This window comes from Elaeis guineensis, chromosome 8, assembly GCF_000442705.2.
Source record: "Elaeis guineensis isolate ETL-2024a chromosome 8, EG11, whole genome shotgun sequence".
NCBI classification, from domain to species: Eukaryota; Viridiplantae; Streptophyta; class Magnoliopsida; order Arecales; family Arecaceae; genus Elaeis; species Elaeis guineensis.
In genome coordinates this window covers 3814528-3934083 of record NC_026000.2, presented here as the reverse complement: position 1 = coordinate 3934083, position 119556 = coordinate 3814528, and the positions used below count along the sequence as shown (strand labels likewise).

Here is a 119556-nt window from a genome sequence, read left to right as displayed (position 1 = left end):
GATCATTCATTTTATCGGAGTATTGTTGGAGCCCTTCAACATGTAACCTTGACATGGCCAGATATAATTTTTTCGATCAATCAAGTCTGTCGATTTTTACAAAATCCAATAGAGATCCATATGGTAGCAGTCAAATGCATATTTCAACTTCTCAAAGACACCATCACTTTTGGACTTCCATTATGATCGGACCATTAAACTTGGTTGCATACTTAGATACAAATTGGGCCAACAGCCTGATTAATAGATGCTCCATAAGTGATTTTTATATTTTTCTCGGACCTAATCCCATTTCTTGAAGTGCTAAAATGCAAACAACAGTTGCTCATCATCTGCTGAAGTAGAGTATTGATGTCTTGCCCAAACTGCTACTGAACTATAATGGTTATGCTTTTTATTACATGAATTGCATATTCCTCTCCATTCAGTTTCTTTAATTTTGTGTGACAATATTTCTGTCATCTTTTCCTTCTTCAACTCAATATTCTATGCGAGAATCAAATATATCAAGATCGACGACCACTATATCCAAAACTTGATAGGTCGCAAGTGTTTAGATGTTAAATTCATCTCTTCTATAGATCAAGTCGCTAACATTTTCACCAAAGGTATTCATTCCAACTGTGTGTTTGATATATGCGGTCTAAATTTTTCGATCAAGCGAATGCTCAACTTGAGGAGAATAATAACGTACTATAAATTATCTCAATTCAAAATTTAAATTTTGAATTTTGAATTCAAATTATTATTGTAATTCTTTCCTTATTTTCTTCTACTTTTTTTTTCCATTCAAATTCAAATTCAAATTCAAATTTTGAATTTGAATTGTTGCCGAAATTATTACTGAAATATTTTTTTTATTTTTACATATAAATTTAAATTTAAAATTTGAATTGTTGCTGAAATTATTGTTGAAATATTTTTCTTATTTTCATATGTACTTGTTATATATATTCAATACATACTTAAAAAAATTCTAAAGAATCAAGTGAGATTTTTAGCCATTTTATTGTGTTTCTTCCAGAAGCTTTGTGCCTTTGTAAAGTCTATAACTGTAATTCTATAATCTGTAAATAGCATGTAGATAAAGCAGCAGCATCAGCGTAACATGTAGCAATCCAATGTTGTAGTGTGTAGTGAGTAAATAGCTGACCATGTTATATATGGTACTGGATGGACGGTAAATTGTATACAACTAGTAGAGACGCAGAGATGAACCCAAACCAACAGGCAGCTTGATAGCTCAGTGCAGATAATTGGCCTGAACAAAACCATTTTGCTGAGATCAATTAATAGCATCACAGCAGCTCAAAAGATATTATAGAATTCTTTCCTGAGTAGCAATATTGAAGCGACTTATTTTCCCCCATCCATCAGCAACATTATCCAGTGGACAACCTCCATTTAAAAGCGGTGATGGAAACAATGTTGAAGAATTAGCATCTGCAGATGAATCAGCATAACAAGACCACAACTGAGAAGAATATTTATCAAGTTGTCAGTAATTCATATAGAATCAGAAGATTTTAGAAAGGAAACATTAATCTTATGACCACCCTCATAAGCTACAAAGTTGATAGAATGAAAAATATTGGATTAGTTCCCGTGCTACTTTCCTAATTTGTGAAAATTAGGCTTTATAGGCTTTATATTGTAGCTCTTCTTTAAAAAAATGAAAAAAAAAAAAAAAAAAGAAGAAGGCATGCTTAGTTACTATTGCTTATCCAGATTATTGATTACAGATGAGCCCCCAAAGTGCAGCTTCTTCTTGCAAATCTCAAAATATTCTTTGGATTGACCATCTTAGTGAAAAAGAAAAAATTGCTATAACCACAACTATGCTATACACAAACATTTGAGATTGGCTCAATAAACCTTTCTGAATTGTTCCTGACAAGGTTTACATCGTATGTCCATTGGGCTCTTTCTATAGCCCACCCTCGACTGGAGGGTAAAATTCTTATTGCATCCTCTAGTGCACTCATAATCATCAAAACAAAATGTTAAGCATTCTTTAATTAAAAAATGAAGAATACAGTGGTAAATGGACCTTCAAGATCAAATCCGGGATCAGAATGCTAGGCATATCAACATCTATTTTTTCCTTTAATCTGATGTTGCCGATTCTTTATGACAAAACATGCTTCTATGACCCTCTCAATCTTCATTTATATTTGATTTTAATTAACTCGCAAACCATTTTGATGGGTGATTCTGAATGAGAACCCCTCATCCAAATATGTGTAAGCATTGATTATAACAAGGTCTTGTCCACGCCCATGGGAACGAATACAGAGTTCTTCTTCTTCTTCTTCTTTCCTTTTTTTTTTTTTTTCTCTTTTCTTTTTTTAATGAAGAACATCAATTACAGAGTTCAAGGGTAGACACTGATTTTAAGCAGGTGGATGCTGAAGAATTCTTCCAAAGATTGCGGTCGCAAGCGCAGCTGTAAAATTTGGATCTCTTGTCAGTGATGAGGCCATCTGCTCGACCAAAAGCCTTTGGAATTCTGGCGACTCAATTTCCCTGGAAGCACTCCCTCCTGGTGACAACCCTTGCTGTGTGAGGTCAAGGGTGATGGTCGGACCTGAAGAGTTGATAGAGACAGAGCATGGCAGTGATCCATTGTGGCAAGAACCATGGGCTAGTTCAGTCTGTGAAGGGTGAACATGGTTGTGCTCGCCTTCATATGTCGCTACTATGATCGATGTATCTTCAGCACTCCTTTGAACCTAATGGTACCAAAACACGATCAGAATAGATTATTACAACATTTCATTGATTGATGATGATATTAGGAGATCAGTGAAGTGGTAGCTTAGGTTCCTTTTAAATATATATATATATATATATCAAAGTTTCCTTTTTTATCTGGTACCTTCTTCTTAACAGGACATGAAGGGGCAAAGGAGCATCTAAAGTAAGCTCTAGGAGAAGGATTGTCTCTGGTAACTTTCTGACCATACTTCCTCCATTGATACCCATCTTTCACCACCTAAGAACAGAAGAGGATACAAGACCGAATCAATACCTTCGTTCATTTTTAACAAGTATCGATTATATATTGTTATTTGCTCTGTTTTCCATTCAAAAATATACTCTCCTAGTTGTTTACTTATGTAACTTACCAGGGTCGTATCAGACGGGTCTGTCTTCACATAAGCCTTTGAGATCTTGGGCTTAGGATCTTCCCTAAATCTCTTGCATGGATCTTCTCTCGATGTACTCTCAACACGATTGCTAATGCCATCAGTCCTCTCGTAAGTCATGTCATCGAAACTGATCGTCTCAAGGCTTTCGCTCTTCCTCTTTCTCGATGGCGAAACCAACCCTTTCTCTTTAGGAGAAGTGCTCATGAGATCAAAAAGCTGGCTCCGGAGGGTGCTGTAGTCGGCATACATGCTACCAAGCATCTCATTCAACTTCTTGTTCTCCTCGCTCATCCGATTCAACTTAGCCTCCAAATCTTCGGCCTATTTTTATTTTTTTTGCAACATATCACATAACATCAGAACTGGGCAATTGAGCATGCTTGGGATGGAGTAGTAACTTTTACTGCTTATAATCAAAAAAGAAGCAGAGAACCTACCTCATCTTTGAATGAAGCACTCCTTTCGACGTGCATGGGATTGGTTTGAAGCTTCCTCTGTCCAATCTTATGGCGATCATTTTATCAATAAAATGAAACTCTTCAAGTGGATCATAAAAACCAACCATAGTTAACAGGTTGTTATGTGCTCACCGGAGTATGTTCGGGCAACCGGAGAGGTCCAACACCGAGGTCGAGACTCAGGGAGGGGGATCCATCCGCGCCGACTCCATTAATGGTGCAGCAAACTGGCTGGTTGTCTGGTATCAAGTATCTATGCGTGTCTAAAGAAAGAAAGGCTAACATGTGAACGAGAGTTGCTACGATTCAATGAGGTCCTTTTATAAAAGAAAACTTTGGATTCAGGTTGGGCATTAGGAGGAATTTGTATGGAAAAAAAGGTGAAGAAGGGACGAATCACCTCATATTATGATCTCATCCGCCAAACGTCAGCCTTGTTTTTTAATGAAAACGTCACCCTTGTTGATGTCACGAAAAGAACACAAAAGATGAGAAAATTCTGCAATCGAACTTCTTCTTGAGATGGTGACTAATGGACTGCAACCATTTGTCTCCGATGGGTGTTTGGAGGATTTATATTGAGGGTGAAGACTGGCGACAGTGAAAGACCGGTGGATGTGTTTGCTAAGTGTTGGTGTAAAGTGGAGGGAGAGTGCGGTCATCGGAAAAATTATACCCACACCATGCGCATCACGCCATACCAATCATCTTATCTTCTTCATGTAGGCTTATCGTATGCTTATCTCTATAATTGGCCATAAGATAGAAAACAAGCTGATTAGCATGGTGCATGAGCATATTAATGCATGCAATGTAAGATATAATTAGCTCAATGTCGGTCATCCAACTCATTGATATCTAGTCTAATTCTTGGTGTCTTGGTCAAGATCTCCAACTCAATCTAGGGAAGGACATGTTGGGGAGTCCGTCTCTCCAAACCCCCCTCTCTTTGTGACAAGTTGGGAGTCTCTATTGACTTAGGCGGGAGATTCTTGCCCATTCATTTTTCTTTGTTCCTTTTTGCTTAGGAATGGACTTTAGCTTTACCTTGGATGTCACGTTTGTGTAAAGTGTTCTCGTGTGACTCCTTCTCAAATGCATGTTCTATTTTGTCCTCCTATTTTTCTCCATTTTTGGCCTCATGCCACAGAAGACTAGTCCCTCAGGCCAGCTTAATTAGATTCTCTTCAATTAAATAATTTGTTATCATGTTGGATTTGGCGTGGTTTGAAAGAATGGCAGCAGTAGCCTTCAATGGGGTTGGGGAACCGTAAAGATTGACCACCGAGTCATTTTCAATATATATGTCTGGTTGATTTAGAAGCATGATTGAAAGGATGATACACGTGCAGACACTCAATGAGCGCCTACAACTAGCATTGGTGGTTGGTGTTAGTCATATGCCTCTAGAACAATGTTTAGTATACTCTCCATCTTGCTACGAGATGTTGAAATATGAAAAAAAAAAAAAGAAAAAGATAGAAATTTTTAGTCTTAGGGCATTTTATTGGAGTATGGATGCATCAAATTTAAATATAAACAATGTAAATCAAATGTATTGAATGTAAATATTACTTTTTTGATAAATAATTTCTTTTTGTTTTGAGGTATTCGCCAAGAGATTTCCATTTCACCTTCCAAACAAGAGTTGCAGACTCCAAAGCCAATAGTTGATATTAGGCAAGTCCAAGCCTAATCCTTTGCATGTAGATCTAAGCAACGAACACAATGATCTCTATGGTCAATGGCCAACAATCCTGTGAAAATCCATTGCTTTAACTATTTTACAAAAATTAATGGCCTCTTCAGTCGGTGATTTATTAAAATAGTCTAAATTTGGCAGAAAAAGGAGAATTTAAATACTAATTCTTTGTTTTAAAAGAGTATGAATCTTTTCTTGGTCGCACATTGAACATAAATCTAAGCCACCATATTTCTAGTAATTCTTTACTTTTACTGTTGTACATAATATGCAACACTTGACATGCCTTCTAAATACTGAATAAAAATAATACTGCAATTTAGGATTAGATAGAGTAAGCACATATTGCGAAATCTTACGAACATTAGAAACAATTTTCTTTTTCTTTTCTTTAGATGGAGGTTAAAGCTGGACAAACTGGCAAGAGGAAGTGGGCAGCCAAAATAAAGATGTCATTTTGATGGGTTTGAATTATATTTCTCGTAGAAAAAGAATGGTTCGCATTTTTTAATGATGTATATCATTGGATCATACAACGGCCGCCGTGAAAGCTGTGCGGACGGATGAAAGAGAATTTGGCATGCTTTGAGATCTGTGCCAAGATTGTTGCAAGAAATGACATCTGGAACGAAACGTGGCCGTGCGCCCACGGCTGATGACCAAGTGGGCCCCACCACCTCCGGGCTTGGCCGTGGGGGACACGGCACTTTTCGAGCCGGTTGGTAAATACGCTCCAACCATTGTAGAGCCCGGTGGGTCCTACAAACAATCATCCCAAGTACGGAAGGCTTATCTACTCTCTCAGCCCGTGTGAAAGCTTTTACCACAATAGCGGAACGGAGAGGAAAATAAGTGGCTTGGAATTTAGTAAATTTTGTGGTTTTAAGGGGGTTGAGTTGGAATTTAATAAATTTTGTGGTTGGAATTTAATAAATTTTGGTAGATGGATACTTTTGCAGTCGAAGGTGGTGGCGAGCGTTAGGTAGGATCAGATGGGAGGTGGCGAAAGCGATTTGAGGTGGGCGGCGGGCCCCGAAACGCAAGACCTTGAAGTCAAAACAACGTGAGAACGGAGCTCGGGTTGTATCGTTCGCGACGTGAGCCGTCTCGTCTTCGCACAAATTTGACGTCGCGAAAAATAATAAAATCATTCGTTAGCGCGAGATATGCCACCTGATCCCCTCCGATTTGTGGGTTTAAAATGCGTGCATGAGTGATTTGTCCAAAGCTCGGTGCACCGAACTTTAACGGACGCACATCAACATCCCAAGCAATCACCATGAATATTGTGCGGGACCACGAGTTCCAACGACTGTATCTGCATTTGAATTCATATAATAAAGTGGTGGTGAGCGATGTTATCGCACTGCTGCGTAAATAGGTTCTATAAAAAACATATATCATGTCAGCTATCAAAAAAAAAAAAAAAAAAATCATGTTCTTGTCATATGACTTCATTAATGGTGCACGTACTTTATGTGGATACATGTAGCCGCCCATGTTTGACTGGTTTCATAGACGAATTGGATGCTAAAGATGACCTTATTTTATTTTAGAATTAACTGCAGACAAATGCGTTGCATGGATTTAATATGGATGTACGGGGTTTATAATATCAATAGATTTTGATTGAATTATAAAATATTGAATTTTTATTATAAGTAATAAATATAACAATATTTTTATAATTTGTTAGACGATGAACGTGTTATTAACTAGCACTTACTTAGTCATGGATATGAACAATGATTACATACATAATAAATAATCACAAAAAAAAAAATTTGTAAATAATAAATGTGCGTGGATACTTACATATTGTAAGATTTTTGTCTATATAGAGTTTAAAGAGATAGGATGTAAGGACTTGTGCAGACATGAATTTAATCTCGCATCGATTATTCATAGAAAAAATTTTAAATATTTATATATAAAATTTTAAATCTTGTGTGACGGAGTGTTGTAGTATCTTCTTAAAATAAGATGTCCAAATATTCTGTTCTATTTCCTTATTTTCTTTCTTTTTTTTATATCTTCGTTTCTTTCCTTTTTATTTTCTTTTTTTATATCTTCTTTTCTTTATTTTTCTTTTTCTTCTTCTTCTTCCTCTTTTCTTTCTTCCTTGATTTTTTTTTTCTTTTTTCTCCACTCCTTCCTTTCTCTCATTTTACTATTTCTTTCCTTTCACTATTTCTATTTTTTTCATCTTTCTTTCTTTTTTTTTCTTTCTTCTTTTTTCTTGTATGGATGAATTTCAAAATTCCAACCTCATCTCAGTCTCCTTTTTTTTTATAGAAATAGAATGGGATGGTCCGAATGCCTCCCATTTTATTGGAATGTAAAAATTTGCTTATACATATACAAGGCCAACGAATCTAGATAGTATTTTTCAACTAGTTTTTTTGAATAAGAGCACGAATAGTTACAAATAATATAGTTACAAATAATACCAGTTTATAGTCTATATGGATTAGAAGATATAGTAACATGAGTTCATTGGGATTGATTATGTGTCGACTATGATGTTTATTAATGGATTTATATGAATTTAGATTCTTAGCTTGATGAGGATGGCAGAACTTAAAAGAGAGAAGTATATAAAAATTCAAACAGATTTTTATTTAGTCCCATATCAATTATTCGTTCGAAAGATTTTGGATATTTATAAAGAATCAAAAAATTCAAGTAATATCTTCAGCTAGTACTTTTAGATGGAATGTTGGATTGTTATATTTTTTTAAATTTTATTTTTTATCATTAATATTAAAAGTCTATTTACGATATGAAAAAAAAAAAAAGCTAGAGAGGTTAGAGTTCTTGTTAGTTTTTAAATCAACTGACAGGTGGCATTTTTTTAAGAGACAATTGACGTCCACCTTAAGTACAACCGCAGTAACAAATCAATTTTTACGTTATATTATACAGAGTTTTAGAAGTTTTTAAATGAAGTTCTATTTATTTCTCTGACATCTCCTCAATCTATGCAGCACAAAAGACAAAGATATTTAAATTTTTTTAAATTTTTTTAAATATATTAGAGAAAATTAATAGAGTAGTCCACCTTATAGTTTTTCTTGCCAAATAGATGGCACGTATTTAAAAATTTTTAGAAACCTTTAAATTTAAATTTTTTAAGATCCTTTTGGCCGGAGATAACCTATCATCTATCATAAAAAAATAAATTTTATATCAAATTATCATATTTGATATAAAAATAAAAAAATAATATAAAATTAATTAATAATAAAAAAGTTTTTCAAAATATTAATATTAAATTGAGTTAGGCCGATAAAATCGTGAGTCTGTATTGTATTTTAATTCCTAAGAGCTGAATATGTGAATGAAGCTGCAAACCCATTAGGAAAGTGCCATGGAATCTCAACTGATCTTACATTATTTATTCTGTTGTTCCAACGTCAGAACATGTTAAAGCTGGCAGCTCTCGGGAACGTTCTTGTTAATGTCCAAATGTTACAAGCGCCCATAACATGACCAAAAAATGCTCAACATGCTAAAAGGCTTCTTTATGAATGCCTCTTGCGTCATTAATGGTCGAGGCATGTTAAGAAGAGATGATTCAGCGATCATCATCATTTAGATCCGGAAGGAGGTTAGGCACCATGATATCCATCCACTTCTGAACTACATTTGGAGGGTTCTTAGTCATTGCACTGAGATCTCTAATTATCATATGTTCAAGAAGATCAATAGTGCAGCGGATTGGATAGTTTTTTTTGTTGCTCAGTATTTTGATGATTGAGTATGATATTACAGTGATGCTTATTTTTGGTCTTCGAGGGATATCATATTTTTTAATTTTTTGAATTGTATTTGCATTAGATTAATGTGAATATCCATTTGTATTAAAAAGAAGAAGAAGAAGAAGATGTTAGGTGGAAGGTGTGGGGATGGGGTGTGGTGGGGGATGTTAAGAAGGGTCCAGCTTAAAGAATTAACTGCTCCTTCATGTGGAGGCACGTGTAGTTTGTTCTTCTTTCATTTAGATGTTGCACCACGTGAAGGAAGCATGACTCGCTTGGTTCCTCGCTGTCACCTCTTGCATGCTTGTTCAACACCAAACCTAGGAAATTGTCATGAAATGATTAGACTATCATTTTATAAGTATCATTATCAGAGGCAGAATCCATAGCCCTTATCGACTATTTGAGGTAAGAATTTATTTTAAGAGCGCAAGATCTCTTTCAAATATTCAATATGCTATATGGTTGTACTCATGAAAAAAGTGTGTCAGGACAATCTTTATTATTTGATATAAAAAAATCATTAAGAGAAAATAAAGGGCTGAAATTTTAATTAACCAACTATCTAAAAGAAAATTCTTCCTTCAAATATAATAATATTCAAAGAAAATGACAAAAAGGTTTGTGGTTCAATATAACTTATTATCTTAGTTATTTTTCAACATTATTCTATGCAAAATTCTTATTTTTTCAAACATGAATACTTAATTTTTATTTTTTTCTTCTTTTCTCCCACTACTATTTTAACTTTCTTTCTTTCTTTTACTTTCTTGGCAGCAATTAGAATCTAAAACTTATATAGCGTGTGAAAACTTGGCAACATGATAGAATCTGATCATGTTTACAAAACAATAACATTAAATATTTAAAACTTATGATATATTTGTTGTTACTATAGTTACTCAATACTTTAACTAAGAAATAAAATATCAGCAAAAGGATTTTATGATCATATGTGGTTCACATTCCTAAGATAAATAACTATTATAGTTAACTTGTGTTATTACATGTGTCCTAATTGAGGGAATGTTGAAACCCTAGCAATGCGCATTGTTACTTACATCATAAGAGTGTTTCCTCATTTTGAACTCGTGATCTCTAGTGGCACCAAGGCTCACCAATTTTATGGTTGCAACAAGGCTCATACTCTCTTTGCAAATACTTATAGCTAGTTGTTGCCGCTACTAGGGTGGTCCTTAGGTCGATTTATCTTAACCTGACTAAGATCATTTTTGTGCAGAGAGGGTGCTGGAGAAGAGAGCCGAACCTGTAAAATAAGTCTTTTTGTCAGAGTTGCTTTCAGTAGGGACCCTCCGACCTCAAGTTAGCCAAGAAATAGAGAATAGTTGAAGGGAGAACAAGAGAATTGAGCCTGAGAGCTTATCTAGGGTCCCCGTTGCCTCCTATTTATAGATAGAGGCTGCTAGTTGTTTTTGCAGAGAGCAAAAGCTATAATCACGAAAATCATGTTACTCATTCCTTATCTGATTGGAGCTGTCTCCCGATGGTTGTGCGGCATCTTGTCAGCACCACTATGATACGGTAACAACCCAGCGCATAATTGCTATTGAAAATCTTAATTTGACATGATGGTGCCGAGGTGGTTAGGTCGATAAAGCCCCGAGGTGATCTCCATCTTGGAATATCTAAGATCTAAGGCACACCCATATCAAATGTCTCCCACTCTCAAGTCCAAGCTAAAACTAAGCTCCATCGAAGGGAGTAGTCTTATCAAGGTTGCACTTAGGTTGGATTGGGTCCTTATTGTAGCATTCTGTTTAAGCGGTAACTCCAGAGGGACACGTGGCACAATCTAGCTGGACCAGATAAACGGTCACTTTGATCTATGCTATTAGTCATATCAATCCATGAGAGCTCGGCTTGGTCAATATCAGTGGGACACATGGTGGACATCAACGGTGGCTAGGTGAATCGTTATATAATCAGGAGTTGCTGATTGCCGCGGTCCTTGGGAGCTCAGTTCTACCAATATCGAGCAAACATGTGTTAGCCATTGGATGGGACTAAGTGAACTAATGCTTGAGTCGGGCCATCCGCCCTCTTTATAAATAGTGGTACCCCCTCATCCTCTATTTTCACTATTTGACTATAGGCTGGATACTGAGGCTCTAGTGATTTTCGACTAGGATATGGTGATTTCGAGTCTTCATCCAGCATTTTCTCTGGCGATGTTTCCAGCAACTGAGTTATGATAAGGTTAATATTTCTTTATAGGTTGGGCCCCCTTGCTCGATCGGTTTTCCTCCGCCTACTTCCTACTTTTCCTCTTTTCTCCCTTTTCTCTTCTTTTCTTTGTCTTTTTCTTTTTGATACCCATGGGATGAGTGGTACTGCAGGCTTGATAGGAAGCTGATCAACTAACTAGAACCCATGTCGCAATTGCCAGCCTTCTCGATCCTCAAAGTATGATTCCAAGGAACCCGAGGTCAAGGCCGAAGAAGTCTTTGTTCCTCACTGCTTTCAGTTAGTACTTACTTGGGATGAGCTAGAGGTGGTCCACCTCGAGCATCAGGTTCCTCCCAAGTATAGGTTGGAGGTTGCAGGCTCAAGTGACCGAATTTTCAATCCTCTCTTAGGTTGACTTGGAGTCTATGAGGAGTCCTTCAGGATCGGCCTAAGGCTTCTCCTTCATTCTTATTTTATTTATCTTTTCAAATACCTCAATATCATCCCAAGGTCGCTAATCCCAATCTCTTGGTGTATCATCGTAGCTTTTACTTCTTTCTATTTTCTCATCGACATATGACCTTCTCTCTCTCTTTTTCAAGCATGCTTCACTCTGAAAAAGCATTCGATGGAGTGGGATTGGTGGTATATGTCTCCTCAGAGGTTGCAGCACCTCACTCGAGGAACTCCTTCCTCCATTTATGGGTAGATGGATGATTTTCGATGATTGTGCTTGGGACTCCTCAGTCGGCTATGCTAGCTCTACAGTACTCGATCTAGGCTATATGGAGGAGACTGAGGCGGTGGCTGTTCGGTTGGAACTTAATGTGGGATCTCATGTGATGGTGGGGCTATGGTTACTTGTTGTATAAGTTGGATTGTTGCGGCTAGAAGTTACACCTACTGTACGAGTAGGTTAAATTGTTCGAAGACCATCCCCAATAGGTGTTGGGATGGTGGAGGTAGCACTTTGAGTTATTGAAATGGTACTTCGACTGCCAGATGGGATACTTCGGCTAGTGAGAGTTGCATTTCGGCCAACCTTGATATTGATGTGTTAGTACAATGCGAAGCTTGAAATCCTCCTCCACATGGCCTCATTGTGATGAGATATTCCTACTCATCTCTTCAGAAAATTAGCATGATGTCCTTCCTTTTGTGTCATTTTGTTGCTGCTGGTCTCGAGGTTAGTTTACTCGAGCTTGACTAAGATCATCTTTATGCAAAGAGAGTGCTGGAGAATGGAGCCAAACCTACATAATAAGTTTCCTTGCTAGAGCTGCTCCAACGCTCAATATATGTAGGGTTCCCATTGCCCCTTTTTTATAGGTGGAGGTTGTTGGCAATTTTCATAAAGGGCAGAAGCTGTAATCGTGAAAATCACACTACTCATTCCTTATTTGGTCGGAGTGAGCTGTCTCTTAATGGTTTCGCGATACTTTACTAGTGCTGCTTTTGATACGATAATAAATCGATGTGTAACTGCCATCGAAAATCTCAATCTACTATGATGGTGATTCCACCTCATCTTGTACCAAAGTGGTCAAGTCGGTAGGACACCGAGGTGATCTCCACCTCAGATATATCTAAAGTTAGAGGGACATCCCCCATCACTAACCAAATAGTCACAGCTCATCTCACATTTAATTTCCATGGTTTTTCTGTCATCAAGCTCCAGCCTGCAAGCCAAGTAAAATCTTGTACATGGAAAAAAAGAGAGAGCATGTTACGGTGGTTACCATGAGTACCTTGGATCAGCATGACAACTATGGGGCATCTAAAGTCTTCAAACTATCACCAGGATTAAAGCATGGAGCCGTATGCAGAGCAGAACTACTTATGCCTTATCCACGCGTGGTCTGCCCGACGTATCCTATTGCCTCGATAGGTCAATGCTTTAGCGCACGGGCTGTTCTTGTTATCACAGCTAACTTACCTCATGATGTGCATGACAGCTATCCACCCTAAGTGGATAGGACTACTGGTTGCTTCCACCGCTTGCGCCCTTTCTGTCGGCATCTTATCTCTTGTCGAAACTCCTTCCGGTGGATCTTTCCTCACATCCTCTAATGGAGCAATCACCGGTTCAACAATTGGGGGGGATTTTCATCCCCCGCTATCGTTGGAGTTGATCTGACAGGCGGAGCTTGAGCATGGTCACCCTCTAAAGCTGAAAGACTGACGGTCGGGGTCTTTGCCTATTTCTTCCGGACCAGTGCCAGTTCGTGCTTCCTTATGAGTTCTACATTCATTTTTGCCTCTATGGGTCATAACAAGGGGTTTGGAGCAGGAAGGTCTTGTGATTGCTTTTTCCTAACTAAACGCTCAAGAGCCTGATTTAAAAAGGGAACGAAGATGAAGATAAAAAGCCGCCGTCTAAGAAATTAAATTTTTTAAAAGATCACCAGCTTTGGGGTTCCATTGATTATGATCATTCTCAATGATCGTGCCTGGATGATGTCGGTAGCCTTAAATGTCGAACATTCGCGAAGGCATGAAAGCATGCATCCTCGGATCTGAGGTACGATTTTTGAAATATTTCTTTCACTTGATTCTCAGACTCAAGAGTAGGGGGGTAGTGTTACGGTGGTTACCATGAGTATCTCGGATCAGTGTGATAATTATGGGGTGCCTCAGATCTTCAATCTATCATCGAGACTAAAGCGTGGAGCCGTATGCAGAGCAGAGCTACTTACGCCTTGTCCACTGCATGATCTGCCTGGCACATCTTATTGCCTCGGCGGGCCAATGTCTTAACATGTGGGCTGTTCCTGTTATCACAGTTGGCTCATCTCATAATGTGCGCGACAGCTATCTATCCCGAGTGGATGGACTCAAACGTAACCTACTCTCCTAATATTGCGGGAGTGATTGAAGGCTGAATTATCTCATCAGTAATGGCATGTTCAAAGGTTCTATATTTTTCAGATCGTATGATTTCATAGTTGTTCGATCAGCTATTTGACAATCTTCTATATAAGCAACCAAAGTCTCGAAAATCAGATAAGTCAATCAATTCTTCTCAGAGAACTCATTGCTGTTTCTATTATTCTCTGAATCTAACTTGAGTATCAAACGATTTTCGCCAGAGTGAAAACCTCTTGTTTGGACTTATTTTATAGATGACTCCAACATCATCATCCTTGCATGAGGTTCAGTCATTTTTTTCTCCGACGGTCACCAAATCGAACAGCAATAAAGTGAAAAGCGGTGAGGATAAGTCTAGGTTCACTAGTTGCCTAAAAAATTTTTTTTTTTTTTGGAAGGTTGGCGAGATTGTGTCCTTAAAACGAAGCTCCTCGCAACCAACCACTTTGCGAGCCGAGCTCACACGTCCGCGTCACCCGCAGACGTCGGACCGACCACGTGACTCGATTTGTAAGACGTCCTTCGTGACGCATACAAGACGTGGACGTGCTGAGGCCACGCGACCGTATCAACTGCCACGTCAGACGGCTGCCGTCGAGCCGACGTTGGCTTTGTCTTTCAGATAGAAATCCAAATCCTCTTTCGCGGCCCAGTCGATTGGCTGGACCTGTTTCATCACTTTTTTGGTCATTTGGTTTATTAGTTACATCTTTATTTAATTTTTTTGGTAGAAAGTTACATCATTTGGGTCGTCGTTGGCTTGCAGCAGTGTGATTTATTCATAAATTTGTCAAATAACAGTATAGTTAGACTGCAACAACAAAAGTTTGAGGCATACCAACCCAAAGATAAGTATAAGATAAGGATAATAATATATATAATTACTTGACACTCGTAGGCCATTACATCGTCTCCACGAATGCTGAATGGTACGTGGTGACTTTGAAAGTCAAAGTGTGCATGGCTGGTGCAAGGACGCTCGAAGCATGTGAAGGATTTTGTTTTAAAATTTATTTTTTATGATAAATCTAAATTTATTAAATCAATCCACTAAAAACTCATAAAGGATTATTATTAAAATAGAAGAAAAGCAGTCATTCACCAATAATCGCTTATCAATAGGTAGGGATTATTCTCGATGGTAAATTGATTGAAAAGTCATCTAATCACAATGGATGGATTACCTTCAAATATAATACAAGATGTCTTCAGATGCCTCGTTGCATGCTACAATTATTCCCATCCAATATATAATTCAACTATTAGTACAGTTGTCTCAACTTTTTCGACTACTAGAAGATCATTTGTACTTCTAATTATAACATAACTAATTTTATCATTTTTTTTATTCAGAATATTATCATCAAAATTAATTTTAAAAAAATAGGAGATAGTGGCTCACACAAAGATAAATCATTTAAGGAGATACAAAAGCTGCAGGATCACTGATTTCAAAAAAATTTTTTCTTTTATGGTCGATCGGGATTAATCTTCTATTAAGGTGCATCTAAGATAGCATGATGAGATCACACCAGCTATGAACCCAGGACTACCAATTCAGTCAGCTACGTAGGTGAAGCTTGTACTTGATATCGACGACTAACAACATCGATTCAAAAGAGGTGAGATAGATTCCTTCCTCAATAAAAGATCAGAACGTGGTCCAACGACCTGCAAAATTAGGCCTAATAAACTCATAGGACTCATTTGATTCCCGAATAGAAATTTTCTTTCTGAGAAGTTACTTCCTAAAAAGCTATTTTCTGATAATAGGATCTTCGTATGTTTGGTTGACTATGAGAAAGTAACTTATTGCAGAGTAGCTTATGTTTAATTGAACACTCTTTTTTTGAAAAAACTGTGTAAAATACCTATTATACTCTCATAGATATAAGACCATATATATCTTTTTACTTCTAAATATTATATAAATATTTATATTATTTTTATATTAATATAAATATAATGTTAATATATTATAATATAACATTAGATCCTAATAATTTATTATGTTAATATAATACTAATATATATTAATATTATATTTATATAATATTAATATTGTAATATAATAAATTTATTAATATAGATATAAATATAATATTAAATATAACATTATATTAATATAAATATTAATATATTAATATAAATATTATATTAATATTAATAAATATATTATATTAATATAGATATTAAAATATAATAAATATTATAATATTAATATTATATTTATATAAATATTAATATAATATTATGTCACTACTCAGTACTTCATCCTAACCCTCTATTGATATTTTATAAAATCTTAGCCGTGAATCTTAAAAGAATATTTTGAAAAAAAAAATACCGTCACTTTTCATCTAATGGAAAGTGCTAAAACCCATCTCTCCTATGCATTCCACTTTTAATAAAATGTGGGAAGTGACTTCCCATAGAAAGATCTTTTTCTACTCTCGCTTCTTTTAAAACTTCAACCAAACAAGAAGCCCCCTCTTTACTTTTCAAGAACTACCTCTTCCCTCTTCCACTTTTTGTCAACTAAACAAGTCCATAGATTCCGACTAGCGGCCTATGGACTCAACCTCTATATAAAAATGATATGAAGGAGATCCTTGGACAAGTAAGCAAGCAAACACAAACATCCGAGAGAAGGACAATCCCTAAGAGAGGAGAAAAAAAAATTCTCTCCACTCTTTTGGCTCTCACTATCTTTTCTCTCTATTATTTTCAAAGCTCCAGCTAACATAAGTATCGAAGAGTCCTCCATCGAGCGAGTGTGAACTTCTTTTGTAGGTACTCTCCGGCATCATGGATCTCGAGCGGCGTCCAGCTCTAGCCACATCAGCACCTCTCCAGAATTTTGCGGTAACAGAATAGTGCTAGAGGAAGGACTCACCTCTTATCCATGCATACAGAGTCCTCCCCGACTGGAGAGGCTACTATTATGAAAGGAGGGTACTTTAATCCCATATCGATTATGAGTCAAGAAAAACTATAGCTTATATGGAATAGGATCTCTCCTCCACGAGGCTTATATGGGGGTTGGGTTGAGTCAAGATCGGCTTGGTTTGGTTTGAATGTGTGTGTATATATATATATATATATTGGTCAAATCAAGTCAGGTAGGATTGCTTTTTTGAAGAGTCAAACTGAAATGGAGCTAATTTTTTTTTGGTCCAAGACTTTCTCAAATCGGCACTGAACCTAATTTAAAAAAATTGATATTAAGCGAATTGAAGAGAGCAGTTCGAAGGTTTGCCCGATTTTTTACATGCCCCTAGTTTAACTTAGATGGGCTTCGATTAAAGAAGGAGCGGAGCTTCATCTCAGGTGAATGATCAATTAATTTACTTTAAATGGTCTCATATTGGATTTACTTGAAGGTGGTATGTGAATTTGCATGTGGGAGATGTAGAAGAAGTAGCAAAGAGGGTATTAATTTTGTTTTTTGGGTGCAAATGGGTGCTCACACCACTTTGGTGTGAGTATACCTTATAAAATCTGAAAACAAAAGGTTGTGCAAGGCTCACAAATATATTTGATCCTATCACCAGATCCAATCTTTGATATGCTCAGCAATGTATGATGCAACTCAATCTGTGGTGCTGTTCATCTTTCGAAAGACATGCCTAACCCTTGGCAAGCTTAGTTTATTAATAAATTTTAACATCTGAGAGTTGTTTTCATATATTTAAGTTGAATAGGGTTTTTCTTGTAAAAGCCATCTTTCAGTGTTCAGGATTGAACACTCGGCCGGATTTTTCACAGAGCTAGAAGCAAATATATATCTAGAAGAGAAATTCTTTGTCTATAACTTCCGATGGAGAAAATATGCACCGCTTCATTAGACTGGGCCATATAATGTAATTAATAAGGGGCAAGCATTTAATGCATCTCAATTTTTTTTTTATTTTTTTGACTAAATGCCCTTTCCCTCCTTTTGCTTTATTTTGCTCATACTTGGTAAGACTGGAAGTGGGCTCGAGCCGGTCCGATGGGCTTCGGATCGGTCCGATTGTGGGTCGGGTTTTGAGCTAGGTCCGAACAAAATCAGACCGGATTAGGACTCAGAAATAGAGCCCATTTCATCTTCGGACCGAGCTCGGGCCTACCATTGACTCGGACCAAGCCTGGCCCGAGCTCGAGCCTGACTGCAAGCCCGACATTCAAGCTCAAGCATTCTTCGTCCCCTTCCTAGATCCCCACCGACAGCGACTCAGAAAGAGAAGAGGAACGGATCTTGATGGAGCAGACAAGGAAGGTGCTACGGATGGCGTAGATGAAGGAGGCATCAGTGCAGCTCAGGGGAATCCATAGGAGATGCATGACGTACATGGGGTTCACCCAGATCTGCTACAAGGTCGCCAGTAGCGGTCAGGGGCTTGGCATCGTCCATGCTCTCGACGAGTCTGGGGCCATGATCATCCTCAATGACATCGTCTTCCTCCATCCCTACCTCGCGAGCCCCCTCCATTATTATCTCATGAGTGGGTTGGAGAAAGGCATGGCATCAAGTGGGCTGAGAGCACCCACCGTTTGATCGGCTCAGAGAGAAAGAAATCCTGATCGAGTAGCCCCGATGTGGGCTCCCCATTACTGTCGGAGAGTTGGAGGTAAATGGCAGAGCAGGATTCAGAGCTCCGGAAGTTGGTAGCCTGTGACCGAGCGGCGACGGTGGCAGGGGCATCATAGACTGGGAGAGGGTAGAGAAGTTGGCAAAGACGAAGGCGTATGATCTTGAAGGCGGTCTCAACGGTGGCTACAGCAAAGGATGAGGTGGAAGAGCAGGAGTAGGCAGGCTGGCCTAAACATATTCGGGCTGGGCTCGGGTTGGCAAAGACGAAGGCGTATGATCTTGAAGGCGGTCTCGACGGCGGCTATATCAGAGGATGAGGTGGAAGAGTCAGAGTAGGCAGACTGGCCCAAACGTATTCGGGCCAGGCTCGAGCCTGGGCTCAGGCTGGGATTTTTATGCTTTTATCGGGCCTAAGCCTGGCCCGAAGTTCGAAAATAATTTTCGGGCCAGGCTTGGGTAGAGGCAGGGCCCGGCCTAGTTCCACGTCTAATATTTGGCCAAGATATCATAGATAATAACAAGATATTATAATGATGGTACGACATCCTGTTGCATCCTATAATATGCTATTGTATTATATAAATAATTATCAGAACGTCATAAAAAATAACAGAACGTTAAAATAATGATATGACATCCTGTTGCATCCTATAAACAATTATTGGAATATCATAAAAAATAACAGGATGTCATAATGATGGTATGACACCCTGTTGCATTCTATAAATAATCATCGAGATGTCATATTAAATAATAAACCATCATAATAATGGTATAACATCTTATTGTATCCTATAAATAATTATTGAGATGTTATAAAAAATCACAGGACATCATAATATGGTACGACATCCTGTTATATCTTAACATCATGTTGCATCATATGAAAAAGCAATAAGATGTCATAATGTTATCCAAGGATGTAATAGCATTTAATAGAAAAAAATATTTTAGCCAGAAAAATTTAAGAAAAGACATTGAGCTACATTAAATGCATACCTCCTTATTAATCATACTACGTGATCCAATCCGATAAAGAGGTGCATTTTTACTCCACTGGATGCGATAGATAAAGAATTACGCATGTCCTGAATCCTCTGGTGAAGATTGAACTGTTTTTTGGTCCGCGCACGAGCCTTTGTTGTGGGAGCTCGACTCGACGCGTCTCCTAGCCCAAGTCCCCTCAGATCGTTGTTAAACTCGGTCCGCGCCTATATAGCTTTTAGCCTGCTCATCCCTACTAATGCAACCCAGGTAAAGTTTAGGCCTGCAAGTATGGGCCGGGACACAAACACAACCAGCCCGCAAAGAACCAGGCCGGCCCAGCGGTCTACGATGCTAGGGACTAAACTTCTCGCCTAAGGGGAGGAATCGTTGCATAGACCAGGGCAAATGTGGGAGAATATCCACTGCGGATAATGCGCAATCGGGAATTGGTGACATACAAGGGTTAACGTGGCCTGTTATCCCCCGTGCAATTTGGCGTGTACAACTGGACCTGGTCCAAGTAAGCTGTTCCCCTAGCTACATGGCCTTAACGGGTTTTGAGGGCACTGTTCCACGATGCTGCATATGTCTTCCTCCACGCTGCTCCATACTAGAAAACTTCACAAACAGGGATGGTAACGGGACGGATTGTTTTTGGCATATCCAATTGAATTCTAACAAGACTCATTTAATAATATCCTATAAGATTTGAAAAAGATTTAAAATTTAAAATTAAATGTCATTCGGATTTGAAACTTGACCATCGGATATCCACTATCCAAATTTAATTATATATATTTTATTTTTTTTTGAAAATATATATCTGATAAAGGGTGAGAGAATTTGAACTTCATATCTTTAGGAAATCCAACCATTAGTTATTTTCAATTGATTAGACAGATTTAGAAATCCAAATAACGCAATCTGCATAAAGGTTAATCAAGCAACTTGGGTATCCGACTGTTGGGGTCAAGGGCTCGTAGTTTGGATGGATCGATTTTCGCTCCCGCATATATGAGGTATTATCAATGGTATTGTCCACTTTGGCCTGTATTAAGTGTCACGTAGTTTTATCCTATATGAAGGATGTCATAGGGGAGAGAAGGTTGTATTCTATATAAGCCAAACTCTTTATTGACACAACCAATATAAGACTAAAGATGCCGTCCTCTCGCAACACCAATAATTTTTCTATTTTTTAATGAGATAGACTTGGGATTTTTGGATAATTTTATAATCGGGTTTGGATGGTAAGATTTTAAATGAGTTCAGGTATGGGTAGGAAAAATTTTGTAGGTATCATAACCATTGCCATTTCTACTTCCAAGAGCCATTTTGTTGGGATAAAGAATAAATTCTATATCAAATTATCATATTTGATATGAAAAGTAGATGTGAGAGATGATAAAATAAATGATTGATCTCATATATTTTTCTAAGAGAGAAAAATAAATACCATCAGAGAAATTGTATTTATTTTCCTACGTTAGATTATTTAGTGGAAGTAATCTAAAATTACCATTTATTAACAAAAATACCTTCACTTGTATTATATTAATATTGTGTTAAGTACATTATATAATTAATATTAATTATATGAATATATATTATATTAATAAATATATTGATTAATAGTATTTATTCAATATATCGATATATTTATAAATAAATATTAAATATCAATGAATAACTTATAAATATTTATTTATTATCAATAAAACTAGAAGAGGATTTATTGATAATTAATATACTAATTTATATATCAAAATATACTAAAACTTATGTATAATATAAAATATATTTTTTAATATATATATATAATTCAAAATATATTTATTGACTTGTGTTAATATATTTCCATTGAAATGTCCCGATAGCTTTCATATAAATGGACCATAATGGCTAATAAATAAATTGAACCAACAAAATCATTACTTAAATTTTTTATTTAAGGATATTGTTTGAGATTTGATAATATTATATAAGATTATCTTCAACCAATATGATATCATTGTTTATAGTAGTTTTTCTATCAATCAAATATGATAAAATATAATTTTTTTTCTACAATAATTTTTTGATTCTTAGGACTTGTTAGATTTTCATCAATATATATATATATTTGGTAGGAAAATTTTCATCAATATTTGAATGCGATGAAAAGAGTAAAAGAAGAGGAGAGAGAGAGGGAGAGAACGGGAGGCATAAAGCATGTTTTATAAATGGTGAAGCATCTAAGAATTGTTTTCTTTTTTTTGCACAAGCGGGCAGTCACATGGCATTTTAATGTGAGAGCAACCCATGAAATCAAGCAACAAAAAGTCCCAGAGATCTAGTGGGCACATGTCATCCTATCTCCAAATTCAATCTTCGAAGTGGTTCGCAACATAAAAAGTAATCCTATCAGCCGCACTGTTCGCCATACATACATTCTTAAGCCATCTTTGGTTCTTTCATCTATGATGGACAAAACAGGAGAATCAACAACCAGTGGAGGAAGGTCGTCTCCAACACTTAGGGGGTGTTTGGTTCATAATCGAAATCAGAATGGGAATGAAAATCGGAATAGTTTGGAATCGAAATCGGAATGGTCAAATCTCTCGAAGTAATTGGTTCGTGACCGAAATCGGAATCGGAATTGGAATGAAAATTTGAATCTATAGAGGAGAGTAGGGATTGAGTTCTATATAGATTGATCCATTCTCATTCCATCCTGGAATCGGAATCAAAATAGATCTCCTTTCAATCAAATAGTTAGAATGAGAGTCATCTATTATGATTCCGATTGCAGACCCTCGCTCTCTCTAACCAAACACTCTCTTGCGGTCTTTTCAAGTAGTAGCAGCTGGCAGGTAATCCGTATTATTGAGGTGAGCAAGATTGGCAGAAATAAAACATGGCTTTTCTTGGCACTAGAGTCGCCTGTTAGGATCAAGGTAAGAAGCATATAAGCATGCAATGGATCCGAAAGATTTTTGATTCTAAAGGATGCAATAGCTGCGAGGCTTTGATTACCTGGGAAAAGAATTTAAATAAATTCCAGATCAGGAGAAATTGCAGCAGAGTTCAAAGGAAAAAGCATCATCAGGGGATGAGATACAACATTGTGGAGGGGACGAAAATCATAGCATAGTCGCAAAAGTTTCTTCAAAGCAGGTCTAATGCACAGATTTCTTCAAAACAGTTCTCGGCTCTCAATTGCCAGCATCCAAGAGAGAGAACCGATTACCAGCCTGTTCAAATGTGATGTCATTGAGAGAGCTCTTGAACTGAAAATCTATTGCACTCGTACAACCAAAAAACATTTTCTCAACAAGACCTGTTTCAACTGTCCAAAAGAGACTCTAAAGTCTCCAAATACACAGCAGTAGAAGATCTTCACTTAATTTGGAAGGCTCTGTTTCCAATAAGTTCCACCATAGAAAAAGCGATTGGCTGAATCTGGAGTGTGATTACAGAGTTTTTTAAACAAGGTGTCTCAGCTATCAAGATTCTACCTGTTTCAGAGAAACGTCGGCATAGAGATAGCAAATTAGAATGCATAGCCAACAACAAAAGGGGAATCAAGTGATCTTTGGGTTCTTCTTCCTTCCTTGAAGAATAGCTTTGAAGCATCATCCAGCGGCGTAGGGAGGTTCTCGACTTTATTCCGATTTTTGAAAAATTCAGAAGCTAACTTTGGCCGCATAAAAATTAGCTTTCGGGAATGGTTAATTATTGAAAAGAACAAATTTGTCTATGAGGATATAGGATAACTTGAAGTTATCTCATGCTTACAAAAGACTCAGAGAAACTGTGTGGCATTTTCATGCCACGCATTGAACTTTGTTGCATGCCGTAGATGTCCTCATAGTATTTTCTTGGTCATTTAACTGATTAAGTTTCCGTTCGCTAGGGCTTCATTGAGAAGGCTGTCGTTATAAAAATAATGCAGTGAACCAGATCGAAGCAATAGAGTGAGGTAAGGAAGACTGAATTGCATCAGATTTGGTGAAGATTTGATTCTATTAAATACCATAGCAAAAGGATATGCTTACAGGCTCATTATTTAGTTTTTTTTTTTTTTTTTTTAAAATTTTTATGGGAAGGTCATTATTTAGGTGTTACTTCAATCTCATAGTTTCTGTGGCAGCAGCGAGCAGGATCTCTGTTGTATCTTTCGGCGACCAACATGATAACCTTGTGAACTATTGCAGATAGATTATTCATGGAACTGTTGCTGACATGACTGAAAGTGATGCAAATGACCCAGGTTGTCTCTTTGATGGTTGGTGATAGAGACAGCATGGTGTATAGAAACATAATGTGGCTCCATTGTAGTCATGTTCTTGTTGGAAATATGTTTCTCACTAGATCATCACCATGTTTCATTCTTTTCTCGCTCAGGGTTTTGTAGTTGCGCTAGGACTTCACCTTGGTACTTGGTGGACTAGGTTCATTGTGGACCCAGGATGAAATCAAAGGACTCATTTCACTCTAGAATAAAATTATTAGGTGGCTTCATTGCACTCCAGCTTCATGGTGGATTTGGTCCACCTAATAATTTCTTGGGGATCCCACATGCTATTTTCCAAGCGATGGCCACGGTCAATTTTGGGTTAATAGGCTGGGCCCAAAGCTAGCATGTTCAGTAAAGGGTCCGCCACGTTGGTTGGCCTGTTAGCAGCCTTATCTAAAGCAAACTACGTTTTCTTCTCATCATGGACCTTAAGCTCCATGATACTATTTGGATAGCATTTGGTGACTCAAATAGAATCATCATGATGATCTAAGATCATTAGTGATTCGAATCCTATGGTAATCTGATCATCAGTGATCTAAGATCATTGTATTGGATAGATCATGGTCCGATGATTAAAGATTCTCAAGTATCCATGAATATCTATTTAGTATTCTATGAAAATCTAAGATTATTGATTATATAATACCAAAACTATTCATAATATATTTCATAAAAATATATTTATTAATCATATATAATATATTATAAATAAAATATAACTATATTTATTAATATATTAATAATTAATAGATTCTATAAAAAAAATATTTATTAGTCCTATAAATTATTAATTTTATAAAAATATATTAATTGTTATTATAGAATTAATATTTTTATTTATACTTATAACATGTTATTTATTAATACAAATATTTACTTTAATTAGAAAAATAAGGTAAATAGAAGTAATATATCAAATATTTTTATTATATAAATATAAAGTATAATAAGATATTTTTATTTTAATTTAAAACTATCATTGAATCATAATATGACAACAATATGATTATTAATATATTATAATGTACTATATATCATAAATATAATATATAATATCGGATATAATATAATACTATATATAGAATATTGATATAATATATTAACAATATATTGATATACTAAATTTTTTGCTAGATTGAAGGATATTTTTGTCATCTACGATTACTGTCACGTAGGATCATTATGGTTCAACTAAATATGGTGATCTCATCATCTCCACTCACATCATTCTTGATTTTAGATGGATCATCCCATACCAAATGCCCCTTTAGGGTCATTTGCCATTGATGTAGGCACGTAGCAAACACTCCACTATGGAGTTAAATACAACAAGACACTTGATCCTACCCATACTGGACCAGGTTCCATTGTGTGCCAATTAGAGTAAAGAGAGTAGTTGCCTTCCGGATTGCTATGGTGTAGAAAACAGACCTCTACAGGGTCATGTAGAGATGTCCCCTGAGTGCAGCACAAAGGCAAAAACTAGGATCACTACATCAGACTTTTTGGGATTGAATCCGGGCACCAAATTGCTGTGTTTAAAACACTATTTGGGCTGGTCAGTATAATGATCATGAAAGATTCAGCCCGTGCAAGGTTGTAAAGGATAAAGATGGGTTTGTTCACAGGTCTTAATTTTTACGAGGCCCAACATCCTTGTATTTTGGCCCATTCTGAATTCACAACTCGGGACCTGTTCTTGGATAGTTTCAAGGTTTCAAAAGAAACATTAAACTCAGTCATAAACAAAGTATGGGGCTGATTGAATGCCCAAAAACTTGAAGCCAGCCCAAGTCATCTTATCTGATGGAGAAAAAAAGAGAAAATGCATAACAGCTAATATTTTGTAGATGAAAGTGCATTTGAATGCAACGTAACTTGTAACATCAGAAATATTTTTAATTCTTTTAAGAAATACTGGTTATAATTTTATGAAAAAGGATATTCTGAAGATCCCGTAAACATCTAAGTTCATAGAACTTGGCACTTCTATTTTACGTAGTTTTCAAGTTCATGACGTTTCCTTCGTTACCTTATAGCATGCAATAAAAGTAAATCTTTAAATTTTTCAATATTAAATTAAAGAAATGGACAGAACTTGTCTGTTGAAGCTCGAATGGTAAAAGCCACAGCTTTAAAGTTTCTTGTTCAAGCATTTGTTTCTCATTCCGGCGGAGTCAGAATCATTCCATTAAGTTGTTTGTCTTGTTTTCAGAATTCATTATCCTCACGCTAGCTAATGGTTGTATCCTCATCCTTAAAAAACGGGAGCAGATGCTTGAAGTAATTACTACAACGGCAGATTTTTACGAAGTATACCTAAAAATATCTTCTCTTGGAAAGAAATATCACGTGCCCGGTGGTTCCGACTTGTTAGCCTGTGATATTTCTTTAGCAAGAGCAAGAATTTTGATTTTTTTTTTTAGGAATAACGAGGGAAGTAAGGCTTTTGCTCCCAGGTTTATTAAAGAGTAGGATGGCATTTATGAGGGTCAGTCGATAAATATTATGAAAAAATTGATCAATATTTTTATAAATTAATTTATCTATATTTTTATACTTTTCTAAATGAATGAGTAATTTTTTCATAGGTAATATTTACCTATAAAATAAAAAAAAAATCTACATCAGTGAGTCATTCTTCTATTAGCGAAAATATAATCTTTTATTTTTATTCCAAACATACTTGTAACCCTAAAATAATAATATAATAATTATATTATGTTATATTATATATAATTTAATATGACACATTGTGATACATATGTATAATATAACACTGTTATTACTCATATCATAATATGTTATTATTATAATATAATATATTATTATAATAATATATTATATTATATTATATCATCTATTATAATATATAATATAATATAATATGAGATAGATTAGGTTCAGGTCGATCAGATTTGGCTCTAGTTCTAATCAGATTCTCCATTGTCCAATTCACATGGATCCCTCCACAGCAAAATAAAAATTAACAATCATTTTTCCATCCATTTGGTTTTTTTAACAAAAAAGGAAAAGAAAACATGCCATCAATACGGATGGGACATATCATGGAAGCCTAAATGCATCAAGGGATGGCGTTTAGCTTATATTTATTATGGAGCCTGTTGGGTATAAAATAACCTCAGCCGAAATTCGTAAGAGGCCAACCCTTCCAGGACTCTTCCGACTTCCAACCTTGTACGGCATCTTTCTGAACTCCCCCGATCGTCCGAGCTTCCACAGTACCATCCAGACTCCTCCAGCAGTCGACCTTCCACAGTGTCCTTCAGATTCCTCCAACGGACGAACTCCTATCGTACCCTTCGGACTTAACCCCAGCCGAAGTTCGTAAGAGGCCAACCCTCCCAGGACTCTTCCGGCTTCTGACCTTGTGCGGCATTTTTTTGAACTTTTCGGCCGTCCGAGCTTCCACAGTACCATCCGGACTCCTCCAGCAGTCAACCTTCCACAGTGTCCTCCAGATTCCTCCAACGGACGAACTCCTATCATACCTTCCGGATTTCTCCAATAATGAGCTTCTTCAGTCGTCTATCGGACTGCTCCAAATACTCTCTGGGCTTCACTATCAGCCGATTTTCTACAGTAATCGACAACTCTTCGAATCTCTTCCAGACTTCCTCCTGTCACGATCGACTTTACTCCGAGCTTCTTCCGGACTTCGTCAATTTCCTGGCTTCTCCAACAGCAAGACTTCTATAGTAACCAGACTCCATCCAAGTTTCTACAGTAGTCGACCGCCTTTCGAATTTCATCCGAGCTTCTACAGTAAGCGAATTTCATCCAAACTTCTATTGCAAGCGAACTTCAGTCGAGCTTCTACAATAAGCGGTCTCCATCTGGGCTTCCACGGCAACTGGTCTCCATCCGAGCTTCTACAGTAAGCGGCCTCCTTCCGGACTCCGTCCGAACTTCTACAGCGGATGGATTCCAGACGAACTTCTACAACAGATGGGCTCCAGCAATCGGATTTCTACAGTGACCGACTGTCTCTGGTGTCTTCCATACCTCTCCAGCCATTAACCATCAATAGCACCAACGGACTTCAACAGTGCCAACCAGACCCCTCCAACGGACAAATTTTCTCCGGACCCCTCCAGCGGTCGACCTTCCACAGTGTTCTCCAGACTCCTCCAGCGGACGAACTTTCACAACGCCTTCCGGACTCTTCTATCGGTCAACCTTCTATAGCGCCTTCCGAATTCTGCTATCGATCGACCTTCTGTCGGATTCCTCATGCAACCAGACCTCTCCAGCGAACAGTCTTCAGACAAGCTTCTACATCAGACAAATTTCAGACGGACTTCTCTAGCAATCGGACTCCAGTCGGATTTCTCCAACAGAAAATTTTCGTCCGGGCTTCTACAGCAGATGACTTCCGTCTGTAGCATCAATGCCTAAGGCACTTAACAACAGTTAACCCGTCAGCAACCTCGGAAACATCCGAGCTTCTCTTAGATTGCTGAGATAGAGAGCTATTTCGTTCCACCAGACGTCCCAATCGAGCTTCAGCTGTCCGGTCCGAACTCTTCGGCAAGTCGCGACAACGGACACCACTCCACTCTCTATAACAAACTCCACGTGCCCCCGAACGGCCCACTACCAGGCAGTTACGGACGTCGCTGTCAATCGGTTACGCTCTCCCATCTATAAAAGAGACCCCCCAGATACGTTTTCCTCTAAGCTCTAAGCACTATCTCTAAACTTTGCTAAAATCTCATTCGAGTGCTCCATTTCTGTTGAAGCAGAGTACTGACTTGAGCATCGGAGGATCTTGCCGGAGCACCTCCAACTCCGGTTTAGATTTTTTTTGCAGGTCCCGACGGTGATCGTGATCCCCTCGACTCCAGCTTCTCCGGCATCAATGAAATTCTGCACCAACAGAATTGGCGCTAGAGGAATGGGCTGTGTCTTTGCTGGACCCTTATTCTTAAAGGAGTACTTAACGGAACTATCTCCGGTCATCTTCTTCGACATCTTCTTCTTCTTCTCTGGCCAGATCCCAACCTGATACCTCTCCGAAAGGCATCCACCAGACGATCTACGGCCTCCATGGCCAGATCTCAGCAAGATCCGCCCCTTGTCTCTAATTTTTCAGGCTCCTCCTCCTCTGGCAATGGCAGTCGGCATGGAGCAGATCGACCTGTTGGTTCAACAGGTCAGGGGCCTCACCGAAGCGGTGCAGATCATGCAGCAGCAGCAGCAGCCGCAGGCATCTGTGCGGCTGAAAAGAGTATCGTCGGAGTTCCAGAATCCGACGATCGGATGGCCCACTTGGGCCAGTCGCCTTGTATCCCCCAAAAAGGAAAAGCAGAGGGTGGAGAGCCCTCTGTCTGATCACGATTCCACCCCTGGAGGGTCCCTACCTCCGTTCTGCCAGAAGATCCTTGAGATTCGCAATCGAGAGGATCTCCTAGATCAAAAGTTCCAAGAGATGAACCGGCGGATCGAAGAGCTCCATCATGCTCCCTCTGCTTATGGTGAGGATATCTGTACTGACCCTCCTTTTTCTCAAAAGATTATGCAGGAACCGATCCCGTCGAACTTCAAGCTCCTCCAATTTGAGAGCTACGACGGGACCTCAGATCCGGTTGACCACCTGGAGACCTTCCGGATAATAATGCTGCTCTATGGTGCGCCAGACGCCATCCTGTACCGAGCTTTCCTATCTACCTTGAAGGGAGCAGCAAAAAATTGGTACTCGACATTGAATCCGGATACTATCTTCTCCTTTGATCAAATGAGCCACCAGTTTGCGGCTCATTTCGTCAGCAGCCGACGTCCTCGGAGAGGTTCGGAGTTCCTCATCAACATCAAGCAAAAGTAGGAAGAATCCATCCGAACTTATGTCAACCATTTTAATGCCGCCGCATTGGAGGTCCAGAACTTGGACCAATCAGTTGCAATGGCCATCCTGAAGAGCGGTTTTCAAAAGAATGACCTTCTATTTTCTTTGGAAAAGAAGTATCCCAGGGACTTCGCTGATTTGCTGGCTCGGGCCGAAGAATATGTCCGAGCAGAGGAAGCCTTCAAGCTGAAGGATGAGGAGGCTGTGAAGGAGCGACAGGCGGGTGACTCCAGCAAGTCCACAGCTGAAAAAGGGTCGAGTGAAGCTCGGCCACGTTCTCGAACTTCCTCCGGACATAAACGTGTCCGAACTTCCCTCCGAGCTCGTAGGCAGAAAAGCTCGGACCGCAGAGTTCGGTGGAGCTCTCCCTCAGGAAGATTCCACAGCTACGCCCCTCTCAATACTCTCAAGTGCTGATGGAGATCAGGAAGCAGCTGCCAAGGCCCAAAAGGATGCGCACACACCCCGAAAAGTGCAACCCTAACAAGTTCTGTCTCTATCATCGTGACCACGGCCACGACACAGAGGAGTGTATTCAGCTTTGAGACAAGATCGAGGAGCTCATCGGATGGGGTCGACTCAATAGATTCATCCTACGCCGGCCTGAAGGTAGGAAAGATCGGCCGAGGGCCCTACCACAATCAGAGCCACCGAGGAGGGAAGAACAGCCTGAAGATCGACCTTTAATCGGGATCATCAACACCATCTCTGGAGGACCCCGACGGGGAGCAGCCAGTGGATTGGCCGGACCGCCCAAGCGGCAGAGGACTGAAAAATCTATAATCTTTACTGAAGAAGATGCCCAGGTGATTCAATTTTTTCATAATAATGCTGTTGTAGTTTCTTTAAATATTGCTGACTATGATGTACGCCGCATTCTTGTTGATAATGGAAGCTCGGTCGATATTTTATTTTACGATGCATTCTCAAAAATATCCATTTCGAATGATCGATTAGGGCCGATAAGCTCCCCATTGGCAGGGTTCACTGACGATGCTGTGCCAGTAGAAGGAGTAATAACTTTGACCGTAGTTGCAGGTCGTTATCCAAAATAATCTAGAGCGTAAGTGGATTTTCTGGTAGTAAGGGTGCCGTCTGCCTACAACGCAATATTCGGCCGACCTGGCCTCAATGCCCTCCGAGCTGTGGTATCGACCTACCATTTGAAATTGAAATTTCCTACAAGCCAAGGGGTCGGAGAGGTCAGAGGAGATCAAGTCCTGGCAAGACACTGCTATAACATAGCCATACAAAGAAATGGTCAGTCTGACCCCTGTCCGGTTGATGGATTAGACACCCGCGATGACCTTGCTGAAGAATGGGGTGAGCCAATTGAAGATCTTGTCTCAATTCTTTTAAACGATGGGGATGAAGAGCACGTGGTGAAGATCGGCTCCCGCCTGGGAGAAGAGGTACGGACACAGCTCATCAATTTTCTACAAAAAAATGTGGATGTTTTCACTTGGGTTCCGACGAACATGTCGGAAATTGATGCGGAAGTCATGGAACACCGTCTAGCAATTGATCCCAAACATCGACCGATGAAGGAAAAAATTCGAGGTCATGCACCGGAAAGGCAGAAGGCAATAGCTGAGGAAGTTGATAAACTACTGAAAGCCGGATTCATCAGAGAAGTCAACTATCCGAACTGGATCTCCAATGTGATTCTCGTCAAGAAGGCGAACGGCAAGTAGAGATGTGTATAAACTTCAAAAAGCTGAACAAAGCCTATCCGAAGGACAGTTATCCTCTGTCCAGAATTGATCAATTAGTGGATGCAACCTCGGGCCACGAGCTTCTCACTTTCATGGATGCATTCTCCGGCTACAATCAAATCAGGATGGCATCAGAGGATGAAGAAAAGACTGCTTTTATCACTGACAGTGGTCTTTACTGTTACAGGGTCATACTTTTTGACCTAAACAATGCAGGGGCGACCTATCAACGGCTGGTGAACAAGATCTTCAAAGAGCAGATCGACCGCAACATGGAGGTCTACGTGGACGACATGCTTGTAAAAAGTAAATCCTCAATGAACCATGTCGCTGATCTTGAGGAGACCTTCAGCGCCCTCCAAAAATACAAGATGAAGCTGAACCCAACCAAGTGCGCTTTTGGAGTAACCTCAGAAAAATTCTTGGGCTTTATGGTATCGGGGCACGGAATTGAAGCAAATCTGGAAAAGATTCATGCTATCTAGGAAATGACCGCCCCGAAGTCAATAAAGAAAGTTCAGCGCCTTACTGGGAGAGTAGCAGCTCTGAATTGCTTCGTCTCAAGGTCGGTCGAACGGTGCCTATCTTTCTTTCAGACTCTCAAGCAGCCGAAGAACTTCTGTTGGACCACTGAATGTCAGCGAGCATTCGAAGAATTGAAGAACTACCTCGGCTCACCTCCGCTATTGGCAAAGCCCGAACCTGAAAAGGATTCCTGTACCTGGTGGTTTCTCCTGTGGCTCTCACAGCAGTTCTGGTTAAGGAAGAAGCAAAAATTCAACGGTCGATCTACTACATAAGTCGAGTATTGAGAGACGTCGAAACCAGGTAAATTAAGTTACAGAAACTAACTTACGTCCTGTTGATTGCAGCCCGAAGGCTCCGACCTTACTTTCAAGGGCACACCATAATATTGCTCACCGATCAGCCGATTAAGGCAGTTTTGCATCGAGCGGATGCTTCCGAAAGGATAGCGAAATGGGCGGTCGAGCTCACAAAATTTGACATCGACTATCGACCTCGGTCGATGATAAAAGCCTAGATATTAGCAGACTTCGTAGTGGAATACACTATTCCGGAAGAATCCGAACTTGAACGAGGTGAAGCTGACAACCCAGGGCTCCAGCCAAACTCCCCTGAGGAAAGAACAGATCTCCCTGATGGTTTTTGGGCCCTCTATGTGGACGATTTCTCCAACATGTCAGGCGTGGGTGCGGGCCTGATCTTGGTCAATCCGAAAGGAATTATTGCAGAGTACGCGCTGCACTTCAAATTTCTGTGACAAATAATGGAGCAGAATATGAAGCTCTGATTGCAGGACTGAAGATCACCAAAGAATTAGAAGTAGATCGGCTCCAAGTCTGTAGTGACTCTCAATTGGTGGTGGGATAAGTCAGCGAAAACTATGAAGCTCGGGAGGACAGTATGGCCAAGTATCTCAAAAAGGTAAAAGAGATCATCTCTGCCTTTGGCAGCTTTGACATCAAGCAGATTCCAAGAGCAGAAAATATCAGGGCCGATCTTCTCTCCAAGTTGGCTACACTAGCTCCGGCTGAACTACCCAAGGAAGTCCTCTTCGAAGTTATGAAATATCCAAGTACGAAAGAACCGCAGCTTGTAATGGAGATCAGTCATGAACCCAGCTGGATTGACCTACTGGTTGCATTCCTCAAAGATGGGGTTCTTTCTCATGATGCAAAAGAAGCTCGAAAGCTTAGAAACCAGACCTCCCGATATATCCTTTATAAGGGCAAGCTGTACAAGAGATCGTACTCTTTGTCCCTCTTGAAATGTCTCCGGTCTTCTGAAGCCGACTTTGCCTTATGGGAGGTACATGAAGGAGTCTGCGAAATTCACCTGGAGGCCAGATTTTTATCCCACAAACTACTCCGACAAGGCTATTACTGGCCTACAATGTACCACGACTCCATTGAATATGTCAGAAAGTATGATCGGTGTCAGAGATATGCGAATATTTAAAGATAGCCCGCCTCCGAACTTACACCCTTGAGTGCCCCATGACCGTTTGTACAATAGGGGACGGATATCCTTGGACCTTTTTTCATGATGTCCGGGCAGCGAAAATTTTTTCTGATGGCAATTGACTACTTCACCAAGTGGGTCGAAGCCAAATCTTTGGCAAAAATCACAGAAGCTAAAGTGCAGGACTTTGTCTGAAAGTCAATCGTTTGTAGATTCGGTTTACCCAGAACTCTCATTACTGATAATGAACGATAATTTGCTGGAGCAAGATTTGCTGAATTTTGTGAGGACTTAAATATCTTCCATAACTTCATGTCAGTAGTCCATCCGCAGGCAAACGGCGAAGCCGAAGTGACCAATAGGACTCTGTTGCAAGGAATCAAGATGAGATTTGAAAAAGCAAAGGAAACTTGGGCAGATGAGCTTTATCATATGTTATGGGCATACTGAACTGCCCAAAGACTGCCCACGAGGGAGATCCCCTTTGCCTTAGCCTTTAGAACAGAAACCGTTATCCTGATTGAACTCAAACTTTCGTCGGTGCGAGTCGTGGCATTCGACGAGCAGCGCAACTCATAGAATCTTAAGGCCAACCTCGACTTGTTAGAAGAAAAGCGGGAGACTGCTTAAGTTCGGATGGCAGCCTACAAGCAGAAAGCAGCCCACTACTACAACTCTTGGGTCAAGAGCAAAGCCTTCAGAGTGGGAGACTTAGTACTTCGACGAGCCACTATTTCACAACCTCAGAACCAAGAAAAACTTACCTCAAACTGAGAAGGCCCGTATGAAGTCGGAGAGGTAGTTCGGCCTGGGACATACTATCTAAAAGAGCTTGAAGGAGCGGACCTTTCGCAATCATGGAATTCAAAAAATTTACGAATGTATTACCGATAACTTTGTCTTAAATAAAAGTTTCATATTCGCATATCTTTTCTTTTTGCATGAGCTTATAACGACAGGAAGTTGCTCCTTCAGACAATCGAAACTACGTATGTCAGGAACAAGAAGAGAACCTCATCCCGACACAAATGAAGGTCCGATTATTAAGAGACCGGATGGGGGGAAAGGCCCTCGCAACAGCCCTTATGCACCCCCACAGCCATGTTAGGAACAGAAGGAGAACCTCATCCTAACATGAGCAAAGTCGAAGATCCGGTTATTAAAAAATCGGATGGGGGAGAGACCCTCGCAACGATCCTTATGTGCCTCCATAGTCATGTTAGGAACAGGAGGAAAACTTCATCCTAACATGAGCTGAAATTGACTGTGTCGGAAACAGGAGGAGAACCTCATCCTGACACAAACGAAGACCGGATGAGGAAAAAAGCCTTCTCAATGGTTTCTTTACACCCCTACAACCCCGTAAGGAGCAGAAAAAAAATCCTCGCCCAAACATAAAAAAAAAAAGAGAGAGAAAAAGAAAAAGCGACGAGCTACACCAAAGATAAGAAAAAAATGAGCTACATCTAAGACACAAGGAACCTCATCTCAACGAGGAAGAAAACTCTTGTCAAAAATCCTCAGTTTCTAAGGGGGAACCCAACACTAGTAGGAGAAAATAGACTTCCTCAAAGTAATGAGAAGTTCGGATCCCAAGCTCGAACATCGGGAGAAAATGTTAAATTCGAATGGCCTCGAAAAGACCTTTGGTCATGAACAAAAAGGGCGAATCAACGCGGCGATGATCAGGAACCTTCAAACAATGTCGACATCGAATAAGATAAAAGACAAGAGAAGCTCGGTAAATGATAACTCAGAGCAAGAATAGACAAGGTAATGAAAAAATTTCATTTCATTTCATTAGTAAAGAGTGTTACGAAAATTTAGTGCAGGGGCAAAATGGTAATTTTAAAACTTTTTCAAAATTACTATTTTACAGCAAAATTATTAATTAATCTCATTAATTAATACTAATTAACCTTACACTAGGATCTAAATATGATACAACAGCATGCATTTAAATTTAAAATTCAAATTTGAATCAGTAAACCTTTTACAGTACTGTGTTCAGAACACATCATCTTTTGCGGGTAGTCGATCACCGCAATCTGATCACCGTCGGAGGGCTCTGATCATCACATCACAGCCACACAAATGTCTGACTTCTGCGGATCGTCCACACGAAGCTCCCGTCTGATCAGCTCCTCACGAATGCTAGTTCGTGATTTCACCCTTTTGATGGTAGATGTTGATCGAACTCCTTCGATCAATGTGTGCCGACTCCTTGGATGCTTCAGATCGTTTGCACGGTTGCTTGAGAGGCTGATGGATCTCTTCTTAAAATTTGATGGACTCACGATATTCGTGGCACACCAATCTCACTTCCCAAACCCTAGGTAGAAACCCTAGGGTACATACTAGAAACCCTGTGCTCAATTTTCTTTCTTTTCTTTCTTTTTCTCTCGAAAGATTTTGGACCTTCACCTTGTGCATAAACTTTCCTCACGCCCCAAAGTTTCTCTCCTAAAATTTCTACACACGTCCCACCTTTCTCCTCTTTTTAAAACAACATCGAACGTGTCTTATCCGCGTGAGAGGATAAAGATAAGTGGTTGCACATTTGTATTCAAATCAAATTTGAATTCAAATGCAAAACCAACTCATCCCTATCCACTTGTGCATGAGAAGAGAAGAGTCATGAGTTGATTTGTGCGTGGAGAGTTTACACGAGAAATATTTTCTCGTGTAAAATATGGGGCGCACAAGATAAGACCATGGCGCATGGATTAGTTGGTTGCTCATTCAAATTCAAACTTTCTTTTGAATTTGAATGGCCAACCAACTTATTTTTATCCAGATATTTGGCGCACAAGGGTGGGCGTGGGATGGCTTCTGCGTGGAGAAAATTCACGAGAAGTTGCTTCTCATGAATTTAAATATGCACAGAAGAAGTGAGGTGGCGCAGGGAGAAAAGTCAAGGTGGTTTGAACCTAATTGAGCCAACCTAATCTAAATAGGTTAAGCACAATTAGAATAAATTAAATTGCCTTAAGGCTGACAAACACCTTTTGCTCATCAGCAATGTAGAAATAATACCCTTTGGTCTCTTTTGGGTACCCTATAAAATTAGACTTGTCAGACCTAGGTCCAAGCTTGTCTGTAATTAAACGTTTAACATAAGCCGGATACCCCCAAACCCTAAGGTGCGAGAGTACTGGCTTACGTCCTATCCATATCTCATATGGCGTTTTGGCTACAGACTTACTCGGAACTCTATTTAGAAGGTAACAAGCCGATTCGAGCGCATATCTCCAGAGGAAGATCGGCAGACCAGCAAATCCCATCATGGATCGAACCATGTCTAACAGGGTCCGATTCCTCCTTTCAGACACACCATTATGTTGTGGTGTTCTAGGAGGAGTCCACTGAGAGAGAATCCCATTCTCCCCTAGATACGTCAGAAACTTATTGAAAAGGTATTCACCTCCTCGATCAGATCGAAGAGTTTTAATACACTTTCCAGTTTATTTTTCTACCTCATTTCGAAATAATTTGAACATTTCAAATGATTCCGACTTATGCTTCATTAAATAGACATACCCATACCTAGATAGGTCGTCTGTGAAGGTTATGAAGTAGAAAAATCCACCTCTTGCACTTGAGCTCATGGGTCCACATACATCAGAATGTACCAGACCTAAGAGTTCACTGGCTCGCTCACCTTTTCCAGTAAAAGGTGACTTGGTCATCTTCCCAAGAAGACAGGACTTACAGGTTGGAAGTGATTCACAATCACTAACTTCAAGAATTCCTTCTTGAGCCAACCTGTTTATCCTGTTCTTATTGATATGACCTAGCCTACAGTGCCAAAGGAAGACTTCTGACACATTATCTATTCTAGAGCGTTTACCGAAGTTTTGAACCACATTAACAGGCTGTGATAGTAAGTAAATTTTATTATTTAATTATCCAACAAATATTGTAACACCATTCAAAATGATATTGCAAATATTTTTTTTTATTAAAAAATCATAACCGTACATGGCCAAAAGGCCTACAGAAATAATATTTAATAAAAAACTTGGACAATAGTGACATTCACTCAGAATTACATTATGAGAATTGATTACAAGACTCATGATTCCTAAAGCTAGAACTGAAACTTTGCTTCCATCTCCAACGTTCAGGAACCTCTCGCCTTCATCAAATCTCCTACTGACCTGCAGACCCTGCATTGAATTACAAATATGATAAGGGCTTCCGGTATCCAATACCCAGACAGTAGTATCACAAATCAAAAAGTTGCAAGGAGTTATCATATAATTACCTTGCTTCTTCTTTGGTCTGTTCGGGTCTAGGGAGGCAATGTATTGAGGACAGTTCCTCTTCCAATGCCCGTGCTTCTTGCAAAAGAAGCACTCCGCCTGGCTCTGATCGTGCTTGCGCTTTTTGGTCTGACCCTGTGCTACTGTCCCAGCATGAGATTGCACCTTCTTATTTTTCTTCTTCTTGTTCTTCTTCCTCTTTCCAAAGGGTTGACAATGAGAAGAAGACCCTCCCACTACATTCACCGACTCCTTATGGAGTTGGTGATCCTTCTCAAAGTTCTGCAGCAACCCCAACAATCCGTGGTAGTTTACTGCAGGCTTTGTCATTCGAAAATGAGTAAGGAATGGGAGGAAGGACTTGGGCAAGGAATTAAGGATCGCATCCTTACCGAGCTGCTCGTGCAGAGGAAAGCCCAATTTGCTTAGGCGCTCAATCATCTCGATCATGTACAGTACATGATCAGTGACTAAGGCCCCATCCCTCATCCGAGCATTGAAAATAGCACAACTAGTTTTGTGCCTTTCAACGTCGTCAGGCATGCCAAAGGAGTCGTTCAACATTTGAAGCATCTCCTGTGGCTGGGCGTTCTCAAATCTTCGACTGAACTCGTCATTCATTGCTGCCAGCATAATACATCGAATGGTGGTGCGGTCATTGAGCCACTTCAAGTAAGTATCTCGGATCGCCTTACTAGCGTTCGGAGCTGGCTCCTCAGGTGCTGGATCCGTTACTACATAAAGGATCCGCTCATGCTCAAGGACGATTTTTAATTTTTGATACCAACTATCGAAATTGGGTCCCATGAGCTTGTCATTATCTAATAATGACCGGAGCGACAGGGTAGTGGCCATAGCTGCTTAAAGAAAAACGAGACCTCTATTAGTACATAAATTAATACTAAAGACTTGGACTTTAGTCTAAAGTTTTTCTTAATATTTTTACGAACTGGTAGCCTCATCCTCCAATTCGAGGAATTACTTTAATTCCTTAATGGGTACTAGAATCCACACAGACTACACACGAGCCCAACTTTGGTTGGTCAACCCATGTGCATCTATGGGTAGGTTCTTAACCAGTTATTTCTCTAAACAACTTCTAGTAATTGATTTTGCCCTAGAACCTAATCAGTAGGCTTTGGCCTCCACTGAAAAGATCTGGTTAGGTCCAACCATTAACATGACTTAATTTAGTGAATCGGACCAATAAATGATCAGGCCCGACTTTGGTCGGCCAACCTAACCACCATCAGAAAGACTCAATCAAATTATCATATTATGAATAATAATTCCATTAGCCAATGAGCACCAGGCCTTTGGACCTCCAATGATCATTGAACTAATGGACTCATTATCACTCACTTAATGGGAGGCTATGACTTAGTTATCATTATAACTTAATCATTTTAGGGACCTAATAATTTTGAGGATTTTATTAAAGAATAGTAGAGAAGAAATCATCCAGCCAATTTCAATCCTCCCACTGACTTCACCAAGTCAGATTAAAAAAAGATTTAATTAAAGCTGGCATTAGGAGCACCTAAATCAGTCACACTAATTTACCTAATGACATAGGTGAGCTCTAATCACCAAGTGATCTAATCAAAATCTAACTTACCAGATTGGTCAGGTAAGTGAGATCAGTGGTGGGGATTTGCCATTAACTCGTCAATGATCGAATCAATGCGAGTAGCTCCCGCTTAAGAACCACTGATCAAAACTGCCGAACTTACCTTAGACACCAACCGATTCATTAGTTTTAATTTTGATCAACTTAGTAAATAGGGCTCCACCGCGTAGCCATGAATTAAGTCCATCTTGGTCTAGTTAAAGACATGGACCCATTCAACTACAACTATTGAAGTTGAGTCTAGAGTATCCTTGACCTAATCTAATTCAACTTTTGATTAGATTTGATCAATTACTCCATTTAGTCCATTTTTTAAGCTAACCTTAGGTCTAACCCAATTATGGACCTAATTCATCTAACCCATTGACCCACAAGTTTATGCAATTGTCTTAGGTCTTAATTCACAATTCTAGACCTACTAGACAACACTTAATTCTTTTAATTAAGTACTTGGGCTGATGGGTCAGGGTTTGGCATTTCGAAAATAATTTTCAAATTTTGAAAGATTTTATTTTTTGTTCACCAAATGTGTTGACTCATTTCACAAACGGGTCAGCACAATTCATAAACAGCAATCCTATTGCTCATTTCATAACAGAAAATAACTCAAAATAAATCATAATTTTTTTTTTAGATCTAATCTAACACATTCATGATAAATTTTATAATTAAGTCCTTTCGCTGCTTCATCGGCATGGGATATAATTGCATCGGCACCCCTACCGTCATAGGAGACCCCATCGAATGGGAAGAGAGGACCTTTAAACCCTACTTTTCTCCTATGATCGGACGGCCATGGCAACCAACCCAATTAGATTACTTGCTACTTGGATCAAGTATATCTAAATATACCAATTTCAAAATTTAAATTTTGAATTTCAAATTTCAAATTTCAAATTTTAAATTTGAGATTTCAACCAAATTTCAAAATTTGAATTTTCAATCTTTGAATTTTAAATTTTGAATTTCAAATTTCAAATTTCGAATTTCAAATTTCAAATTTGAGATTTCAACCAAATTTCAAATTTTGAATTTCAAATTTGAAACTTCTAACAAATTTCAAATTTTAAATTTCAAATTTCAAATTTTTTTGAATTTTGAATTTTGAATTTTGAATTTCAAATTTAAACTTATAGATTACACCTTAATCTATGCATGCATATGTATATCATATTTTAGAACCATGCTCTGATACCATTTGTTACGAAAATTTAGTGCAGGGGCAAAATGGTAATTTTAAAAATTTTTCAAAATTACTATTTTACAGCGAAATTATTAATTAATCTCATTAATTAATACTAATTAACCCTACACTAGGATCTAAATATGATACAACAGCATGCATTTAAATTTGAAATTCAAATTTGAATCAGTAAACCTTTTACAGTACTGTGTTCAGAACACATCACCTTTTGCGGATAGTCGATCACCACAATCTGATCACCGTCGGAGGGTTCTGATCATCACGTCGCAGCCACACAAATGTCTGACCTTTGCGGATCGTCCACACGAAGCTCCCGTCTGATCAGCTCCTCACGAATGCTAGTTCGTGATTTCACCCTTTTGATGGCAGATGTTGATCGAACTCCTTCGATCAATGTGTGCCGACTCTTCGGATGCTCTGGATCATTTTTACGGTTGCTTGAGAGGCTGATGGATCTCTTCCTAAAATTTGATGGACTCACGACACTCGTGGCACACCAATCTCACTTCCCAAACCCTAGGTAGAAACCCTAGGGTACACACTAGAAACCCTGCGCTCAATTTTTTTTCTTTTCTTTCTTTTTCTCTCGGAAGGTTTTTAGCCGCTGCAGTTCGGCCTTCTCCTTCTTAAGAGCTACGGACAGTTCTTCCATGGTCCCCCTCAAGGATCGGAGCTCGTCGGAGCCTTGAACTGAAATGGCCTGGGCTCTTTCGGACAACTGCTTCTGAAGGCGAGCAACCTCGTCGGTCGCCGTCTTGAGCCTCCTTCTGTAGTTGTCTATTTGCCCGCATCAGCCGACTCGGTAAGTGTTGTAATTCGTCTCGACATCCTGTAGCTGCTTCTGGAGGTCAGAGAATTTCTTCGACCAGTCCCGACCGTAGTCAGCCTGAGTTGGAAGCCAGGACGAGCTCCCTTCCAATTGACCGATCTTCTCCCGTGCGGCCGCCAACTCGATCTCGAGGGAGCTGATCTTGGAGGCCTGAGTCCAAGATCGGTCGCTGGCGCATTTCTGGAGTTCCTCAAGCTCCTTTTCAAAGTTGGTCTTCTTCCGGCTGTAGTCCATGAAATCTTTTTTGTGGAGGTTCCGAAGGCGAGTAACCTACACGATGGCTTCCGAATGGGTCTTCCTCAGACTGTGACGTTCGTCGTCCATCTTCTTTGATTTTTTTGTTAGGTGACGAACTTTTCTTCTCAGATCTCGGATCATAGACTTCAAAGGAATCCCCTGCGGTAGGGGAAGAGCTTCAGCAGGGCACTGTTGTTGGAAAATAAGAGCGTCACAACGCAAATCATTGCAAGAAAAAAAAAAAGAAAAAGAAAGTAGAAGGAGAAAAAGGAGCTCTCTGTAAAGAAGAATCCGATTTCATTGATTGAATAATTCTTAAGTACAAGAGAAAGAGAAAAAAAAAATTATAACAAAGAAAAAGTACAAAATTAAAGGTCTCGGACCTCTGGAGCAGAAGTGGAGGAGCTCGGTGCCCCCGGAAGGTCGGTCACGGCAGCTGCGACAGTTGAAGAGGTCCCGACTGGATGGAGACCGGCAACAGCTTCGGAAGGTCTGTCTTCATCGTCGGACGCTTCATCCAGGAAGTTGAGATCGAGTTCGAAAAATTTTCTGACCACCTTCTCCTGGCAAAGCTCGAAGCTTTTGATAAAGGCGGCCTGGCCGAACTTGATATTCAAATCCCTCATCTCGGAGGAGGTCTTGAACTCCTCCACTGCTTAGGCCCTTGTCTCCGAGACTAAGGTCGGGATCTGCTCCTTCAGCTTGGAGACCTCGACCTCTGCCTTCCTTCTTTCCTCCTCCAAAGCAGCCTTCAGATCCATCGAAGTTTGTTCCTCCTTCTGGAGTGCCTCTTGAAGACTCGTGACTTTGGCGACCTTCTTCTTAAGACGGGCAGCCTCAGCCTGGCGACCTTTCTCCACCTGGACTATTTCCTTCTTTGCATTTTTCATCGCCTCGATGTTGACGATGAGTTGGTGTCCAATCTGCAAGAGCGGCCAGGAAGTCAATATGAAAGCTAAGGAATAAACTAAGTGAAGAAGCGAAAGGAAGAAAAAATTAAATCGGCCTACCTCAAGAAAAGACCCCAGAGAGTCCCAAACTCGCTGTTCAGGATCGGCATGGACGATTCTGTGGACGATCTTAGACAAAACGCACCCGTCGACCAACCTTTTTATTAAATCCCTATTGTTGAAGGGATTCTCTCCCGGATCCTCTTCGGAGCCGTTGGACCCTTCGATGGCAGCCCTGCTACTGCTGATCTTGTGGGCCACCATCTTCTTCCTTTTCTTCCTTTCGACCCCCGACGCCTCCTCGGAACGAGACTCTGGAGCGGGAACCTCGGCCGGAGGGCTTCTTGAAGAAGCTCGGGGGACTGCGGGCTCGACGTCGGAGGGGGCATCAACGACAATGGCCGCTTGGGCAAGCATGGTCGAGCTTGTCTCCTCTATCCTCGCCTTCTTCGCCGATCCAGAAGTTGCGGTGCCTTTCCTCTTGTGGGCCTTGAGATCCTTAGCTAGTATCTGAGCTGCGTCTGCATCCATATCTGCAATGAAAAAAGATTGGCACAGTTTAAAAACAGAATAAGAGAAAGAGGAAGCAGCGAATGACTTGAGAAAAAAAAAATACCAGCAAGGTTGAGAGGGCTCAGGCCGACATTGAATAAAAGTTGCTCCTTCAGAAGGTCGAGGAGGAGAGGAGCTGGATAAGTCTTAAGTTTATTGGAGGCTTCAAGGTCGTCCTTTCCCATGCTAGAAGTCCGACGGATGGAGTCCCTCAGGGAGCCCCAAGGGGGCAACCCCAACATCAGGGTCGGGCATCGGACGTAGAAGTACCTCTCCTTCCAGTTGTGGATAGAAGAGGGGGCATCTTTCAGTAACTCCTTTCTACCGAACTGGGGGGAGAAGAAGTACCACCAGTCTTTTGCCGAAGGGTGACGCTTAAATGTATAAAAGTTTCTAAACAAGAAAAAAGTTGGCCGGACTTCAGCTAAATGACAGAGGGAAAGAAATCCTATCAGAAACCTAAAGGAGTTCGGCGCTATAGAAACTAGAAAAATTTTTAAAAAGCGAAAAAGAGCAACAACAAAAGGTGGGAGTGAAAGTCGAAGTCCGGTGCGGAAGGCTTCCTGGTATAAACAAAAGCGGCTAGGGGAAGGGGCGCTAGCCCGGTCAGTTGGCTTGGGAAGCTCAAGCTCATACTCTGGAGGAACCCCGTACTGAATCCTAATCAGTGAGAGTTCATCCGAGGTCAAAGAGCTAAGAATGGCGTCTGGTATAAAAATTGGACGAGGTTCGATCCTAAGTACGGGTTCATATACAGTACTAGGATTTTGGGGGGCTGGAGTTGACGAACTTCTAGAACCGCTAGAGGAGGAAGTGTTGGAGGATATTTTGAATCAAATAAAAATTTTGAAAAAATTGAAAAAAATAGGAAACAAGGCGCTCGCGAAGAAACTGAACGGGTGGAATGCAGAGGAGGAAAAACAGAAGAACAACAAGAAAAAGAAGGATTCCAGAACTAACCTAGGCTGGTTCGAGAGGTGCAGGAGGGCAGCGAAGGCGATGGAGGTCGACCTGAAGGGCGCCTAAGATCGAGAGGGATGCTGGAGGAGGACGAAGCTCTCGGAGAAGAAGAGGGGACCGAAGAAAAATCTCAGGCAAGGTGAAACCCCCGAAGGAGGGGGACGGGTTTAAATAGACCTCAGGGTCCGACGCAATAGTGATTGCAGATCTCCTTTGGCCGACCTACAACCGTCGCGTGTCCTACTCGTCGTGGCAGATGGCTGACAACTGACAGAATCATTATTGCACCGTACCTGGGACGACGCTCCAGTGAAAATTTTGAAAAAATATTTTCGGATCACCTCGATTTGAAAAGACTCCAGCATCGGTGCGCCAAACGCCAAAATATCTGGAAACAATCGAGTACGAAAATCAAGGGGGTAATTTCGACTGTGAAAATTTTTCTGTACTTCCTTCATTCAAAATCCGAACTCGAAAGTAGGGAGACTAGTGTTGGGTATAAAATAACCCCAGCCGAAGTTCGTAAGAGGCCAACCCTCCTAGGACTCTTCCGACTTTCGATCTTGTGCGGCGTCTTTCTGAACTCCCCCGAACGTCCGAGCTTCTACAGTATCATCCGGACTCCTCCAGCAGTCGACCTTCCACAGTGTCCTCCAGATTCCTCCAATGGATGAACTCCTATCGTACCCTCCAGATTTAACCCCAGCCGAAGTTCGTAAGGGGCCAACCCTCCCAGAACTCTTCCGGCTTCCGACCTTGTGCGGCGTCTTTCTGAACTCCTCCGGCCGTCCGAGCTTCCACAGTACTATCTGAACTCCTCCAGCAGTCGACCTTCCACAGTGTCCTCCAAATTTCTCTAACAGATGAACTCTTATTGTACCCTCCGAACTTCTCCAATAATGAGCTCCTTCAGTCGTCTATCGAACTGCTCCAAATGCTCTCTGGGCTTCACTATCAGTCGATTTTTTACAGTAATTGATTACTCTCTGAATCTCTTCCAGACTTTCTCCTATCACGATCGACTTTACTCTGAGCTTCTTTCGGACTTCATCAATATCCGAGCTTCTCCAGCAGCAGGACTTCTACAGTAACCAGACTCCATCCAAGTTTCTACAGTGGTCGATCGCCTTCCGAATTTCATCCGAGCTTCTACAGTAAACGAATTCCATCTGAACTTCTATTGCAAGCGGACTTCAGCCGAGCTTCTACAATAAGCCGTCTCCGTCCGGGCTTCCACGACAACCGGTCTCCATCCGAGCTTTTACAGTAAGCGGCCTCCTTTCGGACTTCTGCAAGAACCAGACTCCGTCCGAACTTCTACAACGGATGGGTTCCAGACGAACTTCTATAATGGACGGGCTCCAACAGCCAAATTTCTACAGTGACCGACTGTCTCCAGTGTCTTCCGTACGTCTCCAGCCATCAATCTTCAACAGCACCAACCGGACTTCAACAGTGCCAACCAGACCCCTCCAACGGACAAATTTCCTCCGGACCCCTCCAGCGGTCGACCTTCCACAGTGTCCTCCAGACTCCTCCAGCGGACGAACTTCCACAACGCCTTCCGGACTCTTCTATAGGTCAACCTTTTATAGCACCTTCTGAATTTCGCTATCTGTCGACCTTCTGTCAGATTCCTCATGCAACCAGACCTCTCCAGCGGACAGTCTTCAGACAAGCTTCTACATCAGATAAATTTTAGACGGACTTCTCTAGCAATCGGACTCCAGCCAGATTTCTTCAACAGAAAGTTTTCGTTTGGACTTCTACAGCAGATGACTTCCGTCTGCAGCATCAACGCCTAAGGCACCCAACAATAGTTAATCTGTCAGCAACCTCGGAAACATCCGAGCTTCTTTTAAATTGCTGAGATAGAGAGCTATTTTGCTCCACCAGGCATCCCAACCGAGCTTCAGCCGTCCGGTCCGAACTCTCCGGCAAGTCACGATAACGGACACCACTCGCAACGATCCTTATGCGCCCCCACAGTCATGTTAGAAACAAGAAGAGAACCTTGTCCTAACATGAGCAAAGTCGAAGATCCAGTTATTAAGAAATTGGATGGAGGGAGAGGCCCTCGCAATGGCCCTTATGTGCCCCCACAGCCCTATTAGGAACAGAAGAAAAATTTCGTCCTGACATGAGCTGAAATTGACTGTGTCGGGAATAGGAGGAGAACCTCATCCTGACACAAACGAAGATCTGATCGTTTAAGACCGGATGAGGAAAAAAGTCTTCTCAACGGTTCCTCTACACCCTTACAACCCCGTTAGGAGCAGAGGAAAAATTCTCGCCCAAACATAAAAAAAAAAGAGAGAAAAAGAAAAAGCGATGAGCTACACCAGAGATAAGGAAAAAATGAACTACATCTAAGACACAAGGGACCTCATCTCAACGAGGAAGAAAACTCTTGTCAAAAATTCTCAGTCTCTAAGGGAGAATCCAACACTAGCAGGAGAAAATAGACTTCCTCAAAGTAACGAAAAGTTCAGACCCCAAACTCAAACATCGGGAGAAAGCATCAAATTCGAATAGCCTCGAAAAGACCTTCAGTCATGAACAAAAAGGGCAAATCAACGCGGCGATGATCAGGAACCTTCAAACAACGTCGACATTGAATAAGATAAAAGACAAGAGAAGCTCGGTAAACGATAACTCAGAGCAAGAATAGATAAGGTAATGAGAAATTTTTTTTTCATTTCATTAGTAAAGAGAGCATTACAAAAGCCTTTGAAGGTCAAAAAAAAAAAGAAAAGAAAAGAATACATGGAACAAAAAGTAAAATAAGCTCTAAGGAAGCTCGACTTCTTCTGACTTCGGACTCTCGGTTCCAGCCATTATCAGGGATTGCTTTAAGTTCTCAACTTCTTTTTCCAGTTTCTTCTTTTTTAACGGTATTTCACGATACATTTGGTGAAACCATCGGCTTTCGTCCTTCGATTCTTGAAGTATCTTCCTCAGAACTTCGGACTCCACTTCTGCATCCTTGACCGCCTGTTGCTCATAGGCCAGCTGAATTTTCAGCCGCTGCAGTTCGGTCTTCTCCTTCTTAAGGGCTATGGACAGTTCTTCCATGGTCCCCCTCAAGGATCGGAGCTCGTCAGAGCCTTAAACCGAAACGGCCTGGGCTCTTTCGGACAACTACTTCTGAAGGCGAGCAACCTCGTCGGTCGCCATCTTGAGCCTCTTTCTGTAGTTGTCTATTTGCCCACACCAGCCGACTCAGTAAGTGTTGTAATTCATCTCCACATCTTGTAGCTGCTTCTGGAGGTCGGAGAATTTCTTCGACCAGTCCCGGCCATAGTCAGCCTGAGTTGGAAGCCAGGACGAGCTCCCTTCCAATTGACCGATCTTCTCTCGTGCGGCCGCCAACTCGACCTCGAGGGAGCTGATCTTGGAGGCCTGTGTCCAAGATCGATCGCTGGCGCATTTCTAGAGTTCCTCAAGCTCCTTCTCGAAGTTGGCCTTCTTCCGGCTATAGTCCATGAAGTCATTTTTGTGGAGGTTTCGAAGGTGAGTAACCTCCACGATGGCTTCCGAATGGCTCTTCCTCAGCCTGTGAAGTTCATCATCCATCTTCTTTGATTTCTTCGTTAGGTGATGAACTTTTCTTCTCAGATCTCGGATCATAGATTTCAAAGGAATCTCCTGCGGTAGGGGAAGAGCTTTGACAGGGCACTGTTGTCGGAAAACAAGAGCGTCACAATGCAAATCATTGCAAGAAAAAAAAAAAAAAGAAAGTAGAAGGAGAAAAATGAGCTCTCTATAAAGAGGAATCTGATTTCATTGATTGAATAATTCTTAAGTACAAAAGAAGGAGAAAAAAAAAGTTGTAACAAAGGAAAAGTATAAAATTAGAGGTCTCGGACCTCTGGAGCAGAAATAGAGGAGCTCGGTGCCCCCGGAAGGTCGGTCACGGCAGCTGCGGCAGTTGAAGAGGTCCCGACTGGAGGGACATCAGCAGCAGCTTCGGAAGGTCCAGCTTCATCGTCGGACGCTTCATCCAGGAAGCTGAGATCGAGTTCAGAAAACTTTCCGACCACCTTCTCCTGGCAAAGCTCGAAGCCTTTGATAAAGGCGGCCTGGCCGAACTTGATATTCAGATCCCTCATCTCGAAGGAGGTCTTAAACTCCTCCACTGCTTAGGCCCTTGCCTCCGAGACTAGGGTCGAGATCTGCTCCTTCAGCTTGGAGACCTTGGACTCTGCCTTCCTTCTTTCCTCCTCCAAAGCAGCCTTCAGATCCGTCGAAGTTTGTTCCTCCTTCTGGAGTGCCTCTTGGAGACTCGTGACTTCGGCGATGTTCTCCTTAAGATGGGCAGTCTCAGCCTGACGACTTTTCTCCATCTGGGCTGCTTTCTTCTTTGCATTTTTCATCACCTCGATGTTGGCGATGAGTTGGTGTCCAATCTGCAAGAGCGGCCAGAAAGTCAATATGAAAGCTAAGGAACGAACTAAGTGAAGAAGCGAAAGGAAGAAAAAAGTAAATCGGCCTACCTCAAGAAAGGACCCCAGAGAGTCCCAAACCCGCTGTTCAGGATCAGCATGGACGATCCTGTGGACGATCTCGAACAAAACGCATCCGTCGACCAACCTTTTTATTAAATCCTTGTTGTTGAAAGGATTCTCTCCCGGATTTCCTTCAGAGCCGTTGGACCCTTCGATGGCAGCCCTGCTGTTGCTGATCTTGCGAGCCACTGTCTTCTTCCTTTTCTTCCTTTCGGCCCACGATGCCTCCTCGGAATGAGACTCTGGAGTGGGAACCTCGGCCGGAGGGCTTCTTGAAGAAGCTCGAGGGACTCCGGGCTCGACGTCGGAGGGGGCATCAACGACAATGGCCGTCTGGGCAAGTATGGCCGAGCTTGTCTCCTTTATCCTCACCTTCTTCGCCAATCCAAAAGTTGCGGTGCCTTTCCTCTTGTGGGCCTTGAGATCCTTGGCTAGTATCTGAGCTGCGTCTGCATCCATATCTGCAATGAAAAAAGATCGGCACAGCTTAGAAACTAAATAAGAGAAAGAGGAAGCAGCGAATGACTTGAGAAAGAAAAAATACCAGCAGGGTTGAGAGGGCTCAGGCCGACATTGAATAAAAGTTGCTCCTTCAGAAGGTCGAGGAGGAGAGGAGCTGGATAAGTCTTAAGTTTATTGGAGGCTTCAAGATCGTCCTTTCCCAGACTAGAAGCCCGACGGACGGAGTCCCTCAGGGAGCCCCAGGGGGCAACCCCAACATCAGGGTCGGACATCAGACGTAGAAGTACCTCTCCTTCCAGTTGTGGATAGAAGATGGGGCACCTTTCAACAACCCCTTTTTACCGAACTGGGGGAGAAGTACCACCAGTCCTTTGCTGAAGGGTGACGCTTAAATGTATAAAAGTTTCTAAACAAGTAAAGAGTTGGCCGGACTTCAGCTAAATGACAGAGGAAAAAAATCCTATCAGAAACCTAAAGGAGTTCAACGCTACAGAAACTAGAGAAATATTTAAAAAGTGAAAAAGAGCAACAACAAAAGGTGGGAGTGAAAGTCGAAGCCCGGTGCGGAAGGCTTCCTGATATAAACAAAAGCGGTCAGGGGGAGGGGCGCTAGCCCGGTCAGTTGGCTCGGGAAGCTCAAGCTCATACTCCGGAGGAACCCCATACTGAATCCTAATCAGCGAGAGTTTGTCCGAGGTCAAAGAGCTGAGAATGGTGTTTGGTACAAAAATCGGATGAGGTTCGATCCTAAGTACGGGTTCATATACAGTACTAGGATTTTGGGGGGCTGGAGCTAACGAACTTCTAGAACCGCTAGAGGAAGAAGTGTTGGAGGATATTTTGAATCAAATAAAAATTTTGAAAAAATTGAAAAAAATAAGAAATAAGGCGCTCGCGAAGAAACTAAACGGACGGAATGCAGAGGAGGAAAAACAGAAGAATAGCAAGAAAAAAAAGGGTTCCAGAACTAACCTAGGCTGGTCCGAGAGGTGCAAGAGGACAGCGAAGGCGATGGAGGTCGACCTGAAGGACGCCTAAGATCGAGAGGGATGCTGGAGGAGGATGAAGCTCTCGGGGAAGAAGAGGAGATTGAAGAAAAATCTCAAGCAAGGTAAAACCCCTGAAGGAGGGGGACGGATTTAAATAGACCTCAGGGTCTGACGCAATAGTAATTGCAGATCTCCTTTGGCCGACCTACAACCGCCGCGTGTCCCACTCATCGTGGCAGATGGCTGACGACTGACAAAATCATTATTGCACCGTACCTGAGGCGATGCTCCAGCAAAAATTTTAAAAAAATATTTTTGGATCGTCTCGATTTGAAAAGACTCCAGCATCGGTACGCCAAACGTCAAAATATTTGGAAACAATCGAGTACGAAAATCAAGGAGGTAATTTCGGCTGTGAAAATTTTTTTGTACTTCATTCGAAATCCAAACTCGAAAGTAGGAGGACTAGTGTTGGGTATAAAATAACCCCAGCCGAAATTCGTAAGAGGCCAATCCTCCCAGGAATTTTCTGGCTTCCGACCTTGTGCGATGTCTTTCTGAACTCCCTCGACCGTTTAAGCTTCCACAGTATCATCCGGACTCCTCCAGTAGTCGACCTTCCACAGTATCCTCCAGATTTCTCCAACGAACGAACTCCTATCGTACCCTCCAGACTTAACCCCAACCGAAGTTTGTAAGAGGCCAACCCTCCCAGGACTCTTCCGGCTTCCGACCTTGTGCGGCATCTTTCTGAACTCCCCCGACCATCCGAGCTTCTACAGTACCATCCGGACTCCTCCAGCAGTCGACCTTCCACAGTGTCCTCCAGATTCCTCCAACGGACGAACTCCTATCGTACCCTCCAGACTTCTCCAATAATGAGCTCCTTCAGTCGTCTATCGGACTGCTCCAAATGCTCTCTGGGCTTCATTATCAGTCGATTTTTTACAGTAATCGACTACTCTCCGAATCTCTTCCAGAATTTCTTCTTTCACGATCGACTTTACTCCGAGCTTCTTTTGGACTTCGTCAATGTCTGGACTTTTTCAGCAGCAGGATTTTACGGTAATCAGACTCCATCCAAGTTTCTACAGTGGTCGATCGCCTTCCGAATTTCATCCGAGCTTCTACAGTAAACGAATTCCGTCCGAACTTCTATTACAAGCGGACATCAGCCGAGCTTCTACAATAAGCGGTCTCCATCTGGGCTTCCACGGCAACTGGTCTCCATCCGAGCTTCTACAGTAAGCGGCCTCCTTTCGAACTTCTGCAAGAACCGGACTCCATCCGAACTTCTACAATGGATGGATTCCAAATGAACTTCTACAATGGACGGGCTCCAATAGTCAGATTTCTACAGTGACCAACTATCTCCGGTGTCTTCCATACCTCTCCAGCCATCAACCTTTAACAGCGCCAACTGGACTTCAACAGTGCCAACCAGAACCCTCCAACGGACAAATTTCCTCCAGACCCCTCCAACGGTCGACCTTCCACAGTGTTCTCCAGACTCCTCCAGCGCACAAACTTCCACAACGCCTTTCTGACTCTTCTATCGATCAACCTTCTATAGTGCCTTCCGAATTCTGCTATCGATCGATCTTCTGCCGGATTTCTCATGCAACTGGACCTCTCCAGCGGACAGTCTTCAGACAAGCTTCTACATTAGATAAATTTCAGACAGACTTCTCTAGCAATCGGACTTGAGCCAGATTTCTCCAACAGAAAGTTTTCGTTCGGACTTCTACAGCAGATGACTTCCGTCTGTAGCATCAACGCATAAGGCACCCAACAACAGTTAATCCATCAGCAACCTCGAAAACATCCGAGCTTCTCTTGGATTGCTGAGACAGAGAGCTATTTCGCTCCATCAGACGTCCCAATCGAGCTTCAGCCGTCCGACCCGAACTTTCCGGCAAGTCGCGACAACGGACACCACTCCACTCTCTGTAACAAACTCCACGTGGCCCCGAACGGCCCACTACTAGGCAGTTACGGATGTCGCTGTCAATCGGTTATGCTCTCTCATCTATAAAAGAGACCCCCCAGATACGTTCTCCTCTAAGCTCTAAGCACTATCTCTAAACTTTGCTAACATCTCATTCGAGTGCTCCATTTCTGTTGAAGCAGAGTACTGACTTGAGCGTCGGAGGATCTTGCTGGAGCACCCTCAACTCCGGTTTAGACTTTCCTTGCAGGTCCCGACGGCGGCCGTGATCTCCTCGACTCCAGCTTCTCCGACATCGGCGGAATTCTGCACCAACAGAGTCTTTCTATTTATCATCATAGAGTTTATGTTTATTCTGAAAAATTTATATTTATCATTGGAGAGTTTATATTTTTTCTAGAATATTTTATTTATTCTGATCTTATTTGTATTTATTCTAGAAAGGAAAGATTTGTATTTATTCTGGAGTTTGTAACCATCAATATAGCTAGATGGGATAGATCACTTTATATCTCTCCCATAATAAACAACAACAATCAAGGATCAACACAAACTTTGGATGAAATGAATACAAACTTCTAGAGTAAACAAGAACGAGCTTAGAATAAATAGAAACAAAATAAACAAAAATATATTAGAAAAAATATAAACTTCATAGGATAAATAAAAATACTCTAGAATAAATACAAACTTAACTCTCAACCCTTAGCATGTGTGGGCTTCCATCTAATCCACATTAACATCCTTTTTTTAATATTTTTTCAAACATAAATGGATGGAAAATCAGCCATTAACTTTTTATTTTTCTACATGGGCATTCGTGCAGATTGGACGGTGGGGAACCTGAATGGATTTGACTCCAAACCTTGCCGACCCGAGCCCGATTTATCTTCATATAATATATAATATAATATAATACACACTATTATTTATATAATGAAGGCATTATTGGATGCATGGATAGATCATAGCAATTTACATGAGCAATAATACGAAAAAAACATGGATAATAAATTTTAGAGTTGTTTTTCAATGCATAAAAGAATATAGATAATTTTTTTAATATAAATATTTTTTGAAAAATACTTATCTAAAAAATTGTAGATTTTTGGGTAGATTTTTTTATCCTAAAAAAGAAAAAGGTAGTTGCAAGGTGAGAATATTGAGAAAGAGTGGGTAAAGGAGAGATAAAAGAAGCAAAGGGGATTCTTTATCAAGTTCATGTTTTAAATTCTAAGATATGGTCTTCTCTTAATTCATAGAACTTATCTTTTGCTCTCTTTCTTGAGCAAGTGGCCGGAAGGTGATGTCACCTTGATGGAGGATATGTTGAAACATGGAATTGGATATTTTCTCTTTTGTGCGGCCACCAGCCATCCACGCATTGGCGCATCCATCGGTGTCCTTGGGGCACTGCAAAATGGTGTGGTCCACTCCCTTTAACCAAGCTCTTGCATGCTTGCATAAGAAAAGGAGGTTTTTAAAAAAGAATTATATTAGAAAAAGAGTCACTAGCAAAGATTGGATGCTTTGGCAAGGATTTTTTTTGGAGTCTATCAGATCTCCGACATGAAAAGTAGAGAGATTTGAACGATATTCTTATCACTCAGCTGACTGGCCCAATTAGAGAATGGCTCAGGTGGATGAGAGAATCTCTATGTTAATCACAAAATGACATAGACATTGAGAAGCTGTGCCATATGGAGATGATAATTTAATCTTACTTGGAAAAAGACTCATGCACCTGATAGAATACTGTGTTATTTTAGCTCAAATTATCATAAAATTACTTAGGTTTGTCTCATGGTATGGATGGGTGTCGCCAGAGATCCAGTGGTCCCATGAATCATTCCTCATATATTTATGGGAGGCAGGCGCAATTCACATGCGCGTGATGAGGGCATGGTTCGTGGGGACCATTGGATCATCTCTAGTGCTTATCCATCTCATGGTGCGAGCTAAACATTTTCCCTCCTATCTTCCATCTTTTTCGGTCAAAATTAGATCAGTCAAACAAGTGATTAAACCAGTCCTTTCTTAGGTTCCAATGTGCAACAGATATAAAACAATTGACCTCCATAGATCAACCTGCCGTTAGCGTGCCGTGATCTAGGAGAAAAGCAATTCCTCTCATCATTAGAAATAATTTTGATTTTCTAGGATGGTACAAAAACTTGATTTCTGGCTATTGTAGATACACAAAATCACAAACCGAAAACAAAAATAAAGAAATCAAGATCTACAATAATGATAGTATGTACACACACACACTAATAGTAAAGAGTTAAAGAGGTGGAAAAAAGAAAACACAATGCCGAATAATATTCGAGTTAAATAATTAAAATAAACTCTCCAATTGTTATTTTCTAAAAATATTCAGGGTATGGCTTAGAGATTCACATACTAGAGTTAAATAGTCCATCCTACTGCTGGACATCATGAGCTAGTTATACGCTTTTAACTTAAAAATCAAAATATAATAACTAGCAATCCAAAGTTCGATTTGGTCTAGGCTATGCGATGTTGAAGTTTTAATCACACTTATCTAAAAATTGATTCTTTGATTGAAAAAGCTATTCAACTCTACCATGGAATTTTCAAAAATATCCCACTTAAGAGGTATTTTGTCTTCCGATGCAATTAATACAGACTAAGAATATAATATTTAACTTCTGTTATTTAATTAGTGTTGGCTTTTAATTTAAAAAAAGGTAGCTTAAGGCTCTCCACATTACAAAGTGGTCGGTGGAAGTAATATAAAAAATGATCAATCTGCGATAAAATATTTTACTATAAATTATAATTTATCATTAATAAATATCATAAAAATAAAATAAAAATATTCATCATGAAATATCATTTAATTAAGTGGTTTTTTTATCAAAATGGTTGAGTAGTAGGTAATTAATCAAGAGATCTTTGGTTTGATCCTTATTTTGTGATAAGTTATTACTTTCGTAAAGTGTGGGGGGGGGGGGGGGGGGCATTAGCTATGAACCTCACCAAATATTTCGGATGATGAAATTTATTTTTTAATAATATATATATATATATTATATATATTTTATGATTAAATATTTTAAATTCTTATAGTAAAAGGTCCAATACTTGTATACGAATAAAAGCCAAAGATATCTGTAATTCATAAAAATAAAAGTTAAGGGGTATCTATAGTACTAAACTTTATTCGGAGGTACACTGAAAAGTCCTAGTAGCGAGAGCAAACTGATGCCTACCCTCGTCAGGTACGGTTAGCTGAGTTTTGGGAAGGGGCGCATGGCATTCCATGACTCCATGCATGTATGACTTCTAAACTCTGACTTTGAGTCAGTGACCGAGAAGCGCCTTCCTCCTTTTTATAATCAGATGGTCCCCTCAACGGAATTTTTAGTCTAACCATATCGTCGGAAGCGATGCTGTAAATCCAGACAAAAGGTTCAATAAGAAATGGTCCCTTCCGTGAGTCTAATCAATACATTCGAAAGAAGGTATATATTAATCAAAAGCTTTGATACCTAACTATATTTCTCTCGAATCCTGGACCTCCCTACTCATGCTTTTGCCTTGGTAAAGGTGATCTCCGTATTTGTTCATTAGATAAATCCATTGGCATAACCACTGACGCTTTTTAAAGAAACCCATGGACGTATGTACCCAAAATAATAATAATAATAATCATGGACCTGTCATGTAATCCATTTTGGTAAATATTTGCTTCTGCTTCAGGATCAGAACTATATCTTTCATCTAAAAGAATGATTGATCTTCTTTCAGGATGTCAACCATTGGATTATATCTTGCACAACTTTCAAAGCATTTTAACTCTTTTCTTTCATCTGCTGTGTAGATCTCAAAACAAGTATTGCAGGATCCAACTGTTGCCGTCCCGAAAGGAGGTAAATCATTTTTTCCATGTGAAGGATGCAACTCGAACCCCTGGCTTCATGGAAGCACGAGCTTGGGTTTTGTTTTGGTTGGCTTTGGGTCAAGTCCCGGATCTCCCAAGATTACAATAAGGGGGGACCATGGCATTATAATATGGGCACGCAGGCATCCACACACTTGGATGTATTTTTTATTTGGCGCAATACCAAGTACGTAAATGACCCCAAAGCGACCCACTTCTATAGTTAAGTGAAAACCATACTGTGATGTTGATTCATTGGATTTTGGTGTTAATAATAGAATATAATGAAGAAAAACATGCCATCAACGTTGTAATTTAACTCATCTATGTGTTAAGTAAAGTGATTTTTCCTTGAGCCTTTTTGCTTTTAAATTCTTTTTTAGCGAGGGGGTGATTGGGGGTAGATTATAACAAGCATATGGACCCTACCAATAGACAAATTCTCTCTTTTTTTTTTTTTAAAAAAAAATGGTAAGCCTTGTCCTTAACCTGTTTGTACATTTTCAACTTGACTTGAAACAAACGTATTAAGAATATGAAAATGCCCAGATCCACATCAATTTGCACTAGTCTTAATTCTTTTTCTTTTTGGGTTAACTCTAATTCTTATTGATTAATAAATTAAACTTGTCCCTAGCTCCATCAGTTTATTTATTTACAAGGAATAAACTAAAAGAACTCTTCAATAATCTCTCTCTCTATTTTTTTTTTTTCCATTAATGGTGTTACAAATTTACATACTGCAATTTTTTTTTTTAAAAAAAAGTTTCTAACAACCAAACTGGATACGGTCCTACAAGCTAGGTACATCACTTGCAAATTAAAAATATGATCTCTGTATTGCATTGCTATGCGCCTATGTCCAACTATGCATGCAAAAAGCCGATCGAACTGTGGAAGCTTGACCATGGTGTTGTTTAAGGATATCACAAATATGACTCTGTAGTACTGAGGCAACTACCAAAACCGACCGGGCTCCTTCAACAAGCAAGCTGAGAGAGCAGGTGCTTTGTGAGCCTCCAAAGGCTTGAGATAGAAGTAAATTAAATGTGAAGTAATTATTGATGGAGGTCAAGTGCCGTTGATTGGTTTACTTATTTATGAACCAGATGGTATAATTAAAATTAGGTGAAGCATAGTTATTTATTTTATTTTATTTTATTTTATTTCTTGAAAGCAAAGGAGGTCAGTTAGCCCAGCTAGATTTCATGGAGCATAAAAAATCAGATTACAAGGCAGTAAGTGGATTAGATAAAAGCAAGAGTAGACAGGAAAGGAGTAGGAAAGTACATAGATAAACATGGCAGGGATAAATATAGAAGGGAGTGGGTGAAGAATGATAGAGGTTGAAGAAGGTAGCACGTGTGAGGGAGCATTGAAGGTGGACAACTGCCATGGTCATTGGGGTTTTTGGTGAAGAATGAAGATGACATGATAAGGAAAGGGTTGTTAACCTAGTAGGGTCATTTGTCAATGAAAGGTAGGGGTTGTTTAAGGGTTGCAGGAATTTTTAAGAGGATAAACTGTGTGACATAAGTTGGGTGTGAGGCATAATGAAAGAAACATGGTGCGAGTAATGCATACTCGTTTAATGCTGGTGAAGAACACTAAGTGTTTGATAGATGACAACGGGGAGTGGGGACAAGTGGAGGCATTATTTGGAGTATGCCAGGAAGTATAGATGATGAGAAAAAAAGACATGATAATATTGACAGTGATGCAAATATGAGTATTTTAGCACCATTACTTGGCAGCTTACCCTTATCATCAAAATGTACTTGGCAGGTTACCCTTGAAGCATTGTTCTTCAGGAGGTCCAGGATGGAGATACTAGCTGGAATTGCTCATGAAAATATAAACATTTTTGGTCTTGATAATATGCCTTGACTTGATAAACTGAAATGCCGATTTCAAGTGAAGCATAACATGTTATGAGATCTCATGAATTGTGTAATGTATGGAACTGAACTTTTGGCTAGAAAATTGTCAAAGATTTGTTAAAGGGAGAAACCGAACAAAAGGTTATGCATGGTCATAGCAAGCAGACTTTTCCTTGAAAGAGAACTATACATTATTTGTTTTGGTACAAAGTTATACAAATGGATATAACATTTGCACAAGTAATCTAGAGAGATATTTAGCAAGGTAAGAAAATGACTACTCCAAAACATTGCCCTAGATCAGTCCTGTTGTTAATGTATAGGGTAGTCCGAAGCCTTTTGGACTGTGCTGCTCATTTCACTTGTAATATCCTAAACGAGTTATAAGCCTTTTATTTTCTAATAAATTTGATTGGGTTTACGTCATCGACTTCCCTTCAATTCAATAAATAAATATGATATTCTCTCACCAAAAGCATACTGCAAATACTAAATAAGCTTACATCTATTATTTAAAAAAAGGAATAAATACAATTTTCTTGCACCAGCACCATACTACACATATTGAATAACCTTAGATCTATGATTGTATTAGTATCGACACCCCATTTAATTAGTAGCCTATCTAGCCTGTCTAGAAGCATGCACATTAATTGAACTCTTCCTTGCAGTTATCTTAAAAAACAATATTCTTACTACTGGAATTAAAAACAAATTAATATACATGTACAAGTTTATCAAGCTAAGCTGCAAAATTTTCATTATCTATCAATCATTTACATTTGTGTTGGTAGATTTATTCCTAAATCACAATTTTGATTACAAAAAGATGGAACTTAGAGCAATATAAATCTTCCATGAACATTTGCTTGCAAACCCAAACCAAAAGACAGTTAAACTTCTTGATGCACATTTAACCTATTACCTATCGGCCTCTACGCGTTTGTTTGACTTGGTCATACCATGTTTAAATTGTATATATGAATGCTGACAAATTCAACCTAGCTAAATGGTAGATTTGCTCAAACTTGTTACAATTATTCCAATCATGATAAAAGATCGGTCGCATAATCACAATAGCATTCACTTAATTTCATTAATGCCAGATTTGTTCTTGACATGTAAATCAGATAACTTTTTCTCTACTTGATATTTTTTTTAAGGATGGAATGTATTAAAAAAAGTCTCATCCCGATTAGGATTCATGGTCGACACGTGTACAGGTTTGCTATATTCCTACCTCACTTATCAATGTGACATTTCCTTAGAGAACCTAAACTTGGATTACTATAAGATAATTTTATTTTATAATTCCCACAGAGACATCATCTGGAACAAACTTGGCCCGCAGGGCCGGTTGGGACCACCACAACCGGCTCTTGTCCGGGTTCGGGCTGTGTCTTTGGCACCAAGGAAAGATTGATCTTCTTTTCGTGACCTCAACCGTTGGATGGCTACTTACACACATCTCAAAGCTTTTGTTCGCGCGAAAGGTACAACCCGAATCCCTCGATCCCTCACCGACAGCCAAGGCGAGTGCAGAAATTAAAATTAAATCGAATCAATAACTAAGCGACAAGAGTCGCCCACGCTGCTCCTGGCAGTCCCATCACATCAGCGGGCCCGACGGACCAAAGATCAACGGTCGATATCAAATCATAGGGACGGAGGACGTACAGAATGCCACGAAGATAGACAGCGTCCGGAGATCCCCTGGTTGTTATTTTTCTTCCCATCGTGCGGTTGCGGTACGAAGGACCGACCCGTTTCAGTTCCTGGCCATCATTAATTAACAACGATAAAGAGCAGTTGAGAGAGGGGTGGGAGGTGGGTGACCTCTTCCGCTCGCATATCATCAGTGCCTTTCCCTTCCCTCGTCTGCGGGCGACACGTGCGACGGGTACCATGGCATCATAGAAGAGAGAGAGAGAGAGAGAGAGAGAGAGAGAGGAGGGATTCCGTTGGGGCCAAGAAACCCTAGATAAATAGACGGATGGAGGGTCCGAGAGCGGCATGGGACGAGACTGGGACTGGGGGAGTGGATGGGGCCTCTCCGGCTCCTCCTGCTTCCTCTCTATTCTATGTAAGGAAGGTTAGGGGAGAGAAGTTTAGAAAAAAGAGAGATCAGATCCAAGTCTGACGATGTTTCCAACCCCACCTCTCTCTCCTTTTTCTCGCTTCAGCCTTTGTTTCTTCCTTCGATCTGGCTCTTTTCTTGAAATGGAAATCATGAGATTTTCGGTGCAGATATAGGGGATTCCGTCGGTCTTCCAATTTTCTTGCTTTTTTTTGCCTCTCTCTCTCTCTCTGTCTGTCTATCTAAAGGCGTGTGGAGGGTGGTGGGGTTGGGGGGCTGACAGAAGAGAGTGAGCACACAGCGAGGCAATTGCATCAGGGAATGCCGTTCCGGTTGCGTGCTCGCTTCTCTTTCTGTCAACCTTTCTCTCCTGGAACCGATCTACCTACTATCTCCACCGTCTTTGCTTCTTTTGTTTTTATTTTTCTTTTCTTGGAACGGGAATGGGTGGTCTCACGATATTTGATGGGAAAGAAGACCACGCGTGCAGTCTTTCCTCAAACTCTGATCCCGTTCCCCCTTCTGATGTGATATGTTGATGATAACTCTCTCACCCTCTCCCCATTTGTCGCCTGTCCGACTCCGAGACGTCTTCTCAGGCTCGCTTCTCTATGGATGGCGGGATTCCGAGGAACCGATGCATGGTGGTACTTTCTCGTCTCTATCCATCTATTCGTAGTTTCTTTTTCGTTTTCGTTTTTTAACTCTTAATTTGATTTAGTGACATCGAAATGCCTAATCTGGAAGTGTTCTATTGATTTGATTTGATGTAGATTGGGTGGGAGATTGTAGAGGAGAATTGGAGCAAGGTGGGGAAAGAATTAGGCGTACTGCACGGATCGGATTAGGGTGAGCACCCTCTGATTCAAAAGGAAAATCGCTGGCTGTTTGACCGGTCGTTTCTCTTCTTATTTTCTTTTTCTTTTTCCTCTTCTTGTCCTTCTCTTTCTCTGATCTTTTACTATCTTTGGCGAGGATTGGCGATCTTGAAACCCAGTCTCGAAAAGATCTCGCAGTTGCTTGACTGAAATTATCATCTCATGCGTTTCTCGGTTTATTGCGTAAAGAAGAAAGAGGAGTTTGGGATCGATGATGATCTTGACTTGTCTTGTGCTGTTTTAAGAGGAATGAAAGGGAGCCGCAGTGGGACTTCGACTGCTTCTTGAAGCAACGGACTCGATCCGAGTTTCCATATCCGGTAAGTTTCCTCGGACTTTTCTGTTTTCAGCCAACGAAGTTCCATTGTTCTTGCTCTTTTATTTTTGGAATGGATCGTTGTACTATGCGTCAATAAATTGTTAGCCAGCTGTGAGTCAATATTTTATCCTTCTCTCATCTCTTAAATGTCATTCTTACCCTCGTCAAAGCCTTCAAAATCGTATACAAACAACTGCAGCTCCAAGTCTTTGCAAGCCAGACATCACTTGAACTTGCTTTCTTGAAATCCACTCTACCATCTAATTTCGAGATTTCTTGCTTCTGTTGCAGGTTGGTGGTTCATTTTTTGGATCATGCCAGGAAGACATGCGATGCTCCAGCTGCGGCTGCGGCTGTCAGGGTTGCTTATATGTGTGAAGTATGCCAGCTTGCTCTAATTTCATTTTCTACTATTTCTTCGTTCATCAAAATAAGCGAGCAGTCATATTTACACAACATTTTGCACTAGATTTATTAATGGGTTAAGGTAGCACATGTGATGTGGGTAAAAGTTAGCACTCCTTTAAGAAGCAGCAAAAGGTCAGGTTCCTGAGTTTAAGTCCTAGGCATCTCATTCAGAGAGTTGTAAGTTACTTGGAGATGGGGATATCAAACTTGGAGTCTTCTCCACCATCGTCGGGAGTGTTACATTAATGTTGAGACAGCATTGGATACCTTGTGGACAGGTTTGATTCAGATCCAAACTTGTTTAAAAAAAAAAAAAAAGTGTTTGGATGTTGTATTTTTTGTCCAGATCATATAAAGATTTCTAGTTGGATCTAATTTCAATGAAGAAAGTAACATGAAATCTCAGTGGTGGGGCATTATAAATTCTGTGTTATAATATCACAGTCTGGAGCTTGTATATAGGTGATCGAAGCTTGATGGCAATGGTTAATAGCAATTTACAGGGCTTTCTATCTGAAGCGAGCATTGTTGTTGAAAAAGTGGGGGATTTCTGGGAATCCTGCAAGTTTTAGAAATACAAGCTTGAAGTTGGACGCGAAGCTTATACTTCAAGGTATTGATTTGTGAGGTTCTTAAAGAGAAAGTATGGGTTGCTTCCTAGAGAAACAAGCATTAGATTTTCTAATCTTCATGTGGGTGCCAGTGCCCAGAATATGTTTAGGATTACTTTTTCATAATATGCTACTGTAATCTGTACGTGGGACCACTTTGGGGTTCCTGAGGTAAATGTTACATTAGGCTACCCATTCTAGCTTTTCATATCTGGACCTTTGTGCCATTTAAATTTCAAATATGATATAGTTATTGGAAACAATGGACTTTTGATCGGAAAGTCATTAATTATGTTGGCTTTGGTTACTGTCTTCTTTCTACTTGATTAGACTAATAGAAAAAACTGGAGACCCTGATATAGGAAAATTTTTTTAAGCCATATAATTGTTTTTCGAGGACTGCAAAATAGCAACAACATGTTTGGAGTAAAGATGGAAGGTAATTGAATAAAGGTGATTGCAAAACAGCAACCACATATTTGGAGTTAAGGTGGAAGGTAATTGAATAAAGGCGACGTTGGTCGAGAATGAAGGAAGATAATGTGAAATTATAAGGAGCACGTCATGGGCTACCGTGAACGGATAGAATTACTGAGTTGTCTCGATTCAACAAAAAAAAACAAAAAAGAATTACTGAGGTGCCACGCCATCTAGGGCTTTTTCTTAGCGTGAAGTTGATGAAGAAAAGAGCTGTTCCTCGGGATTCAGGTATGCATTTGATGGGTGTTAGGTTACGTAAGCAAAAGGTTTGACTAATTCAAGAAAATAAGTGCATTGCATATTTGGAAATGAAATAATCTGAAAGTTCCTCCAATAACATTCTCATTTATCAATTCCAAATAGGGAACGTATTTATTTTATTAAGGGTGCAAGTTTCTTTTTGTTTAGAGCTGACTGTTTACTAATTTTTTGGGTATGGATGACCTCATATCTCAATCGTGCTGATGATTGCATATGAGTTCTTCTTATTGATACTCTCATTACGAGCATACCCACATTTTCGTGTTAATAATCATTATCACGCTGTCCTACATATTCTTGTTGTTTATAACTCAAGACACCTCGTCTTATCTGAGAAGGCTTTAACACCGTTCTCTGTCTCATGATTGTCCTTGATCATTTTTCATGAATTGTTTGCTTTTATATTAGCTTGAATCTTTAGTCATGATTATTATATCTTATATCTTCCATAGCTCAAAATTGCTTTTAAATCCAGCAATACCGAATATTCAATGTTAACTTTTTAATCAAGATGAGGCCACACGTCTTGGGTCCACTGCTGGCTTCCCTCTCCTTAGCACATATGCATATCTCAATTAAACAACAAAATATGCGTCAATTTGATGTTTTGTTACCTCAGTATTTTTATGCATATGAAGCCAGGGGCTTTAATGGCATGGATTCTTGGGTCCTAACATACATTTCTTGAACTTTTTTTTTTTCTTTAAATTGTTTGGATAGATTTGATGCTTGGTACAGCTAAAAGTAGAAAGATGCCAAGTATAGCTTCTGAAAGCAAGTTTTTCAAGGATCTATCCCCTCTTGGTAGATGCTACAAGTGCAAGCAGAAAATGGCTTGACTCAATTTGATGAACAGGCATCCAACGATAATGAATGGGATGAACATAAATGTGAAAAAGAAAAGTGTATGAGAATTGACAGCAGTATGTGCTGCTAACAGGTTGACCGATCAGTTATTTCATGTCGCTCAAACTCTTTTAGAGGGCCTCAGACATGAGTCAAATGCCAGAAAGAAAAGGGAAAGCACTTTAGAAAACGGATGGAGTGGACAGACTCGTTGTGGCGGTCATAAATTTACCTATACCTGAGTTCCTTTTTTTTTTTTCCCTTCAAATAAAAGCGCCAATTTCAGTTGGGATTAGATATAGTAAATATATACATTTTTCATTTCACCCAGATTCTCAACTCGCTGACAGCAGTTAGCTATATCTTACGATGATCATAATATATGGTTCATAGATTAGTATACATACATTTTTCATTTCACCCAGACTCTCAAATTCTGTCTTAGGATAAATTGGCTGGATGAGAGTCTTAATTAAGAAAAAAGAAGGTGAAGATGGAGGGCCTGTCAATCTTCTGATCCCGATTTTTTAGGATAAGGTAATCCATCTTAGAGAGAATTTTTCTTATCCCAGCGAAATCAGAATTAGTTGAACAAAGACTCCCTTGATCATAAACCATGGATTAAAAATTTTGGCACCCAAAAAATGATAATGTATCTTCAAATGGATATCTTATTTTCTGATCCATATATTTTTTTTATTTTTATTTTATAATTAAAAGTTTTCAAAGTTGTTCTTCCAATCCTAATGAAAAATTTGAAAAGAGTTACATCATGCAAATGTTTGCTCCATACATTTTGGGACCTTTGGAGAAAGTCAATCAATACTGGTCCATGCTAGTTGCTTTTAAATTTTCATATTATTATTTGCATATTATCATGCCGTTCTGTTGCTTAAGAAGAAATTTGGTGAAAATGCCTCAATTAAAATTTTTAGCAGATGTCTCAAAAAAAAAAAAAAAGAGCAAATTTATAAATGTTATCGTGTTAGATTTGGACAATTATTACTTAGTTGATGCTTCATTTGATCATATTACTTAAGATTTCTTAGTTATGCATTCCTTCTCTCTAACGTCATTGAATTTTGGGAGACTACAACTAGGAATGTTGTAGCTTAATTACGACAAAGAGTAACATTTTAACTCTTCAAGGCTCAATTTCCCTCCTTTGACAAATATTTGGACGAACCATTTGGATGGCGCACAGTCTGTGTTCTTATTTTATAGGGCTGAGCATTTGTTCATTGCTGGTATTTAATTCTTCATTTGGTACTAGTACTACAAAGGCATATGCATCACATCCCATCGTGATGAAAAAGCCTAAGAAATATTGAGAAATTATCAAATAAATATAACATGATTATTGGAACCACTTTCTTCTTATTAAATTATGGTATTTTAAATTATATGCAATACCTCTGTTGGGTAGTGTGAAAGTGATGGAAACTGTAATAAAATATTAATTGTTGTTTGTAAAAGGATATAGTAAAAGTTGTAGAAGAAAAGTCGTTGTTAAACTTATAAGAGTATCAAGGTCATTTTTTGGTGTGATCTGTCAAAGGATTATTTATCAATCTTACTAGAGTTTAGGATTTTGAAGTTTAGTCTTTTTGGGCTGTAAGTTGATGATGTGTTTATTTGTGTTCTCAAATGTTCTCTTTGGTGGAGCACTATCATATCCTGCGTTCTAGTGCTGGAGTAGTTGAGTTTTATGGGCTTACATGTTATATTCAAAGGGGGGGATTTGTCATACCATTGCATCCAAATTCACATGAGATCCTATAGTGGCATCAATTTTTAAGATTCAATTTGGGAGAAATCTCTTAGGATGGAAAGTGGAAACCCATTGTTGCTCATTAGATTTCAACCTCATGTAAGTGTGAGATTGCAATATGAGAATGTAGATGTGCAATTTATGGAAGTTAGATTGTCATAATTTTTTGAGAATTCATATTATTTTGGTTTCTATATTAATTGGAGGAAGAATGATGAGTTGGACTGTACAATATCCAGTGTCTATAACAACCTTTAGGTGAAACATTACTTGCATTTGGACTTTAATTAGTAACCTGATGAAATGTCTCCTTGTAAGTTGATGAAGAAACATGTGCCTGCACATTGAATGGAGAATTAGACATGGAGGATATGCTGGACAAATCAAAAATTGTAGTTTTTAGAATTTATTTTTTTTTTATCAGCTTTGAACAGAAGACCTTGACAGCATAATTATGGGCTTATTAATTAAGTCATGGTGAAAGCTTGATTTTAACAAATCAAAAGATGGGAAGCTTTGGATTGATGGGTCTTGCTTGGTATCTTTCAGACTAATAAGTATCTTAGGCCCCTTTTTCCCCCCTTCTGTTCCTTTCCACTCTATTCTCCTTTCTGTGGATTGAGATGGATAAAGGTTCCCCTCGAAGCTAAATTTAATCAACCATGTGATAAATATGTACTTTTCGACTTAATTAAACAATGATAAATTCCAGGGTGGCAATGCCTCCCTTTTCATCAAAAAAAAAAAAGACAACAAAATTTTGATTTGGAAAGCAAGGGATGATGAAATATTAGTTTGGAATATGATAAAATGGTGTGTTGCTAATTTTGATTCCAATGATCGATATTATGTTGATGATTTGCACTGTAAGATATATGTTTGATAGGCTAAGCATTGCGAATTATGTGTGAATAGGTGGACCTTTAAAATATATATCTATTGTTTAATTGATAGCTAGGTCAAGTTTTCTTGATGTTCATGGAACAATGAAGTCTCTTGATCAGGCTTGTTAGGGCAAAAGGAGATTAGGTGGTACTGTACATATCGTTTCTAGCTCATTATGGATCATTAGTTAAGCTATTTTATACATGTAAATAGAATCAAGGTCAATTTCAAGCCGGCTTGGAAACTCAATGGTTGAAAGATTGGTAACTAGGCTCTAATGAGTATTCGATCGAAAACTTGATTTGACTTGATTTTTTTAGGTTTATTGTACGTTTTTTAGATGATTGTGTTATATCCTGGTGGATGCTAGGGTAGATCATGGAGTTGAAGAAACATGGGTGAAGGGTAGGGGTTTATATTAGGCTACAGCAAAATAAGCCTGGTCTGCTTGGCTTGAAGCATGCAATTCAATTTGTTCAAGTTGGGAGTAACGTTTTTTTTTTTTTCCTTTTGTTTCAATTCTTCTAGGACAACCATAGAACTTTGTTGATAATGAATCTTCTACCACAATACTTAATTTCATTGCACTTTCCCAAATAATCCAAGTTCATGTTAATTAGATTAGTCAAAACATTTATTTTAGATATGATGGGAATATTCTATTCTATCCAATCGGTACCTTATGCCATCTCTAAGAAATTCTGTAGCTCAAAATTTTTAATATTCTCTTGTGTTTCAGTTATGCCTACTACTTAGACAAAATTTTGTCACCTTTTGTCACTAAGAAATTAAAAGAAACTTCGGCAATGGAAGAAAGGAGAGAAATTAAGCGAGGAAAAAAGTTGATGAAACAACTTTTGTAATGAAGAGACTAAATAGGAACTAGAGAAATCCACCGAAGATGATCCTTTCCTTTGTTCAAAAGGAAAGAAAGATCTTGGAAAAATAAATGAAACAAAGGAGATCCAAATGAATGGAAAGTAAAAATAAAGGATCAATTCCACTTTCATTTTAAAATTTTGTACCTTATGTGTGCATAAGGAATGTATGGAGTCGATTCTTTTTAATGAATGAATTTGATTGTAACTTTTGTAATATGGATTCAAAGGGACCGAATAGGAAATAATATTTTGAATCACATAAATTTATTCAATCAACCAATATTTATAAAATTTAAAAGAGTCAAAAGAAATGGTTTCATCATCCTATTTCTTGGATCAAGAGATCCATTAATTGGGATCCGGATGGATATTGATATACATGGAATTTTCTTAATAGAAAAATCATTTTCAAATAGTGTCTCCTCAATTATGAATTAATAATATTTATTTAAGTTAGATCTGAGGCTATCAACAAAGAAGGTTAGTCTAAGTCACTTCATTTCTTTTATTCCAAGTAACTTCTCATTTATTTAAGTTGCTTCCCATTTTCTTTGTATCAGGATTATCCCCATCCGTGGGTTCAAGACCCGCATATATGGATCGAGAGGTTTAAATAAACTTCAATTAGTTATTAGAATCAATAGATATTTAGATGTTAATTTGATTAAATTAAAGATTATGTTACTGGATGATCGTGATAGTTCCTAAATACTAAAATTTTTTATTAATGAAGGAATAATATTGCCGTTTTTTATTCTCAATGTAAACAAAGTAAATGATCGACTCATTTCATACTCTTGCAGGATCCTTTGATAACACAAATTACTATTTCGCAATGATTTACATATAAGATCTTTGCATCACTAAGCACATTAATAGATATGTTTTTATATATTTATACCTCAAAGTTAAAAAGCATTCATCTTCTCCACAATATCTTAGATGATAAAAGCAATTCTTCTTCGGAACTGACTACATCTGCTTAGCCGACCTGTCTTAGCTCGCTCACTGCCTTCCAACAGTGAGCGTCCTTCTTCATTAGCTATTCCCGAACAGTGATTACTATAGCAATAAATTTTTCCTACTGTGAACATGTAGAGTTCTTGAGAACATTAAATTCATATTCCCTGCACTATCTGTGTACTGCAACGAAGAATCTGCTCCTTGCTTTCAGAATTATTTCGAATTTGTTTTGGTGTTATGTGAAATGGGTGATGTTTTAGGACTCCATTGCTTTCTAATGTCTTCACCTTACTTTTTTCTATCTCACTAATATTTCTTTATCATTTCATTTTTTTTTTTCATCCTCGTGGCTTTCTAAGAAATTATATGTTCTCGGGTAGTAACTGTTATGTTTTGATCAAAGTTAGTGCTTCTAGTCCTAGACAAGGAGCCAAAAAAGCAGGGTGTAATGTATAATAAGGAAACTTGTCTCTAGCCATATATATACACAATTATTTTTTGAAATAGATTACCCCATTCATATCAAAGCAATACTTGAACAGCTTACTGCTTCCAATTATGACATTTTTATATTAGTTCTTCGTTAAAACTAATGGCATCAATAGTGAACCACAATTCATAAAGTATAACAGTTATTTTCTAATTCCCTACTTTCTTAGATGGTTGGGCCCAAAATCTATGGGTTTCATACCCCAACCACCCAAAATACCGAATTATAAGCTAGGTTTGGCTTATTTTATAACTGCCCAAGTATACCCTATAATTCTGTATTTTTGGTGGTTGGACTATGAATCCTATAGGATTTAGGGTCCAACCATCCAAATAGATCCTTACTATTTTGTTCCTTCTCCAAATTACATCCCCGAATATTATTTTAGGAAAAAGGGAGAGAAGAGAATAGGAAAGCAGCTATTCGTTGTTGTTCTTTTCTCAGATGATCTTCATTCTCTATGGATCTATTGAAAATTTATATTATCTTTTATTAAACTTAGTTCATGATATCAATTATTGTCCCTAGTCACAAGTTCATGGGGAGGGCAGCTTATTTTTCTTAATATTCAGTAAATAAATATAAAAAAGTGCCTATGCTTCTTTTTGCTTAATAAACAGCATCTGTGACCTTGGTTTGATCAGCCCTCACCCTGATTTTGGCCGGAGTTCCTACTGTCTGAATTCTCAAAAAGTTGATACTCTGCTACTGGGTTCAGATGCTTATTTGAGAATTCGGCACACCACACTGTGTCCTGTATTCCGAGTGCTGCAAACGAATCTTACATTGTTGATATACACATGCAAATTGCTTATTTATCTGGCTGAATTTTACGTTTTATTCAGACATGAAAGCTTTGTTTTATACACGCTTGACTGACTGTTTCAGATATCAATTCAGAGGTATTCTATATTTTCCATTGACATTGATTTTTGTATATTTCAGGTGGATTGAGAAGCAAAAGAAAGTGTATTATTTTTATTACATGATATTTCCCCGGACTATAAGGTAGCCCACTTTTATATTTTTATTTATATTGGCTGAAGTCCTACTGGTAAGTGAAATGTTTGTGGAGTACAACCAATTATTGAAACAACAATGCACACGCATGGCTTCTGTCTCTGTGCATCATCTCGCATACGTTCCTATAACAACGTAGGACCACCATGCTTGCAATACGACATTGGTAATTTTCAGAGTCATCAATATTGAATATTTCTTATTAAAAAGTGTGGCAGAATGTCAGAACATGAATGATTACATGGACATGGCTGCCATTTGTTCCAATAATATCACTCAACATCCAGTTGATGGGCCCCGTCCCCCCCTCCCTCCCACCTCCGTATAATGTTAAATTTATCCTTTTGGAGAAGTACTGTAGAGCTACTGAAGCCACCGATGTTTAATCGCCCTAGTTACTGTAATTTTTTTTGGTATGTTCTTTCCTTACTCCACCTCTTCAACTCTATATCTCTTCCTCTAGTGCTATGGACCTCCTCTCTGGTCCAAGAAATTTTTTACTTGTAAGCTGATGTCAATCCTCTTCAGGAATGTCCATGGTCTTGGTAATCCGTCTAATAGATGGATCGTCAAAGGCTTTTTAAATTCTTCTGGGTGCTGTGCAGTTGATTTGCAAGAATCCAAATTACATTTTGTAAATCTGATTATTCTTACATCTTTATCCGGTGGTGGAATTGATTCTTGTTCAATCTTGATGCTAATGATATGGTTGGTGAAATTCTTCTTGACTGGGACTCCAATAGATTTATCCCCATCAAATCGGAGATCTTAACGTACTCCATTACTGTCCAGTGGAAGATCCAATCCTCGGTTCTCCCTGGTCTCTCACCATGGTCTATGGCCCCTCTGACCATGAACAGAAATCCGCATTTTGGGAGGAACTCTAAAAAATCATATCTTTATTTAGCGGTCCCTAGATCCTTGGGGGGGACTTTAACGCCACCATCAAGTCTTCTGAAAGAACCGGTAATCCCCAACCTCGCAGGGTCACACTTGGTTTCTCTTGTCTTATTCAAGATCTCTCCCTTATCGATCTTCCTTTGAAGGGTCAAGACCTTACCTAGTGTAATATGCGTGAGAAACCTACTTTTGCAGAATTGGATATGTTTCTCGTCTCTGATGATTGGAATCAGTGCTGCCTAGTCCTTATTCTGATCATGCTTTTGTGCAGCTCATCCTTTCCTCAAATTGGCATCCAAGAAGATTGTTTTAGATTTGACCGAAGTTGGCTTGCTAACGATTCAATCCTTGATATTATCTCTTCTAGCTAGAATGTAGTCTCATATGAGATTGCAACTAAAAATCTAACTCTAAAGCTTCGGCACACTCGTATAGCTCAAATCATGGAATGTTGATTTGATCAAATCCAATGCTAATAAAAAATCAATCCTATTACAAAATATTCAGAAGCTAGACAACAAAGAAGAGAGTGTGGCCCTCTCTCTTCCTCTGAGTTTGATTGCAGAGCTTTTTGAAGGCGAGAACTTCTGTCCCTTTACAAGTGTGAGGAAATATATCATAGAGTCACCAACTACCACAAGAAGGTCAATTGGATTCCCCATTTATGATGCAAGGGTCAGTATTTTATTAAGCATCACCAGATTTTTAATCAACTCACTTTATATTTTAGAGGCATCTTTACGAAACCAAAAAAGGCCTCGATTATGTTGAATTGGAGAGCTCTTTATCCTAATCCGCATTCTGAACCATCTATTCTTGATGCTCCATTTTTTTCTGAGGAAATCAAGGCTGCTGTGTTCAGTTTCTCTACGGATAGAAGTTCGGGTCCAGACGGATTCTCTATGATCTTTTTTCAAAATTTTTAGAACATTATTCATTCTGATCTGATCGATTTATTCCATCAACTCTATGAGTCAAATATTGATCTATCCAGTTTAAGTTATGCCCATCTATGTCTCTTCCCCCAAAAAGAGACGATGATAGCTCCTACCGACTTCCATCCATTAGTCTTATCCACTTTTGTATTAAAATTGTCTCCAAAGTTCTGGCAATTCGTCTTCAACCATTCATGAACTTATTGATCCTACACAAATCGCATATATTAAAGGTAGATCGATTTTGAATAATATCTTTTGTGCAAATGAAATTATCCACCTCTCCAAAAAAGGAAGAACTCAAGGAGTAGTCAAACTTGATTTCTTAAAGGCATTTGATAAAGTAAACTTCGACTATCTCCTTCAATTACTTATCCACAGAGGCTTCCCTCCCAAATGGTGTGGGTGGATCCAAAATATTCTTTATTCTTCTAAAGCTATGATTTGTGCAAATAGATTGGTTAGAGATTGGTTCTTATGTAAAAGTGGACTCAGACAAGGTGATCCTTCTTTCTCCGATTTCTTCTGTCTTGCAAGCGACCCTCATATAAAACTTCTCTCAAATGCCTAAGTTGCTAGTCTCTTTTCAAAATTAGGGGGTTCGGAGATCCCCCATTATGTGGACGATACTCTTATTTTCATTGAAAGGGAAAAATATTTTTTTGCTATTCTCAAAATGCTATTTTATTGCTTCGAGTTATTATCTGGCTTGGCCATTAATTTCTCCAAAAGCCTAATTGCTGTTGTTGGTCCTTTTTCCTATTTTGGTCTTGTATACTCCTCTTGACTAAATTGTAAGGCTTCATCTCTTCCTTTCAAATATTTGGGACTTCCTTTGAAATTAGGAAGACTCTCAAAAATAGATTGGATGCCTCTTATATAGAAACTAGAAACTAAGTTGGCCACTTGGAAAGGAAAACTTCCAAGCTTCGGTGGATGGCTCACTTTGGTTAATTTGGTACATTCCACTATCCCCACTTATTTCCTCTCTCTTTGTAAATTGCCTCGATGGGTTGGCAAACATCTGGATAAAATTTGACATAATTTTTTGTAGTTGGGTTCTGACTCGGCTTCAAACCTTTCTTGTAATGTCGGTTGGAATAAGGTTTGTTTGGCCAAGGAAGGAGGAGGTCTTGGGGTAAAGGATCTATACCTATTTAATCAATCTTTTCTTGCAAAATGGGGATGGAGATGCATATGTCATGATCCTGAAAACTGAAAGAGGGTTCACTCAAAGTTCTATTTCAAAAAATTTAAATTGTCCTCTTGTTGGAAACCAAGTAACTTATGCTCCAGGCTTTGAAAAGATATTGTTACTTCTCTGCCTCCAATCTAGAACAGAAGGAAGTTTCTTATTGAAAATGGAGAAAACACTTCTTTTTGATTAAATCCATGGCTCTGTAATGCTCCTCTCAAATGTTTAGTCCTCGATTTGTACAGAGCTTGCAAATTAAAGCTGTGTAGTGTTGTATCGTGTTATGATCCGGCCTCTTTGTCATGGAGGCTTAGATTTGCCCCTCTCAGCTAAAGGGATTCATCGAAAGAAATTTTTGTTCTATTTGCTGATGGATAAGAATCTATCTACAGTACTTGATACTATTATTTGGATTTCTGAAAATAGTGGTTGCTTTACAACTATTTCTCTTTATAATTTCCTCATTCGGAAAGGGATAACTTGGCCTCTTGTGAAGGTGATATGGAATGCTGGTATCCCTTTTAAAGTCAAAGACTTTTTTTAGCTAGCTTTCCTGAACAAGCTCAACACTAGAGCCATCCTACAAAAGAAATTGGGCAAATTATGTGGCTGTTGTGGTATCTATGATCAGGCACCTAAATCACTTGACCATTTTTTCATCTCTTGTCCTTTTTCTGCCTATATATGGAATCATTGCTATGCTTCTTTTCAAGTTTACTTACCTCCAAATTCTCTAAAATCACTTTTCTCTACCTGGAGGAAAGCTAATTTCTCTCCTTGTAAAAGAGTAGCAATTTTAAGCTTCATTTCGACCCTCTGCTGGTGTATTTGGATTGAGCGCAACGCCAGAATTTTTCTCCACAAATTTGCAGCCCCTGAGGTGGTTGCTAGAAAAACTTTAAATTTGGTTTTGGCTTGATCGATTCTCACTAAAGAAAAAGACCTGCAAGGCTTTTCGATGCTAGTTATCAAGCTTAAAGCTTACTTTTACTCCTAGATATGGCATATTGGTCTTTCCCCTTATCTACTATTGCTTTGGTTCAACATATTGCCCCATTGGGATTAGAGTTTGAAGACAATGATGTTGATTTTTGGATCTATCATCCTCCATGATGACTGCACTACTTATTATGGATTACCTCCTGAGTCTCCTACTACACCATTTTGATGCGGCTCTAAATATTTTAGCTGTGCTAGATTATTCTTCAAGTTCTGCTTCATATGAGATAAGGATGAAGATGTCTTTTGTTCTAAGTCCTTCTTTTGTTCCTTCTTCTGCTCCTATCCTTATTCAGATAATGAGGATATTGTGCAGATAGCTGACACTTGAATGATCTATATCTGCATTTTGGTGGCTGCTGAAATTTCTGAATTCTTGTCTGAGTCTCCTGGCTTTTACCGTCTATATGGCAGCACATTCATGTTTTGGTTTTTAAGTTTGGCTTTCTCATCATAGCACCCAACTCTTGATCTGTGATATTAATGAAAATCGGCTTCAATAATTCTCTTGATACTTCGTTTCTACTCAGATCTTCTGAGTTAATGCTTCTGCTTCACTCTTGTAGACAGTGAGACGATAATGATGACTTTGCAGATTGAGAAGTCTTTATGATTTTCTTTGCAACTCTCATTTTGGGAGGTATTAGGTAGTTGGTTTTGTTTGAATCTCCTGTCTAAATTTTTTTATCCCTGAGATGGTTGGTTTTTTCTCTTTTGTCAGTATTTGCATCTTTTGTACAAGAATGTTGAATCTAAGTCTCTTATAGGTTGCTCAATCCTGTACACAACTTTTTATTTATTTTACATAATTTCGATGACTGATGTAGCTAATGCACATTAGTCTCCTTCTTACTCAAAAAAAAAAAAAAAAAAAAAAAGGTCTGGTGGCACTGCAGAGATTCCTGAAACAGTGGATGCAAATCTTCCTTACTGCTGAAAGTGCAGCATCGCTTGGACAAAGGGCAGACCATGCCATGGCCCTAAACAATGGGTCCACCAAAATGTCAGTAAGCAGATATAAGAAAACTAGGAACCTAAGTTTAAATGAAAATAGGCAAATAAAGGGTCCTAATTACCAATAATATTTCCAATAAAACAGTACAAATAATAATATAGGCAAGTTAGTTGAAAACACTAGGTTGCACTGCCACAGTGGAGCATAATTAGCACTTGTTATTGGCACCACTTCGAGCAACCGTATTGTCTAAAGCATAAAGGTTCGTCTCGAAGGCCACTCTCTATTATACTGCTATTGAGTAGATTATGTTTGTCTAAGGCAAATCAGATAGTCCTAATCCAGACACCTTTTTGTTAAGGTTATCAATGCTGTGGTTCTTATGGTAACTGAAAAAACGACCCTAAATGTGCAATTATATATGTAAAAGATAAGTAGTGCCAGCGAGTCAAGTGCCAACATAAAAGTAAGACAATTGGAAGGAATTCCAAGCAAACTGAAAGCAAACGAGGATGCACCAGCTGCTTAGTTGGGACATGGTTCGGATACCATTTTTAAGGTCAATACAGATTCCATCCTAGAAATTCTATCTAGCAACTAGTACCTTTCTGTGGTGAACAGGGGACAATGCTTGTAGTTTGATGGGCCTATCGAAACCATATCTTAAATTAGCAATTATTGTTGATGAGTATCTGCCAAGATCTTCACTCTTCACAAGTTATCTCCAGATTTATTTTGCAAAATAGTTAGTTTTTCATCCTTCTTTTTCGTTACTCCGAAACCCCGTTACTTTCGGTCTTCCTTTCCAAGTCATGAATTTTTAAACTTCATGGAACCGCCTTCAGGCACTGGTGAAATTGGTCAAGACTTCAGTGATGGATAAATAACAGAAAACTGATTTCTCAGGATTGGTCAGCCACTGAATGAAAGGCAAGTACCCTTCCATCTACTAGTCTACTACTAATCTTTTGTATCCTCTACTTGTTTTAGAGTGAGAAATTTTTTTCTATGAGCAAATCAGGGATGAGTTTCACCGTTGCTCGCTCACAGAAATTTGCATGATAAATGACTGAAAACTCTGACAAGTGTACTATTCAGGTAAGTTCCAATAATTTACTGAGGAAATTATGATAAAGAGGCAGTGGCAGCTCAACCAGTTAAAGCATCACAGTCCTTTTCTCCTCCTAGAGATACCATTAAGAAGCACTTTCTAATCCATCCCTCCCATGTTCAAAAGTGCAGCCTGATTATCACTCTCTTTCAATAGGGGATACCATATGGGTATTCCATAGTTGTTGCTCCCTTGACCGCTAAATTAAATTTCACAAAAGCACCTTGAATGAATTCAGAAAATATTTCCAAGAACTGCTCTTGATCTGAAAGTTACTGCTATTCAGAATTTTTCAGCATGATTGATTGATCGGTCTACTCTCCCAATCTTGTAGCACCCTTCTAGTTCAATAGAAGTGCAGATAGGCGTGCTTAATCTTTTCTGAGGTTTAAACAACATGACCAGGGACTCTCTTAGATGCTGACTATAATTATCGTCTCTTCCTTGAATGGTTTTAGATTTTCGCTTTGGTCTTAGCGATGATCAGAATTCAGACCTGATGGGCAGTATCCTTCATACATCTTTTTGAGATGCACTAATGCTTTTCAGAGTTTAACTCGGTCATCCATTTTTAGTTCTTCTTGCTGTCATTGGCACTCTCAAGGATGTGGGTAGTGCTATTATCCTGTCTTAGACATACAAATCTATACAGGAGCCTCATTTCCAAAGGTAGAAGTCCCACTTCTAAACTTGTACCTTAACACCCTGGTCCTATATAAGAGAAGGGCCATTTGGCTCTGTAAAGTTCAAGTCCAATATGGGGTCCTTGCTCTTGCATTCACATCCAAGATATTCATCGAATCTAGCCTTTGTGAAAAGAGATTTGAAGTTAGTATTCTCAACCAAAGTGTTCAAGCTGAGTGAATTTGTTCCGCATGTTATTATTGTTGAGCTGTTAGTTTTCGACACTCGATTATTTTAGTCCTTGATCACGTCACCTTGTGATCAGAGATCATTCCAGATAAAAACATAAATTGTGCCTATTTAAAGGGAGAGGCCAACCTAGTAAAATATACACCTTCATATTTGGAAGGAAAGCTCTTCTGAAAAGAAAGAGGCAAGATGCTGTTATATCTCTTCTTTTTGTGTTTGTTAACTTATGCACCTGACTGTAAAGAAAGACAGCTTGGCACCCATCCAGTTTAGTTGGGACAGGATATAAAAGTTGCCTTCGCTGAAGTCTCCTTCAGCAACATAATGTTTTGATGTTGTTCTTGTAACTTCTCAAGCATAATGTGAATATCTAATGAACATTCTAACAAGCTGGTGGTGTTGAACTTCTTTAAGATGACTTCAGGGAGCATGAATCACGCAAAATAAAAAAAAAATCATTGGTTTTTTTTTTTTTCCACCTTTTACAAGATGACATGACAATATTCAATTTTGAAATTTTCTTTTACTGATGTCCCCTATTACAATGAAACATCATTCAATTCGATCACAATGTGCTGAACTTGGCATTACAATTTTCGTTTATCTTTTGATGATGCGATTGCTGCACTGGATTTTATACAGAATTATGCATTACTGGGTCTACCAACAAGGATATAGGGGCGTGCATAGTTGATAAAGTTGCTCAATAAATCTGATTGGAACTAAAGATATGCTCCAACAATTTTCCTAGAGGACAGGATATTAAGAATTTTTTTTTTTAAATTTTGTTCATCACATTTATCTATCTGCAAACTTGAAACAAGATTCATATGCTTTCATTTAATCGATCTATCTACACTTGCAATCGTTTCTTTTTGGTATTTTGTTGGACACGGTTGAAGATGCCCACTGAGATACTCGTGGGAACCCCAATCCAATCAATGTACTTGTGGTGGCTGTAAAAATAGAATCTGTTGTCAGTCCCATTCAGCAGTTACCTACTGTAGCTGCTTTAAAAGAGCTTTAATTGGCCACCTTTATTAAACTAGATATTATAAGTTCTTTTTCAACAGTGTGTGTGAATCAAAAGAGGTAACTAGTGATGCTCGTAAGTTGTGTTTGTTGTTCCCAGTCTGTCTCCTCATATATATATATGTTTTTTAAAGTTATGACTTAATGCAAAACAAATCATGCACTATAATTATTTTTATCAACACTAAAACAAGCTTGGAAACCAGGAGACCGTACCATTTTGAGTTGTGGCCACTTGGTGTAGGACACCCCTGAGAGCTCTTCAAGGCAATATATGTAGGCTGGTCGGTGCACTTTCAAGTGGGAGGCCACTGTCGACTTCAGGCAAGGAGAGGCTTTTTGGGGATTGATGAGACTTGGTTGTCAGGATTGTTTTGCTTGTTTTGTTTGAGGTTTTGTCCTTCAAATAGCTCTTGCTGCTGTGGTTCCTTTTGGATGCACAACTTGAGAGGAAGGAGCCGCTTTAAAGATGGGGAGCGGGAAAGTGTTGTACCAGCAATGCTGATCCAGAGGGTTACGGAATGGATGAACCGATATATTCTATGATTTCTTTTTTTAATTAGATATGAACGCAAATTCTATAAAAAAAAAAGGTATTGTTGTTAAAAAATTATAATATGCCCAAGCATCTGATTTCCTATTTTGGGATCAAAACGAGGCTATATCTTATGTTTGCACATGATACCTGTGCATTTTTCCTTTTTCAATGGCGGGTTTTCTATTTTATAATTTTTATTTTAATCCATGCTGCTAGTTATTTAAGTTCTTGTTTTATTTTCCTTTTTTTAAAAAAAAAAAAAAAAAAAAAAAGAGAAAAACTCCCAACGAGGACGCCTTCAATTTTTTTCTCTATCCAATTTATGCCGGGAGTAGTAACCGATCCTTTCAGCTTAAGCCGATGGGGCTCATGAGAGGGCTGAGTTTTGGTGGTGGGGAACCTGGACGGCTTAGATAGTTCGTGGACAAAAAATATGTGGAGCCAAATAGAGGTGTTCTCCTTGTAGAGATGTTGCTGACTTGGACTAAGCCAAGTGGTAGACTGTTCCATTGGAAAATAGAATAATCGAGCTTGAATGGAGCTTCGTAAGGTATGTTTAAGTTTGATTATTTATGTTTACAAGAGAATTTTAATACACCATGATACGTATCTGGAATTGTACAATGGTAACCTGAAAGGCATGTTCACAAATATGCACGAATTCAGAAGCAATTAGTCCTGGAGGTTGGAGGAATGATGAAAATTAATTATGGGATGAACAGCTAATGAGAAATTTTGGCAACGCCACAAAGAAATGTTGTAGGAGGGATCTTTCGACACATCTAAAAACTAAAAGTTTAGCATTATGGAGTGTGTCTTTGGTGGAGTCCAAGTACGGCACTGAGAATTGATATTTTCCAACATAGGTGACCCTAGAGTGATTTGTCTCAGATCCAATAGAAATGGCATGCTCAATTATATTTTTAGTGATGTGATGAAATAATTTTATATTATCCATTATAATCATTCTTAACTTCTTCGCATTTTTATCTTTCATATGCTGTATTATTTTTGCCTGTATTTCTACTATAAATTTTATATTTTTGATTGGTTTAAATTTTTGTACAATGATAAGATTACTTTATTATAATATGAATATCATGGATTTGTATGTATCAGGAGCTTTGTGCGTTTAGCCATCATTTTTAATCTAGATCAGCAAGTATCTTTTTATGACTCTACTTGATTTTACTTTCTACAAAGTATATTTTATTGTTCTACTTACGCTTGAATAGAGAATGAAGGCAGCTTAGAGGGGCCCAATGTATGCCGTTACCGTCCTCTCGACTGATAGGATTATCCTTGAAGACAACTTCAAGACTATGGTTTCTTAGCTAGCCACTGGATCCGAGCATATTGAGGTTTTTTTGCCCTTACTAGTTGATAATCGGGTGCTTATTACCCTGTGCATCTATTACTTTGTTTGACACATTTATAGAGAGGACAATACTATGGCCAATTTTATGGCAGATTTTGTAGTTGGGCATACGAATAAAGCATTATGGGTGTCTTCTAGTGAGCTGTCTGGACGTCTCCATATTTAGATAATACTAATTTATAACCCTATGTGATACGCAGAATATTTTTTTTAATATTTTTTTTTATTTTATTTTATTAATTATATATATTATATTTTTTATTATTTTTTTCTTCCTTCGCCCCCTCGCACTCCTTGCACACCACTGACCGCATCAATGCTGCCCCTACAGTGACTGCACTCATCTTTTCAAAGTCTAACGCATACACCCCTCCGCCACCGCGTACAGGTAGTACGCTGTCGTAAAAATGAGGTACTTCTCCCTTTGTCACTGAAGATCCCTCAGTTGGCTTTCGTAGTCCCATTCACAGGGCTCTAGTCCGAAAGCATCCAGCATCAGCCCCACAAGCGTCGGATCTGTGAATCTAGATCCCGTCGGATTCCTCCTCAGGATCATCTTCTCCGACACGACAATAGAGGCGATGGAGATGGCCTTCTTTAGACCGGCATCCATCTCCCCACTTCCAGCATCGGTGGCATCATGGCGTTGATCGTGGCAAGAGCGGCCCCATCTCTTTCGACACAAGCAGCAGAGGATGGCGAAGATGTAGTCACACTCGCGAACGTTGGCAGCGAAGTCAGAGGACTCGCAGGCGATGGCACTGTGGGACGTCGCGCGAGAGGACGCACTTCGAAGATCTTTTATTTTTTTTAACACACGGCATGCAAATGGATTAGAAACGTGACAAACGGAAGCATCATTGCGATGCCTCCATTTTTATATATATACTAGCTTAGAACTCCGTGTTGGATGTATGTCCTACAAGCCAATCTTGGCTATCGCATATTATAGTTTTAGGATATGATTTTGTACTGAACAGACAGTTGTATTTTCATTCATATTTTATCTGTCCATGAATCGTTCAAGAGATTAACAAAATGATGACACATATTCTCAAAGAGTTGAGAATTTGATGTATGTGTCATTGATGGTTAAATTTCTAAACTTGCTCCTAATCATAGGATCATCATAGGGATGATGATTGATCCAGACAGATCGATGTATAGATCATTTTTTTCAAGTAGATGAATCTCGAATCTACAGTATAGAGATACTGGAGCGAGAGTGCAGGTAGTTGTTAGAGAACAACTAACACTGAGCATGATCAATACGAAAAGTCGCATGGATATCTACTCACTCATTACTGACTTTCTCAATACTGCAATAGTGTGACTGGTTCTTTGATCTGTGGTGCCACAGTTACTCACAGTAAGACTGCTGAAGTTTGACTATACATAAACATGGCCTTAATAAGTCCTTGTAGTGGATGTTGGTGATAGTTAATCCATTGTAAGAGCAGGATACGCATCTAGATAGGATCTATTGATCTTAGCAGAAAGGAGTAATCCTATGTGATTTATGAAACTGAGTTCAGAAGTCCTTGACTAAGGCAATGTGATTGATGAAAAAGAGTTTTCATGAATTTTCACCGTATGAACTCGAGTCAAATAAATCTTACATATGGCTGACAATGGATTTGATGAATTATCCATAATCTCCATCTAGTCAAGACTCACGATAGAGGGACTGTATCACATGTTAATTACACCTAGAGGTTTATTATATTTTTATTCTACTGGATTGTCACTACAAACTGTTAGATGTCACTGATAAATTGTGGAGCTCATAAGCATCATCTTGATGATCGATGATCTTTGATGGATAGAGTTAGAATAGTTTCAATCCATTGAAAAGAGTTTTGATGATATTGTGATAGAGATTACAATATATTTCACTATCAGACAGAATAGAACCTATGGAATCACACATAAAAAAAATTTTGACTGAACAGATGGTGATTTGTGATTATAAATTACAATAGAATTTAATTATTAATTTGATTGATGATTAAATCAATATAAAAGTTGCAATATCTAGCTCACTAAGGGTTAGTAAAATATTTTTGGAGGATTCAATTTACAATTAGATGGCAATAAAGCTCAATATGATTGAGCAATGGAGTTCAAATCAAATTTAATTAAATGAGATTCAATTTAATTTGATTAATTTGATTGGATCAAACCTTGTTGGATAACAGACTTGATTGGATTAAGCCCTATTGATTATGAAATGATCTTATATCTAAGAATCCAATCCCTAACTTGATGGGGTTTAACCAAACTCTTTTTCTAATTGAATGAGGGCTTAACTGGATTTCTAATTAGGCTAGGACCCAATTAGTTATTTGGTTATAACTAATTTCTAAATTGGTTAAGATTGATCCCAGAGTTAGTTAGGGATTTAAACCAAAATTCAAGATTTTTTAGTTTGACTAGGAACTCATCAAAATCTGAACCGCTCATCCCATAAAACTATTCTCCATGCCTTCCTTTTATTCTCCATGCTATTCTTTCTTTGCGTGAACTTCTTCACGTTGAAAATAAAGGCACCCCATCTTCTTTCTTACATGCGAAAAAAGGGGTAGAGGCATCCAAGAGTTGGACGCCCCCTAAAACTCCTCCAAAACCCCACACCACCAAGCCCTTTTGATGCCAAAACAATCGGAGTTTGACTCTTAACCAAAACCCAATTCCATGCTATTTAAGAGGAGGTCTCTTGGGCATGTGTTGTTGGTCTTTTGAGCATGAGATCCCTGCTGCTTTGTTGCTGGTTCGCTACTGGTTTGCAAAAAATCGGATTCATGGCATGAAGAAAAGAGAGGAAGAAGAGTCTTCCTCTTGGGCTGAAAAGAGAAGAATTGTTCCTCCTTCATGGCGTCAGTCTTCCTTCTTTTGTGCTGATTTTTGGAGAGGAAATAGTCCTCTTGAATACGTGAGAAAAGATGAGAGAATGGGTTCTCTCATGCATGGAAGAAAAGGGAAGAAAGAATTTTTCTCTAGATCTCTAGCATAGAGATTTTTATCCTCCTATTCTTCTTCTTCTCTAAGAGTATCTTGAGAGAAAAGAAGAATTTTCAACAACTGTCAAAATACGATCTCTGCAAAGGAGTTAACATCCTGGTTAGATCAAAGGTTTTTAATCAAATCAAGATCTTGTGTGGCTATCCGTAGAGATCGGATGCTTGTGCGGCTTCAGAAGACCTGTTGAAGATATTCGAGATCATCATATTGCTGGTGAAGATCAACTCACGATAAAGATCCAAATTTGAAAAAAAAAATGAAATAGATATGCGATCCAATCACGTATTTATTTTAAATTAAAAATCAGATCATGTTATTTCTTCATATAAACTAGATCCTTTAGTGCCTTTATATGATGAATATATGCTATAAGATTGAAAGTATTTTAATATATTATTCCATTACATTTTGATTTTGAAAAAGTTTTAAAATCTACATGCACGAGCACCTATAAAATCCCAACACCCCTATGATGCACGGCATATAATTATTTCCTCAAATAATATTTTTGTAAATTAAAAATCTAACATAATATAAAAGATATCATAGATGATATCAAATGTTCTAAATAAAAAACATAAATTCAGGCACACATGTCCTTTTGCCTGGTTTAAGGTTTGCAGCACATCCAAGTCCTCTCATCTTCAACACTCTATGGGAGCTAGACAATCCAAAAGGAGCTAAGTATCCTATATTTACTAGGAGCAGTAGATGGATTGATGTACCATTTAGTTTAAATTTTAAAGAACTGAAGTTAGGAAAGAGGTATTCATACTCAGTTAAGCCGTTCACTATTCACCATAAGTAGTTGCAAAATTCATGACAAATTTATAATCAGCTATTACTATACCATGATAAATTCGTTTAAAATCATCAAGAAATATCTTTAATTTATGAATTTCTCAATAATACATATAGACAACAGAAACTAAGGTCATCCATCACCAATTTTTTTTTTATCCGAAAGCCTTCCAACAGAACGTGGACCATAGTTCGATGGCATCATAAAATTCTATAACTTTAAAATGTTCATAGGGCAAACAATGGCCCTCTAGGTTTTATTTTTAACACTAACGACACTATAAAAATATGACTAAAAATAAAATAAAATAAAAAAACTTTCGTATGCATGGTTCTTGGTTAACGAAAAACTGTTGGAAGAATCAAAAAACCATAAAAAATATAATCAAACATGCAAAAAAAAAATCTTGTTTGGGTAGAAAGAAACAAAAGATTGAGAAATTCTGACATACAGATCAGTCAGACTCACCTGATACCCTGATTGCTCCATTGCGTCAGTACATCCCTCAACACGCCATTCCCAAACACGATCAAAAATAGCTGGTTGAGGGATGTCATGCCCCAAATCAGGGATGTACTGGCGCCCCAACACGCTCACATCAAAAATGCTGTATGTCATGCCCCATTCTCTCAACACGCCATACCCTGATACCATAAAATGTCACGCCCCAAATCCAGGACATAATACGATCATGCTACCGAGGGATGGAGCCCACGATAACACGAAGCCAATCCATCATAATCATCTAAAATCCATCAAATAAAAAGATTCAATTCCATTATTCATCAAATAATTGAACCAATATTGGTTCAGAGCATCAAAATCCAAAAGCAAGTACCAACCCGAATCTCAACATTCATAAATAACTATAAATCCATGATTATAAAATAAACTAAACTTCTGCTACTAAATTTTCAAGCTTGCTATGCAGATCTTCAAGCCTGGATTTTTTTTGCTGATCCTAACCTTATTCCTCTGTTCAAACAAAAAGAAAACAAAAGGATTATGAGCTACACTAATCCAGTAAGTAGAACTTGCGCTTCCTTATCGGATCAAGCATAAGTTTTTCATGATAATGCAATATTTAAAAAATAATAGATAATATAAAATAAAGTATTTCATAGAGCATATAACAAAACAAGTAATAAATTCATCATGTATGCATAAATCATGTATATTTCACAATCATGAATCGTAAATCATTTTCATCATGTATTCATATCATGTTTCAAAATATTGCTCACAGATATTCATACTAAGATCATTATTATATCAGTGACAAGGCCATGTTTCTTAATCGATAGAGTTTTTAATTCATGTGCCAACTTTATACCCGCTGGCAGGACCATGTTTCGTGTGGATGCTAGCTCCGGATATCAATCTTCCTGAAAGGATTCATTCATAGTCATCTGAGAGTCTTTTTGAAATCATTATATCTTTTTCTTAAAACATACATATACATAGATGAAAACAATAAAATTTCATGCTTCATAATCATGCAACTTTTTATAAAATACACTCATGCAATCAATGCTCATAATAAAATATGCTTTTTTATATCACATATACTGATCCCTATTTTATGAAAAATATGACTTCATCAATAAGAGATCATATGCATGAAAATCATGAAGATTTAAAAATAAATAAGGAGTGTAAGATTTACTTACCTCATTCATCTTAGATCTTCAGACTTCGTTAAAAAAATCAGCTAATCCTATTTAAAATATCAAATCATCATCAATTTCTATTTTATGAATATAATAAGATTAAATTATAAGAAAAGAGGACTGTTGACCGGATGTGTCGGACCATCCAGATACCAGGGCAATTCAGGATCTCTGATCTGAGGGTCAGATTCAAGTGACTTGATCAAAAAAATTATGAAGCACATATTAGATCCAGATCAATCAATAGAGTTATTAATAATGAATTTGAAAGATACTTGATATGATCAAATGAGGTTGACATACAGCATGGATATCGAAGCAACTTCGGATCATCTTGTTAGGATCAATATGAGCCCCTAAAAGATGAAGGCATGACTCGGTACACGATTCATAGACCTTCTTAGAGAGAGAAAATCGATCATGAGAGAGAAAATAGAGAGAGAAAGTGGAGAGAGAATCTTCGTATCCTTCAAAAGTGGCAATCATGATTGAGATCATCAGAGGTTATATCAGGGTGACTTAATATGGATTAACCATGATCGATGTTATCAATTTCGAATAAGAATCGGATCAGGATTCAATTTACTACACGTATTTTGAAGCAATCTCAGATCATCATATTTTCATCTAAAGTTTATCCTAGGTTCTATAAAGCAATCAGAGAGAAAGAGAATGATCCTAGAGAGACAAAATCCATAAAAAGAGATAAAAGGTCTAGAGAGAGAAAATAGAGAGAGAAACTGGAGAGAGAAGGTAAAGAGAAGAGAGAGAATTTTTTTTCTTTCTTTTCTTTTCCTTTTTTTTTCTTTTCTTTTTCTTTTTTTTTCTTTCATGGGAGCAGAGGACCTGCGCAGTCCTCTTCTTCACAGAACAGGGGAGGTCCTTCCTCCCTCTTGTTCCCGAACTAAGGGCCTCCCCCCCAACCGACCACCACTCCGATCGGTGGAGCAGTCCCCGACGACATCGAGAGATCAAGTCTGGTGACCGACGACGGCAAACAATGACGAAAAAAACCAAAATAACATGGAGAAAACAAGGGATCTTCTTTGGAATTTATTTCCAACAAAGCTAATGGCCGGCGGCGAGGTCTGGGGTTATGAGAAGATGAGCAAGAGAGAGAGAAGGAAGGATTGGGACCTTACCTTGGTTTCGGTGGCATCTCTGGTCTTGATTTTCGGTGGGCACGATGAAGGCAATCAACGACTCCAACGAAGGAAAAGAGGGAGAAAGAAGAGAAAGGAAGCCTGATGTTTTCATGGCTTACTTAAGATAGAGAAGAGGAAATTTATAGATGGGATCTAGGGCTCCTAGAGTCCCAATCCCATTCTAATTCAAAGAGGGAAGACAGACTCTATCACGAGTCCTCTTTCGTTCTCTTTTTTCTTCTTCTTCTTCTTATTATTATTATTTAAATCTGGGTTATTACATGGTTAGTTTTTTTTTTCAGGAGAAGCTAATTGTGCGGGGAGAGAAGTTTTACCGGAATCAGAAACTTGGATTCATAGAATCCCAAAATAATAGGTGACGCCATAGATCACTTTTTAGATGGAACTTTGGTATCTTGATATTTTGGGAATGCATGAGTGAGATTCTTCCCCTCTCTGAACAAAATTCTTCTTGTAAGTAGCAGCTCCTCCCTGAGCTTTCTCTGTGCTTGGGGTTTATCCACGGAAAATTAATCAGGCACTCAAACATGCCCTGTAATTATTGATGGACATGCATGTCTCAAGCTATTTGATCTAAATTCTGTGAATCTGTTAAACCTGATCACCTGAGATTATAATGAGTAGATTCATTGTCCGTTGTTTATGTTTCTTTAAATTTTAAGCTTCGTTTTACAAAAAAAAAATCAAAGATTTTTTTAGTTTTTGGACAAACTATGCTGCTTTTAACTTTCTTTGCATGTTTTTTGGTTAGTTTATCTGTTGTACCAACTCTTTCCACCAACATAGCTTAAAAAATTTTTCCTTGGCTCACGGTTCCTAGTTTCTTCACAACGTTCATGCTTCCATCTGGGCTTTCTTCCCTTATCTGCATTCTTGGTCTATTTTTACTGTTTATGAAGATTGTCATCATCAAAAAATCCTCTTTCATATCTTTACTGTCATTTTGGTAGAACTCGGGGATACTTCTTTGTGAAACTATTATTGATTTCACACCATCACTCATTGTGGTCCCTTTTCCCTCTATGACTGAATTATCCTATTCTGGTAAATTTTCATTTTTTTTCCCGGAAAGATTTTCTTCTCTTTGTATTCCTATGCAGGACCTGTGTATTGGGCCCACTATATTTTTATTGTTTGTCATGCACTCACAAGATGCTATTTTCCCTTTCAGCTGGCCAATTCTACTTGTTTGCAATTCTTTGGTACCCTTTGCAAATCATACTTGGTACCTCTATTGTGACTGCATTTGGGACCCAATTGTCACTACTTGTGAACCTTTGCATATTTTTGGTTTTGGAATTCACAGTCTTCTTCTTTTTTTTTTTTTTGTTTTCAAATTTAAATGTTCAAGTGCTCATTGCTGACTCATTATGCCCGAAGTTTCTTTGCTCATGGTGTCTTCTAGATTGACACACCAAGATGCCGGTGGATTCCTCAATCTTCATTTGTGGATATTACTATCCTTTTATATCTTCTTTTAACTTACTTTCTGCTAGATGTGTCTTACTTGAGAAATTCTTTAATCCACCATTTTTTTCTTTTTTGCTCCTTCCAGCTTCCTTTAATATTCGGTCTATAACTGAAAGCTTGACTCAACCTTTACCTCTATTACAGAGTCCATTATTGCTGCTTGAAGTTGGTGCATTCATAGGTTTGCTTTAGCAAATATGCTTTAAGATCAAACTAGTAGATTTTGTAACCTTTGTTTCTACTGCACTTGCACTCCTGTAATTTGTTATTAATTACATGTACTTCTTGCATGTCATCTTCCTACATAATTCCTTTATCCAAAGCTACCTCATGGCCTGGAAATGCTAATACATGATTACTTATCATCAGCACTTTCTTCGGCAACTGTTGGTGGCTTGTCTCCATTTAAGCATTGTTATCTTTTAGACCTATAGATGCCTTTTGCCGCAGGTGTTTTGCATTTTCAGCAGCCCCCCTTCTTGTCATCCTATCATTTCTTACTCCATATCTCCATTTATGACCAACCATGAGAGAATCATGCCGTATTCATCTTCATCTTTGTCTTCATCTTCATGTGATCCTAGACTCTTGTCACTAACATTTGTGAACCATAATCCTCCTCTATATCACATAACCATATCATTAACTTGAGAAAGAAAAGAGGACGTTCTTGACGAGTCTTTCTTCATTGGCAACTCCATAGTGAGTTCTCTTTTTTTATTTATTTATTTTTTTTTTAATTTTATTTCTTGATTGAATATGTAACACAGGTTATCTAATTGGCTTAACATGGTTCTCATGCACCTCCTAATTTATTCTACATGACTATTCATTTTGTCCTTGCCTTGTGTGCTGTCGATTATGAGTCATTGTAATTGTTACTAGCCATTTATGAACGATCCTTTCTTTATGGGCCCTAATGTGTTTTTTTTACAAGCATGCTAGTTATAGTTGACCTAAATAGGCTCTTTTTTGCTATTATAGAACATTCGTTTTTGTGCTCCAAGGATTTTTTTTTCTGAATTACATTCACGAGCCTTGTTAATTTGTAGAATATTCTTTATTGCCCAATTATCAATATGTGGTGGCTCTTATTACCACCCTAGGTGAGTGAATCATGCATTGGCAGTAGTTGCCCTTCATTTACTAGCTTTCTTGATCATTGCATGCCCTAAAATTGTTTCTTTCAAATGTTCTTCAATGTGCTGGTCCTGAGGTCTTCATCTATGTTCCAGTTTCTGATGTTCACCTCTACAATCAATTCATCCATATATGATCTTCGGTATTCTCTTCTTTATTGTTTTTGGAATCCTTTTTCATTACTAGTCATGAACCTTTCCCTTCCATTATGGGGTTTATTCAATTTTATTTCTGAATCTCTTCATGACGAAAAACTCCTATATTGTTTGGTACCGATGTAGTCACTTCATTGTATGCTTTCCCTAGCTATTAATTTTTTATTTTCTTCACTTATATCATCTTAACTAAGGTGCAATCTTGATTTATGAACTTTACTTGCCATCTATTTCCTTGACCAATCTGTCCCATGCTTCTTGATCCATCTCTTTAATGCATCATTGGACCTTCACAAAGATATCAATTTATTTTGACTTTCGAGATTACTATCAAGTTTTATTTTCTTTTAGCAAGAATTTACACCCATCATGACACAATTGTTTCTCTGGTCTTTATACTTGATATGTTTTGATGATTTATCATCCCCTTCGTTCCTGCATTCCACATCTGGTTGTTAACTTCAGCAGTTATTGTCTTGATTGCTTTGCTATCCATTTAGCTATGAGATCTGCTACTTCTAATTTATGCCTACCAACCTCTTGTGGGGTGATCTTCTTTAGACTTTTAATTTATACTCTCAAGATTCGAACTTTGAGACTCATTTTCCCTGTTGCCATGTTTGCTCTATCATGGAGACTCTATTCTAAGGTTTCTGGAAGTGTCGGCACTTTTTAGACACACACAACAGGGCACAATCGGACACTTGTCCTGCTGATATCAGCCGCTGAGACTCGTTTTTTTTCTTTTTTTTTTTGGTGGGGGGGGGGGGGAGGGGTTGTGGAGGGGAATGTCATGTGGTAGACTCTTTGTTAGTGCCGGATGCTTCAAGGAAATGCCATTATAATTAATAGAAAGCTATCTTGACTCAATTTTTCTTTTTGGAATAAGCATCAACCAGTGGCCTGTGCTTGTCTAGGGACCACAGCTGGTACCACTGCATGTTTGGTGCCTACGGTAGTTCTTTTCCTTTTAAAACTGGCTTCCTTGGTATTCATTTGCCTTCTTTGCCATTTTCAGCAGCTATTGGCGGCTTGTCTGCTTTTACTGCTTCCTGCCATGAGATCCTTGGGATCTGCTCGTGGTGCAGTGTCATTTGTCTATGCCATCCTACAGAGTTGTTGCATTTAATTTTGTTGGCTTGCTTGTTTCATGATAAATCAAGTTCATCAACAAAATGTTGCTGCCAACATATTTTGCTAGGACCCATTGATGCACATTGTTATGGTCACCATTCATTAGCATCTGCTAACCATTATCATTGCCGTAATATTGACTGGACGTTATTTGTGGGAACATATTTCCTGACTTCTTGCCACATTGATGGTCATCAATTCGGTTTGCTCCAGGCTGGGTAGTCTTATTGTGTGTCTGCATGTGTAGCTGGCAACTTGCAGCATGCCATGCATCTACACATATTTTTGTTGGTTCAAAATTTTGACGACTGATTTCAAGTGTGCTGGATCTACATCTCTTTTCTTTTATGGTTTTCTTGGGGAAAGTGCTGGATTAGGGCATGTAGAAGCCAGATAAAACCAGCACTTTGTGGAGCATAGGACCCCCATTGTACCGTTCATTTATAAATTCAAAGAAATACGTCATGCTGGTTTTAGTGCATGTGCACAATTGTTTATCATCTGATTAAGACCTTCCGAATGTTTCATTTCAGTTTGGTTATACTGCTCCAAAAAAAAACTGTAGTTAGGAATTTTAAATCTCAGAATTGCAATAGAAAATAGTAAAGAAAACATTATACATAGTTATGAAACGTACAAACTGTGCAGGCACACACAGAAATATGGAATCTTAGATTGTAAGTATATGTATCTTCATGAAGCAATAGGAATAGATCGATGCACGTAAAATCCAATTGTGACAACAATATGAAACAAAATAAGAGAAGGGATGTCCTCTTCCGACATGTGTCTTGGTTACCATTCAGCCATCCACCTGCAGGCCAATGTGTCGGTTTTTATTTTTATTTTTTTTAATTAATATATAATTAAAAACTGTCTTAAACATTAATATATAATTACAATATGGAGCATTCGCATGTTTATGAATTGGGGAAAAAAACTACATTTTAATTCAGTCCACTCCAACAGGTGCTTTGGATGAATATTGCACTTTCTGATCGGAATATAATGAACAGCAACCTTTAAAGAGAGTGCCATTCTTTACATGTTGTAGTGTAGCAGGTTGGTGTGCCATTCTTTACATATGGTAGTGTGGTAGGTTGGTGGTCTTTCTGTAGTTCATGTGTCTACAGTCCTCTGCAGCAAGCAATGGTGGTGCAAGATTGTGATAGCAGCATCAAGATATGATAGGGAGGTGTCCTTTCTCCTGGAGGCTCTTTACTGTTTCGTAGAGGCTCTGAGTCACCGGTATGAACTGGAGACCGAGGTCCTTGAGCCGCTGGTTCGAGAACCTGTATGGCTGCTTCCGAGGATTTACCTCATCGGAGCACCTGCAATGCCATGATTTTCGATCCATGAGTGCGAAGAAATGAGCAACCATAAGAATGTCTAATGCCAACATTGGAACAGTGGAAGAGGGTAGCATGGTAACCATAACAATTGATGTGAGTATATGACAAAATGATCGCCATCGAATCATGAAGGCTCAAAAAGTTAACTATTTCGGAAATGATAGAGTAATTGAGAAATCTCACTCAAACAAATTAAGAAATATATGTTACAGTTCCACCAAAGAGATGTTTCACAACTGTTTGTATGAGAGTAGATGAAGGAAAAAAGAGTGACTGCCATATATATTGAGTGAAATTTTTGGCTTCTTAAAGATATTTTAGTCACACTAGAACTGCTCTTGGAGAACTAGTCTTGCATCATTATTAACTTTTGCCTAATAAATGATACTTATTTGACCTTTTTAGGGTGCCCATCTTGAAGTCAGATTGGCACTTCCTTCCTGGTTGCTGTTTCGATTGTTTGTGTTTTTCTTTTTAATATAAAGCTTTAGCTTTAATTGGTTAGCAGGTGTTTGTCAGGCCCACTTTGGAAAGGGGATTGGGATTTTGGGGATTTAAATTTGGGTCGGTTTACTGCAGAGGGGACTTTATTTTTGTATGGGATTGATGCTATGATCCCGATTACGGTTCTTGTTGTTTTCCGTTTACATGGATTTCTCGGATTAAAAAAATGGTATTTGGATGAAATTTGAGAATTGAAAAGGTAAAATTTATCTGTATTTGTCAAATTTGTTGTTGTAATATCCATCATCCTCCATTTGTTTGTAATATCGGTTAATTTAAAAATAACTAAAATATTATTAAAATAATGAATGATGTTAATTATTAAAATTTTAAAAAATTCTAACCATGTTTCTTGAATCAGAAAAATTTGTGTTTCCAAAATTAGTTCACAATACTTTATTCTGATATAATATAAATATAAATGTATAATAAAAATAAAATGTATTATTTGTATAATAATTTCAACATAATATGTTGATATCATAATATTGATACTGATATAGTATATTATATTATTTATCATATAACATAATATTATACTAAATATCAATATATGAATATTATAGCCGTACTAATTAGTATTTTAATAATGTACTAATAAATCAGTATAGTATAACTGTTATCGTCAAGAAAGAAAAAGCTGGGAGCGGTTTGGTCATTTTCAAATTATCTCGCCATCTTTTCCGACAAAACCTAACCTACTTAATCCAAAATTCCATCTCCCCCCGCGTATGGATCCATAGTTGTCGGAATCGCACCTAGAGATGTCTGAAAAAGGTTTTTGAAATTGTGTCAGCGATGGGGTTGGGTTAAACCAGCCGCGTCCCGTTCCCACACTGGGCCCCAAATGTCCCGAAGACAGATATCCATCTTTCGAAAAATTATCGGTTGGATTCCTTTATTTTATTTTATTTTATTTTATTTTTTTGTAAAGTGGTTGGATCCTAATTTCGAAAACAAAATGGCTGGAGTACAAATGGATCTGCTGTTTTAACCAAAAATCATGATTGATTCAATTTTTTTCAAGGATTTCCTATTCTCTTCATCAATGCCTCTTGAGCCTTAGTTAAATTTACTCCAAAAATAAAAGAGTGCGGATTCTCTACAGTGCAGTGCAGGATACGGTGTATTGCACGCACGGAAGGATCCGGCTCCAAAATAATGTGATGGATCACGTTCCACCAATAATTTTTCTCTTCTTTCAATTTCTCAGCATGCCTGCGTGCGTCTCAATTCAATATGATAACTCGGAAGCCATCCACTTTACGCAACTTATATGTGGGGCCTACAGCACCAAATCCCACCAGACATTCAAACAGATTGGTGCACGAGGCATCAATTCCTGTCTACAAACTTTCACTAACCCAAAGAAGCCCTCACCTAACCCTATCGCTTCCACGAATCAGACTTGGTGCGTAAGATTTTGACAAAATTTTTTATTATTTAAAAAATTTATTTTATATATATATAGAGAGAGAGAGAGAGAGAGAGAGAGAGCGTGCTAAATTTAGTTATATTTATTCAGATCTTCATGCAGTTCAATTAGATGACGAAGGACTCTAATTGATGGCTCGTGCCGTCGAATATAATTTATTATTTTAAATAATTATATAATTTAAAATTTTATAATTTAAATATTAATTGATTAAAAAAATTAAATAATCTAAATAATATAAAATTATATTTATTTTTATCATTTGATGTGTAATTTAAAAATATATATATATTTATAAGTAGATATGATAGATCATATCTAATAATGTTAGTCATCGCTGTAAAATTTATATTATTTAATATGAATCTGACCGGATCTTGATTGGGATCAGCTCATGTGTAATCAAATCCAACTCTCCGTCTCTCTCAGTGCATGACCCACGCGTTTGAACCACGCTGATGCTACGATAAATGATTTTGATAAAACGTGAAACATGTATATTATTGTCTGTCTGTAAAGACGCTCCGGGATTTGCCCTGGTTGACTTGCACCTGGTGTATGCAATAATTTCTCACGACCAAGGCATGTGATCCCAGGGTCGTATACGCTCTCCCACCGGAACCATTTAATCAGAAGCACAGCAGACTGACGTTATGATCCGCGTATCGGTGACGTAATCATGTACGGACGATGAGGGGAGGAAAAAGCAAAGGGAGGAATGAGATCGATCATAATTACCTGGTGGGGACCGGATATCCCGGGAAGAGGTCGGCGAGGATGCGGACCAGGTCCTCGCGGTGGAGGACCGCCTCCGCGCAGAGGTAGCGGCCGGCGGCCCCGGGCGCCTCGTACACCAGGAGGTGCGCCAGCGCCACGTCCCGGACGTCCACGTACGCCTGCACCGCGTTGGTGTACGTCTTCGCCGAGCCGTCCAGATACTTCATCACGTGCTTGATGCTCGCGTTCACCGCCCCCTGCAGCAGCGGCCCCATCACCAGCACCGGGTTCACCACCACCACATCCACCCCCGTCTCCTTCGCCATCTCCCACACCGCCTGCTCCGCCACCGCCTTCCCGTAACAATACCAATTCTGCCACCGCCATTCATATCCGTGCAATTCATTCCATCACGGTTTATATATATGAAATATTCGAATTGGGGTACGTGTTTGTGAGCTTATAATATTTAATTAACCTTGGTGTTCTTGCAGAACTCGAGGTCGCTCCAGCATGACTCGTCGACCACCACGTCAGGGCCGCGCTTGGGGTCCATGGTCACGGCACCGATCGAGGAGGTGAACACCACGCGGCGGACGGTGCCGGCATCGGCAGCTGCGTTGATGACGTACTTGGTCCCCCTCACCGCCGGCTCTACCATTTCCTCCTGGAGTTAGAATCATATTACGTTGTGTACTTAATTAATTCGTTTTAGTCATCTAATCCAATCTGGTAGGCAGGGCTGGCTAGCTAGATTTTGGTAATTCTAGAAACCAACTACAAGAAGACTAGTCGGCGGTGTAAGTGTTTACCGGATCATCGGTCACCGGAGAGGCGGTGTGGAAGACGCCCTGGCACCCGTCGATGGCGGCCCGCAGGGAATCATAATCGAGGAGATCGGCCTTGCATAGGATGAGCCTCTCCTTCGCCCCTTCCAGAGCTTTTAAATGCGCATTCTTCGGATCATCTAAAATAAGTGGGATTTCTAATAATTAACACGAAGAAACCAGGGGGAAAGAAATTAAGCTTTTGGCAAGTAAACATATTTAGCTATATATGGTGTTGAGTTTTGCCATAGTTGTTTTTATGCCTGGGTTCCGGACGGTTCCTTTGACGGTGTAGCCTTTCTCCAGGAGCAGCTTCACCAGCCAGGAGGCGATGAAGCCACCGGCGCCGGTGACGCAGACGGTCTGGCCGTGGCCGGAGGCAGTCGGAGCATTGATCACCGTCATTTGGCACGGCGTTTAAGGGGAGTACTGCTGGGTGGACCAGTAGATGAGACGGAGCGTGAGAGGTGAGAAAGAGTTGGTGGGCGGGGGCGGATGAGAGGCGCGATCAATTTATATATGAGGTGGTATGGAGAAAGCTTATGGCCGCGGTTAAGGGAGTAGGTGGGGAGTGGTGAGGTAAGTTCTGACCAACCAACGAGCAATCATATAGAGCGATCCTGCCGTGGTATCCTGGCAAACCGAGAGAATTAGAATGTGGACAATTATGTCACCAATGTGGGCAAAGACGAGGGGAAGTTGAAGTCTTTTTTTTTTTGGTAATAAAATTGAATTCTTTGTTTGGTACAAAAAGTTGAATTCTTTTCAAATACTCAAACAAGAACAACCAACACAATGCCCTTAGTTCATGTCATTCAGGAAGTTTAGATTGAGAAGGGAGTTAAAGACGGTGCAGCTCTGCATAAGCTAAGTAGTTGGCAAAATGAGTTCTTATAATTTTGTAGAGCCAATGAGCCATCCCTCATCCCTGGCAAATACGACTATGATGGATTAGTCTTGGATGTTGCTGTCAAAACCTGGTCGATTCGAAAGGTTTTTAGTCAATTAGGCCAAGGCGGCCCGGTTGGTGGGAAAATGGACGAGTCTAAAGTCTAAATTTTAAACATTTCGTGGAAGATTAGTTGGTGATAAAAGCCGGCATAAAAAAAATTCCATGCGGACTTCCAAACTTGGCGTCTGCAAGAAATAAAGGAGAGCACTCACCCGACTCATCATGTGGAGATGACCGGGAAAGGGGGGCTGAGAGTGGGATCGTGTCAGAGAAAAGCAACGGATTGCACACAATCCATGCGTCGAAGTAGGGCTGACAAGCAAGTGAGTGCTTCAACTGTGGAAGTGGATGTATCATGACCGCTGCATTTTGTCTGCTGACAAACTCTTCACCTCACACCATACGTGCCTCGAAAGTTGATTTGCTTGAGCACCGGATGGGCACCATGTTCATTGTGTGATGGTGGGATTAGAAAACTCTCGGAGGTTCATACCAAAAAAAAAAAGAGGAAAAAAGAAAACTCTCGGAGGTGTTCTTGGAAGACTCTGCTATCAGCGTTTTGACCATGACATAGATCAGGTCTTTAATAGGTTCCTCTGGTCGCATTGAGATCCAATGTTGACCATGACATAGATCAGGTCTTTAATGGGTTCCTCTGGTCGTTGAGATCCAATGTTCTAATAATTGAATCTCATTACCGTTTCAGTCTAACTTGTTGGAGTATCATTGCATTGCAAACTCCTCTATACATGAGATTGAATGCTACTATCAGAATAATCTTTCATGCTATTTTTTATATGGATAGATTTTATGACATCCTGTGCAAGCATGTATTTAGTTCTAAGTTGATTATTTGCTAAGAAGATTTTGAATATTTATACGAGACTTAAAAATCCAAATAATATCTTTCGGTTATTTTTTTTTGGATGAGATATTGCATTATTATAGATGATATCAGAATAAATCTAGCCCATGACTTATGTAGACCAGAAAACACTGCAGCACAGGATGATTTGAGTTAATGATAAACTGATCGTGGTATTTATGATTGAATTTAAATAGATTTGGACCCTTAGCCTGAAGAGGACGTCATAGCTTAAATGGAGGGACTATGCAAGGATCCATATGGACGTGTGTTTAGTTTCACATCGGTTATTCATCGAAAAAATCTTGGATACTTATATGAGACTTGGGATCTCAATTAATACTTTCTAACTAGTCTTTTTGGATAAGATTCTAGATTATACTCCATGCAAGTGATAATTCTATTACTTAATAAATCAACTATGGATAGTTTTTTTTTTAAATTATTAAGTTATTTATATTAATAATTAAGCTGTAATGCTATCAGATGTAATGTTTTTTTTTTTTTTTGGAGGGGAGGGTACAAAGTCATATGTAATTTTTGAAAACTATCAGTTTGATCAAGTCAATTTTCAATAACATGGATATTTATTTATATAGTTCATTGTTTAACATACTGATGATTCCATTATTTAACTTTATGATCTTTATAAAATTAATATCAATCCTGCAATAAACTTTTTTTTTAATAAAAATTGGAGACTAAAATGCATGTGTGCCATTACCATTAGTCACCAGCAAATATTATTGATAACAAAAATTTATAAGACAGAATGTCTGAAAGAAAGCATACAAGATAAAATAATAAGAAAGATAAGCCATCTAAGTAAACTCTTTCGAGAACAGAGGGCTGACAATCATGCGATTGAAAATCGGATTTTCCATATTGGACCCAGCCTAGGCTAGAACAACCGGACTGTTCCCATCCCATTACCATAATTTATCAGAGGAGATGCACGACTGCTTTTTTTTTTTTTTTTTTTTACATACGGATGGTCACGTCATTCTAATACGAAAGCAGTTCTAAAAATCAGAATACAAAAATTTTCAGATGACCGACGGAATATTGTCATCCTGTCACCAAGCCGAATCTCTAAAGTGCTCCACAACAAAAGATGCGATTCAGTCTGCCGCACTGTTTGCCTCCCGATAGATATGCCGCACCATCACTCCTGCTGCGAGACAAAGTGCCGTCCAAATATCAATGAGTGGATGAGCTTCTAGCTATCTCCTGCTATTACAGATCCATCCGATGATGGTAGCAAGTTATCCTCGATGAAGATTCTCTCCATCCGTATCCCGTGCTTGATAAAAATAATATCTGTCCAGATAGCATGAAGCTCAGTTCTCAGAATTAAAGGCTTGAAGAGCTGGGGACCTCCAGCCGCTAACAACCTAGCATTCAGGTCTCAGATGACAAACTCCGCACCACTCCTTCCATCTCTGACACTGCCATCAAAATTCATCTTGACAAACTCCAAAGGAGGGGGCTCCCAAGAAATGAAAATAACCTTCCAGATCGCTGCACAAACAACAAAGGAGTATCAGAGAATAGGAGCATCAATAAATGGGCTAGTAGTATCGAAATGACTGTATTCTACAGCCAAATAGATCGCTCTCTCCAAAACCTGGTGTGCAAGAACCACCTCGCCCTCGAAGACTAGGTTGTTTTTGAAAAGTCAAACCTGGTAAGTGATGTAGACCAACCTACCCTCCAAGTAGAGGTCGTCCTGTTAGCAGTACTCCGGCAGATCATACTCAAGAAAAAATATCAGCCAATGGTCTCCAGTCATCTCCCAAGGCTGACCGTTTGTCCTCCTCCAAATTAGCTCGGCCCTCGGACAGTCCAGGATGGGATGCTCAGTCGACTCATCCTCTAATCCACAGATCGAACATGAAACAAGCAACTTCATACCTCTATCTCTGAGAAGCATGCACATCAAAAGTCCATCCCATGCAAGCTTTTAGAGAAAAAGTCTCACGTTGGGAGGGATGGGTATTCTCCAAATTCAAGCAGCATCAATCCTCCTAACCACCATTGGCCTGCACATCTCAGAATGATCCCTCGAAAGAAACACTAAGGACACAAGATCGGATCCACACCTTCAGATCCTGGCTGCGGTGAATAAAAATAGGATTGACGAGGATCCGATCAGCAAGCAGACCGTCAAATAATCTAATGATCTTCTAAACTTTTCAAATCCTACCATCGGCATTGAGTAGTTCGCAGACACACTACTTCAAGCCACTAGAAGCTAAGGACATGGAGAATCCGGTCCTTATCAATGCGGACAAGAAGACACCATTGTTCGTGAACTGTCTTTGAAATCTCTTGTTAGTATGGTTTCTCCCTCCTCCATGGATGGCCTGGTCTTCTGTATCTCCCTTGCTGTGTCTCTAGATTATGTTTTCGTTGTGCCGTGTTATGGATTTGATCACTTGGAACATTCGAGGTCTAGGTGAGCCCTCTAAGCATAGAGCGACAAAGGATTTCTTGATTGCCTACAATTGTTGTATTGTTGGCCTTCAAGAAACCAAACTTGTTAAACCGTCCGCTGCTCTGCTTAAATCTCTGTCTAGGGGGAAGATTGACAAATGGCTCTGTAAGGATGCTATCGGTACTGCTAGGGGGATTCTTGTGGGGTGGCAGGATAGTAGATTCGAAATTAACTATTATGAGGTGAATTTGTTCTCTATTTCCATCAATTGGTTTGATAAATTTTTTAACACCGTTTTGGTCTTTTTCTTGTGTCTATGCTCCAACCGAGACTGCCCGGAAACGTCTCTTTTGGCTGGAACTAAAGAACTTGTGCTCTTTCTTCCCTGGTCCCTGGATCATTGCTGGTGATTTCATTGCAACTCCCAAGCCTCAGGATCGAAATGGCTACCCGTCTAGAAGAAAAATCTCTTGCTCTTTTGTCTCTTTCATGATATGTGTTGCTTGGGCTCTAATCTTGCTTCCCAGTGGAATACTGACTGTGAGAACTTTGGTAGGCTTCTTAAGTCATGTCTACTTGCAATACTCTGGATTAGCTATTATGTTGCTGGACAATTTTTTTTTGCAGCTGCTGAGCTCCGAAGGTTTTTAATTAGCTCCATACATGTTAAATTTGGTGTGGCTGCTGTAGCTGGGATGCATTACATGCTTATGTAGCTTTCGAAAAACAAGATTCTCAGCGCACTTAAGAGATTTATATTGTCAGCTCAGCCAGCAAAATTTTTTCATCTCCATTCCACCGGAGCTCTAATTTGGATTATGTGGACTACCATTCTAAAAGAATAATATCTTACAAGCCAATCGCATACGGGATGCGATAGGATATTTATGATAATTTATCTTCCAAACTCACATAATTGATATTTATATTATTAATAAAATAAATATTTTCGATTCATTATATGCTGCATCTTATAGTTTTTAAGATTATAATGAATCCCATAGGTCTGAATACAATGTTTTAGGGCCATAATGAGATCACACCAGTGAGACCTAAATCCTTGATAGCCCTAACTTAAAACATTCCTAGTCGTTGGTACATTGAGTCGGGGATCAATGATATCAGTAAGACTGGCATGTCCTATGTATGCTCAGAAATGAGGGTGGTTGATCTCACAACCACTTGTGTGGTGATACTAATACAAGAATATGGGTGCTCATTAGATAATGAGTTTACTGAATTGATCTATGAGAGAATATCAGATGGAGTCTTATTTACATGTCAACTAATGATTCTCTAATGGGAATTGTGTAAGTGATCCTTAGATCTAAGGTCACCATAGCATCTTGTGTACATGGATCCATATTTTGGTTCACTACCTAACTTGGTTCCTTGCTCCTTGTGTGGCATATTCTAGATATGGTGAAATATGTATGGAGGTTGTGAATAATCAATAAGGGATCAGTCACTCATACTAAGAGGAGCGAATATCCTATGTGATCTCATAAGTCGGTGATTCGGAAGTCTTTGGCCAAAACAGGATGATAATTAGAAAATTTTTTTAATGTATTATCAACTGAATCATCACTTTTAGATTGAGATACATAATGATAAGTGATTGGATTTGATATATTTTCATATCCACAGCTCATCTAGGATGTTATTTGACTAAAAGATTGAATTACACGAGAACTTACCACTGAAGGATATTTTGATAATTTTTTATCAAAATTTTAAATCTTTCGAGTAGCCATGACATATTGCTGGATATCAATTTTGACTTATAGATTAGTCAGAATTAAAAGAGTTTAATTCTGGAATCAATTTGGAAGAGTCTAAGTTGATTGGGACTCTTCGGGTGACCTAATCTCATCGGATTAGAGTTACGTCAAAAGTCTTGATCCACTGCTAGCTAGATTTGGAACCCAATGGGTCACACATTTTGAAATTTGATCTTGATCTAATTTAATTAGAGTTTAATATAAATTTTATGGGTTAATTCGATATGCTAGCACATTATATTAACCCAAGTTCCTAAATTGGTTTGGTTCAAGGTGTTTGAGCTAACCTATACCAGTTGCCTTTGATCCAATGGGATTGGGTCAATTTAAATTGAATCATTATCCAACTTGAACTAGTTTCAAGTGAAGAAGAACTCTTCTGTGCCCACTAGAAGTCACAGCAAAAAATAAATGCCGCCCCCTTATTTTTGGCGTGTGAAAGGAAGAGTCCTTCTCAATGAAGGCTCTTAATTTTTATACGTTGTCATAATTTTCCAACCAGATCTCCCATGTTTTGTCACCAAAATTTATTGAATTTTTTTGTGGCACATAAAAGAAGGAGAGTCTTTCTGCTGCAAGTATCTGAAACATCAAAAAAATTTATTCGGTGAATTTATTCACAGTGTGGGAAGTTGGAGCGCCATAAGTTCACGCCCCTTCATCCCATGAGACGTCTCTTGGTCCCCTATTTATAGGAGACACCCCAAATGGATTCTTTCTGAGACTTTAGGTTGAAATCAGAGAGAAGAGATGTGGTAAACATAAAAAAATTTTGAAAAAATTTTGAGGAAAAAGAAAGAAAAATTTGAGTGGCAAAGTTTGCAAGAAGGGTGGTGAGATTTTTGGCAAGTATTGCTAGTGTACCCTAGGGTTTGATTTTTTCATATATTGTAGGCAAAAATCAAATCCTAGATTGTGTGACATCTAAAGAGTGTCTTCTTAATATCGTTCTAGTGGCAAGATTGAAAACAACTGGGCTTTGACGTGATCATGACGTAAGTTCGAAGCCGATAGTGTTCTTGAAAAGACAAGGCTGCGGCAGCACACTGGTTGGGAAGGATCTTGGCCAACTTTCATGTGGATTATCATTGGAGGACTTCTACCTTGGGGTCTTGTGGAGAACACCAACATGCTACTTTTTCATTTTGGTAAAAGTATAAAATTCTATCCCTTTTGAATGCTTGAATTTATTTTGATCGATATCGGCAAGGTGATTCTAGGATTTGAATTTCAGCTCAATAGTTTCATATAATAAAGCTATTTTTTATTTATTTTAAATTTTTTAAAAATTATTTTTTACTATGTGACCAAAATCTAACAGTGGTATCAGAGCCACCCTTGTTTGATTCGATCAAACAAGTGCAATATGGTCGCATAGAATCGTTCTTATTTATATCCTGTCAAAAATATAGCATTATTTTTAGCATCGATTCTTCAAACTCAAAAAATATTTTTAACTTTTAGTGAACTATGATTCTAAATTTTAATTATTAAATTATAAATTTTTAATAATTTAAAATTTTATTATCATGACTGCATGATGCTTAAATTGATGTATAGCAAATAAGAGTGTTATGCATGCCTAATTAGATTAGAGATTGTTATATTATATGAAGTTATTAGTCATATGTTATAACTTCGATTGCACCCTTATATAATTTTTGACATGGTAATATGATTGCTATTTTGAATAGTAGATACATGCAAATTTGTAGTTAAGATGTACCGAGACCAGTTTAAAGTCCCTCGTTTAATTATATTAAGTTGTAATGTCGGGATTCACTTTTAAATCAAAAGTTGAATTTTTAAGATCAATTGGTGTCGAGAAAAGTATGAATGGTAGTTTTTTAATTAGGTCCGTATGCTAGCCTGACCAACTCTGTTGGTGTCTAAAAATAGCTACGAGGTGCCTCCCACCTACTGATCTGGCCAATTTGGTCTTGTTGAATTTTTGACTTAGATTGATTAGTGATGTAGACACTAAAGGGCCTTCCTTCAAACTTGATCGATAGAGTATGTCAAAATCTTCGTGAGCTTGTTTTGCTATTCACAAGGCTTATTATCGAAATTGACATGATGTTGATCAAATGCATGTTGATACTTATGGCATATTTGAATAGTATTGCTTTGTTGTGCTATCCACAAAGGTAGCATTATTTAAGTATGACCATATGGATTAAAGGATCAACTTAACTAGAACACTATAGTTTGTTGTGCTATCCACAAGACTATATATGTCTAGAGGCCAGAAAGAAAGATGTTGAGAATTGTAAAGATACAATTGGTAAAGAGTTACCTACTCTTGAACTCATAAATACTTGTTGTGCTATCTACAAGGTGTTTGTGAGGAATAAGGATCTCAACTATACTAAGAGACATTAGTATGTTTCTCGATTTTCATATTTGAGGGATATGAAGTTCAATAAAATAGTGGGAGATAATTAGATAAAAGTCTTTGTCTAGTTGTGAATATCATCATGAGTCGTCCGCTTATGTTGTATTCTTGTTATTGTAGATTAACTACATATATGGCATCCTCACCTTCACTTAGAGATATCCTAGATGCAAATAAGTTGACTGGACCCAACTATATCAACTGGTTAAGAAACTTGAGAATTGTTCTCACTCAAGAGAAAATCTCTTACATTCTGGATACACCTGCTCCAAATTCTCTTAAGGAAGATGCTTTCGAGGAGGATAGGGCCGCACACTGTTGGAAAAAATATTCCAAAGCTAATCATCAACCTGTTGACGGTTGTGCTAATTGATTTAATTGTATATGAATTAATTAATAAAATATTTATTTGATAATTTTCATCATAAGCTTGTACATCTTCTACATCGAACTTTTGTGTTATGATGAAAGTCCTTAAGACTATTTTAAATTAATAAAAGAAGATTTATCATTTAGTCCTTAAATGAGTTCGTGACCAAATAATATGCTATTACTAGGATGATAGACATATCAAGTGTAGATCGTTATGTGCCATATAGGTTGGTCGTCCTCTTAATCAAGGAGCGTGGAGATGCTGGTATGGCATGCAGGTAAAATATAGAAGTACATTTCACTGAACGTGACCAACTCCGGAGTACTCTGCTGTCAAGAGTCACTTCGAAGGGATATGGGTATAAGTATCCTTCCAATCTGAGAGCACCACGGTGACTTGTAAGCAACCACTGTGCTTTGATACCGGACTATCTGAATTTCTAATTCAGGATTGAAAGATTTTTGGGTACAGCCAAGTACTTATGAAGTTGGTGCATGAGTCAAGATAGAATTGATCACTCCAAGAGATTGGAAAGAATCCTTTATATTTTAATTTAGTAAGACCTTGGCCAGGGCAATCCTTGTGAGGAGTGACAAAATTTATCAAGTTGAGACACATAATGGATGTACTGTTAAGAGTTCACAGTTTAAACTCTAAGTCATCCTAGCATCAAAGGTTAAAAGGATGAATTATATGGTAACTATATCTAAATAGATTCTTAAGTATTGCTTTGCATACATTCGACCTATCTAGACATCGGGTACCATTGCTAGATGGTTACTTCGATTGGTACAGAAATCAGTTTTTGTGTTACCAGCTTAGGTTCAAACCTATGGGGTCACACACATTAGAAGTTTCTCTCCGATCACATGACTAATCTGAAGAGTCTCAGTAGATGGAGACTCTACTGAAGAGTCCCACTAAATGGAGACTCTACTGAAGAGTCCCACTGGATGGAGATTCTAGAGAAAAGTCCTACTAGACTTAGACTCTATCATTAATGGAGGATTAATTAGTAATTAGATTACTAATTAGCTCAATTTAATTGAGCACTAAAGTCTGGATCAAGTTTGATTGAATTGGATTCAATCAGGTCAAGTCTGATTAGGTTATGAGATGACCTAATCGATAAGAAAAAATGATCCTGATTTGATCAGATCTATGGTGTTGCCCAGCTATGCAACCCAAGAGAAGGGGTGAATTAGATTTTTAAAATTTTAAAATTAATTTAGAACCACAAAGATTTGATAATATTAAGCAAGTTATATGTAGTGAGTAATTTAAGCAAGGTGTAGCAATAAGATGCAAGAATACAAGAAAATAAATAAATTTAGGAAGAGAGCAAGTAAGTACATCACAAACAATCAAGATTTATAGTGGTTCGGTGCCAATCTTACACCTACATCCACTCTCCAAGCTCCTACTTGAGAATTCAAATCCATTAAACCGTATTCAACAAGAATACAACGTCGGTACTTCCGACTCTAGCTATCTCAAGCTAGAACACTTATTTTTCAGATACAAGCCAACCCAATACAATCCGATTTAAGGTTCGGATCAATCTTTTCAAGTTTTAAAATCTTTCCAAAACTAAAGATCAAGATAAAACAGAGTATATAAATTAATCACACAAAAATATAAATTTAGCACCTTTAATGAGCAAATAAAATTTTAAATACACTTTACACAACACGAAGGAAGCTTTTCTGATTTTTTTCAAGATGGTTGAAGACTTGAATGAGCTCTTGAGGGGTTGGTGAACTTGAATTGAAAGCTTTTTTTGCTTGAAGAGGTCTTTTTGCTTAGGGATGAAATGAATACTTGAAAAATCTTGCTTTTTTCCTCCTTTTAGTGCCTTTATATCTTCAATGGATGCTAGAGATAAATCTGGACCGAAAATAGAGCCGTTGGAGATCATTAAAAAATATTAAATACTGTCAAAAGGAGCTAAAAACTAGCTGTTACGAAAGTTTCCGTCACAGGGGGTCGACTCATGGGGTCGATCTCTACACAGAGGTTGACTCATGGGGCCGACCTTTGTGGTATAGAACAGAAACTAACTATTCTACAACTTTAGCTTGTACAGCAACAGAAGTCGACTCATGAGGTCATCTCCTTTGGGTGTGCCAGTCAGAAATGACGTGCCATTAAGCCCCTTTTAACAGGAGTCGATCCAGAGAGTCGACCCAATTCTTTAAACTTGAATTTCTCTCAACATATCTATCCAAAAAATATAAAATTACCTTCAATAGATCACAAATCTTCTGTTCTTGCTCTTGAGACTTTCGAATCAGAACTTGATAAAATTATGATTTTGCCTCTAAAATACAATAAATATTTTTTCAAGCCAAAATCATTAGTAATCCCCTCAAATATTTTGTAATCATCAAAATCAATTCAAGAAGTAACAATCTCTCCCTTTTTTATAATGATAAAATATTTGAGCAAAAGTAAAATATAATATATATAAAGTATTGATTAAAAATTTTAAATTTATGAAGATGAATCACTTAAATATTATAGCCAATTATTTGAATAGTAAGCATCATGTGTAGTTTGAAGATTAATTTTAAGATAGCTTATAAGATTATTTTTTTTTAATAAATTTACTTTGATAATTTTGCTTATTACTCGATTTTAGATAATTTTGCTTATTGCTCGATTTTATTTCTCTACTCTCTTTTTTTGACAACATCAATTAAGATCATTACTCCCACTTTGTAAGGAAAAAATGAAAGAGACTCTCCCTCACTATAGCAATCATAAAGGGCATTTCAATTTGCTTGTATAAAAGATATTGCCATTTATAATAAGTATTCTTCGTAAAGGATATTACATCGCACATATAGAAGGCATTCTTCATATCACAGAATTAAGACATTTCAATTGAGACCATTCAAAAAAAAAAATCAATCCAAAAACATTCATATAAGATAAAAGCATATATATATATCCAAAATGTGACATATATGTCATAATATATATAAGTCAAGTCAAAGTACATAGGCCATACAAAAATCATAGATAACAAAAAAAAAAACTATCCATGAGTCAATCAGCCAACAATTACAAAGGCCATGAGCTAGAACTTAGACATAAAAGACTAACTATGTTAGATCTAATAGATGTCATGGCTAGAGGCATCAGAAGAGTCAGAGATATGATGAGGAGACTCAGGATCAAAGCCACGGACACGTCCTCGACCTCGTCTGTCTTGGCCATGGGTAGAAGTACCAGCACGAGCAGAAAGGTGAGAAGATCCTGGAGCCTGGGAAGCTATGGACTGTGCTAGGAGAGAAAATCTGATGGTGTCTAATTATTCCATAGCTCTCATCATGGACTGCATCAAGGCACCAATCTGAGTAGAGACAGTCTCACTGGAGCCCCTGATCTCTCTCCTCAAAAAATAAAATCCACTCTGCAAAATGCCTCGAAGCCTAGCCGCCTCTGCAGACAGGTGGGAGACCTCCATGATGTCCTCTTGCGGCTGGAGATGGGCTAAGGCTAATACCTGCCTCTATAAATTTAGAACTCTGTCCGTCAATCTCAGAACACATTCTTCAAGCTTCTCAAGTCATACGGACTGAGCTGTAAGCATCTAAAAGACAGTAGAGATATGAGAGATCAAGGTCTGGTCTGAAATAGCCTAAGATGTCGTCCTCTGAGCAAAGCTTGAGGTGGTAAATTGCTGAGATAAAATGGAAGCAACATGCTAGGATATTAACTCAATCTGATTGTCTGCAAGTCTGACCTCTGAAGGATCTACTCTACTCCCAGACTATGGTACAGAAATATACCTCCTCACTGACTCTGAGGGACTAGCCTCGTGATCAGATATGAACTGAATATCAGGAGATGCCTTGTGATCACGAGGAGGTGAAGACGGTCCTTCCTCCTCAGCTCTCTCCTCAACTCTCTTCTCAACACCCTTCGACCAACTGCCATCAGTCTTTGAGAAACCCACGCAGTGCAGTGTGTGACGGTTGATGGTGTCAGAGTGTGATAACTTGGTGACTGTCTCTCCCTCAAAACAGACTTCGAATCTCCTAAAAACTAGGGTGAGTGCCATACCATAAGGCAAGTGAGCCTTAGACCTATTTAGAGTTTCTCTTATGGCCTCAAACATCAGAGTAGGAAGGTTCAGGGAGGTCTCAGTGATCACATGGTACATGATGCATATGCCCCTACCAGATAAGAGGTCATGTCTGCCACTCCTAAAGACAAACAGTTTGGTTACCATGTAATGTAAAAGCCTCATCTCAATCAAAAAAAAATTTGCTTCTAATTTATTCAAGTTTTCAGTAAATGCCCTCCCTAAGATAGCACTTAATCCTTCTTCTTTGATTGAGAGCTCCATATGAGTATAGCCTTCACAAGGTAAGTATAAGATTTGTCCCAAGTGCAATGGATCAAGAACAATGTTAACCCCTTTCACCAAAGATTTTACTGTTCCATTGCAGCAACTCAAATTTAAGTAGAATTCTCTGACCAAATCAACATAAGTATTTTTTTTTAATAAACAGTAAAACTCCCATCATTGATTTTTAATCTTTGATCCAATACAGAACCCTTCTTTTTCAAAAAACTTAAAATCTGTATTCTTCTCGGGTTTCACTTTTCGATTGGAGAGAGGTACCTTGTTTGGGCTGAGTGGAGACTTTGAAGAAGCTAGAGCCAGACCTGGAACTGGAGTTAGAGCAGAAGAGAGCTCGGCTGCCATTCTTTTTCTGCGCACATCTTCCTCTAACCCTCAAACAGATTTTTTTCTCTGCGGTAGCTTTAATTTGGGAGCCATTTTGGACAGGAGAGACTTGCAAACAGCCTGGGAGATTTGATGAGGGGTAGAGTGGAAGGAATTTTAAAGAAAAGCAAAGATTTTGGGGAGATGGATGGTTGGTTTGAAAAAGAGGATTTGAAGCTAGGGTAAGCTCGAACCGTCCAAACGAAGAAGAAAGAGAAGAGAGATTTAAATCCTAAAGGAGCGATTTAAAGGAAAAAATCTGGTGGGAAGAGAGATTTTGAGATGAGAGTGGAGAGGGAGGTGATCTTGTTCGGTGGAATGGGGAAGACGAACGACAAAGGGGTCAGCTCTTTGCAATCAGAGAAATCCCAATAAAATAGAGCCTGATAGATTTTTAATAAAAAATTATAAGTTTATCCTAGGGTCGACCCTGGGGGTCAACTCATGACAAAGAAAAATTAAAAAAATGATGAAAAAATTTTGAAAATGCTTGAAACTTGAAGGAAGGGTGTCTATTTGAGAGATTGATCATATGAAGGATAGTTTTAAGCTTTTAAGAAAGGAGAGATGTGAATTTAGCTCAAAAATAAACTGGTTCAATAAATTTTTGGCAAATTGAACTTGGAATCAGAAAGATACTCAAGCTGAAGGATCAAGAATTCCTAATTCTCTCATAATTTCATAAAATCTATCTTCACTTAAAGCCTTGGTAAAGATGTCAGCCAATTATTTTTTGAGACATACATAATTAAGAATTATATCATTATTTTGAACATATTCTCTTATGAAATGATGTCTAATTTCAATATATTTTGATCTAGAATGCTGAATTAAATTTTTAGTTAGATTAATAGCACTAGTGTTATCACATCTTATGAAAGTTTCATTGAGTTTGATATCAAAGTCTTCAAGTTGTTGCTTAATCCATAAGATTTGAGTACAGCAACTTTCGACTACAATGTATTCGGCCTCAATCATAGACAATGCCATTGAATTTTATTTCTTGCTAAACCAAGAGTTTAAGTTAACTCCTAAAAATTGACAAATTTCACTAGTACTTTTTCTATCTAACCTACATCCAACAAAATCGACATCTGAATATCCTATTAAGTCAATTGATGAGTCCTTAGAATACCATAATCCTAGAGTTTGTATAATTTTTAAATATTTAAAAAATTTTTAACTATATTTAAGTGTGATTCTTTTGAATTTGATTAAAAATGAGTATATAGACAAACACTAAACATAATATCTGGTCTACTAGCAGTTAAATACAATAAAGAATCAATCATGCCTCTATAAAGTTTTGAGTCTATAATTTTACCTCCTTCATCCATGTCAAGCTTACATGATAGGCTCATGGGGGTGCCAATTACTTTGGAGCACTCCATTCTAAATCTTTTGAGTAGTTCTTTTGTGTACTTACTTTGGATGATGGAGATCCCTTCCTTTATTTGTTTGATTTGGAGTCCAAGGAAGAATATAAGTTCTCCCATCATGCTCATCTCGAACTCCTCCTGCATGAGCTTAGCAAAATCTTGACAAAGAGTTTCATTAGTAGACCCAAATATAATGTCATCAACGTATATTTGTACAAATAAGATATCATCATGATTTCTTTTAATGAAAAGGGTTGTATCTACATTTTCTCTTGAAAAATTATTGTTAAGTAAGAATTTACTTAACCTTTCATACCAAGTCCTAGGTGCTTGCTTTAAACCATATAGAGCTTTATTTAATTTAAAAATATGATTAAAAAAAGTATGATTTTTAAAATCGAAGGATTGTTCTACATATACTTCTTCAACAATATAGCCATTCAGAAAAGTACTTTTGATATTCATTTGGAATAACTTAAAATTCATAAAGCATGCATATGCAAGTAAAAGTCTAATTGCTTCTAATCTAGCAACAGACGCAAAGGTCTCATCAAAATCAATTCTCTCTTCTTGATTATAACCTTTTGCAACCAATCTAGCTTTATTCCTAATTACATTTTAATGTTCATCCAATTTATTTCTATATACCCATTTTATGCCAATTACTGGATAATTTATAGGTCTTGATACTAAAGTCCATACATTATTTCTTTCAAATTGATTAAGTTCTTCTTACATTGCATTAATCCAATTATAGTCTTTTTCAGCTTCATCTATAGGTTTAGGTTCAAAATGAGAAACAAATGCAAAATGATTATATGCATCTCTAAGTGAAGAATGAGTTCTTACTCCATGTGTAGGATCACCAATGATTAGTTCTTTGAGATGATTGTGATCATACCTTCATTCTTTGGGTAGATCATTTGTACCTTAAGGTTGTTCTTGTTGTTCTTCACCTTCATCATCTTGTTTATTTTCATGTTCTTCTTCATTTTGAATTGTTGAGTCTTTTAGGGTGAGCTTCTTCATCCCTTTTATAAGAGGATCTGCATCATCAATACATTCATTCTTTCTTAAAGAAAGATTATTAGACTCATCAAAAATAACATGTATTGACTCCTCTACAACTAAAGTTTTTTTGTTAAAAACTCTAAAAGCTTTGCTAGAAGAGGAGTAACCAAGAAAAATAGCTTCATCGAATTTTGCATCAAATTTTTTTAATCTTTTTTTATCATTATTCAAAATAAAACATCGACAATCAAAAATATAAAAAAATATAATGTTTGGTTTTCTTCCTTTCCAAAGCTCATAGGGTGTTTTCTTTAGAATTGGTCAAATTAAAGCACGGTTTGAAATGTAGCATATCATGTTAATTGCTTCCGTCCAAAAGTATCTTGGGAGGTTACTTTCACATAGTATGGTATGGGCTATTGCTTTAAAAATTCTATTTTTTTTTTCTACTACCTCATTTTATTGGAGTGTCCTAGGTGCTGAAAAATTATGGTCAATACCTTTTTCATCACAAAATTTTTCAAAATCTTGATTTTCAAATTTAATTTCATGATCACTTCGAATATTTAGAATTGAAAAACTTTTTTTCATTAGTAACTCTTCGATAAAATTTTGAGAACACATGAAAAGTTTCATCCTTATGTGCCAAAAAGAAAATTCATGTAAAACGAAAGAAATCATCAATAATTATAAAGTCATAATATTTTCTACTTAAATTAGTAGTTCTAATGGATCCAAATAAATCTATGTGCAATAATTCTAATAGCCTAAAAGTTGAAACAATATTTTTAGATTTGAATGAGACTTTTGTTTATTTATTCAGTTGGCATGCATCACAAATTCTATCCTTTTCAAAATTTAATTTAGGTAAACTGATAACCAATTCCTTTTTAATAAGTTTTGAAAGTAAATGCATGCTAATATGTACAAGCTTACGGTGCCAAAAGCCAACTAGTCTCATTAATTTTGATATTCAAGGCTACTAGGCATTACATGTTTATCTTGAAAAGATCATTCAAATCTATCATATCAATATTACCATGTCTATGCCCAACAAATTTAATACCTTCATCATTGGGATTAGTTACTATGCATAATGAAGATTCAAAAATAACTTTATACTTTTTATCACAAAATTGACTAATGCTTAAAAGATTATGTTTCAAACAATCTACTAATAAAATATTTTTAATACACTTGGAGGGAGTGATACCAATGTTACCTGTTGGTGCAAAAATCCGCTTGCGTCGGAGAAGCTAGAGTCGCGGTCACCGTCGGGACCTGCAAAAGAAGTCTAAACCGGAGGTGGGGTTGCTCCGGCAAGACCCTCCGACGCTCAAGTTAGTTCTCTACCTCAACAAGAATGGAGTGCTCGAACGAAAATTTTAGCAAAGTTTCTAGGTAAAAATGAGAGCTCAGAGAATAACGTATCTGGGGTCTCCTTTTTATAGGCGGAGGGAGCAATGGACTGATAGTGATGTTCGTAACCGTCTGGCAGTGGGCTGCCCATGGTCAGAAAAAATTTATCATGAAGAGTAATGGGGTGGAGTCGTGGCTGTCATCATGGCTCGCCATGTGGAATCAGTTGCGGGGAGTGGAGCGGCATCCGTTGTCGTGACTCGCCAGGGAGTGGTGGAACCGCACAGGATCCGCCACAGGGAGTGGAGCAGAATCGTGGCCGTTAGTATGGCCTGTCAGGGAGTAATGGAGCCGCGTAGGGTCCGCCGCAGGGAGTGGAGCAGAACCGTGGCCATTATTGTGGCCTGCCAGGGAGTAATGGAGCTGCATAGGATCCGCCGCAGGGAGTGGAGCAGAACCATGGCCATTATTGTGGCCTGCCAGGGGGTCCAGACTTGTCGGTCGAAGTTCGGTTGGAGTCGGTAGCTGGAGTCGGAAGCGAAGTCCGGCACCTGTAGGAGCTTGGACGAGGTCTTCCTGCAGTCGAAATAGAAGACGGAGTCCGGCTCACGTAGGGGTCCGGATGAAGTCTGCCTGCAGTCGGAGTAGAAGACGGAGTCCGGCTCCCGTAGGAGTCCGAACGAAATCTTCCTGCAGTCGGAGTAAAAGGCGGAGTCCGGCTCCCGTAGGAGTCCGGACGAAGTCTGCCTGCAGTCGGAGTAGAAGACGAAGTCCGGCTCCAGTAGGAGTCCGGACGAAATCTTTCTGCAGTCGGAGTAGAAGGTGGAGTCCGGCTCCCGTAGGAGTCCAGACGAAGTCTACAAGCGAAGTCATGGGCGGAGCTCGGCTCCCGTAGGAGCCCGGGCGAAGCCTTCCTGCAGTCGGGGTCGGGGATGAAGTTCGGCTCCCGTAGGAGTCTGGACGAAGTCGGCAACTGGAGTCGTGGGCAGAGTCCGGCTCCCGTAGGAGCTCGGGTGGAGCCTTCCCACAGTCGGGGTCGAGGACGGAGCCCGGCACCCATGGGAGTCCAGACGAAGCCTTCCAGCAGTTGAGGTTGGGGACGAAGTCTGGCTCCCGTAGGAATTCGGATGGAGTCTTCCCGTAGCCAGAGCTGGGGACGGAGCCCGGCTCCCATAGGAGTCCGATCGAAGTCCACCTGCAATCAAGGTCAGGGACGAAGTCCGACCCCCATAGGAGTCCGGACGAAGTTTACCTGTAAGTGAAGTCGCGGGCGGAGCTCGGCTCCCGTAGGAGTCCGAACGTCGCGAAGAATCTGGTCCTGTAATTGGAGTCGGGGGCGAGGTCCGGCTCCCGTAGGCAAAACCTGGAAGCGTGACGGAGGCTCGACCGCCAGGGAGGTTTGAAGAGACGTTGCCAGAGGTCAAAAGTCAGTTGGATCCCCGAAGGGTCACTTCCATCACGAACTTCGGCTGGGGGGTATTTTATACCCAACACCAGTCCCCCTACTTTCGAGTTTGAATTTCGAATGAAGGAAGTACAGAAAGATTATCGCAGTCGAAGTTCTTCCCTCGACGTCCGCGCACGATCGTCCTCAGATATTTTGGCATTTAATGCACGCATGCTGGAGCCTTTTTTCGATTAGGGCGACCCGAAGAGTCTTTTCGAAACTCTTACCAGGACGTGATCCCAAGCGTCGTGCCATGAAAGTCTGCGAACGGTCAACCCTAGGTCGCGGTGAGTGGGACACACGGGACACGTGGTGGGCACTGGTTGGCCTAGAGACACCTGCCACCATAACTGTGCCAGGCCCCGTTGCCTATTTAAGCCCCCACCTTTCCTCCAGGGGCTTCACGACATCCTTCTTTCGCCTGAGAGCTTAGCCACTCAGCCACTCCATCGGTGCCCCTTCTGACTCCGAGCGTCTTTCGCGTCGGTCTTTGCCATCTCCGCCGGCTTTCCGCCGCTTCCGGTCCCCCGCTGGGGCCTCTGCCTCGGAGGCCAATCTCAAGATGATATCACAGACTAAGAAGAGTGCAAGAAGGAGAACAGCAGTCTGTGAGTTCTCCGATTGTCAAACCGCTGCTGAGGCTTCCCGCCGCCTTAACTGGAGCTCAAGGGAGAATTCCTTCAACAACATGGGTTTAATAATGGGGACAACCGGTGAAGACGTTCTGTCTGAGAACTTCGGAGTAGCCGAACGGAGCGACACCGGTCAAAGGGGCAGAGCCTTCGTCACAAGCCGTGGCGGGATCCTTAATGCCGTCGGGCCGCGAGATCAGAAGCGGTAGGCGCCTACGGCGGGGCAGCAGAACTTGTTGCGGGGACGGTGGAAGTAGCGCATGCCGACCTTACCGGAACACCCAAGACGGTGGTTGTCATGTAGCACATGGCGGTGGCGCATGTCTTCGGCGCCACCGCTGCCTCCAGGATAATTTCGGTTCTTCTTGAAACAGGTCGTCATCGCCGCTGCCGTTGCCCTTGCTGCCCCCTGGAATCTATCCCATCCTTTTCTCCCTAGGGTTGGGATTTCGGAGGTGGAGCGGAACGAGGCGGGGGGCGAGAGCCGAGAGACTTGTCACACGTGCTGGAAAATACTGCTGGAAAGGATAGAACCGGGAAGAGAAGTCTACAGCTCGAAGTGGCCTCCGGTGTATCCCTTTCGAGTCTTGTAATAATGTTTTCTTTTTCTGGCTCTCCGGGTCTTGTAACGTACATCGAAAAATAAGAAGAAGATTTTGTTACTTCGTTTGCGCTTTGCGTCGAATTATTGTCTGCCGAACTTTCTTTCTTTACCATTGTTGTTGCTGTATTCCCTTCTCTTTACTTCTCTTCTTCTTTCTCTCTTCTCTTTTTTTTTTTTTTTTGATGTCGTCCATAGGTTGCCGGTAGTGGTCACGTCGGCTCGCCTTTCAGTTGTCCTTCTCCTTCAACTAATGGCTCTGTAATGTATATTGGATGAATAATATGAGAAGAGAAATTTTTACTACCTCTTATACTCACGTGTTGAATTGTCGCTTGCCGAGCTTCTTTTCGGCCTTCGCATCATTCGGAGGTACCCGATTGCCATCGTATCGACCCATCCTTTTCATCCATGGCCGCAGATTTATCCGGGACCGCTCGGGTTTGGTGCCCCCCATCAGGGCTCGGGCTCGGAGGTCTGATCTTTCGTCACCCCGAGAAAGTCTCATCTCGAGCTCGTGCTGAGAGCTTCCTTGAGAGCTGGGGTCCTTGATAAAAACCCCAATCCTTGCTGAGACGGGGTTCTTTACGTCTTCGACGCTGTTTGTTTTTCATTCATCACCGACGTGGTCCATCGCCTTCCTTTTTAGCCTCTCCTCCCTTTTTCTTTTTCGTTTGGAATTTTTCCTCCGCTCTTGGTGGGGCTACGGGAGTTCGGCTCCCGTAAGCGAAGTCGGGGTGAAGTCCGACTCCCGTGGGAGTCCGGACAGAGTTTACCTGCAATTGAAGTCAGAGGCAAAATCTAGCTCCCGAACGGAACTTACCAGCGGTCGAAGTTGGGGATGAGGTTCCGGCTCCCATAAGAGTCCGGAAGGAGTTTTCTTTTGATCAAAGCCGAGGGCGAAGTCCGGCTCCCGCAGGAGTCCGGGCGAAGTTTGTCCGCAGTTGAAGTTGGAGGCGGAGTCCGGCCCCCGTCTCTGTCCGGACGGAGTTTACCGACCGTCGAAGCCGGGGACGAAGTCCGGCTCCCGTAGGAGTCCGGACGGAGTCTTATTGTGAAGGGGCCGCTGGGGAAGGTCCCCCCTTTTTCTCTTCTGGTCTTGAACGATCAGACTTTAATTGATGTCGGGATGAGGTTCTTTCCCTATTTCTGTCGTAACAGGTTTCAGCTCTGGTTAGGACGAGGTCTTCCTCTTATCTCTAACGCGACCGTAGGCGTACATATGGGCGTTGCTGGGCCCTTCCCCCCTTTCGGTCTAAAGAGAACTGGACCTTCGACTTTGCTCGAGTTAGGATGAGGTTCTCCTCCTGTCCCTAATAGGGCTGTGGGAGCGCATATGGGCGTTGCAGGGCCTCTCCCCCCATCCGTCTAGAGAATCGACCCTTCGACTTTGCTCAAGTTAGGGCGAGGTTCTCTTCCTGTCCCTAACAGGGCTGTGGGAGCGCATATGGGCATTGTAGGACCTCTCCCCCCATCCGGTCTAAAGAGAATCGGGCCTTCGACTTTGCTCAAGTTAGGGCGAGGTTCTCCTCCTATCCCTAACAGGGCTGTGGGGGCGCATATGGGCGTTGCAGAGCCTCTCCCCCATCCGGTCTAGAGAATCGGGCCTTCGACTTTGCTCAAGTTAGGGCGAGGTTCTCCTCCTGTCCCTAACAGGGCTGTGGGGGCGCATATGGGCGTTGTAGGGCCTCTCCCCCCATCCGATCTAGAGAACCGGGCCTTCGACTTTGTCGAGATGAAGTTCCCCTCTTGCTTCTGATACAGTTTGTTTGGACTGTCTTGTCGATGTAAGATAGTGCCAAAGGGGGAGACATGTAGATATACAACTTTTAATTAAAATAAAGTTATTGGTAGTACATCCGTAAGTTTTTCGAGCTCCATGGTCGCGGGAGGTCGGCTCCTTCGAGCTCCTTAAGATAATAAGTTTCGGGCCGGACTACTTCTTTGACCTCATACGGGCCTTCCCAGTTTGGGGCGAGCTTCCCTCGATCCTGAGGTTGCGAGACAGCGGCTCATCGAAGCACTAGATCTCCTACTCTAAAGACTTTGTTCTTGATCTGGGAGTTGTAATAGTGAGCGACTTTCTGTCTGTAGGCTGTCATTCGAACCTGAGCTACCTCCTGCCTTTCTTCCTGCAGGTCGAGGTTGGCTTTAAGACCTTGCGAATTTTGATGTTTGTCGAATGCCACGACTCATGCCAACGGGAGTTTAAGCTCAATTGGGATGACGGCCTCTGTTCCGAAGGCTAAAGCAAAGGGGGTCTCCCCTGTGGGCAGTCTTTGGGTAGTTCGATATGCCCACAATACATGATAAAGTTCGTCCGCCCAAGTTTCCTTCGCCTTTTCGAGCCTTGTCTTAATCTCCTGCAGAAGGGTTCTGTTAGTCACCTCAGCTTCGCCGTTCGCCTGAGGATGGGCTACTGATGTGAAGTTGTGGGAGATGTTTAGATCTTCACAGAATTTGGCGAATCTTGCTCCCACGAAATGCCACCCATTATCAGTGATTAGGGTCCTAGGCAGACCGAACCTGCATACGATCGACTTCCAGACGAAATCTTGCACTTTTGCTTCTGTGATTTTTGCTAGTGGTTCGGCTTCAACCCATTTGGTGAAGTAGTCGATCGCTACAAGGAGGAACTTCCTCTGCCCCGACGCCATGGGAAAGGGGCCAAGGATGTCCATCCCCCATTGCGCAAAAGGCCATAGGGCACTCAAGGGTGTAAGCTCGGTGGCGGGCTGTCTTTGAATATTGGCATATCTCTGGCATCGATCACACTTTCTGACATATTCAATCGAATCATGATGTATTGTCGGCCAGTAATATCCTTGGCGGAGCAACTTGTGGGATAAAGATCTAGCCCCCAAATGATTTTCGCAGATTCCTTCATGCACCTTCCACAAGGCATAGTCAGCTTCTGAAGGCCGGAGACATTTCAAAAGAGGCAAAGAGTATGATTTCTTGTACAACTTGCCCTCATAAAGGATGTATCGGGAGGCTTGATTTCAGAGCTTTCGAGCCTCTTTTGCATCCTGGGGGAGAACCCCATCTCTGAGATAGGTTATCAGTGGGTCGATCCAGCTGGGCTCGAGGTCAATTTCCATCACGGGCCGCGATTCTTCTGTACTCGGACACTTTAGAACTTCAAAAAGAATGCCTTTGGGCAATTCGGTCGGAGCCAACGTTGCCAGCTTGGAGAGAAGATCAGCCCTGGTATTTTCCAACCTCGGAATCTGTCTGATGTTGAAGCTGCTGAAGGCGGGGACGAGCTCCTTTACCTTTTCAAGGTATTTAGCCATGCTATCCTCCCGCGCTTCGTAATTTCATGTTGACTTGTCCCACTACTAGTTGAGAGTCGCTGTGGACCCAGACCCGATCTATTTCCAGCTCTTTGGCGATCCTCAGTCCTGCGATTAGAGCTTCATATTCCGCTCCATTTTTCGTTGCGGGGAACTCAAAACGTAGAGCATACTCCACGATGATTTCCTCCGGACTGATCAAGATCAGGCCCGCACCTGCGCCTGACATGTTGGAAGACCCATCCACGTAGAGGGCCCAAAAGCGATCAGAGGGATCTGCTTCTTCTTTGGGGAGTTCGGTCGGGGCTTCAGGCCGTCAATTTCGTCTTGTTCAGGTTCGGCCTCCTCTGGGATAGAACACTCCACTATGAAATCTGCCAATATTTGAGCCTTCACTGCTGGCCTGGGTCGATAGTTGTTGTCGAATTCTGTGAGCTCGATCGTCCATTTTCCATCCTCCGGAGGCATCCGCCGATGCAAAATCGCCTTGATCGGTTGGTCGGTGAGCAGCGTTACAGTGTGCCCTTGAAAGTAGGGTCGGAGCCTCCGGCTGCAATCAACAAGGCATAAGTCAGTTTTTTTAATTTGGTATACCTGGTCTCTGCGTCTCTCAATGCGCGACTGACGTAGTAGATCGGTCGTTGGACTTTCGCTTCTTCTTTGACAAGGACAGCCGCGAGAGCCATGGGAGAGACCGTCAGTATAAAAATAGTTCCTCCCCAGGCTCCGGCTTTGCCAACAGTGGGGGTGAGCCGAGGTAGCTCCTTAGTTCTTCGAACGCCTGTTGGCACTCAGGGTCCAACAGAAGTTTTCGACTGCTTGAGGATTTGAAAGAAGGATAAGCACCGTTCGGACCGATCTTGCGACGAAGCGATTCAGGGCCGCTACCCTCCCTGTAAGGCGCTGAACCTCTTTATCGATTTGGGACGGCCATCTCCTGGATGGCACAAATTTTTTCTGGATTGGCCTCAATCCCGCATCCCGACACCATGAAGCCCAGAAACTTTTCCGAGGTTACTCCGAAAGCGTATTTAGTCGGGTTCAGCTTCATTTTATATTTTCGGAGAGCATCGAAGGTCTTTCGAGGTCGGCGACGTGGTCCATGGAAGATTTGCTTTTTACGAGTATGTCATCCACGTAGACCTTCATATTGCAGCGATCTGCTCCTTGAAGATTTTGTTCACCAACCACTGGTAGGTTGCGCCTGTATTTTTTAGGTCGAAAGGCATG

At 39.4% G+C, this 119556-nt stretch overlaps 2 protein-coding genes, 1 long non-coding RNA gene and 1 pseudogene across 19 annotated transcripts; 1 reads left to right on the top strand and 3 right to left on the bottom strand.

Moving 5' to 3' along the window:
• Positions 1–2144: 2144 nt before the first annotated feature.
• Positions 2145–3929, bottom strand: LOC140859730 (probable WRKY transcription factor 40). Of its 2 annotated transcripts, none has more exons than XM_073262130.1 (5): positions 3743–3929; positions 3590–3655; positions 3129–3473; positions 2879–2995; positions 2145–2732 (listed from the first exon to the last, which is right to left on the bottom strand). In XM_073262130.1, the coding sequence occupies exons 1-5, from the start codon at positions 3893–3895 to the stop codon at positions 2394–2396; spliced, it is 1020 nt and encodes a 339-aa protein (XP_073118231.1). In that variant the 5' UTR covers positions 3896–3929; the 3' UTR covers positions 2145–2393. The 2 variants fall into 2 exon arrangements, with proteins under 2 accessions (XP_073118231.1, XP_073118232.1); XM_073262131.1 differs by having other exon boundaries at positions 3590–3646.
• A 55743-nt stretch (positions 3930–59672) lies between these two features.
• LOC105050726 (uncharacterized) lies at positions 59673–91970 on the top strand. 16 transcript variants are annotated; one of them, XR_012143299.1, is made up of 7 exons: positions 59673–60582; positions 60709–61133; positions 61424–61511; positions 69674–69736; positions 75578–75662; positions 91192–91284; positions 91366–91970. It is a non-coding gene; the product is annotated as an uncharacterized lncRNA (long non-coding RNA). The 16 variants fall into 16 exon arrangements; XR_012143297.1 differs by having other exon boundaries at positions 91356–91970; XR_012143294.1 differs by lacking the exons at positions 91192–91284; positions 91366–91970 and adding an exon at positions 77955–78410 and having other exon boundaries at positions 59678–60582; positions 69674–69782.
• LOC109506183 (uncharacterized) lies at positions 79704–90182 on the bottom strand (annotated as a pseudogene).
• Positions 91365–95536, bottom strand: LOC105050729 (cinnamoyl-CoA reductase 1). Its single transcript, XM_010930857.4, has 5 exons — positions 95321–95536; positions 95043–95197; positions 94709–94897; positions 94252–94604; positions 91365–91553 (listed from the first exon to the last, which is right to left on the bottom strand). Exons 1-5 carry the CDS (start codon positions 95460–95462, stop codon positions 91400–91402), a joined length of 993 nt encoding a protein of 330 aa, XP_010929159.1. The 5' UTR covers positions 95463–95536; the 3' UTR covers positions 91365–91399.
• Between the last annotated feature and the right edge of the window lie 24020 nt (positions 95537–119556).

What these genes read in the sequence shown, in the direction of transcription:
- LOC140859730 (XM_073262130.1), bottom strand. Translation starts at nt 3,895, where the DNA reads ATGTTAGCCTTTCTTTCTTTAGACACGCATAGATACTTGATACCAGAC. An exon ending in GGTTGCCCGAACATACTCCG is followed by an intron (nt 3,656 to 3,742) that starts GTGAGCACATAA and finishes GATCGCCATAAG; the next exon opens with ATTGGACAGAGGAAGCTTCA. An exon ending in GTGCTTCATTCAAAGATGAG is followed by an intron (nt 3,474 to 3,589) that starts GTAGGTTCTCTG and finishes AAATAAAAATAG; the next exon opens with GCCGAAGATTTGGAGGCTAA.
- LOC105050729 (XM_010930857.4), bottom strand. Translation starts at nt 95,462, where the DNA reads ATGACGGTGATCAATGCTCCGACTGCCTCCGGCCACGGCCAGACCGTC. An exon ending in AGGAACCGTCCGGAACCCAG is followed by an intron (nt 95,198 to 95,320) that starts GCATAAAAACAA and finishes CACTTATTTTAG; the next exon opens with ATGATCCGAAGAATGCGCAT. An exon ending in GGATATCCGGTCCCCACCAG is followed by an intron (nt 91,554 to 94,251) that starts GTAATTATGATC and finishes ATGGCATTGCAG; the next exon opens with GTGCTCCGATGAGGTAAATC.